The sequence below is a fragment of the Apodemus sylvaticus genome, chromosome 7 (assembly GCF_947179515.1).
Source record: "Apodemus sylvaticus chromosome 7, mApoSyl1.1, whole genome shotgun sequence".
Classification (NCBI taxonomy): Eukaryota; Metazoa; Chordata; class Mammalia; order Rodentia; family Muridae; genus Apodemus; species Apodemus sylvaticus.
In genome coordinates this window covers 112,356,288-112,498,529 of record NC_067478.1, presented here as the reverse complement: position 1 = coordinate 112,498,529, position 142,242 = coordinate 112,356,288, and the positions used below count along the sequence as shown (strand labels likewise).

Here is a 142,242-nt window from a genome sequence, read left to right as displayed (position 1 = left end):
TCACTGGGTAAGTCTCAGGAGCAAGCACCTTTCCTGCAGTAACTATATGGGCACTTGTAAGGTTGAGGGCTAAGGTTCTAGCCCCTGTATGATTATTCACTGCTCTCTAGTGAAAGGTCCACGTTTGTATTTTTGTTGCCTAGATCTTAAAACCTGGATTTGTCTTTCTTCAAAGAACCTGATTAGCAAAATGTTTCCAAGTCCTATATTATTTCCTATTAACAGGGCAATGCATCCCTAAACCTGAGTTAATCTTCAAATTGGAAGAGGGAGAGGAGCCATGGACAGTAGAAGAACTGCAAACAAGACTCTGCCAGGTTGGTTGTTGGTCCATGTGGATGGGAGACCTTGTATAACAAAAGTTGGCCATATCATCAGTTTGTACCCCATGAGGGCTCAAACATGTTTGTTGTGTAGTCTGCAAGGACAATTTTCTTGCATATGTTCCTGTATTTCAATTTGATGATATAGTTTAGACCCTCCCCCAGCCCCCCATCTAACCTCTGACTTCTGTAATTTGATGTTTTTTTCTGGTACTTCTTTTTCATAGGTTCAATTGCCTCTTGCACTCCAGGCTCTTGGGGATTTTGTTTTCAGACATATTTCATGTGCTTGTTTTTGTTTTAGCACATTCTAATGAAGCAGATTGCAAGTGCTGGTTCTTATATATATTTTATATAAATAAAAATGTAAAAGTAGCCAGGTAGTGATGGCACACAGCTTTAATTACAGTACTTGGGAGGTAGAGGTAGGCAGATTTCTGAGTTCAAGGCCAGCTGGTCTACAGAGTGAGTTCCAGGACAGCCAGTGCTACACAGTGAAACCCTGTCTCAGTGAGGTAACCCAGTCTCAAAAGATCAATCATGGTATGCACTCACTAATAAGTGGATATTAGCCTGGAAAACTGGAATACCCAAAACATAATCCACACATCAAATGAGGTACAAGAAGAAAGGAGGAGTGGCCCCTGGTTCTGGAAAGACTCAGTGTAGCAGTATAGGGCAAAACCAGAACAGGGAAGTGGGAAGGGGTGGGTGGGAGAATAGGTGGAGGGAAGGGAGCTTTTGTTACTTTCGGGGAGTGGGGGACCAGAAAAGGGGAAATCCTTTGAAATGTAAATAAAAAATATATCGAATAAAATAAAATAAATATTAAAAAAAGAAAGAAAAAATATAAAAGTAATGTCCTTACTTCATGGAATTAATTTCAACAAAGACAGTTAAGTGTATTTATACTGAGGAGTCACAAACAAGTAAATGTAATGTTGAACCAGAGTATAATGACTAACACATAGTGTTTAAAGTTTTAGAGTATTTCACTTACGAAGTTGATGAGATAATACAGAAACAGATTTAGAAGTTAGGCTGTGAGCTATGGTGTAAGAAATCATAATGAGAACCCATAGGAAGGGGTGTTTTTATTTGAGAAAGAAATCAAGACGGGTTTCTCCTTTCCTTTCCTTTCCTTTCCTTTCCTTTCCTTTCCTTTCCTTTCCTTTCCTTTCCTTTCCTTTCCTTTCCTTTCCTTTCCTTTCCTTTCCTTTTCTTTTTTTGTTTTTTGTTTTTTCGAGGCAGGGTTTCTTTGTGTAGCCTTGACTGTCATAGAACTCACTCTGTACACAAGGCTAGCCTCAACTCAGAAATTCACCTGCCTCTGCCTCCCAAGTGCTGGGATTAAAGGCATGGGCCACCACTGCCCAGCTTTTTTTTTTTTTCTTTAAATTTTTTTGAATGTGACTTCCATTGGCCTTTTTTTTTTTTCTAAATTCTTTGTTTACATTCCAAATGCTTTCCCCTTTCCTGATTCCCCACTCCCCATATTTCCCATAAGCCTTCTTATCTCCACCCATTCTCCAATCACCTCCCTCCTTTTCTCTGTCCTGGTATTCCCCTACAATGCTGGATCAAGAAGAACTCTCAATCCTGAACATTTATGCTCCAAATGCAAGGGCACCCTCATTCATAAAAGAAACTTTACTAAAGCTCAAAGCACACATTGCACCTAACACAATAATTGTGGGTAACTTCAACACTCCACTCTCCTCAATGGACCGATCAGGAAAACAGAAACTAAACAGGAACACAGTGAAATTAATTGAAGCTTTTTCTCAGCACCTCATGGGACCTTCTCCAAAATCGATCATAAACTTGGTCACCAGACAGACCTCAACAATTTTTTTTTAATTTATTATATGTAAGTACACTGTAGCTGTCTTCAGACAACCTAGAAGAGGGCATCAGATCTCATTACAGGTGGTTGTGTGACACCATGTGGTTTCTGGGATTTGTGCTCAGGACTTTCAGAAAAGCAGCCAGTGCTCTTTACTAGTGAGCCATCTCTCCAGCCCCAAGAGACAGGTTTTCAAGTTGAAGAACTCAAGCTTCTTCTTCTTCTTCCTTTTTTTTGGATGAAGGCTGTAATTTAAATGTAGTACTTGTTTAATTTTGCTTCTCTCATTCTAAAGCAATAAAGAAGCCACTTTTTATGAAACTAAGAGAAGTCAAGTCTCTGAAACGTGCCAACATCCTTGAGAATTGACGAATTACTAGAAGCTGGTACATGCATCACCACTTTGGAGGCAAATGTTAGGGCTTATCAGTATCGCAAGTAGCCACATATTTTAGAGATGTACAGCATACATGTTTGTGCAGAGTGGTAAACAGGAGTTTACTTGTATTTATTTTGGTTCTGAAGAGGATATGTTGTTCAATTGAGCCCTCAAACTGGAATGTTTTGGGTGGAAGTAGAAAGGAAGAAATTTCAGGTTTGATACTCACAGTCTGTTGTCATTTGTAATAACTCTAAGCATACAAGATGCAAATTTGTGGCCATAATGGAAGCTTCAAGTTAGGAAGTAGCTTATCAGAGTTTGCTCATAATCTGTAAAGAGGATGTCCTAGAAAGTATTGCCTTTTAGAGGAGAATAAAGAGAATGACAGAAAGAAAGGTTATCACTATCATATATTAAGGTATACATGTGACTCGAACCTTGTAAAAAAAAATGTAACCATTCTCTGAGTGGAAAACTATAACTAGCAATTGGTAGATATTTTAACAAAATACTTCTTCACAAAAATAAAATGAAGCAATACTTTACTAATATATTAATGCTAGCAAATTTATCACTGTATTTCAGTATATTAAATTAAAAGAGTCAACTAAAGTTTATAAGCTAATACTTACTATGATTTTAATAATAGTATGTGTTTGTAGGCTAGAAATTTTTTCATAAACATGAGAGTCGCATTAGAAACTCTTAAAAATAATACATGGAAAGTTCTTTTGCTTCTTTGTTTGTTTGTTTGTATTTTTAGTCTTCTGCGGTGTTGATGCCATAATTGAGACTAACCAGAAGAATCAAGAGAGACATTTGTGGCACGTTACCTCCAATGGCCACAATAAAGCAAATGAGGAAGCAGAGGGATTAGAAAACACTTTTTATTTATAGTCCATGAATATTTCAAGTTCTGTTGTAAGTAATAGAAACTGTTCAGGAGTGAAGCATGAGGAGTTGAATGGATATATGAATACACATCTCTCTTTGGAGCCTCATGGATTGTGTGCTGGAGAGCAATACAATTGCTGTTGTGTAGTAGGGAAATCCATTGGATGTCCTTAGCAGGTGGGTCAGCATTCCAAGATTCAACCTGGACAGCAGGATTTTCAATAAATCAGAGAAGGGAAAGATACAAATGAGGGAAAATTACTGAAAAAAGTTACTGCATCTAAGAGACTTCAAATGGTACTGACTTCTTGTAAGCATAATGAGTGAGCAAGTTTTTGTTCAGTCAGATGTCATGTGTAATCTCACTAAACACCAAGCAACAAACTCAGTGAGAAAATCTTATAAATGCCTTGAAAGTAAGAAAACCTTTACCAGTGAATTAGACCTTATAGTACATCAGAGGACACATAACCAGAAAAAAGACCATGTATGTATTCAGTGTGAGAAACCTCTTAGCACTTACAAGAGAGGAAGGACACTGGTCTGTTTTGGAGCTAGTGACAGAGGGGTGGAAGAAGAGAGAGGTCTTCTTCAGGAATTTTAGTGTTATGGCTTCTTTTAGGTGAAGACCTTCCCTGAGGTGATCATTAATGAAGAAGCTCTCTGAGATGATCTTAGCTTGTTTTTATTGCTTTATTGGGGGTGGATGTGAACACAGAGGCTTTATACTGGGTGAACGAGGGATTATGCAATGTTGGGGAAGGGTGTGAGAATATCCAGGAAGGGAAGGTCATTGGCTTAAGGCTAAGGTTATTGAGATGCCTCATTAGTATGGAGAGGTGGCCCAGGTGCTGTGCTATGTGGCAAGCATCAATCCCTAACACTATTGATGTTACTCTTACACTTGCAGACAGGAGCAAGTCATCCTCTGAGAGGCTCCACTGAGCAACTGACTCAGACAGAAACAGACACCCACAGTCCAAGAGTGGATGGAGCTTGAGGACTCTTATGTAAAAATAAGAGGTATGATTCTGGGGCCTGAAAGGGATAGGAACTCCACATGAAGACCAACAGAGTCAACTAACATGAGCCCTTGGGGTCCTCAGAGTCTGAACCATCAACCAAAGAACATACACAGGCTGGACCTAGGCCTCCCTACTCATATGCAGCAGATGAGTAGCTTGGTCTTCATGTGGGTCCCAAACACCTGGAGTAGAGGCTATCCCAAAAGCTGTTGTCTGTACTTGTGTTCTGCTGTTCTAACTGGGATGCCTTGTCTGGCCTCAGTGGGAGAAGAAGTGCCTAGCTGTGCAGAGACATGAAGTGCCAGAGTTTGGGGAGGTAAACCCAGGGGTCTCCCACCCACTCATAGGAGAACAGGATGAGGTAATGGGGGAAGGATTGTGGGAGGAGGTGACCTGGAAGGGGGTGTTGAGTGGGATGTAAAGTGTTTAAGTTAAAAAATTAAAAACCAACAACAACAAAAGAAACTGATCATTGGTATACATCACAAAATGTGTACAAAGAAATAATACTGGGTAGCAGAGTAATTACATGTGCTGAGAGACTATTTTCTTATCTCTGGAAATAGGTTGCAACTTTCAGCTTTTGCTTGTGGCCATCACAGATTAAATGCACTCTGCTGGGAGACTCGGAACACAAGTGGTGAGTAGTACTAGACTCAGCAGCCTGAAAAATAGCAGGTAGCGGTTTTCAGTTTCTTTGTCATGTCAGAGTGAAATGCTCATGACCCTAAGGACATCTTTGTAAACGTTGGTAGGAGAAAGTTACTGCAAGTTAAGAATTGTTTGATGAAAACAGGTCTTTAACCTTTATCTCTGTGCCATGTATCTGGTGCATTAGTGAGAAATAAATGTGTAATGTTTAGTTTTCCCAACTGTGATCTGTTTTCATCATATTACCTAGAGCTCATTATTGGTAATTCATTTTATGAATACAGAGAATCTTTCAGAGATGAGTGAGTAGCCCCCTTTCAGCACATTCATACAGAAGAGAAGCTTCCCTTGATTCCAAGATTAATTGTAGAAAAATCAAATGTGGGAACAACCACAAGGAATCATTTTGTGGAATGCTTTTTATCATGTGAATGTATCTCATTGAAAAAAAAGTAGATGTCAAATGCTTTTTTATAGTATTTCCAGTTTTATATTAAATTATAATACATAGAGACATACCAACTCATGCATTATCCATGAGTACACAGGCAATGTTAAATATAATTTTAACAACAAATATTTGAGTATTTATTAGATATTAACCCACGGTTAATATCACAGTCTGTGAGGATCTGTGATAGCATTTTCTTTTTTAGGTTGAAAATCCAAGATCAGGTAGTTTCTTCATTTTAGCTTCTTCTGTGGGCCTACTTGACTGTTTTACAACACATTAGAGGGTCAGAAGGGGACCAAGCTAAGTTGAGAAACACAAAAATGCGCTCTGTGCTGCATTAAAAATAATACAGGGGCTGGAGAGATGGCTCACCACTGGTTAAGAGCACTGACTGCTCTTCCAGAGGTCCTGAGTTCCACAGCAACCACATGGTAGCTCACAGTCATCTGTAATGAGATTGGATGCCCTCTCCTGGTGTGTCTGAAGATAGCTATAGTGTACGTACATAAAATAAATAAATAAAATTTAAAGAATACAAAATTTTGCATGTAACACAAGAATAGCAGTACTCTCTTTTGTGGCATTTTCTTTTGATCTGGTTACAATCTTGGTTTCCTCACCATGATGTAGTGGGGATTCCCTCATGTTCAACTTTTACCACACAATTGGCCAAGTTTTACTTAGCCTATGAAACTTTTGAAAGGAATTTTCACAATAAACACATGATATACTCCATAGACACAAAGAAGCAAAATGAGAAGTAAGGCCCAAGCAAGGCTGCTTGAATTTCATTTAGAAGGGGAAGATAAAATAGTCATAGGAGGCAGAGGGACAGGGGAACTGGCTAAGAGAGGGGATGAGGAGGGAAAAGGGAGGGGTTCAGGATCAGGTATGGGAGATTCAAGAGAATGAGAGAGATCCAGGAGCATGAATAGAAATCTGCAGCTGGCTGGGATGGGGGTGGAAGGCATCTCTAGGACATGCCAGAGACCTGGAATGGGGGAGGCTCCCAGGAGTCAATGTGGGTAACCTTAGTTGAGATTCATAGCATTTGGAATATATAGGAGAGAGCCTGAAGAGGCTGTCTCCTGTAGCTAAATAGGACCTCCAGTAGAGGGATAAGGACACCAATCCACCTACGTGCTTTTAACCCAAAATTTGTCTTGTTTACAAAAAGATAGAAGGACAAAGATGGAGCAGAAATTGAGGACATTGTCTACCAGTAACCACCCCAACTTAAGACCCATCTCATGGGCAAACACTACCAATTAAACTCTGTTAAGCATGCAGACAGGAGCCTTCCATAACTGTCATCTCTGAGGCTCCACCCAGTAGCTGACTGAAAGGGACGCAGGGACACAGAGCCAACATTAGACAGAGCTTGGGGACTCTTACTGAAGAGTTGGGGGAGGGGGACGATGGAAGGCCCTGACTGGGTTAGGAACTCCACAGGAAAACCAAGAGTCATCTAACTGGGACCACTGAGGTGCTCTCAGAAACTGAGCCACCAAGCAAAGGGCTTACACAGGCTAGACAGAGGCCCTCAGCATTTATGTAGCAGAAATGCAGCTCATTCTCCATTTGGAGCTGGACTATTCCTAAAGCTGTAGCCTGTCTGTGGAATCCATTTCTTGAACAAGGGCTGCTTTGTGCTTTGCCTGACCTCCGAGAGAGAGAGAGAGAGAGAGAGAGAGAGAGAGAGAGAGAGAGAGAGAGAGAGAAGAAGAAGAAGAAGAAGAAGAAGAAGAAGAAGAAGAAGAAGAAGAAGAAGAAGAAGAAGAAGAAGAAAGAGAGAGAGAGAGAGAGAGAGAGAGAGAGGGCTCAAGAGAGCCTAATGATGCAGAAATTTGTTGGGCCATGTAAGGAAATACTCAAGAGGACCCCACTTTCTCAGAGAAGAAGGGGAGTGGCATGGGTAGAGGGACTCTCTGAGATGAGGATCAGGACTGGGGACAGTGATAGGGATGTAAAGTGAATAAATTAATTAATGAAAAAAGTACTTGCAGGCAAATACAATGAGCTATAAAGTTAAATTGAGGTAACCCAGACACAGAAAGGCACACATAGCATTTTTTTTCCACTTGGATGTGGATTTTAACTGTTAATTTATAAGTGGTTATAAGCCGCTTGTAAACATGAGGTATAATCTGCATGACCTCGGCAGTTACATATAGAGTAAGGGAATAGATACTCAGTCACTTCAAGGAAAAGGAATTTGTAATAGGTAGTTATAGATGGACACAGGATGGGGCTTGAATGAAAAGATCAAGTAGGGAAGGAACAGGAGGACAGGGAAAACTGAAAATATGGGGAGAGACAGCTAAAATTAGGGACTATTTGAATCATATCATGGGAACCTAACACAGCAAAAGCTTCCTTCTGTATATACAGATATGAAGTGATCTAAATGAATGGGCTCCTAAATGATGGGGAGGCCTCCTCAACTGGACATCTCTTGTCACCAGCTGAAGTTTCCAGCACTGAGAATGGCTTTCTTCTAATTGAGTTGTTGTCCAAGGGGGTTCTATAGGAACCCCTAAACATCTTAGGATATTGTCAAAACTGTACATTTTCTTCTCTCTTGCTCTTATCAAAACTAAGTCCAGTGCCCAGAGGTCAATATCTGATTCCCTATACTATAAAGACAAAGGGGTATTACAAGGTTAGTCAGTTCAGCAGGCTGAATTACTGGTGCTCACTCAGGTGTGGGTGTCACTTGTGGACCCACTACACATAGTTAAAGAAAGCAACTCATCTAGAACAATGAAGACCTGGTCTTCGAAAATTCATCTAGACCATCCTCTCTGAGAAGCCGTTTAGAAATGACAGGGGCCAGCTGTTTTAATTAATTCACAATTAAATATCTTCCAAGTAATGAACCATAGTTGTACATTTCCATGAAAGATTTCTCTTCTTTATTTTTCTTCCTTCCTTCCTTCCTTTGTTCCTTCCTTTGTTCCTTCATTCCCTCGTTCCTTCCTTCCTTCCTGTATCTTTCTTTGTGTCTTTGAATCTTTGTTTCCTTTTTTCTTCCTTCCTTCTCTCTCTTTCTTTCCTTTCTTTTTCTTCCTTTCTTTTTTTATTCTATATATTCTTTATTTACATTTCAAGTGATTTTCCTTTCCTGGATCCCCCCTCCCCAAAAGTCCCATAAGCCCTCTTCCCTACCCCTGTTCCCCAATCCAACCCTTCCCACTTCCCTCTTCTGGTATTCTCCTACACTGCTGCACTGAGCTTTTCCAGGACCGGGGGCTACTCCTTTCTTCTTCTTGGGCACAATTTGATATTTGCATTGTGTCTTGGGTATTCCAAGCTTCTAGGCTAATATCCATTTATCAGTGAGTGTATATCATGAGTGATCTTTTGAGCCTCGATTACCTCACTTAGGATGATGTTCTCCAGTTCCATTCATTTATCTAAGAATTTCCTGAATTCATTGTTTCCAATGGCTGAATAATACTCCATTGTGTATATATACCACATTTTCTGTATCCATTCCTCCATTGAGGGACATCTGGGTTCTTTTCAGCTTCTGGATATTATAAATAGGGCTGCTTTGGACATAGTATGTATCCTTATTACATGCTGGGGAATCCTCTGGGTATATGCCCAGGAGTGTTATAACGGTGTTCTCTAGAAGTATTATTCCCAGTTTTCTGAGGAACCACCAGACTGACTTCCAAATTGGTAGTACCAGCTTGCAACCCCACCAGCAGTGGAGGAGTATGCTTCTTTCTCCAAGTCTTTGCCAGCCCTTGTTTTCTCCTGACTTTTTGATCTTAGCTATTCTGACTAGTGTGTGGTGAAATCTCAGGGTTGTTTTGATTTGCATTTTCCTGATGACTAAGGATGTTGAACATTTCTTTAGGTGCTTCTCAGCCATTCAATATTCCTCAGGTGAAAATTCTTTGTTTAGCTCTGTACCACCTTTTTAAAGGGGGATATTTGGCTCAACCAGAGTTGTACAAAAGCTTTCTTTTCTTTCTTTTTCTTCCTTCCTTCCTTCCTTCCTTCCTTCCTTCCTTCCTTCCTTCCTTCCTGTATCTTTCTTTGTGTCTTTGTTTCTTTGATTCTTTGTTTCCTTCTTTCTTCCTTCCTTCTCCCTCTCTTTTTCTCCTTTCTTTTTCTTCCTTTCAAACCCTCTCCATTTTTGGAGATAGGGTTTCTTTGTGTAGAACTGGCTGATCTTCACTTTGGTTTTTTAAAATTTTGGCCAAATCGAACCCAAAAACACATCAAAACGATCATTCACCATGATTAAGTAGGCTTCATCCCAGGGATTCAGGGATGGTTCAATATACGAAATCAATCAATGTAATCCACTACATAAACAAACTTAAAGAAAAAAAAACACATGGTTACTTCATTAGGTGCTGAAAAAACATTTGATAAAATTCAGCACCCTTTCATGTTAAAGGTCTTTTAAAGAACAGGAATTCAAGGCCCATACCTAAACATAATAAAAGCAATATACAGCAAACCAGTAGCCTACATCAAACTGAATGGAGAGAAACTTGAAACAATCCCACCTAAAATCAGGGACTAGACAAGGCTGCCCTCTCTCAAGTTCTAGCCAGAGCAATTAGATAACAAAAGGAGGTCAAAGGATACGAATTGGAAAGGAAGAAGTCAAACTATCACTATTTGCAGATGATATGATAGTATACATAAGTGACCCAAAAAAACTCCACCAGAGAACGCCTGCAGCTGATAAACAACTTCAGCAAGGTGGCTGGTTGTAAAATTAACTCAAGTAAATCAGTAGTTTTCCTATACTCAAAGGATAAACAGGCTGAGAAAGAAATTAGGGGAATGACATCCTTCACAATAACTATAAAAAAATATAAAGTATCTTGGTGTGACTCTAACCAAACAAGTGAAGGATCTGTATGACAGGAACTTCAACTCTTTGAAGAAAGAAATCAAAGAAGATCTCAGAAGATGGAAAAAATCTTCCATGTTCTTGGATTGGCAGGATTAATATAGTAAAATGGCCATCTTGCCTAAAGCAATCTACAGATTCAATGCAATCCCCATCAAAATCCAAACTCAGTTCTTCATAGACTTAGAAAGAGCAATTCTCAAATTCATCTGGAATAACAAAAAACCCAGGATAGCTAAAACTATCCTCAACAGTAATATAAATTCTGGGGGAATCAGTATCCTTGACCTCAAGCAGTACTACAGAGCAATTGTGTTAAAAACTGCATGGTATTGGTACAGTGACAGGCAAGTAGATCAGTGGAATAGAATTGAAGACCCAGAAATGAACCCACAGAATTATGGTCACTTGATTTTTGACAAAGGAGCTACAACCATTCAGTGGAAAAAAAAGATAGCCTTTTAAACAAATGGTGCTGGTTCAACTGGAGGTCAGCATGCAAAAGAATGCAAATTGATCCCTTCTTATCTCCTTGTACTAAACTCAAATCTAGGTGGATCAAGAACTTCCACATAAAACCACACACACTGAAAGGATTAGAAATGACACTAGGGAAGACCCTTGTGCACATGGGCATAGGGGAAATTTTCCTCAACAAAATACCAAAGCTTATGCTCTAAGATCAAGAATTGAAAAATGGGACCTCTTAAAACTACAATGTTTCTGTAAGGCAAAGGACATTGTCAAAATAAGAAAACAGCAACCAACAAATTGGGAAAAGATCTTTACCCACATCAGACAGAGGGCCTATATCCAAGATATACAAAGGACTCAAGAAGGTAAACTCCAGAGAGCCAAATATCCCCCTTAAAAATGGGGTACAAAGCTAAACAAAGAATTTTCACCTGAGGAATATCGAATGGCTGAGAAGCACCTAAAGAAATGTTCAACATCCTTAGTCATCAGGGAAATGCAACTCAAAACAACCCTGAGATTTCACCTCACAACAATCAGAATGACTAAGATCAAAAACTCAGGAGAAAGCACTTGCTATACTCGTTGTACCACTCCTGGGCATATACCCAAAAGATTCCACAGCATGTAATAAGGATACATGCTCCACTATATTCACAGCAGCCCTATTCATAATAGCCAGAAACTGGAAAGAACCCAGATGTCCCTCAGTGGAGGAATGGATACAGAATATGTGGTATATTTACATATTGGAATAATACTCAGCCAGTAAAAACAATGAATTCATGAAATTCTTAGACAAATGGATGGAACTGGAGAACATCAAACTAAATGAGGTAACCCAGTCTCAAAAGAACACTCATGGTATGCACTCGTCTATAAACAGATATTAACCTAGAAGCTTGGCATACCCAAGACACAATTCACATATCAAATGATGCCCAAGAATAAGGAAGGAGTGACCCTGGTCCTGAAAAGGCTCAGTGCAGCAGTGTATGGGAATACCAGGACAGGGAAATGTGAAGGGGTGGATTGGGGAACAGGGGGAGGGAAGAGGGCTTGTGGGACTTTCAGGGAGGAGGGATCCCTGAAAGGGAAAACATTTGACATGTAAATAAAGAATATATCGAATAAAATAAAATAAAAATAGAATAAAGACTGATAATAGACCAGATTACACATCCCAACCATTTAATTTTTTTTTGCCAACAATACAATATGGGTAATGTTACTGGGATTGAGTGTAATCCTCAAGGAGAGGCAAAGTTTGGCAAGAGTTCATCACACTATGAAACAACAAATTAAAAAATTAAAAAAGAAGAAAAAGGATGACATGCTACTTGAATGGAGATTAGTAGTCTAAGAGCGACTATGTCAAAAATTTGATTTATTGTTAATTTTCTAAATTTACCACAAGTAGATATTCTCACTAGAACAGATAAACATTTTATTCTCAATAAGCTAGTTCGGGTAAAACTTGCTAAAGATGCAGTATGGCAGGAAGGCACTTTATTGTATTTGGGAAGGGGATATGGTTTTATCTCATTACAGGATGGAAAACAATACTGGCAGCCTGGAGGATGGATCCAAGCAAGGGCCACACAGAACGGTGCCTTACCAGAGGCACAGTCCAAGTAATCCTCTGAAGTTCCTACCAACAGAACTGGCTGAAGTATTAAAGGATCTTACAGCAAAGATGGAGGCCTTGGCTTCTTTACAGGTGCAGAAAAGACAGAGGAGAAGAATTCGTGCTGCTGTTGCCCCTTTACCTACTTGGGGTCAGGTGAAACGGTTAACAACAGACAGGCAAAAAACGCTGACCCATGCGGGTAAAACATCTACTGCAGAACATTTATTCTTATCCACGCGTACTTTGCTTACTGTTTCCTCTGCTGAAGGAAAATGTGCATTATTGGGCTCATATTCCAAATCCACCTTTATTTGAACCATCTATATGGGGGGAAGTTGATATTGTTTTATATACTACCCCTGGCATTTGATCCCCTCCATGGAATAACTACATATTTGAATAGACATGATATACATTTTTCATATGCTGGATGTAAAGAACCAATTTGCCTAGGACAAAAACCATGTCTTGAAATGCAATACTAAAATTGGATTTTACCCGGAATTAACATTACTGGATCTCAAACTCAATTACAGAGATTAATGGCATGGTCTATAAAACAAACCTGGGAAAATATTACTGATGTGGAAGATTCTGTTTGTCCCAGTTCCTGTCAGTTTTCTTTTTTTTTTTTTTAATTTTTTTTTAATTTTTTTATTCGATATAATTTATTTACATTTCAAATGATTTCCCTTTTCTAGCCCCCCCACTCCCCGAAAGTCCCGTAAGCCCCCTTCTCTTCCCGTCCTCCCACCCACCCCTTCCCACTTCCCCGTTCTGGTTTTGCCAAATACTGTTTCACTGAGTCTTTCCAGAACCAGGGGCCACTCCTCCTTTCTTCTTGTACCTCATTTGATGTGTGGATTATGTTTTGGGTATTCCAGTTTTCTAGGTTAATATCCACTTATTAGTGAGTGCATACCATGATTCACCTTTTGAGTCTGGGTTACCTCACTTAGTATGATGTTCTCTAGCTCCATCCATTTGCCTAAGAATTTCATGAATTCATTGTTTCTAATGGCTGAATAGTACTCCATTGTGTAGATATACCACATTTTTTGCATCCACTCTTCTGTTGAGGGATACCTGGGTTCTTTCCAGCATCTGGCAATTATAAATAGGGCTGCTATGAACATAGTAGAGCATGTATCCTTATTACATGGTGGGGAGTCTTCTGGGTATATGCCCAGGAGTGGTATAGCAGGATCTTCTAGAAGTGAGGTGCCCAGTTTTCGGAGGAACCGCCAGACTGCTTTCCAGAGTGGTTGTACCAATTTGCAACCCCACCAGCAGTGGAGGAGTGTTCCTCTTTCTCCACACCCTCTCCAACACCTGCTGTCTCCTGAATTTTTAATCTTAGCCATTCTGACTGGTGTAAGATGAAATCTTAGGGTTGTTTTGATTTGCATTTCCCTAATGACTAATGAAGTTGAGCATTTTTTAAGATGCTTCTCCACCATCCGAAGTTCTTCAGGTGAGAATTCTTTGTTTAATTCTGTACCCCATTTTTTAATAGGGTTGATCGGTTTTCTGGAGTCTAACTTCTTGAGTTCTTTATATATATTGGATATTAGTCCTCTATCTGATGTAGGATTGGTGAAGATCTTTTCCCAATTTGTTGGTTGCCGATTTGTCCTCTTGATGGTGTCCTTTGCCTTACAGAAACTTTGTAATTTTATGAGGTCCCATTTGTCAATTCTTGCTCTTAGAGCATACGCTATTGGTGTTCTGTTCAGAAACTTTCTCCCTGTACCGATGTCCTCAAAGGTCTTCCCCAGTTTCTTTTCTATTAGCTTCAGAGTGTCTGGCTTTATGTGGAGGTCTTTGATCCATTTGGATTTGAGCTTAGTACAAGGAGACAAGGATGGATCAATTCGCATTCTTCTGCATGCTGACCTCCAGTTGAACCAGCACCATTTGTTGAAAAGGCTATCTTTTTTCCATTGGATGTTTTCAGCCTCTTTGTCGAGGATCAAGTGGCCATAGGTGTGTGGGTTCATTTCTGGATCTTCAATCCTGTTCCATTGATCCTCCTGCCTGTCACTGTACCAATACCATGCAGTTTTTAACACTATTGCTCTGTAGTATTGCTTGAGGTCAGGGATACTGATTCCCCCAGATTTTCTTTTGTTGCTAAGAATAGTTTTAGCTATCCTGGGTTTTTTGTTGTTCCAGATGAATTTGATAATTGCTCTTTCTAACTCTGTGAAGAATTGAGTTGGGATTTTGATGGGTATTGCATTGAATCTGTATAGTGCTTTAGGCAAAATGGCCATTTTAACTATATTGATTCTACCGATCCATGAGCATGGGAGGTTTTCCGATTTTTTGAGGTCTTCTTCCATTTCCTTCTTCAGAGTCTTGAAGTTCTTGTCATACAGATCTTTCACATGTTTGGTAAGAGTCACCCCAAGATACTTTATACTCTTTGTGGCTATTGTGAAGGGGGTCATTTCCCTAATTTCTTTCTCAGCCTGCTTATCCTTTGAGTATAGGAAGGCCACTGATTTGCTTGAGTTGATTTTATAACCTGCCACTTTGCTGAAGTTGTTTATCAGCTGTAGGAGCTCTCTAGTGGAGTTCTTTGGGTCACTTAAGTAGACGATCATGTCGTCTGCAAATAATGATAGTTTGACTTCTTCCTTTCCAATTTGTATCCCTTTGATCTCCTTATGTTGTCGAATTGCCCGAGCTAGTACCTCAAGTACAATATTGAAAAGATAAGGAGAAAGGGGGCAGCCTTGTCTGGTCCCTGATTTCAGTGGGATTGCTTCAAGTTTCTCTCCATTTAGTTTGATGCTGGCTACCGGTTTGCTGTATATTGCTTTTACTATGTTTAGGTATGGGCCTTGAATTCCTGTTCTCTCCAAGACTTTAAGCATGAAAGGATGCTGAATTTTGTCAAATGCTTTTTCAGCATCCAATGAAATGACCATGTGGTTTTGTTCTTTGAGTCCAGTCAGTTTTCTTATGTTAGGCAAAAATACCAACCGTTTATTTGGAAAACTTCTGTAAGTACCTGTGGAAAGATTATTCAAGTTTGTTTGGCAAATTGGGCCCCTTTTGGATAATTTATAAATACTTGTTCAGAATAGAATATTACCACTTGTGATTTGTTTAATGTTACCAAGATGAGTGGCAAGGAGAATGAACAAGTGAATGGGAATCAACTCATGGAATGGGTGATGGAGGAATAGCCAATACTCTATGTGCTCCTCTGACAAGCTCTGCTGCATTTCAGACTCATCTATGGAAAGATGTTGCTGCTCTGAAGGAAGTAGTCCTTGCTGATGGAAGTTTTTCTGCAACTGCACAGTCTGCTTCTTGATATAGTTTTACTACATTTAAAAAGGACAATCTTACAATGTGTATTCCCATGTCTTATTTATTTCTAGGTAATTCTCCAAGGGAATTTTACCTTGGAGAAAGTAATTCAACGCTTTAATTGTATGGTGTATTCTTATATCGATGCATCTATTGAATTTAATTATACTTCTGATTCTACCATGATTATTCAACAAAGATTATTTATTTGGCTGCCTGTTAATCTTGGAGGGTCCTGGTCTACAGATCCATAAAACAATGTTGTTATAGATTGTTTAATCACCTCTCAAAACAAAACAAACATTTGATTTAGATAATTGTAGCTACACTTTTGAGTCTCATAGCAGTAGAAACCATGGCACAAATTTCAGGTATTGCTTTGAAAACATCTTTACAAATGAAATATTTTGTTGAACAATGGCTTAAAGATTCACATGAACTGTGAACGAAGCAAACTAAAATAGATATGTCTTTACAACATCAAGTTGACTTTCTGAAACATACTGTAGAATGGCTTGCCAGAAAGATGTTAACAATAGGAAGGCATATAAATCTAAGATGTGATTGGAATTCAACCATTTATTGTATAACAGAATATACTTTTAATGAATCTCAATATGACTGGCAGTTCTTTCAAAATTATTTAGAAGGCAATGATAGTGCTGCTGAAATCATTAATACACTGAGATATGATATTCAGGCATCATTTGGTAACACATTTAGAAGATAGCACACCTGAAGAGATTGCTAAATTGTTTACTGATCAAGTAGCAGGTTAGGATCCTAAAGCATGGATTCAAAGCATTGGGCATAGCTTTGGACAAGGTGGTGTTGCCCTTATAATTTATTTATTGATAATTATTGTGTTATATCTTTTATGTATTAAACCTCAGCAGAGCCACTTGGCCATCATGTGGAGGGTTTTGCTTTAAAAAAGAAAAAAAGGAAGGAATTATTGAGAATTAGAGATGTAGCTCCTATACAGGGTTAAGTAAGGACTGGTAAAAGGCTCAAGCAAAAAGGATGGAATGCCGACCAAGAGAAGAAAATGTTTTTCTCACTTGGCCTAAACAATGCCCTGCTATGTCCTGCGTTTTGGGAAGCAGCTCTCAAGGTTCTTCAGCACAGATGGTTAAATTTAAGAAAAGAAGGACGTTATTAAAATGTTTAGGTAAAGCTGTCATTGTTTTAGTCTAGAAGTTGTTATTCTTCATTTGCTGGGTATGACAGTCTTAGAGTTTCCTCTGTCAGAGGCATTTTGAGGTAATGCTTTCATCATGTTATAAAAACTTCAATAAACAGGCTAGAGGCATGCAATTGCTTCTGCCTTGCTATGCATCCCCTGTATGTCTTTTGGCAACTGTCACCCAGGGTCCCCAATGCACTAGATATTGTCAGTCATGTCTTCTTGTCATTTATCTGGAGCTTTAATCATGATAAACACATATATGAATTCCCTTCTAAGGTATTAAATTCATCTTCTGTGATTGTTGACTACTGTTGCAATCAAATAGCAGGTCTGTAAAAATTGGTTCCTTAAGTCATGAAATGAAAAGTTCCAGCATAATTCATAGAATATATCCTCACAGACTTTGAAGACTATGAGACGTCAGAGATTCTCCCTTATGTGTTAAGTTTAAATTAACTTGCTTAAGAGACCTTCCTTAGGTTTAGCTTTCTACACTGTCATCCTTAGTTTTCTTTCATATCCTGGACCCAGGTTACACATTGGACAAGTGAAACAGAGAAAGGAAACTAAAACTCTGGTGACTTAGGACTTTGAAAGTACAAAACAAATATCTGGCAAATGTTTAGAATGATATTATCTAGTTTTGTTCATTTCTGAATAGGTAGTACCTTGACCATTAGGCCCACCTGGCAGGACTATATATGTCATGTCAGGCTTTATGGAAGGGAAGGACTTGTTGATTGTTCTCACATTGTGTGGACCACTGACTTTGTTCTTTAGATGCATGCTCACTCCTGAAGAAGCAGGCCCAATTGTAGTCTTAGATTTTCACAATCAACTGTAATAAGGGTTTTCAAATGATACAACTCCCCTTCTAGTCCACCCTCCAAAAATAAAGGAGAAAATATGGTAAGTAGCAGATGGAGAAGTGTGCCTGTTTAGAAGTAATTCTTTGGAGAGATTCCAATGTCTTTTGTCAGGATACCAGCAATCAAGTGCAGTAGTGTTAGGAGTTGTAGTGACTTGAGAAGTTCTCTTTCATGCCTCTCTCAACTTAATGAACATCAGAAATACATGCAAAGAATAAAGCACTGCACAGTTAGTTATCAAAGTGTGGCACCATGACTGTCTATTGAATCCTATTTATACTCTTTCTAAACATCCCAATGTCCTCACATGTGTAGCCTCAGCAAAACACCGTATGAATCTGTGTCATGTGATACAACCAGAAAATTCCACTTCATATCCCCCTTTTGTTTATTTTTCCTAACATCAATGATCTATGAACCATCGAGGATCTAAAAGCAGAAGTAGAAACAACTAAGAAATCTCAAAGGGAGACAACTTTGGAGATAGAAAACCTTGGGAATATATCAGGGGCCATAGATGCAAATATCAAAAACAGAATACAAAAGATAGAAGAAAAAAAATCTCAGATGCTGAAGATACTTCAAGTCTCTGGAGAGGGAAATTGAAGAAGTCCTCAGAAAATGGAAAAGTCTTTCGTGCTCGTGGATTGGCAGGATTAATATAGTAAAAATGGCCATCTTACCAAAAGAAATCTACAGATTCAGTGCAATCCCCATCAAAATCCAAACTCACTCTTTCATAGAATTAGAAAGAGCAAATCTCAAATTCATCTGGAATAACAAAAAACCCAGGAGAGCTGAAAATATTCTCAACAGTAAAAGAACTTCTGGGGAAATCAGTATCCCAGACATCAAGCAATACTACAGAGCAATAATGTTAAAAAACTGCATGGTATTGGTACAGTGACAGGAAGGTAGATCAATGGAATAGAACTGAAGACCCAGAAATGAACCCATACACCTATGGTCACTTGATCTTCGTTCAATAAAGGAGATAAAACCATCCAATTGAAAAAAGATAGCCTTTTCAACAAATGGTACTGATTCAACTGGAGGTCAGCATGCAGAAGAATGCAAAAAATGATCCATTCCTGTCTCCTCCTAGTAAGCTCAACTCCAAGTGGATCAGTCTCCTATGTCCTTATAAGCTCTTTCCCATATCCATTTCCAGTATCTTCCTCCTGATCAGTACCACCTTGACTCTGGTCTCTGTCCCTAGCAATACATGGGATCTTGGGATTCATTAGCATCTGTCATCTGTTGAGTGTGGGGTAGGGGGAGGGAGGGAGGGAAGGAGGGGGGGAAAGAAATGGAAGGGAAGGAAAAGAAAGGAAAGGAAGAGAGGGGAGGGGAAGGGAAGGAAAGGGAAGGGAAAAAAGTTAAGCAATGTGAAGAGAAGAAGAGAGAAGAGGACAGGAGAGGAGAGGAGAGATAGTAATCCAAATGCAACAGCCTGGTGTAGTGGCACACACCACTCATCCCAGAACTTGGGAGCCAGAGACGGGTGGATCTCGGAGTTCAAGGCCATCCTGGTGTACAGATTAAGTTCAAGGAGAGCTACACAGTGAAACCCTGCCTTGACAGGCCAATATGTAAAGAAAAGAGAGCTGGGCAGTGGTGGGGCGTGCCTTTAATTCCAACACTTGGGAGGCAGATGCATGCTGATTTTGGAACTTGAGGCCTGCCTAGTCTACAGAGTGAGTTCCAGGAAGCTAGGGCTATACAGAGAAACCCTGTCTTGAAAAACCCAAAATGAAAGAAAGAATTAAAAACAAGAACAGAAAGAGAACGTGTCTCTTTTGCTATTCTTTTAAATCGTGCTTTCTGTTGACATACAAAAAGATTTCTTTTCATTGTGATTTTAGGGGGTTTTTTTTGTTTTTGTTTGTTTTTCATGCCCCATTCCCCCACTGTCCTTCCTCAGGGTGCCGTATCTCATTGGACATTGTATCTCTGCAGTGGATGAGGCGGCCTCTAAGATCAGTGTGTGGGGTCTGAGCAAGGCAAGCGGGACAGAAAGCAGTCAAATTGTCAAGCGCACAGACAGAGCTCCACCGTGAGACCCTGCCAAAGAAGGGGGTGGGTGGGGGAGGGGCAGAGGAGTGCCACAGCTGCACAGAGAAACTGCCACTGTGGAGTTTAGGCAGGGAGACGGCTGGGGGGGGGAGGGGCACCTGCCAAGACTGGCGCTCAGGTTAGATCTCAGAACCCACAAGCTGAGAGCACTGTCTCATGTAAGTGGTCCTCCAACCTCCACAGGCATTGTGGCCTGTGCGACTACACACACACACCACACATTTTTCTTTGGTTTTGGTTTTTTGGATTTGGTTTTTTCGAGACAGGGTTTCTCTGTGTAGCCCTGGCTGTCCTGGAACTCGCTCTGTAGACCAGGCTGGCCTCGAACTCAGAAATCCGCCTGCCTCTGCCTCCCAGAGTGCTGGGATTACAGGCATGTGCCACCACCGCCTGGCTTTTCTTTGGTTTTGAAGACAAGGTTTCTCAGTGCAGTCTGGCTGCCCTGGACCTCACTCTGTAGACTAGGCTGGCCTCAAACTCAGATTGGCTTGCCTCTGCCCCCTGGGTGCTGGTGTTAAAGTATGTGCCACCCCTGGCCAACCAAAGATAAATTTAAAAAAGAAACAATGTTGAGCCCTACTCAGGACCTTAGGCACTAAGGAGCCACTACAGGACCTAGAGCTCTAGAAGCAACATTATCTACACATATTTTATTTTGGGGGGCTGGAGAGATAGCTTAGCAATTAAGACCACATATTGCTCTCCCAGAAGACCTAATGACCTTCCAGCACCCACATCAGTCATCTTATTCGCACCTAACTCCTGTTCCAGGGCATCCAATACCTTCTTCTAGCCCACTAGGGCTTCAAAGTGTTCACACACACACACACACACACACACACACACACACACACAATTTTAAAATAAAATATTGACCAAGCATGGTGGCCCATACCTTCAATCCCAGTACATGGGAGCACATGTTCAAGGCCAGCTTGGTCTACATCAGTGGTTCTCAACTGTAGGTGACCACCTGGGCTGGATCTTAGGAAGCCACCATGATAGGATAGAACAGACTTCTAAACATTGACCTCTGACTGTCACGTGCATGGCTGCACTTACATACGACCCACCTCTCTCCAACCAACCCCAGAAATGTACTGCTAGCAACTGTGGAAGCTTCAAGTCTAAGATCAAGCTGTAGATGTGGTGTCTGCTGAGGACATCAAGGATACATGTCTGTCCTGTATCCTCACACGGTCACAAGGTGGGATGGGAGAGGGTCTTGGAAGCAAATTATATGTGGAGGAGGATTGCACCCATGTGCACATGCTGAGACATGTTGCTTTATCAGTTTCTGCCCTATTCCCTTGCGACCGACCAGGCCTCTCACAGAAACAGGAGCTAGGCTAGCAGTCACCAAGCCCGGCAATCTCCCTGCCTCCACCCACAGTGCTGGGGCCAAGGCATAGCCTCACCTGGCTTTCTCAGAGGGTGCTAGGGGTTGAACCAAGACAAGTGTCCCTCCACACTGGCCTAGGTCCCCAGCCCCCTCTCAGAAGTATGATGGGGGAGGCACTAATCTCAGTCATGAGGGCCTTGCCCTTTTGCCCTATCCCTCCAACACTTACATCTAATCTAATCACCTCTGGGTTTAGAGCTTCAACAGATTATCTTAGGAGGAATGTGTCCACTAAAGTTCCATGTCCCATGTGAATTGGTCACCTGAGTGGCTCTGAAGTCCCTTGGAAGGCTTTGTATTCTAAGAGCAGAAACATCCCTTCTGAAGGGTAAACTTGGGATAAGGAACTGGGCCTTTGCAGCTCAGCAATCTGCACCACCACCACCACCACCACCCCACCCCACCCCACCCCCGGGGGGCTCCACCCACAGCAGGTGGAGAGGCCACAGATGTGCATTGCCCCCAGCTCAGATCAAAGTGATACACTCACTCACACCTGCATGACCAACTGTTGCCATTCAAAACAGGAAGAGGCACCAGTGCATCTAGAGCCCCACGGCCAGGCCCCGCCCCCATCGCTCTGACACAATGGGCTCAATCTTTCTTTGCTCGCTTTGCTACAGAAATATTTCTGGAAATACCCAATTCATTCCTCGAGGTCTTTTTGTTGTTACATTCGTGTGTGTGTGTGTGTGTGTGTGTGTGTGTGTGTGTACATGCACAGAGTCTTCTAGTGCACAAAAACGCAGGCATCCATCCACTCATGCCACAGCACACATGTGGATGAGGCTCAGATCAGCCTTGGCAGAAAGCACCTTCACCCACTGAGCCACCTCACCAGCCCTTCCTTTTGTTTTTTCACTGCCAGGTACAGAAATTTACGCATTCAAGGGAAGGGTCCCGCCACTGATCCTCGTGCTGGGAGCCCATCTCAGAGTCTTGGCCTTTCCTGTCATCCCCTAGCTGTCCTCACATTTTGTCTGTTCACCTCTCAGACTTCTGAGGTGAACAAGTGTCTATATCCTATGTCATAACCCTGGCTCAGCACCTGAGAGGCTCTGAAATGATCCCAAGGACATGGTTTTGTTTTGAAACGGGGTCTCACTCTTCTGTTCTCCAGGCTGACTACAAACCTGCCTGGCTCACAAGCATGCTGGCTAGCTCTTCAGTCCCCTGCCACAAAGCCCAGAACCTAGAAAGGTGCCTGGGGAGGAGGGGGGGGGCTGGGAGGTGGCTCCCGGTAGAGCATTCCCTTACCCGGCTTCTGTCCTTAGCATCCTGTAAGTGAGGAGTGGCGGTGTACACCTAAAATTCTAGCACTTGGGAGGTAGAGCAGGAAGGTTAGGAGTTCAAAGTCATCCTCAGCTACCAATATATTTCAAGACCTCCTGTGTAAAAAATAATGAATAGCTTGGCAAGCTGGCTCAGTGGATACAAGCACTTGTCACCAAGCCTGAACACTTAGGTCTGATCCCCAGGACCCACAGGATAGGGAAGACCTAACTCCCAGTCGTCTGTAGCCTCCACACCTGTACTTTAATACACACACAAACACAAGATGAGTATGTGTAATACAAAGGCTAAGTAAGTACTAAAAACTGCCTTTGAGTAACAGGTGCTGGGCAGGGACAATCCTTGTTAAATAAATGCAACACACTTTGAAAAACATTATTTTTCTTTAATAGTAAAATTTATATGCTGTAGAAAACTTGAAAAGGCAGGATACAAAATACAGTAAATATGATTGAGAACCTTTTAGAAAAGTAGGACAATCCAACACCATGCTCCTGCCCCTGACCTCCACATTTCTCAACCATGTAGGTAGAAAACCAAGCTGACTGCAGAGTCCTGAACCCCATGCACCTACACCTGACCACTCCTGAAAATAAGCCCTAAGTGTCTCTGGGGCCTGTTAAGGCTTCCCAGGGCTCCAGTGTGGCCCAACAGCACAGCAGTGCTTGTCTACCATACCTAGGGCCATGGGTTTGAGTCCCAGGTACTGGAAAAAAGAGGGGGGTGGGGTGGAGGGGGTAAAGATTTTAAAATGAATCATGAGGTAGCTATGATGCTATTCCTAAATGTGTGAGCTGGATCTTTCAGAGGCCTGATGCCAAGTCTGAGGTGACCCAGATTACAGACAACCTCAGCTCAGGAAGCCCCAGGGTCCCAGCTTGCTTTCCTTGAGACCCCCCAGTTCCCTCACGACTGATTAATTTACATGTTTCAGTTTCCTTGGAAGGTCACTTTCAAAGCTCGGTTAGGTTCCAGAGGTGGATGGGTGGTGCCCTCACATCCACCAATCCATGGACTCTTTGGGACAGGCCCTGACAATAACTCTGCAGTGGGGCAGGCCCTTGCACAAGATCTTCTCTGCTTCCTGGCCCTCCCAGCCCAGCCCTTGCACCTCAAGCACTCTGAGCTTAGGCATGGTGAGACAGGAGGACACAATCTGAGTGGGTGTGGGCATTTCTGGGGTGATAAGGGGGCCCTGTAAGCACACACTCTCCAGGACAGGCATTCCCTCCAGGAAGACCAGGCCCTGGGCTGAGAGGCCCCCAACGGTCAGCCGAATCTTGCGCAGGTCTCGGAGGTGACGGCTGACGGCCAGCAGGGTGCTGTCAGCTGACAAGGTGCAGCCCAGCACTTCCAGCCGTTGCAGGTAGCTGAGCTCCTGCAGGCTGGCATCCAGCCCGGTTTCAGTGACCCGGTAGGTGCCACCCAGCACTAGCGAGCGCAGGGCTCGGAAGCGGGTAAGGCCCTGCAGGTGCTCATCGCGGAAGGCCGGCACTCGGTCTAGCACGATGCATTCCAGCAGTGGCAGCACCGTGGGGTCCTGCTCTTTCTGCAACCAGATCATCGAGATTTCGCAGCTGTGCAGCTCCAGGGTCCTCAGTGTGCTGGGCAGGCTGGTGATAGGCACCATGCTGAGGTCAGCCACGTGCAGGCACAGGCGCTTCAGGTTGGGGCATTTCTGACCCAGGGCCCGCATCAAGGCAGGGGACAGCTGTGGGGCCTGAGAGCCAGAAAACAGGTAGCCACCCATGCGCAGTGAGTGGAGCCGGGATGCCATGTACCGGCGCAGGAGGTGCCACATGACTTTCGGCCGCATCTGTAAGAGCCAGAGATTGGGGTGACTGGGTGAGAGGTACGGGGAGGGGGGCCTCCCCAAAGACTCATCAGACTGGTGGCTGACATGCCTGGTATCTGGGTTCTGATGTCTCCCTGGAATTCTGTTCTTCTATGAGCTTCCTTCCCTAGAGAAAAGCAGTTTCTTTTGCTGGGTATCAAGACGCAATGCCTTAATCCCGGCCAGCACACAGGGAGGCTGAGGCAGGAGGATCCAGAGTTCTGGCCAGCCTGTCCAGACCACCTGGAAAGCTCCAAGTTCAGTGGAAGACCCTGTCTCAAAACAAACAAAGCAGTCCAGAATTGTGGTGTACACCTTTGCAGTTGGGTGGGGAACAGCAGAGAAACATGAGGCTCTCTCTAAATCCCAGGCCAGTCTGGTCTACACAGCAAATTTAGGCTACATAATGAGATCCTGTTTCAAAGAAAAAAAAAACAATTTACATATATATATATATATATTTACATATATATATATATATGGATACAAACGTGTGTGTGTGTGTGTGTGTGTGTGTGTGTGTGTGTGTGAGAGAGAGAGAGAGAGAGAGAGAGAGAGAGAGAGAGAGAGACAGACAGACAGACAGACAGACAGTGACAGAGATAGAGGGGGTGAGGAAGATACCCTACACTGATGTGTGGCTTCTGCATGTTTGTTTGTGTGTGTGTGTGTGTGTGTGTGTGTGTGTGTGTGTGTATGGTTTTTGGATTTGGTTTTTTTGGAGACAGGGTTTCTCTGTGTAGCCTTGGCTGTCCTGGAACTCACTCTGTAGACCAGGCTGGCCTCGAGCTCAGAAATTCGCCTGCCTCTGCCTCCCAGAGTGCTGGGATTACAGGCGTGCGCCACCACCGCCCGGCCTCTGCATGTTCTTATATGCATATGCATTTGCACTCATGCACTTGTAGGTGCATGCACACAAAAATAAGCTATGCAATTAACAGTAGAGTGCATTTCATTGTATGCACATTCTACCCAAAAGAAAGGGGAAAAGCTAGGTAGAACAAGTGATTCACTGCTTGTGCGGGGATGGAAGTAAGATCTCCCGTGTACTAAGAGCATGCTATACTCAGTTCATAGGTGTCATCAAAAACACAGGGCCACATACAGGCCAGGAGAACATTGTAGCACTGAGTCACAGTTCTGGGCCTTTTCTGTATTTGTATTTCGAGGCAGGGCCTAGCTAAATTGACCAGGCTGGACATGAATTTATGATCTTCTTCCGTCCACCTCTCTAGTAACAAGCCTGTACTAGGCCCAATCTTATGGTATAAAAAATTTTGGGCCACTTTTTGACAAAGAAAATAAATCTTTTTTAAAAATATTCTGTGCAGTTGCTAGAGAAATGGCTAGCTCTTTTGAACGGTGTCTTAATTTATGATTTTCTCTATTCTATTACTTTCGCTGGACGTAGTTAGTTTACACATACCATTAGTCCCAGCACGAGAAGGAAGAAGCAGGCAGAACTCTTGAGTTCAAGGCCTACCTGGTCTACAGACCAAGCTCCAGGACAGCCAAAGCTACACAGAGAAACCTTGTCTCAATAATAATAATAGTAATAATAATAATAATACATTTTTTTCATGGAACTGTTACATTTAAACGCATATTTGAGAAAGCCTAACTCTGTCTTCTCAGTACAGAGTCACTCATATCTGGCTCCAGAGTACATTCTTATCTACTCTGAGGTAAGTTATATTTTTGCATTGACAGATGCTATCTCAAAACATCAAAAAATAGCGATCGGGGATGTGACTGTGCTAGTGAGGTGCTTTGGGCTAGCGTGGATTTGGTCCCCAGCACCACATGAACTATGTGATGGCAGATACACCTGTAATCCCAGTACTCACGAGGAAGAGGTAAGAGGAGCAGAACCTTCTGTCATCCTTGGCTACACAACCAGCTGGAAGCTATTTTGGGATACATGAGACCCATCTCAAAAACCAAAACAACAACAAAACCAGAAAACCGAAAGGTCACAAGCTTGCATTTATTAAATGCTGGAGACCACACACTGGTCTAAACTATCTCCCTGTGCTACTGGCTAAGTCCTACAATACAGCAGACATGAAGTGCTGCGTTTTTCTTGGTGCTAGGATGGACTCCAGGGCTTCACCAGAGTCTCCCACCAATAGCTCCACAAGCACTATTTTTTTTTTATCTTTTGGTTTTTGAGACAGGGTTTCTCTGTGTAGCCCTGGCTGTCCTGGAACTCACTCTGTAGACCAGGCTGGCCTCGAACTCAGAAACCCGCCTGCCTCTGCCTCCCGAGTGCTGGGATTACAGGGGTGCGCCACCACGCCCGGCCACAAGCATTATTTTTAATCTCATATTTCGATGAGAAGCTGAGGTCTGAGTGTTGCCGAGGAGGTAAAGGCTGGTGCTAGGATAGACACACAGAAATTCTAAGCACGAAGTCACTTAAAAATAAAACCAGCAGGGCAGGGCCCCAGAGCCGGAGAAGCGGAGTTCCAGGTCAGCAGAGCTACAGGAAGATTCTGCCTCAAACAAAAACAAAAACAAAAACAAACAAATCCCCGCGCTCCCCGGCCGGGCCAGGTAAGGCGGCCGCGCTGCACCTCAGCACGCCGGCGGGCGGGCGGCGTCCAGCACAGGCCGGTCAGGAGCGCTCGCGCCAGCCTCGCTTCAGGGGCGGGAAGCCGCTGCGCCGGAGACCCCCACACCAGCAAAAGTCCGGTAAAACGAGAGCCTCGGGACACTGTCAAGACAATGAATAAAGCCGACAGCAAACACACACTAGGAAGCAGCGTAGGCCGCCCTCGGTCCCGGGCGGGAGGACGGCGGCCCGCAGCGCTCCCGTCCCGCGTACCGTGTAGAGCGTCAGGTCGACGTGTCGCCACAGCCACCGGTCGTCCACGAGCTTCTTCCAGCGGTGACAGACCCTGGAGGGGTGGACCGGCCGTTAGAGCGACCCCGGCCCGCCGGACCGGGTCCGCACCTCCTCCGAGCCCAGGCCCGGCTCTTTCCCCTGAGGAGCGGCCGCACCTGGAGATGCGGATCCGGTCGCGGACCGGGAGGTAGGAGAAGATCTCCAAGAGCACCAAGTCTGGGAGGTCAAACAGCGTCGCCATGGTCCGGCCGTCGCGCGCTTCCGTTTCCGGTGGCGGCCAGGCCGCGGTCCCTGTAGGGCGCTGAGGTGGCCGGGTTGGCCGCACCGGCGCGACTTTCCGAGGCCCACCCGCCCGCCGAGAATCCCTGCTTTCCTCGGGAGTGCCTGAGGCCCCGGACCGGCCTGGCGCGGCCTGGCGACCGCTCGCAGCCTGACTGGAGACTGACTAGGTCTGACCGGCTCGGCTGCCGGATGGAACTGGAAATCGGAAAACCTAGAAGTGGCTTGGAAGAGGAGGGGGCTCGAGGCGTGGCCGGGGCCAAGAGGAAAGCCGAGCAGCGAAAGCGGGAGGGGGGCGTGGCGGGAAAGGATGCCTCGGGGGCGTGGCCATGTGCTGGAGCTACATATAGGCAGCAACCGCAAAGGGGGCGTGGCGGGAAAGGATGCCTCGGGGGCGTGGCCATGTGGGGGAGCTACCTATAGGCAGCAACCGCAAAGGGGGTGGGCCGACAGTCCAGAAGGCGTGACTGGCGGGAGACGAGGCGGGCTAAGGCAGGTAGACGCCAAGCAGGCCCAGCAGAGGGCAGCAACACGCCTAGAAGGCGTGGCTCCGACGGGTGGGGAGTGGTCCTGGGGCGTGGCGGGGCCCGGCGCCCCGGTGCCCAGTCTGAGGAAAGCAGCAAACTCCCAAGGTGGGACTCTGGGAGCGAGGGAAAGAGACAGCGACGGAGGGCAGCGGAGGTTGCGAGCGAGCGAGCGAGGCCAAAGTACCGGCATTAGAAAACGCGCCGCGGAGTGGAGGGGTGTGGCCCTGGACGGAGGAGCCTATTGGAGGCTGTCCGCTACAAAGGGAGGGCGCGGCTTCAGGGACGCGACCGGGGCGGGTCTGGAGCTAGGAGACTTGAGCCAGAAAAGGTTCAGGGTTATTGCCAGGGCAGAGATTAGCCTGGGACCAGACCGTATACCCAAGAGGCATGACTTGAGCAGGGAAAAGTTAACAGAGCAGCAAACCCAGAAACCATGAGTTGTGTGGGGAGGGGCTTAAGAACCAGGGGTCCTAGCTGAGCCTGAAGACCAAACTTGTAAAACTTAGCTTAGGCCGAACAAGGTCTGATATAGGCGATGGAATCAAGATCGGACTGGGTGGGCGGCAGAGGGAGAGGCTGGGGGACTTAGGGCAGGGACGGGAGCCCTAAAAGCATCGCTGGAGACAGAAACTAGAGCTAAACCAGGAGCTGGGTGTGCAGCTCAGTGGGAGAGCCCTTGGCTGGTAGCATGCTTAGAAAGCCCTAGGTTCGACCTCCAACACTAAAACAAACAAATACCAAAACAAAACAAGAAAAACAAACAAAACCCACCACTTTTCTGGTTTGTATGCCCGGAGACTCGGGCCTGTGACTCACTCTCCAATATGGGAGTCGAGTAAAGGCTGGAAAGTCTTTTCGGGACGGAAACGAGGCATTGGGAAGAGACTGGAACAGATCTAAGCACTAAAGGCACTGAACAGGACTTGATTCGAAACTGAAAGGATTGGGGGTGAGGGGCCAGCAGGACAGCCAAGCCAAGGGAGGCGTGGCCACAGCTGCAATGGAAAGCAAGAATAAGAATAAGAAAGCCTACACATAAGGATTAAATTTTGTATAAGTCGTATTAGGAAGGCACAAGGCGCTGGGTACTTTTCTTTTTCTTGAGTCAATATATGCTTACCTTGCTAAGAGTCCGGTCTGTTAAGAAGGAGTCGCTCAATAGAGGCGAAACTGGTTGAATTTGAGAAGGGATTCCTCTCCCATCAGCTCTTGCGATTCTGTAATCTGGAGCAATGTGTTCCTTGAAGGTTAAAAACCAAAGCAAAAGATCTTTCTCCGTATGCTATTTCCAACATCTTCGCAGGCAGGACACGGACACGCGGAGTGCGACGCAACATGGCCTCCCGACCAGGATCTGACTTAGTCTTCATCAAGTGCAGTCTGCACCCCTAGAGTCTCTGAAACGGTCACTACGGTCAGAGGGGAAAGGCAAACACGGAGTTTGGGGCTGAGCTTTGGATGAAAGCAGAAAGTCACAGGCCCTGCAGGACTCCATGTCCGCACACCGCAGCCGGATTCTGCGGTACGAGGCGTGTCTGGCTTGGGAATGAATGGTCGATCGCCGCGCCGCTGAGATCCTTTAGGTTTCTTCCTCGATGAAGGAATCTCCAACACCAGTTCCAGCTACGTCGGCTGTAAATCCACTCTTAGCCAGTCTCAGCTCATCCAAACTGCGCAACAGAATCGCAAACCTTGGCTAGACCGGAACCCGGAAGCACCTAAGGGCCGGCGGAAGTTATATCACTTCCGCTTCCTGTTTCCAGCCTTAAATCCGGCTGGGGTTCAGCGTTCGAGCTACAAGTAGTGTCGTCGATAGGTTCGAGCAAATTGGAGGTGAGAAGGCTAAGCGGGGAGGCCCGAGGTCGCGGGAAGCTGCCGAGGCGTGGGAGCCCGGGGTTGCGGGAGGCAGAGCCGGGTGAGTCTGCGCCTGCCGCGGTCAGGGGCGGTAGCGACTGTGCGGCCCCCGCGATTGAAACCCGACTGGGGCTGCGGGCATTTGCGGCTGCTGTTAGGGGAAATGTGACCCGAGAACTCAACCCGTGAAGGGGCTTTGGGAACCTGGGCGACCCCGAACGTCCTGACTCCTGCTTTTCATCCCTCCCTCCTCCCTCCACCCTCCACCCGGTGTAGCACCAGCCACGATGATTGAGGTGGTTTGCAACGACCGTCTAGGGAAGAAAGTCCGCGTCAAGTGCAAGTATCCACCGAGGGGTGACTGGCGGTGGTCGCTGGGGCAGACGGTGGTGTTGATGATTTCAGTTAATGATGCTGATGGGGAGGCCTGATACGCCTTCCACGGCCTACCTTTTCCTTTCATTTACCTTAACTCCTTCGTGCCCAGCACCGATGACACCATCGGCGACTTGAAGAAACTGATAGCGGCTCAAACTGGCACCCGCTGGAATAAGATCGTTCTTAAAAAGTGGTAAGTACGCGCTGGTTAGTATTAGGCTAGGAGGTTTCGATTGGGAAGAGCACCTCAGGCAACCCCGAAGAGGGCTCAGCTTGTTTTCAGGACAGAAGACACCCACCCGTTATCAGCCTCTGTCTGAAAGCTATCTGTCCCGTAGGTACACGATTTTTAAGGACCACGTGTCTCTGGGAGATTGTATCCTTTTCCTGAGGTTCATGAAAGAATCCATGTATTTATCTCGAGTTCTGGTTCTATACTGAAACCTGCACAGAAATTAAACAAGAGGGATATTTGACTTAGAAGGTGCCCAATTGTGACTACTGAGAAAATGGAAACGGGAATTATTTTGTTGGTGAGGAGGGTGGTTGGTGAAATAGTTTAACTTGGCTCAGAAGGATTTTGACATTCAGGTTCAAAATAATTATTACTGAACACCAACCTGAGTGTTGGACGGGAGGTGAAGGTAGAATGTGACTATAGGTGAGGGATATATAGATATAGATAGATAAATACGGGGAGGGGGTCTGGATCTCTTACCTGCAGTCATGTCTGTGCACCACATTCATGCCTGCTGCTGGCAGAGAGCAGAAGAAAGCTTCAGAGTCCCTGGAACCAGCACATGAGGTCTGGGACTTAAAGCCAGGCCTCTGGAAGAGCAGCCCTGCCTGCTCTGCCCCTGCTGAGCTATTTCCAGCCTGAGTATGAGCATTTAAGAAAATGTGTTGTTCTGTGTGTGTGTGTGTGTGTGTGTGTGTGAGAGAGAGAGAGACAGGCGGGGTGGGGGCACTTGGGGGTCTGGCTCTGTATACCAGGCTTTGGTGACAAAAAACTTTGCCTTCTCATTGATCTTTTTTTTCTTCTTCTCCTCCTCCTCCTCCTCCTCCTCCTCCTCCTCCTCAGTGGTCTATAAGGACCACTGAATGTTATTTATAGTTTGAGTCCTTAGATCAGTGCCCATTGCTTTACCCAGGGTTGGTTGTTGTCACAGGAACCAGCTGTGAGTAGATGGAAGGTAAAGTCAGCTCTCAGTAAAATTTCCTTAACACTTGCCTTCAGACGAAATCCACGATGGGATGAACCTGGAGCTCTATTACCAGTAGAGGGGCATCCCCGCCTCCTCCCTGCCCTGCCCTCCCTCTTCCCTGCCCCGCCCTGCCCTCCTTTCTCGTCCTTGTGGACACTGGCATACGTGGTCATTTTTAACAGTTCACATGAATAAAACCTTTGCTGCTGCTTTGCTGCCGCCATACTTGTGTTGTGTGAGAATTGTCCTGCGGGGAGCTGGTGTCCGTACTTAGGTGTGCGGCTCCTTGAGGGGAGCTCAAGGTTGACAGAAGGCTGGGCCTGGGGACGCACACCTGGCATCCCCACACTTGGAACATTTTCTTTCTTGAAAGTCCCGTGTAGACCAGGTTATGAAATGGCTGTATAGCACCAGTGATCTTACTCCTGCCCCCATCTCACAAGTGCCGAGATCGAAAGGGCCTGTCCCACCGTGACCTCAGTTTTGCTCTTAGGTTGCCAGGAGCTGTGGATGCCCGGTGCATTATTTTCATCTGCCCTTCACAATATGGACCACGTTTGGAACTGCGTTTGACCCCTAGAGCCCGAGTAAAGATGCCTAATCTCATCACTGGACAGGTAGAGACAGGAAGGTCACTGGCCTTACTAGCTAGTCTAACTTAACTGGTAAGCTTTAGGCCGAAGACTGCATAAAAGGAAGTAGATTGTTTTCCAACTCAAGGTTGTCCTCTAACAGCCACACTTAGGCACACAGACAGACACACACATACACATTCTCGTAAAACAAATAAACCTACTTGGGTGGCCGAGTAGGAGGATCTTACCTTTGAGACCAAACTAAGCAAAGAGATCTTGTTTGAAAAGTAGTGAAATACTAAAACTGCTTTTAGTGGATATTTTGTTACAGCAGTCAGAAAAGTAACACAATGGGAGACATAGGGAAGTCCTGGTTTTTAAACCTCACTCTATTAGGGGTTTCTAGAGAAACAGCTGGTAGAGTGAATCTATATATATATAAACAGAATTTATTCGAGTGGCTTACAGGTTTTGGTCCAACTGTACCACCAATGGCTGTCTCAGTGGCAAATCCAAGATTCAGTCCTTGGCTGTATACAAAAATCTCATCTGATCTAGGAATTTTCTGAGAGAAACATTACCTCAGCGATTCTCAGCCAGTACAAGATAGTCCTGGATGCTTGAAGCAGAGGCCATGCAAAGGCTCTGAGGTTCCCGTGGGAAGAGCAGCCCTATAAGTGTCAGGTAACAATCACTGAATATAGCAAAAGATTACGTCAAGGCCTTCGTAGTCAATCACTCCAAAGTAAACGCCAGGTATAATGGCTCTTCTAAAATTCCCGCAATGTCTTCCTGTTTCAGAAGACTCATATTTAGGGTGGTCTTCCTACCTTAAATGATTAAATGGAGGAAAAAGGCCCTCACAGGTGTGTTCAGCTTGCTTAGCTTTTAGTTAATTCTAGATGTAGTCAGCTTGACAACCAAGGATAGCCATTACACCCACATATGTAAATAAGCATTTGGATTTAAATTCTCATTAACATTTTCACTTACATGCATGTGTGGGAGGGCAGACATCCATGTACCATAGTGCACATGTGAAAAAGGACAGCTTACAGGAATCAGTTCTCCCGCCTGCTTTGAAGGTCCTCAGGTTGGCACGCAGGTCAGCAGGCATGGCAGCACTCTGACCTCGCTGGCCCTGTAAGTATGTATGGCACAGTACTCTTGTGTCTGTTTCTTTCCAATGCTCAGCTCAAACCCAGAGCCTTGCCCAGTCTAAGCTGGATATACTACCGAGCCGGCTTAGACAGCTTTTCTGTTTGTGTGTTTGAGTTTATGCGTGCACCATGCCATGCCCTGCTTATGGCGGGCAGAGGACTGCCCTGGCTGTCAGTTGTAGCCTTATTTGAGACATGATGTCTTTGTTTTTGCTGCTTGTACTTGAGACTACCGAGGGTTTGGATGACCTAGATGTAGGGTGGGTCTTTTAGTTCAAATAACCCAACCAAGAAAAATCCCTCACAGGTGCGTCCCACTGCTTTCTTAATAGTTAAATCCAGATGTGGTCAAGTTGCCAGCTAAGCTAAGCCGACACAGGAGCTTTTAAGAACTGTCACTGTCTCCCCCTGGCTGTGGACACTGAGTTGCTGATGCTTGTGTGTTACTGCATCCCACTTTGTGTGGGTTCTTCATAGAGACTCAGGACTCCCACAGTTGTGTATCAAGCATGTTCCCTACTGAGACATCTCTCTAAGCTGCATAGCCTTTTTTTTTTTTTTTTTTAAGAAAAGACAGTAGGAAAGCTGGGCTTGTAAAGGTGTTTCTACCTGAGCCTCAAGACCTAAATTCCATCCCGGTGGGCGGAGGCACTTTAATCCCAGCACTTGGGAGGCACAGGCAGGCGGATTTCTGAGTTCAAGGTCAGCCAGGGCTACACAGAGAAACCCTGTCTCAAAAAATAAAAATTAAAAAATGTACAGAGCCATATTGGGGCAGTCATGCTCTTGGTTTGAGTTTGACATTGGTCAAGGACAATCCCTGATTAAAGGAATCTGCCTTTAGGACATAATAGGGAAGTAGGTTAAAGCAGGAATTTTTATCCTTGGGTGGAGTGCTAAGAGTGACTGACTATGGAGTGCTACTTGACTATGGTCAAGGTTAACTTCTCCCAGACGCCAGGATCCTGCTCCACCTAGGTTAAGTTCATTGTTCCTCCAGGTCTAGGAATTCCTAAATTAAGCAGGTGACCCACCCAGCTGCCAGTGCAGTCAAGACAAGGACCTCCAAGGGAAGCTAAACAACTTCCACCAGAACTCAGCCCGGAGTCTGGGGGGAAGGGTTTGCCCAAACTGTTAAAAGGTCTGGCGCCATTAAAGTTTCCGGCCTTGATCAGTGAAACATTGTCTTGGCCCTTCTTCTCTTACCCCCTTCCTCATCCATCCCTCAGCTTCTGTTCCAGCAACCCAGTTCGTAATAGCTGCAGGCAGCTATGGAGTACAACAAAAAAAAAACAAACAAAAAAACCCTAAGTTCCAGCCCTGGGATCCAATTGGAAGGAGAGGACCAACTACATAGAGCTTGTAACAAGGTAAAGGTTTCTCCATCTTGTCTCAGGTGCTGCCATCTTTGGTTTCTACCCCTTGCCCTGAAAACTCCCATGGGAAAACTCCGAATCCTGTTCTACAAATTCAGAGTCAAAATGCTCCCCCCCATAACTGCATGTTCTTAGCTCCTAGGAAGCTGCTTGCTTGCCCCTGAAACTGCTACCAGAATGTAGTTTTCCTGTGTTCCTTACCTTAAAAACACTCCTTGTGATATGCATGTGGGGCTGCTCTGTGGGAAGTGTTCCTTTCCAGGCACTTTCCACCTGCCTTAATACTATCAGCTTGAAATGTCGTCATGTCAGGTGGTCTCTGGGCTTTTACCCCGTAACAGAACTGTTCTCTGACCTCCACCCGCACCAAACCATGACTCAGGTTAATAAACATTATTTGGTCTTGAGGTGAATTTTGTTATTGTTGTTGGTTATGAAGCAGATTCTCTGTATGTGGCCCTGACCTGTTTGACACTTGAATATAGATCTAGCCGGCAATGAACCCAGATAACCACCTACCTCTGCCTCCAGAGTTCTGAGAGTAAAGGCAAGACCACCATACCCTGCATAGAATAAACGATTATTTGTTTGTTGAGACAGGATTTCTCTGTGTATTTAACTCTAACTCTATCTAAGCTCTAACACTCCTGGAACTTCTTTTCTTGACCATCCTGGCCTCAAACTCAAAAATCTGTCTCTGCCTTCCCAGTACTGGAATTAAAATTATGTGCTACCACATCCAGCAAAATAAACATTTTTAATGGAACCTTATGTGAATGCATTGAGTATTTCTGTCTAGGGAGAATGCAGTGATGCTTTTTATCTGGTCTGTATACTTCTGTACTGGTTTGAAATAAGAACGTAGACTTACTAAATCTGTCATGTAATTTTCTTCACTACTATAGTTTGAATTTTGAATTCTAGGTCTGGGTTATTCTCCCACATTTTTTTTTTTTTAGACTGGGTCTTTCTATGTAGCCCTAGGTATCCTGGAACTCAGTGTACAAACTCACAAAGATGTTCGTGTGTCAGATCAGGTTTGGTAGCGAATGCTCTTAGCCACTGAGCACTCTCCTTGGGCCCATGCTTTGCCACTGTAAAGCTGTATCACTGAGGTTAAGCAGTTCATAGCACGTGGTAGAGCCTGGCTTTAAACCCAATCATATCTTGTTTCTAATCCCCTTTCATGAGTTCATGTCACTGAGTGCCATCTTTTGAAGTCACACGGGTCTACACTATTGGTGAACTCATTAAACCCCTCCAAAAATCATTAATTATCCAGGGCCAGCAAGATGGGTAACTTGCAACCAAGCCTGACAACTTTAGTTTTGACCTCTAGAATCCCAAGGTTGAAGGAAAAATCAGATTGCCACAAATTGTCCTCTTGACTACAAAGTTTTCATGACAGTATCCCTTATAAATGTAATCGTTTTTTAAAGGTTTTGTTTTTTTGTTTTTGTTTTTAATTCTTGAGACAGGGTTTCTCTGTAACTCCAGGGGTCCTGGAACTCATTTTGTACACCAGGCTGGCATTGAGCTTGGAGGTCTGATTGCCTCTGCCTCGCAAGTGCTAGGATTAAAGGCATTTGCCACCACCACTAGGCATAAAGTAACATTTTAAAATTCTTACGTGTGTGAATGTTTTGCCTACATGTATGTATGGATGCATACCATGTGCAGGCCTGATGAACTGAAAAGGTCTTGTGGAAGAGCTAATGCTCTTACCCACTGAGCCACCTCTCTAGCCCTCCACAGATCTTTTGTTCGTTCGTTCGTTCGTTCGTTGAGACAAGGTTTTCTGTGTAGCCCTGGCTGTCCTGGAATTCACTTTCTAGAGCAGGTTGGCTTTGAACCCAGAGAACTGCCTGTGTTTGCCTCCTGAGTACTGGAATTGAAGGTATACACTAGCACACTCTTTTCCTCAGACTACCAATTGACTAAAACCGATCCTTGGAGCCGCCCACCCTTTCCTGCTCCCTTTCTTCATCCTAGTGGTAATGCCCTCACCCATCAGTCACCTGCCTAGAAGCCAGGAGGAGCCCCTGGAGAAGGAATAATTCGAAGTAGGTTCTGAAAAAGAGACATGGAAAGTGGGTGAATAGACCAGTGAAATGGTTCGCCTTGCAAAAACCGAAAAGGACTGGTTTCGCTTTGGACATCTGGAAGAAACAGATGGGAAGAGGAGAATTCAAAAGCCAAATTTAGGCTCAGGATAGCCTCTCGGCACCAAGGCAACTGCATTGCTATGGCAACGGCAAAGTACAGCAAAGGTACCGAGTCCCTTAGCCCCAGCCGGCCACTTCCGCGTGGATGCGGGCGGACCTCCAAGAAAGGCTCAAGAAGGCCTGATTGGCTGCCGCAGGAGCCAGTCAAATAAGTTCTATTTTGTAGGCTAAACCCACCAAGAAGGGCGGGGAGCCCTTTTGACGCTTAAAGGGAGCCACTTTCCCTGTTGGAGCATCCAATAGACGTACTTCCAGACAAGCCAATCAGCAGTGCTGTTGGGAACGTGGGCAGAAGGGGAGGGGCGTGTGTAGGGGCGGTCCAGGAGAGCGGGGAGCGTCCAATAAAAAGCTCGCGTGCTCGGGCTGCCGTCCAATTGGCGTCTCCATTGGACAAGCCAATCAGCAGCGGCGCTGGCCGGGCGCGGGGTCAGAGCCGCGGAGGCGGAGCACGCGCTGCGGCAGGAGGGAAGATGGCGGACGAGGAGAAGCTGCCGCCCGGCTGGGAGAAGCGTATGAGTCGCAGCTCAGGTACCTGCTAGGGGTCGCCCAGGGGCCGGGGCGGGGCCTCGCGAGCTCGCGGAAGTTGGGCTCGAGCTCGCCGAGACAGGCTGGTCGCATCACCGTCCTGCTTCGGGCATGGAGATCTGGTCTCCCCCGCGGCATAACGGGCCGGAAAGCCAGAAACTGAGGTTGGAGGTGGGGCAGGTACAGGCGCGCCCCGGTCCTTGCCCACCACTGGGCTCCGGTGCTCTGAGGTGACGAGGCTGCACCTAGGGGCTCCCTTGAGAGGAACAGATCCGGACTCGGTGCAGAGGGCGTGGGCCGCCCTGCTCTGGGTTCTCGGGCAGCATCCGAGACACGTGCCCGCTCATCCCCCTCCCCTTCGGGACCCTGCGACAGTAATGGCTCCTAACCAGGCCAGGTCGACTCTGGGTCAAGCATGGTGCCAAGCTCTTTGGAAGACTTCAGGTTCTTTCCCAAGTCCACGCTGGTGTGGTCTCGCACTCTTCCTCCCTCTCTCTCTCTCTCTACCCCTCCTTTCTTCTCTCCTCCCTCTTCCCCTATCCCCACCTCCACCTCCGTTTCTCCCTCCCTTCCTCCATTTTTCCTTGATTTATTCTCTCCTCCTCCCCTCCCCCTCCCCCTCCGCCTCCTCCTCTCTGTTGATATCATCTTTCAAGAGAGGAATTGTTCTGGGAATGCCCTGGATTGCAGTGATGTATGTATGTATGTATTTTGATCCCAAGAATCCCCTTCTCAGTGTCGGGGGCAACACCGAAAGTAGCCTACAACCATCTCTGGTCGAGCCAAAGTCCCTACAGCCTACAGAGCTCACTCAAAATTCTTAGTTATGAAGCATCAGGGTTCTGGACACTGCATATGTTGGCACTCTCTGAATTAACCCAGCTAGGTTTAATGTGATTCACTTTCCTGGTTTTTATCAAGGTGTAGATGTAGAGAGGTGTTAGACAGAGCCTCATAAAGACAGGTTTCTCGTGAGAGCTCCCCCAAGTGCTGAGATTACAGGTATGCACCACTTGGCCCAATGTATCTGTCGAGGCGGTCTGTATTGATTATAGTAGTAATACTCTACTTAGTGTAAGACAATAACGTGCAAGAGGTTTTTCCTTCCACTATGAGTAGATCGCCAACTCACATCTTCATGCTTGGCTGCAAGCACTTACCCATTGAGCCATTTTCTTTTTTTCCTTTTTAAGATTGTGTGTGTGAGAGAGAGAGAGAGAGAGAGATGAGCTTAGGCTAGTCTTGAACCCTGGGATGACCTTGAACCTCTGGTATTCTACTGGGATTACATCCCAGATTTATGTAGCCCAAGCTGACTTCCAATTCCTGATCCTTGTGCTCCAGCCTCTCAGCACTGGGACTAAAGTTGTGGCCTTTATGCCTGGCTCTGATGTCCTTGTTATCTGTCTCCAGTTCTGCAGATGAGAAGCTGAGGTTCAGGGAGATGGCCTGTTATGAAGGTTTTAGTTGGATTTTTTCCTAGAAGCTTAGCTCCTGTCCAAGCCCCTCCATTCCTAGCATGGGGTTGTGACCTCTGCCATAAACTTGTTTCTAGCTGGGTGTGGTGGTACACAGCTGTATTTCCAGCACTTACACAGAAGCAGGAAATCTAGTCCATGGTTGTCCTGAGCTACATAAACTTTTTTTTTTTTTTTACATGTACAGGAATTAGGCCTGCATGCATATTCCATATACATGCATTACCCATGGAGAAGCCTGAAGAGGGTGTTAGGCACCCTTGGACTAGATTTACAGACAACTGTGAGCCTCTAGGTGGATACTGGAATTTGAACCCCAGTCTGATAGAAGAGCAGCTGGTGAAACTCCCCCCATAGTAAAACTCCTTTTTTCATGCGCGCACGCACACACACACACACACCTCTACACCTGCCCTCTCCCTAGCTATAGACCAATCCCAATTCCTGCCATTTGTTCTCAGTACAACTATGAAAGCCCTTTCATGGGTAACACTCAGCCCTTCTTCGATGCTAGATCAGCTATGTGACCCAGATAGACTCTCAGCCCTTGGAGTATCCAGAACCCACGGACAGGGTCCTTCTCCAAGCTTCTGCCATGGCCCCTTCCTCTTCTTTTCTCTTTTACTTTTTTGAGGCATTCTTGCAAATTTAACCTTTACTGACTTCAAACTGCAGACATCCATCCTCCTGCCTCAGCCTCCCTAGTTGTAGGCATGCAGATATGCTCCACTAAGCCAGACTTTTCCCTCGAGTTTTGATTTGCCATCTCGTTTATGTCCTCACTGTCAACTCAGGTGATTTCAGGGCCTGAGTTGCTGCTTCCTTGCTCTCAGACTTAGGCCACCACTGCAGGGTTAAGAATAGAGCTTTGGGGTGTCTGTCTCTGTTTATGCACAAGACACAATTGCTGCTGCCTCAAGCAGAGGTCGGGGAGGGGGCCTAGGGTTTGTTTGGAATGGAGCGGTGGGTAAAAACAGTTACACTCTTTATCTTTAGGTGATATGTGATCCTGGGACATGAACCTAGAACCTCACAAATGCCAAACAAGCAGTAAACCAGTGAACTAGATCTTCAGCCCACACCATTTGTTTGTTATGTATGCTTGGAATTGGGTCCCATGTAGCCAAGGCTATTCTCAAACTATAGCTGAGGATGCTTTTGAAATCTGATTCTATTTATTTTGTAAAGTGGCACTATGCCATGGTGTATATGTGGAGGTTGGAGGACATCTTGAGGCTGATAGGTTCTCTCCTTCCACTAGGCAAGTTCCTGGAGATCAAACTCAGGTAGTTGGGCTTGGCAAGTCCCTTTACCTGCCGAGCCATCTGGAAGGCCTGGAGGCTGTTTTATCTGAGTTACTGGTTTAGTGTCTGTCTGATACCACTAAAGCATTAGTGTAGTTCTGACAGGTCCTGATGGGGACAGCATCCTCCCAAGCCAGTCCTTACCCTGGCTCTTGGGATGGAGTCCTCCTTGGCCTGGCCCCAGCTGAAGCAGGTGCTGCTCTCCCCAGGCCGGGTGTACTACTTCAATCACATCACCAATGCCAGCCAGTGGGAGCGGCCCAGCGGCGGTGGCAGCGGCAGTGTAGGAGGCGGCAGCAAGAATGGCCAGGGGGAGCCTGCCAGGGTGCGCTGCTCACACCTGCTGGTGAAACACAGCCAGTCTCGGAGGCCCTCGTCCTGGCGGCAGGAAAAGATCACCAGGAGCAAGGAGGAGGCCCTGGAGCTGATCAACGGTAAGCAGGGAGGGGGCAGGGGCTTGGTGGAGGTCCTCTCTCACCTGGGCCAGGGGGGCTATCTCAGTGTCTTTTCCTGTTCCTGTGACAAAATACTCTGACGAGGGCCAGCAAGAGGGTTCAGCAGGCAAAGGCACTTGCTAAAGCTGAGGGCCTAAGTTCCCTTCCAGGATACATGTGGAGAGAGCCCACTCCTGTCGTCCCCAAGCCGACCCCGGCATGTGTACTTTCCTGCCCCAATAAATAAGTAAAGTTTTTAAATGAGGTTGTTTGTTTGTTTGTTTGTTTGTTTTAACTGCTAAGCAGTTTAATAGAGAAAGGTTTGTTTGGGCTCATGTTACAGTTCCAGGTCACAATTTACCACAGCAAGAAAGTCACAGTGAAGGAGCCGGTCACATCACAACATTGTCAGGGACTAAGAACAATGTGCCTTCTAAGACTAAGAACAGCTTGCCTTCTCTAGCTTTTAGAAGAGAATCCCCCGGCAGCCCGTCGTCCGGGTTATTCTAGACTCTGTCAAGTTGGCAATAAGCATTACTCATCACGGGGGGGGGGGGGGGGGGGTGGAAGTCCCACCAGACCCTCCCCCAGTCTGGTCAGCAGTCATTGGAGAAGTACTGTACTGTACTAGGGTTGTAGCTCAGTTGTTAGCATGTTCACCTAACTTACAGAGAGCCTTGGCTTTAGGCTCTAGTACCCTGTGAACCTGGCATGGTCATGCAAATCTGCATGGAGAGAGAGACAGGATCAGAGGTTCTTGCCAGCTGGGGTTGGGAAGACTGCTCAGTGGGCAAAGGTACTTGCCACTAAACTTGAGGGCCTGAAATTAGTGCCTGGGACCTACCTAGTGGAAGAAAGAGCCTGCGCCCCCAAGCTGTGTTCTGATCCCAGTGCAGAAACACATGGTACATATGCACAAATACGTGCTTTTTTTTTTAAGTCCTAGGTCCTACATACTGAGTTCCAGGCCACTTGACGAGCTTATCTTGAAAAGAAGTGCCTATATTGGGATGACCTCTGCCCATGCGGGCCTGCACTCTTTCCTTTCTGCTTGCCAGTTGGGGTGGCCAGGTCTAGAAAGTCAACACCCTGGTTAGGTAGTAGCAATATTTGCTGAGCACCGTGATCTGGGAGATTCAGAGCCTCACTCAAGACTCAGTTTTCTCTTGTGTAAAGTGAGCATTAATACATATTTACCCCAAAGGCCATTGTAGTAATGCAGTGATAGGAGACCGTCTTGGTCAGTGGAAGCCTTCCTGAATGATGATGTCATCAGGAAGAGGCCTGGGCATCTGTCAGTAGGTCTGGAGATAGACCATGGACTGGTAAGCACAGAGCTGGCCCTGTAGAGTGATGGGTCCATTCCCCCCCTCCCCCTCCCCATACAGGGTTTCTCTGTATAGCCCTGGCTGTCCTGGAACTCACTCTGTAGACCAGGCTGGCCTCAGAAATCTGCCTGCCTCTGCCTCCCAGAGTGCTGGGATTACAGGCCTGCGCCACCACCACCCAGCGATGGGTCCATTTTTAACGACCTATTTTTGATAAATAAGTGAGTGTTTTGCCTGCATGTATGTCTGTGCAGCATGTGTGTGTCAGGTGTAAGAGGCATCAATCAGGTTCCTTAAAATTGGTGTTAGGTTTGTCAGCTACTGTGTGGGTGCTGCAGACTAAACCCAGGTTTTTCATAAGTGTAGCCTGTGCTCTTTAACTTCTAATGTACCTTTCAGCCATATGTATTTGGAAATACACACGTCCAAGTGTGGAAGTCAGAGGGCAGTTCCTAGGGGTGGGCTGTCACCCCTGTGAGCCCTGGGGTTGGAACTCAGGTTCAGTCACCTGCTAAGCCATCTTGCTGGCCCTCTGTGTGATGTGTTTAAGATTATTTTATGTGTGTAAGTGCCTGCATGTACACACTACATGAATGCCTGCTGCCCATACAGGCCAGAAGAGGACATCAGATCTCCAGGAACTAGAGTTACAGGCCGTTGTGAGCTGCCATATGTATACTGTAAATGAAACCTGGGTCCTCAGGAAGAGCCAACCAGTGCTCTTCTGCACTGACCCAGCTCTCCAGCTTGTTTGGTTTTTATTGAGGACACAGCTTATTGCAAAGGGACCGGGTGACAGTGATCGGAGCAGTATCTGCCCCCGCTGCTGGCCTTGGCCTAGAGGCACCATCACGTCCCTCCTGCCTTGAGGAAACTGCCTACTTTGGAAGCAGCACCTCTGCATGGCTGCTGCAGCTTCGTTTCTAGCCCTGGCTCTTCCACACCTGCTGGATGGCAGCCAGAAGAAGCCTGACGCCCAGCTGATGTCATTGCCGTGACCTTGTGTGAGACAGCCAAGCTGTGGACAGACCCTGGCTCCCTGTCCCCTGTTCTTTGTCCCTACTCACTGAGGTCCTGAGAGTCCAGGGAGTCCCAGAACCACAGTGTGAGCAGCGCCCTTCCCAGCCCTCAGACCGGCCACCTCCTCTGCTGCGTGATGTCCATCCAGCCTGGTGGCCTGTGACTGTGTCTGGGCCCCTCCAACCAGATCCTTCCTCTGTAGATCACCTGTGTCTGAGAGGGATTATGTAAACATTTTTAGGTTGAGGAACCCCCTTTTGATTCATTCTGTGCCTTAGTCTGAGGCAACACAAAGCTACAAACTTTGTAGTTTAGTTTCTTTCTCACAGTTCTGGAAAAATCTATGCCTCGTGTTTACCCCTAGAGTCACTCTCAAACAACAGCCCACCAGCAAGCCTGCACCTCCTTCACTCTCCCCTGTAGGTTCCCCGTGAGATTGCTTCTCTGGACTTGCAGATAGCTGCTTCTGTTGTGTCTTGGTGACTTTGGTTTGGTTTGGTTTGGTTTGGTTTTTTTGAGACAGGGTTTCTCTGTGTAGCCATGACTGTCCTGGAACTCTCTTTGTAGACCAGGCTGGCCTCAGAGATCCATCTGCTTCTGCCTCCCAGTGCTGGGGTTAAAAGGTACCTTGTCTGTCTTCTCCCTTAAAGACAGCCCAGGCAGGCTTACAATTCCCCGTGTAGCCAGGGGTCACCTTGCACTTCTGATCTGCTCATCTCTGACTCCCAAATGCTGGGACTACAGGTTTGCACTGCTGTCTTTGATTCAGAGATTGAGCCTGGGACCTGGTGCAGGAAGGAGAGCACTCTACCAACTGAGCTGAAGCCTCTTAGCCTGGCTGTGCCCCGTAGGAATAGGTACTCATCATATCACCTCAGGCCTCCTGGGACAGTCAGAGTGCATGCTGGGACACCAGCATGCAGCCATAGCAGAAGAGTGAGCATTTATAGCTGCCCAGGGTTTGTTCTCATCAGCCTTGACTGTGGCAGCCACCCAGTCACCCCTCAGAACGACCTCTAAAGTGAGAGCTCCTGTCCGCCCGTTACATTTCTTTCCTTTACACTTGTCTTTTTGTGTGTGTACAGGTATGCCAGAGCAGGCATGTGGAGGGTAGAGGACACGCTGCAGGAAGAGTTGGCTCTGTTCCTGAGGACAGAGTTCAGATAGTTAGGGATGGCACAAGCACCGTTACCCCCGAACCAGCTCCCCAGGTCATAGGCCAGTCATTTCATGAGGCTCCTAAAGCAGGGTCACACCCCTCCCTTCTCGAGGCCGTTGGATATTGGGTACTCTGTAAGGCTAGGGAGCCACAGAGCAGGGTCAGATCCCAGCAACTGCAGTCTGAAGCTGGGCCTGCCACTCTCCTAAACCTCAGGGGCCGCCGAAGGAAGCATTTAACTGGGGCTGGCTTACCACCTCAGAGGTCGGTCCACTATCACCATGGTAGGAAGCATGGCGGCACAGATGGCTCTGGAGAAGTAGCTGAGAGCTTTACATCCTGATCTAGACACAGACAGGCAGAGTCACTGGCCATCCCTAGTGACACCCTTCCTACAAGGCCGTACCCACTAATCCTTTTCACACAGTTCCATTCCGTGTTGACTAAGCATTCAAATATGTGAGTCTATGGGGCCATTTGTATTCAAGCCACCACAACCCCAAAACAAATAGAGTTCCAGTCTGGGAACTCTGGAGAGGCTGCTCCAAGAGGCAGACCAGAGTCCTGGTGCGGGAGCTGTTGGACAGGCGCTCTCAGAGGAGCCATTTCTTCCCCACCTCCCATCGAGGCTGCAGTTTGTCCTGGAGAAAGCCCAGGGAGTCTGACTCAGCCTGAATACAGACGTCCAGGGAGCGGAAAGCAAGAAATGGCAGTGTCTGTCTGAAGAATAGTGATAGGTCTCCATCTCCTTCCTCATAGATCCGCCAGGAACCCCTGTCCTGGTGGCCCAGGTCTAGAGCAGTGGTCGTTGTCCTGAGTGCTGCGATTACAGGGATGTGCCGTCCAGCTCAGAGCTTTCTCTATCAACTGGCTGTAGCTTGAGAGTGTGTGCTTAAGAGCCCTCTGGCTGTCCTATGTGCATCTCCCTCTGGCCATGGCTACATCTAGGTGACACTGCCTCGGGGCTGGAGCTGGCCAAGATTCCTGGGTGGGTCCTTTGATTCCCCCAGAAGAACACAACCAGACAGCCAGGGCGATGAGAATCAGGAGTTTAGGTCAAGGTTATTGATAGGATTCATTCTGTACAAGGGGACTCTTGATACCAGGGGTGGTTTTTCCAGGCAAGTCACCAGGATGTACAGGTCAAACCACATGGCCCTGTGTATCTGACAGGCTCTAGGCAGTGGTTGTGGTGACAGCCTCTTCTGACCAAGGCAAAAAGAGGGGCGTTGGGGAGCCCTTGATAGACAGGTGTACCCAGGCAGGTTGTAGATCAAACAGCAAGGTGACTGTCATGTACTGCATTCATATAGGGGTGACTCCTTGGCTGTCTGTCGGTCATATTGCCTGCCCCAGGTGTCAGGCATTGGTACCCTAGAGAAGACTGAGGCCCAGAGCCCTCGGGAAGTGGCTGGGTTCCTGGCCCTCCAGGCACTGGTTGTAGCAGCAGTACGTTCCTTGTACAGGCACCAGTAGGGACCCTCAGTGACGTGCACACTGAGTGGCTCACGGCTGGTCAGAAGCCTCTCCAGCTCAGGTGGGAAGTGTGTGCACATCCAACAGCAGCTGTGTCAGGCCACCCTCGGATTCCAGAGGCCCCTGTGGAGCCTCATGTAGATGCTTGGCTGTGACCAACAAACAGTCCAGGAGCTGAAGCAGAAAGGTTGAGGATTCAAGGACAGCCTGAGCTGCATAGGAGGCTGTCTCGGAAATCGAAGGACTGGCCTTGCAGGCTCGCTGCTCAGGTCAGGGTGGCTGCCCCGGGAGCCTCTGCATGCCATGGCTACAAGTTAGACAGAAGTTGGGGACAGGATGTGCCGTCTTGTGTCTGTGTCTAGGGCTTTCGTGCCCACCTCGGGTGCTTCCTAGACCCGGTGCCTGGCAGTCTCCCAGCCTAGCACATGTCTGAATGCGTAACACGGGCTCACATGCATCCACATGCATGGCACTGTGCTCCCAAGATGGGAGTCACGCACACATGCTGCTGTGTCCACTCTCCTGGGCCTAGGTCCTTTAAACTTTTTTACTGTTTGTCTGACTTGTTTTGCTTTGTTTTGTTTTGGTGGGGATTTGGTAAGAGTGTATGAAGGTCAGAAGTTGATTCTTCTACTGTTGTAGGTCCCGGGGATAGACCCCAGATAGTCAGGCTGTGTGACAAGTGATTTTTGTTGTTGTTTTGAGGCTTTGCTTCGGTCACTAGTCCCCTTCTTCCCAGCAGCCCTGGCTTCCTGACCCCGCAGGAGAGTCACAGCCCAGTAGAGCCGCTTTAATGTCTCCTGGGCTCTGCTAATACAGTGTGGGGCCACTGTATGGGCGGGTGCTCACACACTGCCCTTACAGCCTCACCTCAAGGGCCCTTCAATATGTCCCTGTGAGTACTCTGCTGTGCCTCCGGGGTTGCACAGGTGGGGACTCCTGCTGCCCACAGCTGAAGATATCACCAGATGCAGTGCAGGGCTTGGCTGCATGCTAGCTACCTGCACGTCTCCAGAGCCTTGACATTGCCCCAGGAATGGGGGTGGGCAGTCACCTGCTGTGAGGTCCCAGCTCTGTGTCCGGGCCTGAGAAGAGGTCACTGCGTGTGTGGGTGCTTACGTTCTTGTGCACCTGTGGGTGTCTAGCCCTGCTCTTCAGGTCATATTATAGCCGTAGGTGCATAGGGATGGGCAATGGGTTTGCACCCTGGGGACATGCATGTGGGAGGTCTGTGTTCATGGGTGCACAGGATAAGGATATGACTGCTCGGGCATGAAGGTATGGGAGGTGTTGGGGTTGGGGTCAGCATAACCATGTATGGAGCAAGGTGCACAGGTTGTGCAGGTCTGTCCCAGCTCCCAGGAGTGTGCGGTTCTTCCTGCATCCTGTGTGGCCTCTATGTATCTGATGTGGGGCTCTCCTCTTGTGTCCCTACAGGCTATATCCAGAAGATTAAGTCAGGAGAAGAAGACTTTGAATCTCTGGCCTCACAGTTCAGTGATTGCAGCTCTGCCAAAGCTAGGGGAGACCTGGGTGCCTTCAGCAGAGGTGGGCAAGAGCAGACACCGCCACACACCCAGCACCTTCCCTACAGTGTTCGGGGTGAAGGGCCGGAGAAGGAAGGAAGCTCTCCTGCACGGGCCTTCTGGCCCACCAGGTGGCAGCATAGCCCTCGGGCTTCCTGGCCTGTGTTTTTCGTACTGCAAAGGGATATAAAACCTCTTTAGTCTCTTTCCTCCCAGGATCACTGTCCCCCTCACAGGCCCATCAAGGTGACTGCTTTGTCATCGGCATCTTCCAGTAGAGCTATAGGGAGGGATCCCCGAGAACTCCAGCACCTGTGTCCCGGAATCAGCCTTCCCCCTTTGGCAGGTGGGGAAAATGGGCACGGGAAGTCCCCCGGGGCTCAGACCTGCCTGCCAAGGGCAGAGGAAGCCTCTTCCTCCCACCTCCCTTCTCTTCTTTCTCCTTCCTCTTCTCTCCTGCATCCCTTTGGCGTGGGCTGGAAGTGTGAGTTGTGGGCACCTGCCTAGGAGATGGGGGGCGCAAGCCTCTGCTGTCGGCCCTGGCTGCCTCCCTGCAGGATAGATAATGGTCAGCAGGACCCCGGAGAGTTCTTCATGCAGTGCGTCTAAATGGACAGCATAGCTCTGCCCGCTGTCTCTCGTGCTGTCCTTGAGCTCCAGAGCCTCCGTAATGGGCCTGTGGCCCTCAGCTGGCCACAGCTCAGCGCTGCACGGTGACAGGGCTATAAACCCAGTGGTGAATATGCTTGAGGCTAAGTGCAGGCAGGAATGCCGTCTGTGCATCCCACGCCTGACCGCCACTGTCTGCTGTTCACAGGTCAGATGCAGAAACCCTTTGAGGATGCATCGTTTGCTCTACGGACAGGCGAGATGAGTGGGCCAGTGTTCACGGATTCAGGCATCCATATCATCCTGCGCACGGAATGAGGCAGGCAGCTGGCCAGCCTGCTGGGGCGGCCACACAGCCAGCCCATGGATGCCCTTCCTGCTACTGTCACACAGTATTTATTGTTCCTGAAATGACTGGGGGGTGGGCTCTGAGACGGGGACTCTGAGCACTCTGCTCCCTGTTTGCCCCCATTTGGGGCTTCCTAGCCAGGCTCCTTCTGGAGGAATTGACTTCAGAAGGGCATGGGGGTGGGGAGGCCCCCAGGCTCAGGGGATCAGAGGTGACCTGATCCCACAGGTCTCAGAGGCAGGGGAGGGCCTTTTTTCCTGTTAGTTTTATGCTCCGTTCCTCTGTTCAGTTGCGAAAGCAGACACTCCATACCTGCGACGTAGCAACGCAGCCTCGGGTGCATGCAGCGCCCTCTGCACCATCCATTAAATCTGGAGCCACTGCTCGGTGGTCCTGTATCATTGCCTTCCTGCAGAGGTGTGGGGCCCTTGTCTCAGGGGTGGAGCGTTAACCCACTGTGCCCTAAGCCCAGGAGTCCAGACTGTTCCCCAGCTCTAAGAAACCTTTGTTCCACAGCCTGGTGGGGGCGGGGGGTGCTGACAAGAATTCTTTCCACTAACTAAACATCCAGGGCAGCCTTGTGCCCCACCAGTCCAGACCCAATTGATAAACACCTGGAGACTGTTGAGGTATGCGCAGACCACCCCATCCCCCCACCCCGCTTCTAGCTGTTAGGTCTGGAAAGATCCTGAGGGAACCTGGCTCAGCATCTGCCTTGGCACACCCCCAATGCCCACCCCTCCCCCCAGCACACAGACAGACTGCTTATTGGTGAGAACAAATCATATCCAGCATCTGCCACCCACTTCTGACTGGTTATTCCTGGGTTCAGCCACCAGACCTAGCACTCACCAGGTGCTGTTTCCATGGCAACAGAGGCCCCCTCAACTGGAGGAGAGGGGGGCTTTATCAGCTCCCAGAAGAACAGAGATCCTGGTAGAGGGGGCTGGGAAATGGATATTGCTTTGAGTGGCAGTTGGGGAGAGAAGGAGGGCTCTCCCACATTGGCTAGGGGCCTGTGTCTCCTACAACTGCGCCTGAGCACATGGACTGAGGACTCGGGGAGTCTACCAAGCTTTCTGCATATACCTGCAAGAGATTGGTGGGGATGCAGCCAGGGGAGGGGGGTTGGCTCTAACCAGCAAGGCTTGGGGATCGGAGTAATATTAAGCCTGGACCCCAAGAGAGCCCGCCCTCCCCACAGGCCTGGGTCTCATGAACAGTCACCTGAGCCTGCTTCCATCTGGCTGCTTTCTAGAGCAATCTCTCTTTGCCAGCGCCTGCTGGAGCATTTGTCATTAGGAAGGTTTAATGAGTTTTTTCCCAGCTCAGACAGGCACAGGCTGAGCTGAGTTAGCTATACCTCCAGCAAAATGTTCTCCAGTGCAGCCGTGGGGACTCAAGGCAGACAGTCATAGCTTTGCTGTCTCAAAGCAGTTGAGAAGCCATGGCAGCCTTCCAGGTATCACAGGGCCCCGGGGGAGGAAGAGGACCCCTATCTTGGCTTGCAGCACCAAGAGCTCTGGAAGGTTCTCGCCAGGGCCACTGCCCTGTGTATGGCCATGTGACTTGGTATCTGTTCTGTATGACCCCAACCCTCTGTCTAGGATCTGTCCTTTGGACCCCTGCCAACCCCTTTCCTGTCTATACAGTTGTGAAAACCTAAGTCTGAACACTGCTGTTAGATAAATGAGCCCCAGGAGCCCACTCAATGTCCCCAGCATATATTATTAACTACCTGTGGTTTCCCTCACCTGCTCCAAGTTCCCACCCAGACCTGCTACTGGGAACTGGCTATAAATCCTGGGCCTTTAGGCTGGCAACAGTGTAACAAACCCCCACACCCAAGGGATGGAAACTTGTCTTTGTGCAGACTCCACTGCTCATTCTTAATGGGCTCTTCTTAGACCAGACACGGGATTCTGGGTTATTGCTGCAGTAGGGAACAGCAGCTTCCTGATTATAGCCAGACACTCATCTATGATTTAGGGCAAGTTGGTTAATTCAGCACCACATAGCTCAAGACAGACAAATGAATGGAGGTGATGGCTGGGGGAGGAGGGGAGGACTGATTGCTCATCCTTTGTAGTTGCAGTGTGTGCCGTGTATTTGTCTCTACATTAAGTGTATATTCATATGCACATGTGTGTGCATGTATTCATTGACTATACACTAAGTGCACATGTATAAGAGCAACAGTGGGTGTGCTGTCAGATGCTCTGGCCCAAGTAAACAGTGCCACACATGACAGACATGCTCGCATCAGTCCTGTCCTTGTGGAACTGTCTCGGCACAAGTTCTCTGAGCCAAGGCTAGGATCCCACGGTGCTATAGGTGCAGCCTGCTTCTCCGAATCTGAGACGGTGGCCACCATGAGCACATGTCACAGGCAGGAGACATGCAAACTCCTTTTCCTTATTTGGGATTTTGAGACAAGGTCTCACCTGGGTGGCATCAAGCCTCCCCAGAACTGGTATGTCTGGTGGGTTCCTCCTTGCCAAGCCTCTGCTGTCTTCAGTGGCATGAAGTCTGTCATGCCTGTTCACTTATGTGGGAATTAATTGCTCTTTGCGAGGATGCCTTTAGAGATTGGTTTTAAATGAGTGCATTAGGCAGCGCCATTCATTATTCATGGGTCCTTCCCAATATGGAATCCAAGTCTGAGTTCCCGGAGATGATTTAATCACAGAGGCCATTAATTAGAGATGGGGACAGCAGCCTCCTGGTGGCCTCAGCAGGGTGGGGTCATGGCCAGTGGAGATGTGCACATGCTGCTCCTGCTGTGGGTTCCCTGGGCTGCAGTGGGGATGGGAAGCAGTGTGGATCATGCACTGCTCTGCTGAGTTACCCCTCATTTTCTCTGACACCTTGGCCTCAGCCTTTCTGATGCTGTAACTAATACAGTACCTCATCTTGTGGTGACCCTCCAGCCATAAAGCTATTTTTGTTGCTCCTTCATAACTAGCTTGGCTACTGTTATAAACCTTAAATACTTTTGGAGATAGAAGTTTGTCTGAGGGGCCTCAGCCAACAGGCCGTACACCACAGGCCTGGCTGACACAGCCTCATCGTGCTGAGGCTCAGTTAGCAAAAGACTTGCCTAGCATGAATGAAACCTTGGGATCCATCCTCAGCATCATTGAAAACCAGGCATGGGGGTGGGACTGGGGACATGGCTTAGCGGTACAGAGCACTGACTGCTCTGCCAGAGATCCTGAGTTCAATTCCCAGCAACCACATGGTGGCTCACAGTCATCTGTAATGGGGTCTGATGCCCTCTTCTGCTGTGTCTGACGACAGCTACGGTGTACTCACATAGAATAAATGGATGAATCTTTTTAAAAAGAAGAAAAAAACAGCCATGGTAGTGGAAGTGAGATCAGGAGGATCAAAAGCTCAAGGTCACCTTTGGCTACATAGAGCCCAGTCTGCTGTGCGGGCCCATTTCCTAGCCAAGTTTTTATCTTATCCCAGCAGTGCCCCAGCTGGGAGCACCAGGCCGCCTCTGACTGCCTAACCCTATCGTGCCACCTTGTTTTGGTTAGGTTGCTTTGGTTAGTGTTTGTTTGTTTGTTTGTTTGTTTAACAGTGAGTAGATTTATTAAGGGAAACAGAGACGGCTGTCAGGAGGAGTCACCTAAGGAGGAGTATCTGATGGTTCCATTTCAGCCTGCCCAGCCCCACCCCACCCCACCCCCGTCCTCACTGAGTGGGGTACATCTCTGTCCCAGCCTCTTACAGTGTGCAGTGACTTTGCTCAAAACCTGGCTAGGTACACCTAGTTAGTTGAGACTTGCAATTACAAAGCAGAGAAGAAATTGGGAGCCCTAACCTTTCTCAAAAGCAGCCAAATTGTTAAAAAGCCATTAGAACCAGACAGCTTAGTGATGTGCCAGTGTGGTCAGTAAGTCAGACAGCACTGCGGAATGCCCACTGGATGCCACCTTTCATCCCCATAATAGAATTCTATGCCGTTCTGATCGATTTGCTTTTAAGCTAATTGCTTGTAATTGAAACACCTTTGGGTTGGGTGGGCTCCACCAGGGGCTAGCCAGCTCTGGGAAGGGCTGTTACAGGACACACAGCACAGGGAATAGAGACTCCAAGGAGCCAAGTCTTCTGCAGTTACCAATGGGTACAAAACAACGCAGCCACCAAATGTCAAAGATCCAGTTTATTCTGGCATCCCAGAAAGAAAACGTGTAAATAATAAATTTAAAAAACAAAATCCATGCACTCAGATCCAGGGATAGGGTGGGGGTGAGGGATAAGGAATGTGGGAAACTGGGAGAGGAAGAGGAGGGAGAGTGGAGAGGAGAGAGGTCCGGTCAGTAAGGAGAGCATCCATAAAAAGGCGGAAAGACTCAGAAGTGGAGTATCAAAAGCAGACATCAATAAATGGAGACAATGCGTGGGTAGATAGAGAACAGAAGCTGGGCTGGGAAAGTGGGGGAAGGAACCTCGGGCAAGGGCGTGACCAAGAAAAGGCTGGGCGGAGGGGAGGGGCGTGGCTCACGGGCCGCGTGGGAAGGCTCCCCACAGCCCTTGCACGGGCACCTAGGGGTCCCCGGCAGTGCTGATGACGTGGAAGAGGGTGACGTTGTACAGCACCTGGTGCCCGTTGTTCCAGGTATACAGGGCCCGCTCCCTGGGGTTGTAATCCAGCATGGAGATGTGCGAGTACTGGTTGTGGAAGGGCACATCCGTGTACTCATAGCTGGACGTGTTGGTGAAGTACGCAAAGTAGACCTTGGCTCCGGCCAGGTGAGAGTTGGTCACGTAGAGGACACCGCAGATCATGAAGGCCTCGCCGGCGCTGCGCTTAGGGTACCCGGTGTCCCAGGACCTCACGACCTCTAGGGTGTGAGGGTCCAGCCGGCTGACCACGATGTTGCCCGCGTTCTGGTTGGTGGTATACACAGCCCACAGCCCGCTCTCGTCTACCATGAAGTCCATGTCCGAGAAGCCGCCCCAGGAATAGGGGAAGGTGTTGTTGTAACCAGCTCCCGGAAGGCTTCTCTGCACCAGCACCGAGCGGGACCGGAAGTGGTATTTGACCACCACGTTGCTCTGGTACTTGTTGTAGAACAGAGAGCCGTTGTATACCACATGGCCCGTACCTGCCCATGGCTGTGGCAGCAGGTGCTGGATGAAGTTCTGGCCTTTGATGAAGTCTCCCAGAGTACGGAACTCCAGCACTCGGCGGCCTTTGTAATAGCCATCCATGTACCAGACCTATGGGAACAGCGGCCAGTCACTGGAGGGACTGGAACCTGTGACCCTCCAAGACTGCCCAGCCAGGCAAGATCAACCTCTGGTCACCATGGTCAGCCATTATCAGCATGTCGCTACTTAGTCACAGCCCTCCCTATGACCCTAGTGACCAGTTTATAGTTTGGTGATTGCGAACATTAGTGGGCCTGGGGAGATGGCTCAAGGGGTAAAGTGTTTGCCATTCAAACATGAGGACCCAGAAAGGAGCCGGGCACAGTGGTGTGCAGCTGTAACCACACTGCAGGGGAGGCCAGAGACAGGTCTTTGGAGTTCATCAGCCGGTCAGCATAGCCATACTGATGAGCTGCAGGTTTTGTGAGAGAACTTGACTGGGGGTAAGGGGGTTTGAAAGGGTCAGGAAGATGGCTCCGTGGGAGAGTTCACCTGCTTTGCGAGCACAAAGGTTGTCTGAACCCAGAACCCATCTGAAAAGCTGGCCATGGCAGCCATATGAGCCTCAAAGCCCAGTGCTCTTGAGAGCAGAAACAGGAGACTCGGCTGGGGCATGCTGACTGCCAGCCTAGCTCAGCTAGTGGGAGAGCCTATATCCAGGCCTAAGGCTGGGCATCTGACATCCCCGGTCTCCGAGCACACACAGCTGCACACAAACTTGTGCGCATCAAACACACACTAAAAGCAGAAGGGACGAGACCCGGTGGAGAGCGATAGAGAAACATGTTGACCTCTGGTCTCCGTGCAGGGCCACACCCCTGCCTAGGCACATACCTTTATGAACACATACCAAAAGGACCCCAAATTAGTGGTGATGACCTGAAGGATCAGGGAACATTTTGCCTCTAGGAGACTTATTGGGATCACAGATTCACTGGATACTGGGTTGAGAATGTTCTCTCAACAGCTATCAAGTAATAAGAGGTTACTTTGAAGTCACTATATTTTGGTTGGTTGGTTTGGTTTGGTTTTTGTTGTTTGTTTTGGTTTTGTTTTTTGAATAGAGTTAGCCCAGGCTGGCATGGAACTCATTTTGTAGACTAAACTGGCCTTGAGCTCACAGCTAAGTGCTGGGATTAGAGGGGCTTGCAGCCTTGCCTGGCTCCGGTTCATTGTCAGTGGCTAACTCCTACAAACACAAGATTGCCAGCCGTGTCACTGACCTCTCGGCAGCAGCATTGTCAGCGCCATGCTGATGCACTTGGGAATGACCTCACCATGGAGCTGAGGTTTAAGACCGTCAGTGTAGAAGGATAAGAATCACAAGGACAATATGAAGGCACCTGCCCAAGTGCCTCTGGCTAAGAGTGAACAGGACTGGTTAAGTTCATATCCAATTCCAACATCCTGACTGTGCTTGCGGTGTGACTAGCTGTTTGAAATTCCTGTCTTGACTTCTCTGCAATGATAGACTTTAACCTGGAATTGTAAATTAATCTAAGGCCCTTTCTTCTCCAAGTTACTTTTTGTCTGAGTATTTTTATCAACCACAGACATGAAATAGTCAGAGGCCAGAGGAGAACATCAGATGGCCTGCTGTTTCGCCCTCCAGCTCATTTCTGTGGGACAGGGTGTCTAACTTAACTCGTGCTGGTGCCAGTAAGTCCCAGTGATCTCCCTGCCTCTGCTCCCCACAGCATTGGTGCACATGCCCACTTATTGGTACCTGGGGTTTGAACTCAGGTCCTCACATCTGTACAGCAAGCACTCTTGCCCCTATGCTGTTTCCCTCTCTAGCCCGATGCCATCTTAATTTCTGCAAATGTCTATACCGTGACAAGATTGCCTAACTGCCGTTCTCAGAATGTGTCCTTGATATCGAAAGGCACGTGCACCCTGCAACCATATTCTCTAGACAGATGACGTAGACTGACAAGGACAGAAGAACCTCAGTCCCTTGGTCACTAGGCAGTCGAGGGAAGGTCCAAAGACCCAGGATGACAGAGTACAAGTCACTGGTGTGAGACTGCCCAGAGGGTAAAGGTGCCTGCTTCCCAGTGACAGCCGCAGATCAATCCCCAAGACCTACATGGTAGGAGGAGAGACTCGAACCAAGCAAGTTGTCCTCACTTGCTTGTGACCTACACACAGATGCTATGGTGCATATGTGCACACATCCATGTGCACACACACTAAGTAAATAATACTGTAATTATTGTTAAACAGTGGGATGGACATGGTGGTAATGCACACCCTCCATCCCAGCACTCACAAAGCAGAGACAGGCAGATCTTAACTCCAGCTCTAGGGACATCCAATGGCCTTTTCTCCTTCAAGCGTGCTACCCACCTCCCCATATACACCCACGAGTTAAAAATAATAAAAATGAAACCTAAGTAAGAGTCACCAGTGTGGATTCCCCCGGGCACCTGCAGGCAGTCACTGAAGCGGGATCACTCACCCTGCTGTCTGCGCTGGGGGCCATTGTGTCAGTCATCCAGGAGCCAAAGCGGGAACCCATGGCCCGAATGGTAATGGGGTTGCTGACGCCTGTCAGCTTGCCGCAGCCTGGGAGACAGGAACGGTGAGCGTGCATGAGGATAGATGCAGCAAGAGCTCCGGGGAGAGAGGCAGGACACTGGCTGCACTGGGAAGGGCTGGGGGCTGGGCATCAGGGAGGAGACCTGGGTGTGATCTCAGGATGTCAGCTTGGAGATAAAGGGTTGAAAATGAGCCAAAGCTACTTCCAGCGCTGGGGCCTGAGGTGGCCTTGGGATAGGGAGACCAATGAGGGAGGTTCGCAGTTAGATGCCAAACCGCACCTAGCTTTGGAGTACACGGGCAGCATTGGGGTTGGGTGTGGAGATCGGGGGTGGGAGCAAGCTTCAGGGTCAAGGCCTACCCAGCTTCTGCGCGCAGGCATGGAGTCGGGCTTCCAGGGCCATCACGCGCTGCTGCAAGTCCTCGTACCCGTAGGCACCCATTTCCTCCTGGATGGCAGCCAGGTTGCCAGAGAGGTTCCTCACCTCCTCCCGCAGGCGCACAATGGTCCGTGTGTCTGCTTTGTACTGCTCCAGCACTGAACTCAGGGGTAGCAGCTCTGTCATCCTGTCCTTCAGTTCCTGCTCACCAGGAGAAAATGGCCGCCGATCCGACCCCTGACTCTTGACCCACACCTTCACTCTGTCATCTTGGATACAAGGCTCATCCCTTGCCGACAGATGCCTTCAGGACGCCCGGGCCCAGCCAACCCCTCATTTCTTCCCAGACATGGCCCCACCCTTGAACTTGGGTCCTCTGGCTTTCACAGCAATCTCTCTTGCCGCAGCTCCTCCCCCAAACCCGCCACCACTCTCTTGACCTTAGAGCTGAACTCAAAAGAACCCACCTGGAAGCTTTTGGCAGAGACTGACCCATCGGCCGCCCTGAGCCTTGCATCCAGGCTCCGCATGAGGGTCTCCATGCTGCGAACATACTGGAGATCCCGATAGGTCCTTAGCTCAAGGACCTCCATGGACTGCGACACATTCTGGACCTAGAAGGAGAACCACTCAGGAGACCAGCTCCTCCTCCCAGCCACAGACAGGTGGCCAGGACCAGCACAGACCCCTGCCAACCCTGCTCCCCCAATCTCACTAGCAGCCTTCCAATAGCAGGCTCCACAAAGTCCCCTCCCCTCACACCTGGGGCCTCCTCCCCATGCTTGGCATCCACCCTCCTGATACAGGAAGGCAGCGGGTGTTTTCCAAAATGAAGACCAGAACCAGGTGTGGTGGCACACACCCATAATCCCAGTGCTTGGAGGAATAGGCAGAGGATCAGAATTTTAAGGGCATCCTTAAAAGAAGTGCCCAGGCTGGGAAGTGGTGGCGGTGCACACTTAGTCCCAGCACTTAGGAGGCAGAGGCAGGTGGATTTCTGTGAGTTCCAGGCCAGCCTTGTCTACAGAGCAAGTTTTAGGACAGCCAGGACTACAAAGAGAAGTCCTGTCTTGAAAAAACAAAAAAGAGCCTGGAGTGGTGGGTCACAGTTGTAATCCCAGAACCTGGGCTATAGCAGGAGGATTGCCATGAGTTCCAGCTCAGCCAAGACTACAGCATGAGTTCCGGGTCCATCTGGGTCAGGGTGTGTCAAAAGACAAAACAAAACAAAAAATCAAAAACAGCGGTGGGAGAATCCCGGGGCTTTAAAAGCTCAGTAATAGAGCAGTTGTCCAGGGCGCACAAAGCCCTGGCTCCAACCCAGCAGACTGGGTGGTTCATACTTGTACGCAAGTGGATCCAGGAGGATTTGAGGTCCAAGGTCCTCTTTAGTTACACAGTGAGTTCAAGAGCAACATAGGCTATGGGAGACGCGGAGTACACATCACTAGACATGCCGTGAACTATTTTTTCCAGCCACTGTGAACAATCAAAGGTCACTACATGAAAGTCCACAGCTTTGGGGAAAAGCATTTTCAGTAAGGGGAGTGGGCAGAGCAGGATTCTGAGAGTCAGGGGTGGGTGGGTTGCAGGTCCCCAGGTGCTCCCTGCTGTCAAGTCTCAACTTCCTCCTCTGTTCAGTGAGAGGGGTGGTTGCAGGCATCACAGCTGACAAATGGGCGGTGACAAGGACTTTAGTTAGCAAAGAATCCGAAACATCCTGGAGACAGATGAAGTGGAGGCAGCCAGGGTGGAAAGGATTCTGCATGCAGGTATGTGTGTGTGTACATCCATATCTATGTGTAAGTGTGTTATGTGTGTGCACATATATGTATGTGTGTATATGCATGTGCATGTATATGTGTATATGTCTGTGTGTACATATCTATGTGTTCATATCTATGTATGTGTGTATATGAATGTATGTGCATGTATATGTGTATATGTATGTGTGTACATATCTATATATGTATGTGTATATGCATGTGCATGTATATGTGTATATGTATGTGTGCACATATCTATTTGTTCATATCTATATGTGTATATATATTTGTGTACATATCTATGTGTTCATATCTATGTGTGTATATGAATGTATGTGCATGTATATGTGTATATGTGTATGTGTACATATCTATATATGTATGTGTATATGTGTGTGCACACATATCTATGTATGTGGGTATATGTATGTGTGTATATGTGTATGCACATACCTATATATATGGGTATATGTATGTATGTGCACACATATCTATGTATGTATGTGTGTATATGTGTGTGCACATATCTATGTATGTGGGTATATGTATGTATGTGTGCACACATCTATGTATGTATGTATGTGTGTATATGTATGTATTTGTACACACACATCTATGTATGTGTGTATATGTATGTATGTGCGCACACATCTGCATAAGTATGTCTGGAGGACAGAGATTGGTGTTGCTTGTTTTCCACAATAACTCTCCACCCTATTTTCTGAGAGGGCCACCCACCCACCCAGCAGCTCATACTTCAGCCAGACTGGTTCAAGTTCCCCGCTCCTCCTGGCTCCCCTTTAAAATGTTTTAAGATTACATTTGTTTGTTTGGGGTGTGGCAGTCAGAGGGCAACTGGTGGGTGTTCATTCTCTCTTCTAACCGTGTGGGGCCTGGGGCTTGAACTCGGGCCGTAAGGCTTGGTGGCAACTCAGCACCTCCCCCACCTCCCACTCAACAGGATCTTCCTATGTAGCCCAGGCTGGACTCAAACCTGTGGCAGTCATTCTGCCTCAGCCTCCCAAGTCCTGGCATTGTAGGAGTGCACTGCCACTTCCACTGCACAATTTGCACAAGCCTTGACAGAACAAGGAGCAGGTGAGACCCTTGCTTGAAGAGGGCACCAAGCCCCTTCTTAGCAGGGTGTCCCAAGGCTGCGGAGAGCATTGGCTACCAGGTCAGAGTGCACAAGGGCAAACACAGATGTTGTCCCTGACACTACAGCTTTCTCAGCTCTATAAACGTGTGGCCTCTCTTTCTAGGAAACCTGGAACAAATAATGAACGAAGGAATTCACCTGGAGGTGGACACGTGCCTGTCATCCCAACACTCGAGACAGAAGCCAGAGGGTCAGAGTTCAAAGCTTTAGCTAGAGTGAACAGCTATAAGACAGCCTGGGCTACGTGATACCAATTCAGAAAAGAAAAGTAAAGAAGTTGGACGTGGCGGTGCACACGTTTGAGTTCCAGCACTGGAGAGGCAGATGCAGGTGGATGACTGTCTGAGGCTAGTTTGGTTCATATAGCAAGTTCCAGGCCAGCCAGAGCTCCACAGTGAGACCCTGTCCCAAAATCAACAATAACAACAGCAACGAGGAGAGGAAAGGTAAATTCAAAATAGTTCATAGAGCTGGGTATGGTGGCAAACTCCTTCAATCCCAGCAATGGAGAGGCATTGGCAGGTAGATCTCCGAGTTCAAGACCAGCTTGGTCTACAGAGAGGGTTCCAGGACAGCCAGGGCTATATATAGAGAGACTCTGTCTCAAAATCAAAAAATAAAAGCCGGGCCGTGGTGGCGCACGCCTGTGATCCCAGCACTCTGGGAGGCAGAGGCAGGCAGATTTCTGAGTTCGAGGCCAGCCTGGTCTACAGAGTGAGTTCCAGGACAGCCAGGGCTACACAGAGAAACCCTGCCTCGGAAAAAAAAAACAAAAACAAAAACAAAAACAACAACAACAAAAAACAAATCCAAAAAAGAAAGAAAGAAATATTTAATAAAAATGTAAATAGAAAAAAAAACTACCTAGAGGTATCTCGGTCGTTGGCCACTTTAGAAGGAGCTACCTGGCTAGGTCTGTTGTGGCTTAGATGGTGACAAGTGGAGTGAGAGGCAAAAGGACTCCCCCAGTGCCTCCCCCAGTGCCTGTCACGCCCCTACCTTCTCCATGAGCTGCCGAAGCTCTCTGCTCCGACCATCCCGGGCACAGGTGCTCTGTGCAGGGATCACGGCTGTGCAGATGCATTTGCCATCCGGCGCCTGGGCTGACGTGTAGAGCTGCCAGCCCTCTTCCGGGCTCTGGAAGAGAGTCTGCAGAGGAAAGAGTGTAGTCAGACAGTGGGAAGCCAAAGGGGGCTCTCTTCCACCTTACTGGAAAGGGAAGAAGCCTTTTGCTGGGGGGATGGCCTTGCATGCATGTGGACCTCAGTTCAGATCCACAGAGCCTATGAAAAAAGATAAGCGACAGAGATTGGCTGGTCCCTGGAGGCGCTCGGGCCTGACTGGACAACTGGACAATTTTGCAGGCCAATGAGAGGCTCTGTCTCAAATAGAAGATGGGAAGTATCTGAGGGACGTCACCAGCTGAGATCTTCCTCTGATCTCTGCACACATGTGCAAGTACATACCAGCACACACATGCACGCATACACAAAAGGGGGAAAGCCCTTACCGTGCCACTATGAGGACCCAAGTTCGTTTCCCCACAACCCACATAAAGCAGACACCGGAGATCATGTCTGTAACCCTAACACTACATCAAGGTAGGAGGCGCAGACAGGAGAATCCTGGAAGCTCTTGCACCTTCCAGACCGGCTTACACAGGAAGGAACAAGACACTGTCTCAAACAAGGTGGACAGTGGACACTGACCACCTAGATCGTCTTTGGACTGCCACATGTAGCCGGATCTCATGAAACCCAGACTGGCCTTGAGCTAACCATTGGCTGAAGGCAACCTTGACTTTGTGATCTACCTACCCTAACCTTGTGTGTCGGGATTACAGAGGGTAACACCACCCCTGATTATTAAGTGCTAGGAATGGAACCCAGGGCCTTCTGCATGATAGGCCAGCACTGTACCCACTGACCCCGAGCCCCAGGAGGGAAACTTTCAGCACTCTAAATATCAATGTGCAAAGGAACCTGAAAAATCAGGGACTTTGAGCTGGACGTCGTATTGCATGGCTTATAACCCAGTACTTGGGGGCTGAGGCAGGAGGATTACTTAAGTGCAGGAATTCTGTGTTGGAATATGCTGTACAGACTGTGTATTCACACTAAGTTCAAATCAATACATGGACCTCCCAGTGGTGCTTAAGGAAATCCTGTTTCAGAAGAAAGAATGTAGAGGCAGGGAAGCATCATTTTTTTTTTCATTTGTTTGTTTTGAGACAGGGTTTCTCTGTGTAGCCCTGGCTGTCCTGGAATTCACTCTGTAGCCCAGGCTGGCCTCGAACTAAGAGATCTGCCTGCCTCTGCCTCCCAAGTGCTGGGATTAAAGCTGTTCTCCACTACAGCCCGACCCAGTGACATCTTTAAAGAGCAAACACCAGGGTCAGATGAGATGGCTCAGGGGGTAAAGTGCTTTCTGTATAAGCGTGACGACCCCAGTTCAGATCCCCAGCACACACAAAGCCCTGGGTGGAGGTGCAAGTTCTGGGGCCATTGTCACAGGAGGGTCTCCGTAGTGTCTAGCCAGCCTCGCCTCCTTGGTGAGCTCCAGGCCAGCGAGAGACCAGTCTCAAAAGCAGCCGAAAGGCTGGTGATGTATGCTCGAGGCTGTCCTCTGGTCTCCACATGCATGTGCATACACATCCACACACATTGTAAAAGTAGAGGAAACACATAAAAATGTAAGTAAGTGAAGATTGCATATTTTGAATTGTTGAATAGTATAGACAGAAGAAATCCAGGGAAAGGAGGATGTGGGAGCAGGAGCCGGCCGTTCAGAGTGTGACTTCTGGTGAGTGCAGACTGGAGGCACCATGCCTATGGAAAGGTGTTCCAGGCAGGGTCACGGATTGGGTGACAGGAGCAGGGTGAGCTGGGTGCTGGGGGGGGGGGGGCAAGAGTGGGGAGGTGACAATGTGACAGTGAAGGAGCTGGTGAGCAGCAGTCAGGACTTTGGCTTCTGGCATGGACGGCGTGGGAGCTGTGGAGAGTCATCAGCAGAAGAGAGATGGGACTTGGGTGCCCAGTCCCAGCTCCCAGGGTCTGCCGGAGTCCAGGCAGAGACGGTGAGTAGTGACCACGAGATGACAAATGCGGAATTCTGGTCTTACCTAGCACACTTGTTTTTGTATTGACACAGGAGCTCATGCAGCACATGCTGGACTCAAACGCCTGTCTTGTCGGTGAAGTCCTGATCCTCCTGCCTCCTCCTGAGCACTAGGCTGACAGTCACCGACTGCTACCCTCACTGCTACCCTCTGTTCATGCCGTCCTGAGGAGGGAACCTTGTGCATGCTGGGTAAGCACTCTAGCCACTATGCCCAGCCCTGCCTACAGTGTGTCCCACGACAAGTGTTTCTGGAGAGGCAAGCAGCGCACAATTTACTATTTGCACGGCTGTTACTGATCCCAGACAGAGGCAATGCCCAGGAGCGGAGGCAGGGGTGAGCCAGGCTGAGTCAGGCAAGTTGGCGCAGACTCCTGCTGCACGCCGCGTCTCTTCCCACTCAATAAAGTCTTTTATTGAAATGTGATCAAATGAGCTAACTACACAGTGAGCCCCACACCTCCACTAATTTATAAGAAAAACAATCCATTCACAGACGACAGCAGAGAGAACAGTAATGAGTCAGGCTGTGCTTCCGTACACCCGACCTGAGCTGGGGACTTCCGGGTAAGAGCCCGCGTGACTTTCCTTGAATGAACTCCTGCTCAAACTTTTGTTTCCCTTACTTACTTTGTGTGCGTGTTACTTTGTGTGTGTGTGTGTGTGTGTGTGTGTGTGTGTGTACATTGTGCGCTTCAGAATACACATGGAAGGAAGCCCGAGGTCACTGGCAGAAATTGGTTCTCTGTTTCCACAGTATGATTCCCTGGAATAGAACTCAGGTCATCAGGTTTAGTGCGAGTGTTTTTACCCTCTGAGCCATCGATCACACCTACTGACGGGCCTGAGATGGCTTAGCAGGTAGGAGCCCTTGCTATTTTTTTTTTTTTTTTTTTTTTTTTTTTTTTTTTTTTGGTTTTTTTGGATTTGAATTTTTCGAGACAGGGTTTCTCTGTGTAGCCCTGGCTGTCTTGGAACTCACTCTGTAGACCAGGCTGGCCTCGAACTCAGAAATCTGCCTGCCTCTGCCTCCCAGAGTGCTGGAATTACAGGCCTGTGCCACCACTGCCTGGGTCTGGCTGCGCTTTCAAAGGACCCGTGTTCAATTCCCAGCACCCACATGGCAGTTCACAACTGTCTGTAATTCCAGTTCCAGGGGGGTCTGACATTCTCACACATGGAAGCAGAACACTACATAACATAAAAAATATAATTAAAAAAAAGTTTAAGGGGTTGGGAATTTAGCTCAGTGGTAGAGCACTTGTCTAGCAAGCGCAAGGCCCTGGGTTCGGTCCTCAGCTCTGTTAAAAAAAAAAAAAAGTTTAAAAAAAGAAAATATGAATTAGGCAGAGCCAAGGCTCAAACAGCAGAGCCTCCCTGAGGGCTGATAGACAATTAATGGTTGCTGGGGGAGGGGCCAATGAGACCACAACCATCTCTGAGGACTGATGGGCCCTTCGTGGTAGCTGGGGCTGGGAAACTCTATCCCTGCTTTAGGATTAACAGGCAGTAATGGTTGCTCAGGAGGAAAAGACATTTCCTCAGTGGTGTGGCCACTGGTAAGGGGCCACAGCCCTGTAAACAGCCCTTCACCCACACTCTGTAAGCGACCAACCCCCACAAAACCCACTGGGACACAAAAAAGGGAAAAGATGTGAAAATAGAAGGGCTGCGGGCTGGCAAGAGGGAGGAGTCAGCAGGAGAGGGAGGAGTCAGCAGGAGAGGGAGGAGTCAGCAGGAGAGGGAGGAGTCAGCAGGAGAGGGAGGAGTCAGCAGGAGTCAGCAGGAGAGGGAGGGTTCAGCATGAGAGGGAAGGAATATGGGAGGGGGAGGGGATGAATACAATTACAGTTCATCCTGTGCTATGAAAATGCCGTTATTATGCATGTTGTGCTAATAACAACTTAAGAAGGATCCGGTGCCCTGTGTGCCCCCACTCAGGGTCCGGAAGCTGTCACAGTCCATTCTGTCCTCGTCCTCAGGAGAGACTCTCCTGCTGTCTTCTAGTGAACCATGCCACTCCTGTGCAAGAGCTCTTGTCTTGTCTTGTTTGTTTGTTTGTTTTGTCTCGTTTTGTTTTGTTTTGTTTTGTCTTGTGTGTATGGGTGTTTTGCCTGAGTGTGTGTCTTCAGTCTCCTGGAGCTGCAGTTACAGACAGTTGTTAGGGACCATGTGGATGCTGGGAATCAAATCAAGTCTCTTTAGAAGAACAGCAGCCAATGCTCTTAATCACTGAGCTGATTCTCCAGTCCTTTGTCAGGGAACTCGTAAAGGTTTGGTTTGGTTTCGTTTGGCTTTGTTTTTTTCCAGACAGGGTTTCTCTGTGTAATAATAGCCTTGGCTATCCTGTAACTTGCCTTCTTTACCAGACTGGCCTTGAACTCACAGAGATCCAACTGCATCTCCAGCACTGGTATTAAAGGCATGTACCACTACAACCTGCTACCTGTAAAAGCACTCTTGATTTTGTTGTTGTTGTTGTTGTTCATTTTGCTTAATTTTGTTTGTTTTGAGACAAGATTTCATGTATCCCAGGCTGGCCTCAAACGCACTATGTAGCCCAGGATGACCTGGTCTGATACTTCTGCCTACGCCCTCGGAGTTCGGGGATGACAGGCAGGCATCACCGCGGCTGGTTTCTTTTAGAGAACTCGTGACTCCTCCAGGAAGTCTTACACAGCCAAGAGGCCTGGGGCTGCTCACCAACTCTGGGTACACGGGCTCATTTTCCGGCACCCCCACAAGGGCCTCCCCAGTAAGCAAAGTGGCTCCACTCCAGGCTAGTTCCAAGGATGCCTGGGCGCCTGGACCCTGCACTCGGTAAAGCTGAGCATGGCGGTGCATGCTCTGCCTGCGTGTGTATCTGTGCATTAAACGCATGCACGGGAAGATCAGAAGAGGGCCTAGGGTTCCATGGAACTGGTGTAGTTACGAGCTGCCATGGTGGTGCTGGGAATCGAACCCAGATCCTCTGGTAGGGCAGCCATTGCTCTTAACTGCTGAGCCATCTCTCTCTCTCTCTCTCTCTCTCTCTCTCTCTCTCTCTCTCTCTCTCTCTCTCTCTCTCTCTGAGGTAGAGTCTCGCTAAGTTCCCCGGGGCTGGTCTTATACTTGCCCTGTGTCCAGGTAGCTGGTATTTCAGGCTTACTGCACCAGGCTTGGCCAGGAGCTCGGTCTAACACAGGAAAAATGGCCCACAAAGGGCTTCCCCTCGCTCTCGAACAAAGCACAATTGCTTAGCCGCCTTTCAGAGCAAATCCAGTTCTTTCAAAACCGAACAATGAACAGGAGCCCAAATGTCCCTGCCCATATATCCTCCCACTGGCTCAGGTCCCCAAGCAATTAGGCTGGAGCTCCCCTCAAAGATTCTCATTATGCAAAAACAAGGCAGCCCCGTCCACGTAATTAGCATCTCCGGCCTGTGTTTCCTGGCATGTCCTTTGAAGCAAATAAGACTCTTCTCCCAACATATGAAATATTGAATTGTAAAAGAAAAGGAAGATCTAAGCACCACGAAGAGACAGCTTCTGTGGCTTTCCTAAAATAATTGTCTGTATGGCACGCGCCCTGCGGGGTGTTCTCCGCAGCTGTGTAATTAAATGGCCGCCAGGTCTCAGCACACTAAGACCCCGCGTTTTGCCCTGCGGGGTTAAGTTCAAATGTTCATTCAAGTCTGCGTCTGTGGAATGGGAATGACCTAGAAGGCTTGGTGTTCAACAGTCCAAATGCCGTTTCAAGATTGGGGTCTATGTAGCTCGGTACCAAAGTCCCTAATTCCTGGAGGGGCACAGTGGTCTATCTCAGGGGAATGCATCACATGACAGCGTGGAGCCAGCAAGACGGCCCGGCTGGTGAAAGCGCTCGTCTCTAAGGCTGACAGGCTGAGACTCTTGGCCCCTCAGAGTAGGTGCAAACCGGCTCCCGGAAGTTGTCCTCTGACCCCACCGCTTCAGTGCCTTCACATTAACACACAAATAAATACATGTAAAAAAAAAATAAGGACAGGAAAATCTTGGGCACATGAGAAGAGCAAGGAGCCCCTCACCCAACTGAAGCCTTTGTCTGGCAGAGTCGGGGGGTCCCACACCATCACAATTCCAATCCTTCAGTCTTCTAGGAATCTCACCGGAAACCCCGTTTACAAGAAAGCATGAGCCAGGCAGTGGTGGCGCACGCCTTTAATCCCAGCACTTGGGAGGCAGAGGCAGGCGGATTTCTGAGTTTGAGGCCAGCCTGGTCTACAGAGTGAGTTCCAGGACAGCCAGGGCTACACAGAGAAACCCTGTCTCAAAACCAAAAAAGAAAAAAGAAAAGAAAAAAGAAAAAAGAAAGAAAGGAAGGAAGGAAGGAAGGAAGGAAGGAAGGAAGAAAGAAAGAAAGAAAGAAAGAAAGAAAGAAAGAAAGAAAGAAAGAAAGAAAGAAACAAAGAAACAAAGAAACAAAGAAAGAAACAAAGAAAGAAACAAAGAAAGAAAGGAAAAGAAAAAAAGCACGAGTCCTAAACCCCTCCTGTAACTAGTGGCTTCTGGTTCTACCTTATCCAATATAATTCCACTCAAGGCACCTCCCGAGCCACCCTATAATCTCACCAAAAGACAGATAGCTTCTTTTCAAATACTTTAGTGTGTGTGTGTGTGTGTGTGTGTGTGTGTGTGTGTGTGCACATGAATGCAGTGCCCTTAGAGGCCAAAAGAGGGCGCTTGAGCCCCTGGAGCTTGAGTTCCATGCACTCGCGAGCTACCTCTCATGGGTGCCGAGAATGGAACTCAGGTCTTCTGTCGAACAGGGTCATCTCTCGAGCCTCCCAGGCACTCTCTTTTCCTGAGTTCTGGTTGCCATCTTAATACTCCGGCTAATGGGCTCTAAGAGGATAAGCTTTGCTCTCAAGTACCTCTTCTTCAGATCACATTTTGTGAGCTGAAGCTTTCGAATACTTTCATGGAAGCTGCTGCCCCAATTAAGCACAGGGCTCCATAACAGACTCAGGGTTAATTAAGCCTGAGACACACAGGGCAATGATAGAGCTCCTTTCCAGCATGTCCCAGTGAGGGCGGGGGCGAGGCTCCGTGCCCTGCCTAGAATCCCCCAGGGAGGGGCTGGGAGCAAGGCTCAGCACTGGCTTTAGAAGTCCGTGCCAGCCTTGAGTTTTATCCCCAACTCTGCTAAAATGAAGAAAAGAAAAAAGCTTCCCGAGACAGAGGGATTGTGGCTGTGTCCCCTGGGCGCAGCCACCCCCTGAGCACTGGCTGAGGGAGGATTAGCCAACTGGAAGAGAGCACGCAGCTGCCTCTTAATAAAATGAGGATAGAATCGAATTTGAGACTGGGTAATTTAATCAGCAGGCTGAGGTGGCTTGGGGCTTATATATTTATTTGGACTTTTCTTCCTTCCAGAAAAGCATCTAAGTGGTTTACAAGGATATGTAAAACACCACACAATGGTTCCAATTAAATTTGAGAGTGGGATCAGACACTCTGGAGGGCGGGCTGCCAACCCACAGCCAAGGTGGTCAGATGTCTGCTCTTGTACTTTCCCCAGCCAGTCAGAGACTAAGAGGCCAGCCCACACAAATCATAAGGATCATATGGCCAAGTACCAGGTCGCTACAGCAAGCTTCTTAAAAAGAATTCTTTTAATTACAATGTAGGGGGTGTGTGCACGAACACACATGTGCCACGGCATGGGTGCATGTGTCGGTCAGGGGACAGTTTGCAGCTCTCTTCTGCTGTGTGAGTTCTAGGGGTTGGACTTGGGCCATCCACAGACCCTTGCTGACCCCTAAAAGGATTTTATTAGGCTCCGCCTAAAACTAGACAGGTAGGAGTGTTTCTTTTTTTAGTTTCTAATTATATAATAATTGGTATAATAACTTAACATTCTAAGATGCATCTACAAAAAGGAACATTATTCAGCAATAACAACCGGAGACTCTGGGCCCTAGAGAGCTGATTTAGTATACACAGGCACTGGATTCCACCCTCATATCATACAAAAATATCACATGTACATATGGAACTCAAAACTTCAGAAATTCTACAAAAGGGCTGTACTGCCCAGCCCTACCTCCATCTCTAAGTCAGACGCTCTTATCACTGGCTTTAAGTTTGTTTTCTCAGTATGTGTGTGTGTCTGTGTGTGTATGTATGAGTGTTTGTGTGTGTGTCTGTGTGTGTGTCTGTGTGTGTGTCTCTGTGTGTCTCTGTGTGTGTCTGTATGTCTGTGTCTGTATGTGTGTGTGTGTGTGCGTGTATGTATGTATGTCTGTGTGTGTGTCTGTGTGTGTCTGTATCTGTGTGTGTGTGTCTGTGTGTGTGTGTCTGTGTGTGTGTCTGTGTGTGTCTGTATCTGTGTGTGTGTGTCTGTGTGTGTGTGTCTGTGTGTGTCTCTGTGTGTGTCTGTATCTGTGTGTGTGTGTGTACAAACACGTGCATGCAAAGAATGAGTGTGGAGATCAGAGGATAACCATGGGCTTCAGTCTTCAAGTCTCAAAAGTCAAGTGTTGTCTACTTTGGTTTTTTGTTGTTGCTATTGTTGTTGTTTGTTGTGTTTGAGATAGGGTCTCTCTATGTAGCCCTGGCTGTCCTGGAACTCACTATATAGACTAGGCTGGTCTTGATCTGTCTGTCTACACACACACACACACATACACACACACACACACACACACACACCAGTGCTGGAATTAAAGGCATGTACCAACACACCCAGCCCTCCACCTTGCTTTCTGAGGAAGTATCTCTGATTGACCTGAGCTGGCTGTCCAGGGAGCCCCAGGAACGCTCCTGTCAGCACTGGAATTACAACCATGTACCACAACCGTGCACCACCAGCCAGACCTTTCAGAACTGTGTGTGTTCTGGGGGTGGGACTCCAGGTTCTGTGCTCGCATGGTGGCAAGCACTTCAGCAGCTGCTGCCCAAACCAAGCTGAACCTCTCTCCCAAATGTCTTTCCCATCTTAAACCGATGCATGGGTGGGGGAACGCTATCGAGGTGGTTAGTAGTTCAGGTCTCTAACTGCCCCTCCAGATTATATCTCTAGGACCTACGTGGTTGCCACTCACAACTGTCTGTAATCCAGTTCTAGGGCATCTGACAACATCTTCTGGTCTCTACACCCTGCACACATGAGGTGTACAATTATATGTGCAGGCAAAACACCCACACAAATTATATTTTAATTTAATGCATTTCATTTTATTATTTTGTGTGTTGTATCTCTCTCTCTCTCTTTCTCTCTCTGTATGTGTGTGTGGTGTGTGTGCGCGCGCGTGCATGTGCACGTGTGTGTATGTGTGTTGTGCGTGTGTGTGTGTGTGTGTGTGTGTGTGTGTTGGGGGTAGGGGTCAGAGGACAACTTGTTGGTTCTGTCCATCATGGGGGCCAGGACTCCATCTCATGTAGTCAGGCTTGGTAGCAAGAGCCTTTACCTAGTGACCCATCTCACCATGTAAACAGTGAACACAAATCCCTTGGTAAGGAAATGTAGATGGAGCTGGGCCCGTAGTGGCGCACACCTTTAGTCCCAGAACTTGGGAGGCAGAGGCAGGTGGATTTCTGAGTTCGAGGCCAGCCTGGTCCTCAGAGCCAGTTCCAAGACAGCTGAGGTTACATACAGAAACCCTGTCTCAAAAAAAAAAAAGAAAAAGAAGGAAGAAAGAAAGGAAGGAATGAAAAAGACAGGTAGACATGCAGAAAGAAAGAGGGGAAAAAGAAAGAAAGAAGGAAGGAAGGAAAGAAGGAAATATAGATGGGACCCAGAGCCTGCTCAAGCTAAGCAAGCGACTCACACGCATCACAGCCCAGCCCGTCATTTCTTTTCTTTTTTCTTTTTTTGTTTTTTTTCGAGACAGGGTTTCTCTGTGTAGCCCTGGCTATCCTGGAACTCACTCTGTAGACCAGGCTGGCCTCGAACTCAGAACTCTGCCTGCCTCTGCCTCCCAGGTGCTGGGATTACAGGCGTGCGCCACCACGGCCAGTCATTTCTTGACAGGACCCTTGTACCCTCACGCTTTGTTTTGTTTGAGAAAAGGTCTCATGTAGCCCAGGCTGGCCTCTCCCTCTGTGTAGCTGAGGATGACCGTGACCCAGTGCTGGGATTACAGGCTTGGGACCCTGCGCCCGTGTTTACCACACTGCACGTGGAGCCCAGGGCGTCCGGCGCTGGCCACTCACTCGGCCCACCAAGCCCCAGCGCAGCAGGAAAGCTTGGCAGCAGGAAAGCTTGTTTAAATTCATTTTTTTATTTTGGCAAAGGAGTAAGAGGGGCACAAGCGACAAGAGACTGAGAAAACGAACATGCTAAAGCCCAGCCCTGGCAGCATATGGTTGGCCAAGAATTTGGCTTGTAGTTCCTCGGCACAAAACTCAAAAAGAGAAAGCTGGTCACTTCTGCTGTCCCCAGTGTCCTGAAAGCAAAGACGCCAGATGCTCCCAAGAAGCAGCCACTATTTTTGGTACTGAGAACAGGCAGGGATTTCTCCCACGGCCTCCCAAAAAGGATTCTGTGATGTCACCCACGTCTTTCCGGGCAAAATCCAAAATCCTTACGGTTAGGAGCCGCCCCTCCCCCGCCGCCCCTCCCCCGCCGCGGCCTTCGGGCTTCTCTGTGTCGTCCCTTTGTTTCCATCCTTTCTCTCCTCTCCACTCCTCATTTTCTTTCTCTCCTCTCTTCCCTCCTCCTCTCCTTTTTTCCTTCAGACAAATCTTTGGTCCGCAGCCCAGCCTGGCTCACACTCACAGCCTTCCCGCCTCCGCCTCCGCGTGCTGGGGCTCCAGGTGAGATCGCTCGCCCGCTCGCCCGCTCGCACACCTGGCCCCCGGATGCTCTTCAGTCCTATCCCACGGGAGCAGAGCCTACTCCGCAAGGTCCTGCCTGGATTTGTGTTCTCGATTGACAATTTAAATGATGTGAAGCCCAGGCAAGCCTCACCCTCCTCCTCTGTAAAAGTGATGTGTTAACTGTTCCTACCTCGCAAGGATCCCTGGGGGATGCAGTGGTTTACAAAGATAGCCAATAGCATACGGATTTAGGATTAAAATAGCCCTGGGGCAGATGGGGTAGAGAAGTTGGTCACAATCACCATTAGGCTGCACAGGTTTCTTGATGGTGCTGCTGATGGAGCCCAGGCTCTCAAACATTCCAGGCAGGCTCCGTCCTCGCCGAGCAGCGCGCACCAGCCCTGAAGCTGTTATGAAGATTGTTACCTTCTTAATACCCAAAGGTCAATTAAGTAACACGCGTGCGTGCGTGTGTGTGTGTGTGTGTGTGTATGTGTGTGTGTCTGTCTATGTGTGTGTGTATGTGTCGTGTGTGTGTGTGCGCACATGCATATGTGTGTGTGTCTGTGTCATGTGTGTGTGTGTCTGCGTGCATGCGTATGTGTGTGTCTGCCTGTTTGTGTGTGTGTTTGTCTGTGTGTGTGTGCAGGTGTGTGTCTGTGCCTGTGTGTGTATATGTATGTGCGTGTGCATGTGCGTGTGTGCACATGTGTGTACGTGTGTGTACGCGTGCGTGTGTCTCTGTGTGTGCATGTATGTATGTGTGTGTACGTGTGTGTCTATGTGCATGTCTGTGTGCGCGCGCGTGTGTGTCTGTGTGTGTGTATGTGTGTGTGTTCGTGTGCGTGTGTGTGTGTGTGTGTGTGTGTGTGGTGTAGGCCTCAGGTATCGTTCTTCAGGAGTCATCCACTCCCTTACAAATACTTTCACCACTTTGTGCGCTTGCGTGCGGAGGTGGGACAACAGCTTTGTGGAGTTGTCTGCTTACATCTGTATGTGGGGTCTGGGGAGGAACCAGGTCACCAGGCTTGCACAGAAGGCAGCTGCACCACCAGGCTTGCATCTTGCCAGCCCCATCTTATGTTCAGACCGAGTCTCCCCTGGCCTGAAGCTCAGTTCGTCCAGCCTGGCTGTCAGCGAGGCCCTGGAATCCTCCTGTCTCTGCCTCCCCAGTCCTGGGTTTACAAGCACGGACCAGGCGTCTCAAGGCAGAGTCTTCGTGCCTGCAGGGCAAGCACTTTCCGGACTCAAGCATCTTCCAGGCCATGCATTTGTCTATATATCAAATCTAATTTTATTCTCATGACTATTGTATGCGCATTTGTGTGCATTGTAATCACAAGCAAGCCACGTGCGTGTGGAGGCCGCACGATAGCCTTCAGGAGTGGGCTCCACTGTGGGACTCCGTGTGGGTGCTGGGACTCCAACTCAGGGCTTCCGGTTTGCAGGTGCTTTTATTCCCCGCGCCTCCTTGCCAGCCGCCCCCACCCCAGATGTTTGTTTGTCATATACTGACATGCCTGACTCCTTTGGAAGAAAAGAGGTTTAGTTAGCACTCCTCTCTAGAGATACAAGGACATAGTGTTGGCACTGAGGTGGCCCTAGTGACACCGCGTGACAGATGCAGCTCACATCAGAAGTGCCAAAGTTCCCCATGGGCAGCGCTAATTATCAGTTTGACAGGATCTAGAAGCTCCTGGGCAGGCCTGTGCCGGGTTATTTTGATGATATTGCTATGGAAAGACCTAACATAGCTGTGGGCGGGATCATCCTCAGGTGTGCTGGCTTGGGTTTTGTTGTTTTGTTTTGTTGTTAACTTGACATAACCAACAGTGACCTGGGAAGAGGGAACCTCAACTGAGAAAATGTCTCGATCAGATTGGCCTGCGGGCAAGCAGTGCTACCCCTGGAATACAGAAGAAAGCAGGTCGAACCTGCCTTGGTTGCAAATGCCTTTGATCCCAGCACTCTGGAGGCAGAAGCAGCGGGATCTGAGGCCAGCCTGGTCTACAGAGCAAGTTCCAGGACGGCCAGGGCTACACAGAGAAACCCTGTCTCGAAAAACAAATAAAACGAACCAAACAAAACAGCTGACTAGGCCATGAGTGTGGTGGCCAATGAGCCACCAAGGAGCGAGCGCCGCTCTGTGGCCACTTCAGTTCCTGCCTCCAGGTTTCTACCTTGAGTTCCTGCCCCGACTCCCCACGTATTAGTCAAATATCCCGTCCAAGTCAGTGTGCGAGCACAGCAGGACTGAAACCAGACTAACACACTTGGGTGGTGACTATCACAAAAATGGAGCCGGTGGGTGGAGCAGTGGTCGCCATTGCTCCAGGCTGTGACCGTGAAGGCCAAGTGACCGTGGAGGCCACGTGACCGTGGAAGCCACGTGACCAGCTGTATTCGCTCTGGTTGGCTTGGCCTCCCTGTAGTGAGGGACTGTCCCTGAACTGTGTGTCAGAAGATATGGGTTTTGGGGCTGGAGAGATGGCTCAGTGGTTAAGAGCAGTGACTGCTCTTCCAAAGGTCCTGAATTCGATTCCCAGCAACCACATGGTGGCCCACAACCATCCATCCATAATGAGGTCTGACGCCCTCTTCCGGTGTGTCTGAAGATGGCTACAGTGTATTTACATATAATAAATAAAATAAATCTTTAAAAAAAAAGAAGATGTGGGTTTTGCCAGGCACTTGGGAGGCAGAGGCAGGTGGATCTCTGAGTTTGAGGCTAGCTTGATCTACAGAGTGAATTCCAGGACAGCCATGGCTGTATAGAGAAACTCTGCCTTAAGAAAAACAAAGACAAAACAAAAAAGAATATGTGTTTTATTCGTTTTAATTAAAAAAAAAATTAACTTGTTGGTGTTTCCCTCCATGTATGTCTGTAGACATGCATACGGGACCCTAGAGAGCAGAAGACAGGGTTGGAGCCCCTGGGACTGGAGTTATAGATAGTTGTGAGCTTCCGAGTGTCAGGTCCTCTGTAAGAGCCGTGTGTTCTTAACCACTGAGCCATCTCTCCAGTCCTGTTGCTTGGCCATCGCTGTAGGGAAGGACACGTGTGTCACGGCATGCATGTGGAGGTCATAGGACACTCTATGGAGTCTGTTCTCTCTCTCTACCTTCATGTAGGTTCCAGGGATCTAACTCAGATCCCCAGGTTTGAGCAGCAAGCCCCTGTAGCAGGTGAGCCATCTCACTGGCCCTCTGAGCCAGAAGAGATCCTTTGTGTCTAAAGTTGCTTTTGTCAGAGCATTTATGCCACAGCAACAGGGAAAGATACTATGACACATCCCCAGGTCAAACGTACAAGAGGCTGGGTCCACAATCCGTCCCAATCATGTCAACAATCTACCAGGCCACATCAATTTTTTTTTTTATTTGTCTCACTGTGTAGCTCTGGCTGGCCTGGAACTTACTCTGTAGACCAGGCTGGCCTTGAACTCACAGATCTACCTGCCTCCCGTTCCAGAGTTCCAGAATCAAAAGCACGTGCTATCACACCACCTGGGCTCTACCTCCTGAAGAACACCCTGACAAGGGCTGGGTGGTACCTCAGTTAGGGAGAGCTAGTTTAGCATTTATTAACAAGCTCTATCCTCAGGAAGGGAAGAGAGAGAAGGAGGGGGGAGGGGAGTGACCTCAGCATCGCAATGACTTGGGGCCTGTGGTGCTAGGCAGGGAGCACAGGATACTGAGGCCCCAGCAGCAGCTATGCGTCTGATGGGCACTCTGAGGGCATAACATCTGCTAACAGGGTTAATCCGCACTACAAGGCTGAGAGGTGCCACTTTTCCCTCAGGCAGAGAAAAGCCAAGACTCTCGGCCACAGTAGCACAGCCTCTTAGTTGTGGAGCCAGGGTTCAAACATGATCTCCCTTCAGGCTAACATGGTCACAGCAAACGCGACCTCACTGCCTTTCCCTGTCCTTCTCCTCCACACCTGGATCTCCCTGACCCTCCAGGGAGTGATTAAGACAGACCTCTGACCAAGGCAGAAAGTGGTGTGAGGGTGAGGTCTGTCTGCCTTTTAGATGTTTATGGAATGGCTGAATGTTGGCGGGCTGGTAGGTTAGAGACCAAATGTCTTCACATGTTCACATATTCAGTGCACAGCTCCCTGCCTGCCCTCCCTCTCCTCCGCTCCCCCTCACCCAGGAGGGCTGTCTGAGCTCAGGCTGACACCAGCTCCTGGCAGGCTGGGAGGCAGTGCAGGAAGAGAGGCTGTGATAAATACTTCAGGGACACGCCCGGCTGCTGCCTCTGAACCGTGTCAGCAGAGCAGCCAATCCTTTGGAGAGGTAAGATAATAGCCGCAGCCTTTGTCGGACCTGGAGACGCTGAGCAAATCCCGACTGAGTGATCGGCTTGTCAGGCCTTAAAAGAGATATCAGCTCACCTGGCCGGGCTGAAGGGCAGGGAACCGGTCGAGCCTCAGTGGCTCTGCCTGGGAGAGCTGGGGGCAGAGAGGGGAGTCTGTGAGGATGCCCGCTCCCTCCCCATTCACACATTCACTCACTTCTCATTCAGCCTCCATTCAAAATCCATCCGTCCAAGATTCACCCATCCAACCCATGTATATTCATTCATTCATTCATTCACCCACCCATTTATTATCTATTCATCCATTGATCTATTGATCTTTCTGTTCCTTTGTCCATGCATTCGATAATTTTATGGTTGGAGGACTCACTGCAACATGAAGAACTGTATTAAATGGTCACAACATTAGGAAAATTGAGAACACTGTTGTAAGGGGAGGTGAAATAGACCATCCGGCGGGGAGTTTCCTTTTTTTTTGTTTGTTTGTTTGTTTGTTTTCGAGACAGGGTTTCTCTGTGTAGCCCTGGCTGTCCTGGAACTCACTCTGTAGACCAGGCTGGCCTAGAACTCAGAAATCCACCTGCCTCTGCCTCCCAAGTGCTGGGATTAAAGGCGTGCGCCATCACGGCTGGCAGCAGGGATGCTCCTTAAGACAGGAACCCAAGCACTCAAAATAGCTCCAGGAGGTCTCTGAATCTGAGCAGATTCACTGGGTCCCTCCCTGTCTAAGACACAAGCAGTCAAGACTGTTGGGAGACAGTGTCAGACATAGCGAACTGCAGAAGCAAACCTTAGGACAAGCAGCCCAGCATTCCCGAGGAGGTGCAGACCAGAGTCCCTTGGAAAGGACACCGCCCAGCCTGTGGAGCAGCCTGCAGGCTGAGCAGCGCACTCCAGGTTCCCAGCTTTGAGTGCTGTAACCCGTGCTGCGGTGGGTTTGGATGCCTGCCGCAGCTGCCTTCGAGCGGTTTCTGCCCCTATAGAGCCCACGAAAGCACAGTGGTTTTCCAAGTTGGACTTCCGTGTTGCTCGCACCTTGGTTTCTCCTCAGTCTCTCTCTGCAGTGAGCAGATGTTTGTTCTCACACCACAGACACTCATGGTGGCTCATGGGATAAGCCAGTACCCACAAGGATGGGTCACTATCAAAACAGCCTCAAACTAAATAATAAACACGAAGGGCGAGCCTCACCAGGCATGTTGGCTCAGGCCTGCAATCCCAGCACTAGGAGGCTAAGACAGGACAACCGTACCGTACAGTGCAGGGCCAGCCTGGGGCTACATATAGAAACCCTGACTGACAAACAGCTATCAGGTGAATAACAGAAGTGAGCCTGCCTCCCTGCCTCCTGTACAGCCCTGGCTTTCTATCACATCATGTGCCACGCCTGTAGCCTGACACCCATCACGAGCCCCTCCAGAGGATGATCTCATGGGGACACCCAACCTTGAACTCTCAGCCTCTAAACATTTCTTCTTTGTACATAACCCAGTCTCTGGAATTCTGTTACAGTCAAAGTAAATAGACTAATCCAGCTCTCTTCCCCATACTTAAATATTCCCACAGTACTTAGGGTACATGCACACATTCACACACATATACACAGTGTTCTGTGACAAGGCTGTGTGACAGCCCCATGCTAGAAATACTTTAGCCATGGCAACCATGGTAATAATTAATAATAAATAACAGCGGACGTTCATTTCACTCCTCTGAGCGGTGCCCTGTGCTAAATGCTTGGCAGTTAGTTTCTCACAAGATTAAGTGAGATTAAGCCATAATGAATGTTCAAGTCCTGGATCTGTTCCCTGTCTCTTGCTTGGTAGGTTTCCAAGCATATCCCTTGGCCTGTGTGCTCTGTAAAATGGCGATAAAACCAGTCTGCCTCGCATCACACACACCCTTCACATACACACCACACATACACACAGTCACACACATACATGCACACAGACACAAATAAAATGAAAAAAGCAAAGGCAGTGGATGAACATTGAAGATCCTTGGCCCTGTCGTTGACCTCTGACCCCCACACACGCACGCACGCACCACCTCACTAGTGTCTGAACCCGGGGGCTGGCTGCCTTGCACCACATCTGAACTACTGTGGGTGTCACAGATGTGCTGCCGGCGTGTCATCAATTACTCTCCATCGAGAGCCAATCAGGGTGCTGTGCATGTGTCTGTGTGGTGCCACATGTGTCTGCATGTGGTCCACGGGGCCCTGGGCTCTCACCACACACAAAACCCGACAGCTTCCAGAACGCTTGTGAGCGCCCTGCCGATTCCTTTCTAATAAGCGTCTTCTTTGAAGTAAGTTTAGGTTTACAGGAAAATTCCACAAGACAGCCCAGGGAGCACCCCGCTCCCTGTCTCGCATGGCTAATGTCTTACGTAACCGCGCACATTGATCACAAGCGAGCCCCCGTCCCTAACTGAATTCAGACTTGTCCAGTTTCTCCAGTTTTCCCACTCAAGTCCTTTTTTTGGGCCCAGAAACCAATCCAAGATCCCACACTGCACTGAGTCACTTGGTCTCCTTCCTCTGCTCTGGGACGGTGTCTCCACTCCGTCCTGTGACCTTGGCGGCCTTGAGGGACACTACTCACGCTCTGTAAAATGTCCATTAGCTTTTTGGTTTTGGAAGCTGGTGATTGCCCAGTTATCTATATGAAGCCTCGTTCTCAGACACCCCTTTTTATACTCAGGAACTTCACTGGGGTGTAGCTCAGCAGTAGAGGCCTCCTACCGCCCCCACCCCCACCTCCATCCCTCCCACCCCCCACCCCCGCTAGAATCCCTCAGTGAGGGTTGGGGGCGTGGCTCAGCTGTAGAGCCCCTGCCTAGAATCCCTCACCACCGCCATCACCTCCCATCCGTCTGCAGGTCCCCCAGACGCCGCTGTCTTCTGCAACAGCTGCAGCTGAATTACTGAATGAACCAATCCCGGCTCCACAGTCATTAGCTCTCAGCCTCAGTTCGGCTTGTTCTGCCTGCCTCCCCGCCAGAGGCCAGATCCCGCGAAGTTCAGAGAGACATAAAAACGCCCGTCTTCTCAGAAAGATTCCCTTTTGATCCTTTTTGTGTTGACATCAAGGACTCGTTTCTTTAATACTTAGCGGCTTTTGAACCGCGGACAGGAGCAGCTAGCAGCATTTGCATCAGACAGCTGGTTTTCCAGGAGAGCTAGGGGTGCCTTTCTGGTGGATTCCCTTCTTCCTTCTCCCAACCTGTTACCGCCGGCTCTGCTTCTTCCCCCCTGGTTTCCCCCGGGCCGCTGGCAGTGGTGGGGCAGTCAGACAGGGCTCTGGGAGTCTCTAGACCCAGAGCTTCCTTGTGGTACCAGAGACGCTTGATGAGAACCACCCAGGGCCCAGGTTGCTGCAGTCGATTTAAAAATTAGTGTTTAAACATCGTTTTAAAGACTTTTTGTAATTTTTAAGTGTGTCTGTGTGTGTGTGCACGCACGTGTGCGTGTGCATGCGCGCGTGTGTGTGTGTGTGTGTGTATAACTTAGGTCCTCTACAAGAACAGTATGGACTCGCTGGGCAGTGGTGGCGCACGCCTTTAACCCCAGCACTTGGGAGGCAGAGGCAGGTGGATTTCTGAGTTCCAGGCCAGCCTGGTCTACAGAGTGACTTCCAGGACAGCCAGGGCTGCACAGAGAAACCCTGTCTCGAAAATCGAAAAACCAAAAAAAAAAAAAAAAAAAAAAAAGAACAGTATGGACTCAATCTCTAAGACATCTCTCCAGCTATTTATTTATTTATTTATTTATTTATTTGAAATTTGGCATTTATTTATTTATTGGGGGGGTTATCATGATGAATGTTTAGAGGTCTGTAGATAAGTTTTGGAGGCTGTTTGGCTTTCCGACATATGGGTCCCAAGGATGGAACTCTAGTCCTCGTGCTTAGAGGCAAATGAGTTTACCCAAATGAGCGGTTTCAAGTTGCATCATTGTGCATCCAAATTTGCAGTGGGGACCAAGAAGCCCGCAGAGCAGGTGCCCTTCGCTGGTTGGCAACGAGAACCCGCTCTCTTAACCGCTCAGCGCAGGTCCAGTTGCTTTCTCAGCCCTGGAAGGCCCAGCTCCAGGCAGGGGGCGGAAGACAAATAGTGATTTCTCAGTCTGCAGGGCCCCTGCTGCTGGAAGCCCGACTCCGTTTTAATCTCTCACCTGAAGTTTGTCAGAAGTAAAAATGAGCCCGGATGAGCTTTTTAGACACTTCCCTCGACTTACAGGAATTCAATTTCTGGCCAGGGTATAAATCTGCAGCCCTTGGTACTCGCGGTGGGGGCTGGGCCCGAGCTGCGGCAGGGGCTGGAATTCGGAAATCAATCCCGCTGTGCGGAGAGGTCGGCGCGGGAGAAATTTATCTTCCGTGCTGGCGGAGGCGTTTGTGCGGACAGCCAGGGACACCCTGGCACAAAATGAAACGTTTGCTGCAAGGAGGCTCCCGGGCAGGCTGGAGACAGACGGCAGAGGCTGCACATGGGCTGGGACAGGAGGGCGCCGGAGCTGCCTGCTGCCCAAGGGGCCTTGGGATGGCCTCCATGGCTACTGCTGTGAAGACCAGGATGCCAGCTGGTTTGCCACCCTTCTTCCCCGCTCTCCCGCCCTCCTTTTCTTTTTCTTTCCTTTTCTTTCTTTCTGTACTGTTCATCAAACACAGGGCTTGCTAGACCAGACCCACCCCACCCCACACACACACCCCCCCCTTTTTTTTTTTTTTTTTTGAGACAGGGTTTCTCTGTGTAGCCCTGGCTGTCCTGGAACTCACTCTGTAGACCAGGCTGGCCTCAAACTCAGAAATCCGCCTACCTCTGCCTCCCAAGTGCTGGGATTAAAGGCGGGCGCCACCACCGTCCCAGTCCCTTACTGGGGGATTCTAAGCAGGGAATCTACGGCTGAGCTACATCTATCTCTAGGGGGCCTAGGGGGGGTACTTCCTTCAGGTGTCACTTGGTTGTACCTCTGGACATACGTTCCAAGGTTTCAAACAAATGTCTAAATGCATTCGGTCCTCTTAGCTGATTCTGGATCCAAGTTTCCTGTGTTCAAATCTCAGTTCTGTTATGTGCTGTCCGACTTGTAGTAATTTAGCCACTCTGTGACAGGAGGCTCAGAATAGCACCAATCTCACAGTCTCGGGATAAGCTGTTTAAGTATTTAAATGCTTTATGTGATGACAAGACAGGGCGCTGCTATCATCCCGGTGCACGGGAGGCCGAGGTGGGGTGAGCCAGAGGCCGAGCGCAGCCTGTGCTCTATAGAAAGACACGGGCTCCGAACGAGCAGACAGAAGCTATGCCCTGCGGTGTGACGCACAGGGAATGTCATAGAGCTGCTTCCAGAATAAAATAAACGGATAAGCCTAGCGTGGTGACACGCCTTTAGTCCCAGCACTCAGCAGGTAAAGGCGAGCGGGGGTCTCTATGAGTTGGAGGCCACCTTGGTCTACAGAGTGAGCTCCAGGCAGCCAGGGCCACAGAGCGAGACCGTCTCGATATAAACAAACACGTAAATAAATACTAGTGAGTGGGTGTGACCCGGAGTACAAAAACAAAGGGGGGGGGGTCACAGTCTGAACTTGCTTTTTTCCCAATTACACTTTATTTATTTATTCGTTTGTTTATCCGTGTGTGGTGTGTGTGCACATGCCATGGGAAGCTTGGAGAGGTCAGAGGACAACTCTCTGTGGTCAGTGCTAGCCTTTCACCCTATGGGTTCCGGGGTCAGACTTGGGTGGACGGGCTTGGCGGTAAGGGCCTTTCCAGAGCCATCCCACAGGCACCGAGTTGTTTCCAGTCTCTGAGCCTTGGGTTCCTCATTTCCCAAACAGGGAAACTGGTGACAGTACAGTTGACTTGCGGATACGGGGAGCTGATGTATTCTGAGTGCTTAAAGTCGCAGTTCAGAGCGAGCTCTTGAGATGCCTGAGGCTGTTTTCTTCACAAAGGGGCCTAGGACTGCAACTCCCCAGCTCCCCAAATCCACACACAAGCCAAAAAGAGACAAGTGAGGAGGCAATTATAAAAGGGCGTGACGAGGACTGTGTGAGGAAAGCTGACTGAGCAGAGCTGACGGAGGGCAGAGCCGCAGGAACTGAACAGAACGAATGGATGTGCGGGGTCCTTGGGGGGGAGGGAACCGCGCCAAAGGCCCAGTGGGCACAGGGCACCTGCTCCTCCCTGGAGGGAGGTTCACTAAGCAGCTACTATGCACTGGGTACTGCCCCAGGCTCCAGGAATGCAGCCAGGAATGAGGCCCTGGCCTTCCTAAAGGCTCCACCCTAGGAGAGCATTTCAAAAGCTGTCAGTGAGAGGCCGAGGAAAAACCCAGGGGTGAGAGTGGGGTGGGGTCTGGGAGGCAAGCTAGACTGTTCTCCAGGTTTTCTTCCAGATCCATTTTTTTCCCCTCTGCTCCATTCTCTCTGTGCAAGAGGAAGCCTGTGCCGGCATCACTTTTATTACTGTAACAGAATGCCTGAGGCTGGTTAATTTATAAAGCAAAGATGTTTATTTAACTTTACGGTTGGGGAAGATGAAAAGGCAAAGATCAGGTGGGTAGTTGGATCAGCCACAGGTCCTCACCACCACCACCACCACACTAGCCCTGAACTCATTATGTAGCCCAGGCTGCTCTTGAACTCACAGCAGTCCTCCTGTTTCAGCCTCCCGAGCAGTGGGGTTACAGGCACACACCACTCTACCCAGCCCTTTATCAGTTGTTTTTGAGCTGCTCTTGGTTGACTGGCTTTGGAGCTGGCACCAGCTCCCTTCTGCAGGCTCACTCCGTACACAGCCACACTCTGACACACTGGAGGTAAGCCATTTAATATGTGCGCTGGGAGGGGAACACACAGCTTATCCCGCGACTGGACCGAGCCCAGGCAGCCAGAGAAACTCCGGTGGAATTCTATGCATCCTTTGGACTTCCCTCGGTTTTCCAAAGAAATTCATGTCCAAGGCAGAGAGCTGTGGCTCAGCGTTTCCTAGTGTGCCTCAGGCCTCAGGTTCCATCCCTGGGACCCAAAGAGAACTGCACAGAGACAGAACGCACTTGCAGGAGAGTGGGCGGCGACGGCCACCTGGGTCACCGAGCCCTTTGTTAATAAGAATGGGCCACTTGAAGGGAAAATCGATCCTGGCAGAGCTGGGGAGAGCAGCTGCTCCCCGGCAGAGAGGCCCTTTGCCCCCTCTGCTCCTTTGCAGACGACAGTCAGCAGGGGCCTGTCATTGTCTTGCCAGGTGGCTGAGCTCAGAAGGGCCTTCAATCAGCAGGCATTGTGGCCAGCTGCACCTGTGTCCAGCCCGCGTAAGGAGCTCTGGCAGCCACCTCCAGCCTCAGCGTTCTGCAGACCAGCTCCGCCAGTGGTAATCGCATTATCACCCGCGTGCCAGGAGCACTGCCTGTGAGGCTCATGCACGTAACCTTGCCCCTGCGCGTGGTGAAGAACCGGTGTGGCGCTGCTGCTTTCTAGCCTGTGACTTTGGGCAAGTGACTTGAACCTCATGGTGCCTCAGTTTCCGTGTTTGTAAGACAGAGCTGTGCGTATGCCTCAGTCTCCACTGCTGGAGGAATGCTAGGGTGTGCCTTAGAGGAAGTTTCAGTAGCAGAGGCTGCTGTGTCCTCCCCGACTGGAGACGGAACAGCAATGCTAGACGGCCCCAACGAGGGCCTTGAAGATGAAGACACAGATGGCTGGCGAGGAGCTATGGGAGCAGTGAAGACTGGAAGCTGTCGGTGTCACCAGGGCTGGAGTCCTGGCTCGGTACTCAGTACTGAGCGCTCTTGCTGAAGACCCGGGCTCGGTTCCCAGCACCCACATCCATAGCTACACAACTGCCCATGTCTGCAGCTCCAGCGACACAGCACCCTCTTCCAGCCTCTGATGGCACTGCACTGTACACTGTCACACACAGACACACACCCACACACAGAAAACAAATTATAAAACAACAGAAACAGAGCTGCAACCCCAAGCTTTGGAAGGGAAGGCATGGTGCACTGGGTGGCTTTATGTCACCTCTGCACAAGCTAATGTCATCTCTGAGGAGGGCCCCTTGATTAAGAAAATTCTTCTAGTTCTGGAGAGATGGCTCGGAGGTTAAGAGCACTGGCTGCTCTTCTAGAGGTCTGAGTTCATTTCCCAGCACAGTGGCTGCAATGGTGGTCACCAGCTACAATGAGATCTTGAGCCCCTTCTGGTGTGCAGGCGCACATCAGGCCGAACACTGTGTACATAATCCATAAATAAATATTTTTAGAAAGAAGAAAGAGAGAAATATTGATTCCTCCATGAGGTGGGCTATAGGCAAGCCTGTGGGGGTTTACTCAATTATTGATGATGTGGGAGGGCCCAGCCCATTGTGGGTGGTGTCATCTCTGGGCTGGAGAGCGGGAAAGCCAGTAAGCAGCACCCCTCTACAGCTTCTACATCAGCTCCTGCCTCCAGGATCCTGCCCTGTTTGGGTTCCTGTCCTGACTTCCTGTGATGATGAACTGTGGTGTGGAACAGGCTGAATTAACCCTTCCCTCCCCACGCGCTATGATCATAGTGTTTCATCCCAGCAATGGTAACCCTAAGGCAGATGGTGTGGCCAGAGTGCAAAGTTTGGACCCCCCATGCAAGATACTTGGAAGTGGAAGACGGAAATGGGGCGAGGGAAGGGTCACCACGTTCCCCCTCTGTTCCCCTTTCTCCAGCCAGCAAGCACCCTCTGCAGGTGGTGCTCTGGCTTTGCCAGAAGCAAGCAGAAAGCCAGGGAGCAAGGACACCTGGGAAATGTAGTTTTCATAGGTCTATCCCACAGAGCAGGACAGGAAAAGGTCTGGCATGGACTCCGGATGCATAACCAGCACTCAGGACAAGATTCCTGCTCTCCACAGTCATCTGAACCAAACTAATCATGGTGGGACATTCACTCTTGTTCACAGCCCCAGGTCATCTCTAAAACAAAGGAAACAGGATAATGTTCTATTTTGTTATTTAGTTTACTTGTTATTTATTTATTTGGTTGCTGTTTTTGAGACATGGTCTTTCTGTGCATCCCTGGATGTCTTGGAACTCTCTCTGTAGACCAGGCTAGCCTCAAACTCAGAGATCTGCCTGCCTCTGCCCTCCCAGTGCTGGGATTAAAGATCTAAGTCACCCCACCCACAGTTCTTTTTAAATGCATTTTCTTTTTACTTATAGGTGTGTGTGTGTGTGTATGTGTGTGCTGTGTGTGTGTCTGTGTGAGTGTGTCTGTGTGTGTCTGTGTGAGTGTGAGTGTATGTGAGTGTGTCTGTGCCTGTATGTATCTGTGTGAGTGTGAGTGTATGTGTGTGTGTGTATGAGTATGTGTATGTGTGTACTGTGTGAGTGTGTGTATGTATGAGTGTGAGTGTATGAGTGTGTGTATGTAGTGTGTGTGTGTGTGTCTGTGTGAATGTGAGTGTATGTGTGTGTATGTGAGTGTGTGTGTGTATGAGTGTGTGTGTATGTATGTGTGTACTGTGTGAGTGTGTGTATGTGTGTGTGAGTGTGTGTGTGAGTGTGTGTGTGTATGTATGTGTCTGTGTGAGTGTGTGTCTCTGTGTGTGTGAGTCTGTGTGAGTGTGTGTGTGTGAGTGTGTATGCCATGTGAGTGCAGGTGCCTATGGAGGCCAGAAGAGGGAGTGAGGTACATCAGAACTAGAGTCAGAGGTAGTTGTGGGTGCTAGAAACCAAACTTGGGTCCTTGGCAGGAGCAGCAAGCACTCTTAGCTGCTGACCCATCTTTCCAAGTCCACAGTGAAGAATGAGGTAGAAAAGTCACCACCTCTGAGAAGCCCTCCATAATTGCTCCCTGAAAGCAGACCTTAAAAAAAAAAGTGTTGTTTGTTTGTTGTGTGAGTATATGCACACACTGTCTATGGGTGTGGTCACACGTGCCTCAACTTGCCTGTGAAGATCAGAGGACATGTTTACAGTGCTGCTTCTCTCCTTCCACTATCCCAGCAGCCCCAGACCCTCGCCATGATGAAACCTTATCATCACACTAGTTGGTGAGTGAGACAGATGAACCTTGCTCTAGCTTAGATGTGGCTTCTCCCTATAAATGTCTCTGGTTCCCAGTATGGCCGTCTGAGAGGGTGGTGGGTCCTTAGGAGATAGGACTAGGAAGAGATCATTAAGACCTGTCCCCTAGGTCCCCTCACCAGAGAGTGTAGTCATTCTGGGGAAGGGGCCTCTCTTGTTTATTCTCTCTAGAAGGTTCTAACAGTGAGCTTAGGAGTGGGAGTGTGGCTCAGTGGTACTGCCCCTCTACCTTAGAATCCTCCAGTGAGGGGCCGGGAGCAGAGCTCCACGGTAACAACATAAGTGTTGATAACAGTTCCCACCACAGCGTTCTCTTCCGAGTCTGTCTGATACCAAACCCATACCCTTGAACCTCCTCACCGTGTGCTGAACCTTTCTGCGTTATAAAGCCATCGAACCCCAGGCATTTCAGTACAGCCATGAGAAAGCAGCACAACTAATCAGGAGGGGAGGTGGCCAAGGACAAGAACATCTGTCTCCATCATCTCCACGACTAAACTGCCCCTTACAACCTGGCAGATGACAAAGAAACATCCGTGCAGTATTTCCAGGAAAAGAGAAGCCGAGTCCACGCTGCTCGCTTCTGTGTTAAGCCCAGGCTGGGGAACTAGCGACAGGCCGGGTCTCCACCTTGTTGCCCTCCTCCACCTGGCCCTAAACCATCCTACTTCCACGAATCCCTCCGTGCTTAGAGAAAAAGTCACCGCTTCCAGGAAAACCTTCTCATTTCCAAGGACAGGTGAGGGTCACGGTGTGTGTTCACCGATGCATACGCCAGGCTAGCTGGCCACAATCTCCTGTCCCCGTCCTCAGATCCTCGCCATCATGACCACCTTTATGTGGGTACTGGGGATTTGAACTCAGGACCTCACAACTGCAGAGCCAATCTCCCCATCCTTCACCCTTTCTCCTTACTTTCCTTTATTCCTTCTCCCCCTCCCATTCCCTCCTTCCTCCTCCCCTTCCTTTCGTCCTCTCTCACATGGTGGACACAGCGGGCAGGCTGCAGGAGCACAAAGGTTTCTCTTCTAAGGTTTTCACTGGCCCTTTCCTCCTCTCCCTCCGTCTAGCCTGCTCTGTCATCCTTTCTTCCCTCTCCTCTTAGAGTGGACACACAAACTTCCCCACTCCCACGCTTTTTGAGATAGGATCTCACTATGTATATAGCTTGACCCGCCCTCAAACTCTCAGCCTTATGCCAGAGTCAGCTGACTTGAGTTCAGATCTTGGCTCCTCCACTTTCTGGCTGTGTGACCTTGGGCAAGTGATTTAACCTCTCTGAGCCACACTTCCCCTATTTGCAAAGCAAGAACAGTGGCAATGCTTCCCATTGGTGTCAAGACAACTGAGTGTGCCCTCTGCTTGTTCAGGTCAGCGTCTTCCTCAAGGATCCATTTTGGAATTCCTAGGCAGGTCAGGGAGGCAGAGGGCTGAGTCTCCAGCAGCGAGCTAATGAGTCCAAAAGGGCCCACAGCTGTGTCATGAGACGCTCAATGCCAAGTTGGCCTGATTTCCAGCCCCAGGGAACTGAGAACAGGGGCTTCTGTCAGACAACCAGGCTGGAGCTGCACACACGTGCAGTGACCCCGAAGCCCTCATTGGTAACGCTCAGGGAGTATAGGAGCTGCTCTTGAGGTTCTGCCCGAACCCCACGCTGCTGAGATATGCTCACCAGACAGCTGTGGCCTCCATATCCCTGGCCTTGCTTGAGAAGAAGCATCACAGCCTGGAGAAGACTAAAAGACACCCTCAGTGCCACAGGCATCAGGGGACTGATGGCTAGTGTGAGCGTCCACCCATGGTCATCTAGGAGGACTCTGTAATGCAGTTTGTATTTAAAGTGTTCCCCACACACACACATGAGGGAAGAGAGAGGTAGGCCTTCATCAATTGCTTCATATACATATACACATACATATATGTGTGTGTGTGTGTGTGTGTGTGTGTTTCAGTGGTAGAGCTCTGGTCTAGTTTGCTCAACATCCTGAGAGTCATCTTCAGCACTACAAAAACCAACCAACCAACCAAGCAAACAAACAATGACAGTCATGGTGGTACACACCTGTCATCTCAAGAGGAGCAGATGTTCAAGGTTAGTCTTAGCTTCGTGGAAGGGCTGACTTGGGAACATGCATTCTGTGGAAATCTGAGGCTGTGAGTCTAATCTTCCAGAACCCACATAAACTAGCCAGACGTCATGGTGCACTCCTAGGACTAGAGCTGGGGAGTGAGAGACAGAGGAGCCAGCCTCGCTCAGCCACTGAGCTGCAGGTTCAGTGAGAAACCCTGCCTCAAAACACACACACACACACAAACACACACAATCCAAACATCACTTGCAAAAAATAAGATTCTCAGCATGTCCCTTATTGAGATGGGAAAACTGAGGCCCAGAAAAGGGACTCTGGGTTTAGGTCATGGGTCAGGAAGGGGCTCATGAGCTGGGGTGTGGCCTTTCTACAGTTCGTGCCAATGTGTAAGTGTGAGTGGCTGCCTTTGCCCAAGTGTGAACAGAGAAGATAGCTTAGACAGCTGGGTGTTTGCATGAGTATGTGCAAGGGAGGCAGCCCCTGGTGGGTGTGAATGCGTGCGTGTCTCTTTATTCCCTCTCCTTCAGGTGTGAACAGGTGTGTGCCTTGAACAGAAGGATGCTAAATTGTGTGTCTCAGGGTCAAGAAGAGGGATCAAGATAAGAGCTTTTGTTGTGCAAACAGAAGGACCTGAGTTCTAATCCTGAGCATCTATGTAAACATTGAGCAGGGGTTCCTGTTACCCCAGCACTGTGGGAGGCAGAGACCTAGATGTGGGGGTGTGGTGGGGTGTGGCGGGATGCTGGGCCAGCCTGGCTCCAGCTTTAGGGGAAGATCTTGTCTCCGAGGAGTAAAATAGAGAGTGATGGGGCAGGACCCCAGTGTTCTCTGGCTTCTGTGTGCGCATGGGTGTGTGCACTCCTGTACACACACGTGTAGACATCACACACACATGCACACAGACATATGTATGCACAGTGAAACTCTATATGTTTGTGCACATGTGTGTTCACAGTGGGACAGCTCTGGAAGAGCCCACTAGGTCTGGTACTGAACTCGAAGCCCTCTGTGGGTGAGGGAGGTACCCCACCAGCCTCGGCCTGTTATTTATAGATAGATCCAGCTTCATAAATTTCAAATGTTTTTTTTTTTTATCTCCCTCACTGCCAGGCCCTTATAAATATTCATGAGTTTCCTGCCTTGGAATCTCTGAGTAGTTGGAGGAAGGGGGGCTGGCCAACAGAGGGCAAGGAGAGGGTCCCTGGCGGCACGGGCGGGGAGCGGTGGGGAGGACGGGTCCCCTTGGGTTTGTTCTCTCGCCTCCGGGCTTTTCCTTCCAAGCCACAGCTGCCGAGATGGAGAAGGCCGGCGCCAGGATGGAGCTCTTCCAGAGCCTGCTTTTATTCTTCCCTGGTGACTGTGGAAAAATACCGCCCACTCTGGGGCAGACGAGGTGTCCACCGGCTCCCTCAGCTCCAGCTGCGGCTCTAGGTGGGAATCTTAGTACCTAGGATCCCCCGCTGCAGAGAGCAGGGGTTCCACACAAGAAGGTAGATGCGACTCCCAGCCCCATCCCATCGTTCGGAAGAAAGGGGTGGTAAGACTGGGAAGGGGGCAGCAACAGGGCTCAAGAGGGAAAATGGTGCTTGTGGCCAAGCCCTACCAGCAGAGTTCAATTCTTCTACAGGGTGGAAGAAAACTGGCTCCCCCAAGTTGTTCTCTGACTTCCGGGCCTGGCAGAGCACACACACACACACACACACACACACACACACGCACACGCACACGCACTCACACACGCACTCACACACACACACGCACTCGCACGCACACACACACACATGCATGTGTGAAGAAACAGAATAAAGACTATGAAGAAATAAAGCATACATATGGGTGTGTGTATGTATGTGAGTGTGCAACATCATGCATGTATAAGAGAGACACCAAATTTTGGCAAACATTCCAGTCCTGGAGGCAGTGAGATGGCTCGGTGGGTAAGGTGTTTGCTACCAGGCAGGATGATCTGAGCGTCTCCTCAGGAGCCACATGGAGGAAGAAGAGAACCGACTCTCCTCAGACTGCCCTCCGCCTTCCGCACGCACACCAACGCTAGGTTTGCCTTCCATGTAAATAAGCATAACATTTTCAAAACATATTCAAATCTTTTTTTCTTGGATGCTTAATGGGATGTGCTTTCCCACCGTGGCCACGTGATTTCCTTCAGCCAATGCTGTGCATGCATAAATGAGTGGTAGAAGAAAACTTCAAAGGCTGTGAGGTTCAGTGGTAAAGTGCGTGACATGCAGGCATGAGGACCTGAGTTCAGATCTCCAGAGCCGACATAAAGCAGACACGGTGGTGGACGTCTGTAGTCCCAGTGCTTCTACAGTGAGACCGGAGAATCCCATTCAGCCTAATATATATGGTGATCAACAAAACGGAGACCCTGTCACAAAAAGGTGAAAGGCAAGGACCAACAGCCAATTTGTGCATGTGCCATGGCCCATGTAAGGAGGTGAAAACACACACAACACACACACATTCACATTTACACACACACAAAACTCATAACTCACACACACTCACCTTCACACACTCATTCGCACAACTCACACACATCTTCATACAGTCACACAATCCACATACTCATACTCACACGCTCACACACTCATTCACACACACTTATACACACATCCATACACTCATCCACATTTACTCTCACACACATCCACATGCATGCACATTCACACTCAGATCTACACGCTCACACACATGTGCACATTCATACACTCATTCACACACACTCACACACCAAACTTGTTCACACACGAATGCATGAACTCACACACACACAACACACATGCATTCACACACTCATACACACTCACACTCAATACACACCCCACACTCACATACACATATACACATCCACACTCACTCTCACACAAGAATACAACACACTCACTCTGACACATACAACACACACTCACATTCACATACAATACATACTCACACGTACTCACACTTACACACACATACTCACATAACACACTTTCAACACTCACATTCACACACACTACATACTCAGACACTCTTGCAACTAACTCACACACTCATAACACACTCACACACAGTCATGCACACAATAAATGCTCACACTCATACATTCTCCCATGCACTCATACACACACTCACACACAATACAGACTCACACACATTCTCTTATGCACACTCACACACACATAATACATACACTCACACATTCTCTCATGCACACTCACACATACACACAATCACACAATAAAAGAAAATCAATGAAAGGAGGAAAGAGTATTCTGCTTCATGGCTTCAGAGCTGCCAGCCCATGGAGTCTGAGATGAAACATGGAACACGCCACAGAAACGCTGCTCACTTCATAGCAGCAGGAAGCAGAGAAAGAGAAGGCACGGGACACAGGAGATCCCCTGGCCTACTTCCTTCATGCAGGCCCTACCTACTAACAGCCCACGGCTGGGGAGGAGATTAGCGCCTTCACCATCCAATGGCCGCTCAGTAGCCCCACCTGCTGGGGACAAGCACAAACACACAAATCTTTGGGGGTTGTTTTACCTTTTATATGCAAATTATGTAGCCTAGTCTGGCCTTGAGCTCCATATGCTCTTGCCCTGTGTGTGTGTGTGCGCGTGCGTGCGTGCGTGCGCACTCGTGTGTGTGTGTGCACGTGTGCATATGTGTACTCGTGTGTGTGTGCTCGCGTGTGTGCATGTGTGTACTCGTATGTGTGCATGTGTGTACTCGTATGTGTGAGTGCACGCATGCGTGTGTGCGTGCATATGTGTGCGCTCATGTGTGTGTGTGCTCGCGTGTGTGTATGTGTGAGTGCACGCATGCGTGTGTGCGTGCGTGTGTGCACTCGTGTGTGTGTGTGTGTGTGTGTGTGTGTGTGTGTGTGTGCTCGCGTGTGCGTTATTGCATGCTGTAGTATAAATGTGGTTCCAAGCCAGACTGTCATCCCAGCACTTGGGTGAAGGCTGAAGGGTTTGGCGCTCAAGGCCCGCCTAGGCTACACAGAAAGTTTGAGGATAGACTGGATGATGCGAGGCCCTGTCTCAAAAACACAAAACAAACAAACAACAACAAAAACAGTTTAGAAATCCAGACATTCAGCAGTCTAAAAGAAATTGGTCGACAACTAGGGAGAGAACACACGGGCCCCATCGATTTCCCAAATAAACACATTTTCTGCATTTTCTGGTTTGGAGGTGGGTTAGCCTTGTGCTTTAGCTATACTTAACTATCTGTCAGCTTGGCACAGTCTCAGGTCACCAGATGGATCTCAACCTGCTTGTGGAATGTCTGTGGGGACTATCTGGATTGACAGTTGATGTAAGAGGGTTTCCAGCCCAGCCAGGCACGGTGGAACACACCTCTAATCCCAGCACTCAGGAGGCAGGGGCAGGTGGGTCTCTGTGAGTTCCAGGCCAGCCTGGTCTACACAGTGAGTTCTAGAATAACCAAGGCTACAAAACAAGCAAAAACAAAAACCTCTCAAGAAAGAAAGGTTGAAAGAAAGAAAGAAAGAAAGAAAGAAAGAAAGAAAGAAAGAAAGAAAGAAAGAAAGAAAGAAAGAAAGAAAGAGTCCTGCCTACTGTGGGTGGTGCCATCCCTGGGCCTGGGCCAAACCTTCAAGTTAGCCTGGTAGCAGCATTCCACTGGTTTCTGCTTCAAGTTCCTGCTTGAATCCCTGCCCTAACTTCTCTCAGTGATGAACTGTGACCTGGAGGTATGAATCAAATAAACCCTTCTCACCCATGTTCATTTGGCCAGTGCCCATTATCACAGCAGAAGAGCAACTAGAACATCTGGTCTACCTCAGCACTCAAGCACTCAGTTCCAACCTGCTGTAGGCAGACCTCAGTTTCAAGGTCAATCTCAAGACTCAGGTCAACCCTGGTCCATGCCAGTACTCGGTGGTACCCTGTTTTATTTCAGGATCTGGGTGGGGCTTCTTTCTCTGGAGTCCCCAGCACTGCTGTGATCTGTTGAAATTAGTTAGTTTCAAGTCTAAGTTGCAACGATCTGGGGTCCAGCCTTAGGCGCATGCTTAGCCTTTATGCACACATGTTTTGTACTTGACCAGAATCTCGCAGTCACCTCCGGATCAGCTAAAGATGTCAGGATTGTTGACTTTCAGGCTGTCATCTGATCAAAGCTTGGCCTATCTAGACATGGATCCAGGTGACTCCACAGTCACAGTGCCCTGGTTTCTCAGCATCCTGTCACATATGGAGCCCCCCCCCCCCATGCCTGGGGCCTCTCAGATGAACATCCCCCACAAATGGCTGCTGTGTTCCAAGATGAGTGAAGGTAAGGCCATTTCATTTCCCAACACGGTTATCTAAAGATTATTCTTTCCTTAAAAATTATGAGCTCCCCCTTACTGAGTACCCTAGGTCAGTCTTGAGTTCCTGATCCTCCTGTCTCCACTTCTATGCTGTGATGGTAGCTATGTACCTCTGCACCTCAATTTATCCCCCCAAGACTTCTCCCTGTTTTATGTTTATTACTCTTAAATATCTTTTTTTTAAGATTCATTTATTTTATGTATGGGGGTATACTGTCACTGTCTTCAGACACCCCAGAAGAGGGCATCAGATCCCATTACAGATGACTGTGAGCCACTGTATGGTTGCTGGGATTTGAACTCAGGACCTCAGGAAGAGCAGTCAGTGCTCTTAACCACTGAGCCATCTCTCCAGCCCACTTTTAAATATCTCCTTTATTATTATGGTGTGTATGATGTCTCTCTGTCTGTGTGCAAGCTCATGTGTGTGTGTGTGCACGCATGAGCGCCACAGCCTGTGTGAGGAAGTCAGAGAGCACCTTTGAGAGTTAGTTCTTTCCTTTTACCATGTGGATCCCAGAGATCAAACTGAGCTTGCAAGCCCCTCTCTCCACTGAGCCATCCTGTCGGCCCGCATGGGGCTCCCCTAACAGAGCTGTGATTCCAGGCACTCGGTCACAGAACACAAGAGTGGCTGTCACTGCCTCCATCTCAGCACCACTCCCCAAGGGGATGCTCTGACCTGTGGGCCATCCTGAGCAGGAGACCTTGGGAACGAGGAACTCCAAGATCCCAGGGCTCCGGTCTCTGCTAGCTGAGTAAGGGACAAACAACCCATTGTGGTTTCACTGTGAAGTCGTCCCCGCAGGCTCACACATTTGAACCCTTAGTCCCCGGTGGCGGTGCTGTTTGGGAAGGTTGAGGAGAGGGAGCATCAATGGAGTAGGTGGGTCACTGGGAACAGGCCTTGAGATTTTTCACGTGTACACACGTGTGCATGTGGGTACATGTGTGTACGTGAATGCGTAGAAGCCAGAGTTCAACGTCAGGCGTTGTTTCTCAGGAGCTGTCTACCTTGATTAGGGAAAACAGCGTCTCTTACGAGCCTGGAGCTCACCACACAGGCTAAGCTAGCCCAGTTTAGCTATCAAGCCACAGGGACCCTTCTTGCATTCCCAGCACTGGACCTACAAGCACACGCCAGCCATGCCTGACATTTGACACGGACTGAGGGTTAGAACTCAGGCCCTCACACACGTGTACCAAGCTCTGTCCTTAGTGAGCTATCTCTCCAACCCAGATTTCAAGATTTTATACTCATTGTCTGCTTTCTTACTTCAGGAAGTCAGTGTGACCAGCCACCTGAGTCTCCTACAGCCACGCCTACCACACCATGCCCTATCTCCCCAAACCTGAACTCCAAATAAGCCTTTTTGATGACTGTCAACTTGACACAGTTTAGAATCTTCTGGGAGACAAGCCTCTGAACATGTCTGTGTGGGGTTATTTTGATGGCACTGTGGTGGCAAGGCCCTGCCCGCCGTGTGGGGCCGTTTCTAGGCTGCGAGTCTGGAGTGTGAGAGCAGAGAGGGAGGTGAGAGCAGTGATTGACCATCGCTCGCTGTCTGCCTCCCAGCTCTGGGCGCACGCGCGGTGACCAACTGCTTCCAACCCCGTTATAAAGGACTGTACACAGGAACTGTGAGTCAAAAGAAACCCCTTCTCCCTTAAGTCACCTTTCTTAGCGCATCTGATCACACAACAGAAGAAGTGAAAATAAGCACAAATTTCCAGGAAATTGCGTCTTATTGGGCATGTGGTCCTAGCAAGAAGAAAACTAGCCAATAAAACCCCATGCCCCAGGGTAAGGAGATGAACTTGGGGTGCAGAGTTAAGATGGTTAAAGCTGAAGGCCCAGGGGGAAAGTGCTGCTGTGCAAACATGAGGATCTGAAGTCAAGTTTCCAGCACCCATGTAAAAGCCAGACATGGAGACGTGCATTTGTAAGCTTAGCGATAGAGAAGCAGAGACAGGATGATCCTGGGACTCCCTAGCTGGTCAAAAGATGAGTTCTACGTTCAATGGGAGACTTTGTCTCAAAAAACAAGGTGGATCTGGCCATGGTGGCACACAACTTAACCCAGGACTCAGAAGGTAGAAACAGGTGTATCCAAGACCAGCCTGGTCTGCATAGTGAGTTCTAGGCTAGGCAGAGCTACATAACAAAACCTTATCACAATAATAATGATGATGATGGTGTGATGACATCATCATGATGATGAGATAATGACGAGATGATGATGCAATGTGATGATGATGATGGTGTGATGGCATCATCATGATGATGAGATAATGACAAGATGATGATGTAATGTGATGATGATGATGGTGTGATGGCATCATCATGATGATGAGATAATGACAAGATGATGATGTAATGTGATGATGATGACGACAATGACAACGATGGCATCATGATGATGATACGGAGATTGAGAGAGAAAGGCATCTGCAGTTGACTGGATTCTACATGTATGTCCCACACACCCTAGCACACACATGTAAGCTGCAGGGATATGGAGCTGAAGACCCACAGGGACTGGAAGCTGCAGAAACCCAGAGCTACAAACAGGCAACAAGAAAGGCGTGGAGATGAGGGACCTGCAAAGGAGAGTGGGAGCAGGTTGGGAGGAGCTGCGTGGCTCTGAGTTACCTCTCCAGCCACAGCCTGGATATTCCGTGACTCATTCCAGACATGTCTGCAGCAGTGGACACATCCATGAGCAGTCACGGCCACATGTGCGGAGCAGCGTGACTCCAGGATAAGCTGTGTTTGTATTAGCGGATCTGTATGAGGATATATGGAACTGCATGCAATTCCCCATGGCCGTGAGCCCTCCTTTTGGTCGTGAGCCTCCTATTCTCAAACAGATGCTCCTTGACATACTGTGTGGCCAGATCAACACATGTACATAGAAAATGCGTTGAGGGAGGGGCTGAGATGGGCTTGCGTAGCTCTAACTGGCCTCAAACTCACTATGTAGCTGAGGCTGGCCTTGAACTCCTGATCCTTCCTCATGCTGAGGTCACAGGCATGTGCTGCCACAGTCAGTTTGCCCAGTGCTGGGGTTGGAGGCCAGAGTCTGCTACATGCTAGACAGGCGCTCTGCCAAGGGAGCCCCAGCACTACCCCCAGCCTCTGGAACTTGCCATGTAGCTGAGGCTGGCCTTCAATTCTTCATCTTCCTCCTACCATCCCCTGATGTTGAGATTGCAAGGCCACGGTGTGCCACCAAATTCAGCTCTCCATGCTCATGACCAGAGTGACAACAAAACTGACCGAGCGAACTTGGTGTGAAGGGGTTTATTTGGCTTGTATTTCCACGACTGGGAGATGGTTCCCATACGCTCACAGTGGGAAATGACAACTGTAGACACAGTGTCACTTGACCCCCCTTGGGTCTCCAGATAGCACCTCAGCAGCGTGATCACTACTGGAATAGCACGCATTCCACCACCAGCTTCCCGACCACACGCCGCAACAGGAGCTGATCAGTAGACCTGGATAACTTCGAGACCATTTCATAAGGAGCTCAACACCAAGCACTAGGACTGGAGTTCGGATCCCCAGAACCCACCTAAACGCTGCATGGTTGTGCTCCAGCCCACCTGCAGTTCCAGCCTTGGAAGCCAGAGCCGTGTGAGCCTCAACGTAGGCTGGCTAGTGAGACGGCCTTATCAGTGAGCTCTGGGTTTGATTACGAGACCTTGCTTCAGTGGATATAGTGGAAGAGTGATACAGGATGATTCCTAACACCAACTCCAAGCCTCTTCACCTGTGTGCACCCCAACATATACAGTCTGCACACATACACATGTATACACACACACACACACACACACACAAATGAATATGGGGAGAAAGAATTGCTATGGTCCCCAAACTGCCCAGTTATTATGCTAACAGCCACATCTTGGCTACATGGTGGCTCCAGACTGAGTTCTGGGCCCCATTTGTTACGGTGATGGCTGAGTGACATCTTTGGTCCTCACCAAGGCTTGTGTCATCAGGTCTGTCTTAACTGAAGACACAATCACTTCTTTCATCCAATCCCAGCAGCCCTAATCCAGGGCTGGGTGTTATTCTAAAGGCTCTTTGTGGCTAGAAGTTAACACCAAGAAGGGATATACACTCTCTGTTCTTGTAACTGTGTGTGCAGTGCAAAGACATAGGCAGACATTGTGTTGGGAAGTTACCTAGAGGGTGGTGGCGCACGCCTTTAGCCTCAGCACACAGGAGGCAGAGGCAGGCAGATCCCTGTGAGTCAAGGCCAGCCTGGTCTACAGAGTGAGTTCCAGGCCAGCCAGGGTTACACTGAGAAACCCTGTCTCAAAAAAAACAGCAACAAAAAGTTGCCTAAAGCTGGCTGGTGGATAGCTCAGTGCGAAAATACACTTCCTGCCAAGCCTGATTGTTGTGGGAAATATTAAAAAATGAACCCGCCAACTCTCTGCAGTGCCAGACCACAGAGCTCTCGCCGGGCCATCTCTCTGTGGGGTCCCCCGAGTTCCTCTCACTGCCCTGCAATGCCCACACACCCCACAGTCAGCCATTTCAACACCTAATTACCCAGTAGAATCAAGACTCTTAAAGCTTAATTAACCAATCAGATTTATGTTTCAATTATATCACAATTTACAAGATGCCAATACAATAACTTCAGGGCCAATTGATAATGATAAAAGTTTTGCTCCAATATTTCTAACCTTGTGAAATCACAGCTGATTTCATCATTGTGGCTGGAAAATGCCACACGGGCACAGTCAGCAGCCATCTCCTACCCGGAGACACCCCTCTCTCTCCTCAACTCCTAGCTCCGCCTCCCTTTGCCCCGTCCAATCACAGGCCTCTCACTACCCTAATGTGATTGGACAGGGAAAATCCTGTAACACCGGATGCCCTGAGTTGAATCCCTGGGACCTACAGGGTAGAAGAGGAGAGCCCGACTCCTGGAAATTGTCCTTTGTCCTACACGCTCACCCACACACACACTCACACATAGGAGGGGACATATGCATATACAGAGGGAAGACATATGCATATACAACACACACACACAGAGGGGGGCGTATGCATATACAGCACACACAAGAGAAAGGAAAAGCAACGGCAGCTCAATCATCTTAGCCCACAGTGAGGGGAGGGCAGGGTGTGTGGTGTGGGATTTATCCAGCGTGTTTAGTTACCATCCCTTGCTGGACCATCTAGAGATGCTACCATGTCTCTGCCTGCCCAGTTATACCCTCGGCGAAAGACACTTTACCTGCAAGCACAGAGATATGCAGCTAGCTGGTGGTGTGACTCAGTGGATAAGAGTGGCCTGGGTTCTATCCCAGCACCACCTAAACTGGGATGGTGGGGAGCACAGGCTATCATCTAGCTACTCCAGAGGCGGAGGCCGCAATTCAAGCCCCTCTTTGGTTGCAGGCAGCTGCAGACCCACCAGGGTTACACGGGACTCTGTCTCAGAACAACACAAGGACTCCAGAGAGAATGGCCATCACACCAGCCTCCACCCATACCCAGCTGTCTCTCAGCATAATGGCAACGCACAGACATTCCCCGAATGATTGCCACACTCTGACCACTGCAACGTGTCCTAGAGCCCCATGCGGGCCGGGTGACATTGTGTTTCACTTCCGGGTCCTCTGGGGATGGGCGGGTCGGACATCCTCCCACAGCCACCTTGCCTTTCTGGTTTGTGTTTCTATTTTTATGTTTTAGACAGGTTCTCACTGTGTAGCCCCGGCTGCCCTGGAATTTACTGAAACCCTTCCTGCCTCTGCCTCCTAGGTGCAAGGACTGCAGGCCTGAGCCTGCGCGTCTTTCCGGACGGACTGACGAGGTGGCCAGGAACAGGCTGTGATAAAGCAGGCATCCAGGCAGTCGGCGCTGGACTCTGTGCCAAGCACTCGCTGCCTGGCTTCTCCTGGGAGGCTGCGAGGACTGCAGGGCTGGGGAGAGGGCAGGCCGAGTGGCTCCTTAATTAATTAGTCCTAATTGAGATATCTCTGCAAATACCCCTGGACTGAAGGTCACGGTTCACCCGTTTCTCGGGAGATCGTGCTGTCTGTGTGTCTGAGTGCCGGAGGACGGCAAAAATAAGGAAAGGGGGTTGCCTTGCACCTCGGCCTTGCTTCTGGTAAGGACAGTGGTGTCCAGGGATAGGCGGGGGACAGGCTCAGGAATATGCAGAAATCCAGGTGGACAGAGATGTCAGTAGGATGGTGGGGACTTGCAGGGACAGAGATGGACACAGAGCCCTCTTTGAATCAGAGGGAGAGACACAGGCAGGGAAACTGCACACGAGGGAGAACCAGAAGTAGGGACAGATGGACGGGCAGTATGGGCAGACAAATGTCCCCCTGCCTTTTCCTGCCTTGCTTGCCTGGCCTTCTCATCTCCTGGGCACACGCCACCCCACCTGCCACCCGCCCGCCCGCCCTCCTGCAGCAGCACAGCAGCAGCAGTGGCAATCAAGCTGATTCCTCTTTGGCCCCGTCACCCTCCTCCCCTCTCCCTCTTCCCCTCTCCCTCCTCCCATCATTCCCTGCAATCATCTCACTTGTTCAAAATGAGCCTCAGAGGCTGGAGCCAGACAGCTGTTCCATCCCGGAGCGGAGCGGAGCCCGTGCTGGGCAGCCTCGGGGGCGGTGGGAGGCAAGGGCGAGGGGCGCAGGGTGGAGGGGCACAGGGTGGAGGGGCGCAGGGTGGAGGGGCGCAGGGTGGAGGGGCGCAGGGTGGAGAGGCGCAGGTGGAGGGGTGCAGGGTGGAGGGGCGCAGGGTGGAGGGGCGCAGGGTGGAGGGGCGCAGGTGGAGGGGCGCAGGGTGGAGGGGCGCAGGGTGGAGGGGCGCAGGGTGGAGGGGGGGGTTGGAGCTCAGCTGTCATCAGGCTGAGCTACCACTGCCACGGTCCTGGGGGGTGGCGGGGGCGGGCGTCCCGACGTCCTGAACCGCCAGCTGCCTGCCGCGGGCTCAGGTCTGACTTCCTCCTCGGCACACATGAACCCCTTCCCAGCACCGCATCCATGAGTTCTAATCTCATCCCCACATCCTCCACCGATGTCAAGAGCCTATGGTCCCAGAGAGACACCGTCACAGACAGCCACTAGAGAGACACAGAGGGGCTGGGAATGTAGAGACAGGTGGGTCCCTGGGCTCACCGGCCAGCCAGGCCAGACACATCCGTGAGTTCGAGGGAAAGATGGGAGACTTTGTCTCAAAAAACCAAGGCCGAGCCTCCAAGATGACTCAGTGAACAGAGGTGCACGCCACCTGAGTTTGATCCCTGTGACCCTCGTGGCAGAAGGAGAAAACCCAATCCTACAGATTCCCCTCTGACTTTCACATGTGCATTGTAGCATGAGTCCACCCCACACTTCAAATAAAAATACATACATACATGCATAATACATACATAAAATACATACACGCATACATACATACATGTACACATGCATGCATACATACACACATACATACATACATGTCATTTAAGAACAAACAGCCTCGTGGAGGGTGCCTTTAATTGCAGCACTCAGGAGGCAGAGGCAGGTGGATCTCTATGAGTTCGAGGCCAGCCTGGTCTACAGAGTAAGTTCCAGGGCAGCCAGGGCTACACAGAGAAACCTATCTGGGAGAACAAACAAACAAACAAACAAAAAGGTTCTGAGAAATGACAGCTGAGGTTGACCTCAGGTCTACTACACACACACACACACACACACACACACACACTCATGAAAGAGACCAATAATATCCAGAGATAGAAATAAGAGACAGAAACCAAAGAGACACATGAAGATAAGGCAGAGACACAAGCAGGCCACACCGGATTTGGAAACACAGGTGAAAGATGACAGACACAAACACACCTGGATAGAATCACGCACAGTCAGTCAACAAACATTCACAAAGAACTTACATTGGGTAATGAACACACGATGAAGACAGGAGAAAGAAAAACAGTCGATGAACCACACTAGATAGCAAGGGTAGATAGTCCTAGATATTATTTGGGAAGCTGAGGCAGGGGCATTGCTTAAGCTCAAGCATCCAGGGCTAGGATAAGCAACACACAGACCCCTGGGGGTAAAGGGTGGGGAGGAAACAGAAAGAGATGGAGGGGAGTTGTGTGGAAAGTTTAAAAGAAGGCAAGCGAGATGGCTCGGCAGGAAAGCAAGTTTGCTGCTCAGGCCTGATGACTTCAGCCTCCAGAAGCCACGGGAAAAAAGCAGAGTGGAGGTGGTCAGAGTCCGCCTCTCCTACAGTACGGAGGGTGGAGGCGGGACTCCCGGCGTTCCTGGGCTAGCCCTCTGGAGTGTGAAGTACCGGGAGCACAGAGCAGACCTTCCTCACCCCGAGGTGGACAGGCTGGGAGCTGTTGCAATGTGAAGAGCACGTGTTGCTCTTTCTGGGGTTTCGTGTCTTTGTGTTTCTGAGACAGGGTCTCACTGTGTAGCCCAGGCTGGTCTGGAACTGGCACTGTAGCCCAGGCTGGCTGGAAACTTACAGATTGGCTTTGCCTCGCCTCCCAGTGCCGGGACTGAAGGGTGCGCCACCAAGCCTGGCCGCACTGTCACTCTGCAGAGGACCAGGTATTGGTTCCCATTACTCCTGTGGCAGCTCACAACCATGTGAAATCCAGGGCATCTTCCCCCTTCTGGCCTCCATGGGCACTGCACATGGGTGGTGCACAAACATTCAGGCCAAATACCCACACACTTAAAAAACCATAAATGAATAGAATAAAAATATTCAAAAATATTTAAAACTTAAAAATGTTTTTTAAAGATTTATTTATTGAGGGCACTATAGCTCATGGTGCACTATAGCTCATGTACATGGTGGTTGTGAGCCACCATGGGGTTGCTGGGAATTGAACTCAGGACCTCTGCTTGCTCCAGCCCCAAGATTTATTTATTTATTATATGTGAGTACACTGTAGCTGTCTTAAGACACACCAGAAGAGGGTGTCAGATCTCATACGGATGATTGTGAGCCACCATGTGGTTGCTGGGATTTGAACTCGGGACCTTCGGAAGAGCAGTCAGTGCTCTTAACCACTGAGCCATCTCTCTAGCCCAAAAAATGTTTTTAAAACAAACAAAAATGTGTTCTTTAAAAAGGAGGAAATGGTGGGGAAGGACTGGAGGGGAAACTGTGGACGGGATTTAAAATGTTTATTTATTTATTTATTTATTTATTCATTCATTCATTCATTTAAAGAGGAGGCAGTGGGCAGAGACAGTGGCCTCCTGAACTGTAACGTGTGCATGATACATGTGTGTACCTCCCGTTTCCCACCCCATGCCACTTTCTTTTCTTTTCCTATTTTATTTTGTTTTGTATTTTTGAGATGAGGTTTCATTACGTAGCCCTGGAACTCATTATGTAGACCACGGGAGCTTGTAACTCACAGAGATCCTCCCGCCTCTGTCTCCCAAATCCTGGGATTAAAGGCGCGTTCCTGGCCCTGGAGAGGTATACACGAAGAAAGCCAAAGAGAAGAGAGAAGAGGCCGCAGGCAGGACCCTCCCCCCACCCTCACACTGACCCCCACAGCAAGCTCTCGGAAACTGCGCTGGCCTTCCCACAGGCCCACCCGGCCAGGCCGGCACCTGCTTGTTTCCGTATTCCAGAGCCTACCAAGCAGAAAACCACACTACCAGACTCCACCGCAGTACCTGTCTCCTTCCCTTGCTTCCTCCTCTCCTCCATCCTTTCCATCCTCCCTCCCTCCTCCCTCCCTCCCTCCCTCCTGCATGTTGAGACAGGGTCTCACATAGTCCAGCCGGGTCTCCGATTTCCTGTGTCTGAGGGTGGCCGTAAAGTCCCGATTCTCCTTCCTCCCCCTTCTAATTGCTGGAAATACAGATGTGCGCTGTCTCAGCTCAAGGTGAGTTTTTAAACTATTGAATCTGTTGAAACTCATCGCGGACACCCTTGTCTTCCTTTTGTGCACCAGGATCCCATCCAAAGGTAATCAAGATGGACCTCACTGAGCTCTTACAGAGGTCCACGCAGGTCCAGGGCCTCTGCTTACAATTCTCTCAGTGCACATCAAGAAGCAGGTGGCCTTCCTGCTGAGCCTTCCTTCTTAATACCCCTTCACTCAGATGACTTCTTCCAGATTTCAAATCTCAGTTCATGGGCTGGAGATATGGCTCAAGGTGCTTGCTGTACAAGCGTGAGGCCGTGAGTTCAAATCCCCAGAACACACACAAACCTGGACACGGTAGGGTCCGGTTTATAATCCCAGTGCTTCTATGATGCAATGGGAGGTGGAGTTGGAAGAATCCCCAGAAGCCCTCAGGGCAGCTGATTTAGAATATTTAGTGGCAAACAATAAGGAGACCTGCCCTCAAACAAATAGGATGCAAGGACCAATAGTGGAGGTGTCTTTCCACATGTGTGCTGTGGCATGAGTACGCGCGCACACACACACACACACACACACACACACCTCACTTTGGGGGCTCACTTTTGGGGGTGGAATTCCATGGTGCAGCCTTTGCCAGGCATGCTGGAGGCCAGCAAAGCAAGAACAACGAAAACTTAATTTAGGCATTGCTACCTCCAGAAAACCCAGTCACACCAGGGCTGGTTTCACTCTCTCTCCTCGGTCACTACAACTTTCCAGAAATAGTTCTGTCACCATGCATGCCATATCATGTCACGAGGGCTGCAGATCTGAGCATGGAGACCCTGGAGAATGTGCAAGTCCTCCCCCGCTTCTCCTCCCCTTCTCGCCTCCTTCCTTCTCCTCTTGAGACAGGGTCTTGCTGTGTAGCCTGGCTGGCCTTAAACTTATGCTCCGGCATGGGCTCCCCAAGGGCTGGAATTGTAGAGGTGCATCGTCATTTGTGGACGCGCACCCCCTTTTTTAAAACCATGCTGGAAATGGAACCCAGAGCCGCCAGCATTTGGTTTCTGTGCTCTGCTGCTGAGCTATCCTGACAGCCCATCACTGGGGGATTCTAGGAGGGGCTTGACCACTGAGCCACGCCCCAACTCCTCACTGGATACGGTGGCTTGAATAACAAGGCCTCCAATAGCCCCAGATGTTTGAATAATCGGTCCCCAGTTGCTGGAACTGTTTGGGAAGGATTAGGATATCTTGTTCTCTCTGCCGGCACCTTGTGGATCAGACGTGAGCTCTTGGCTCTCACTCCAGCACCATGAGTCTATCACTGCGTCTCTCATTAGGACGATCATAGACTAACTGAAATTCTAAGCAAGCCCCAGTTAAATGCTTTCTCTTATAAGTTGCCTTGATCATGGTGTCTCTTCACAGCAATAGAACAGTAATGAAGACACAGGGGGATTCTAGCGGGGGGCTCTGTCCCTGAGACACACCCCCAGTTCCTCACGGAGGGGTCGAAGCAGGGGCCCTACCACTGAGATAAGCTCTTAGCTCTTACATCTTCTCTGTGGTGGTCAGACCCTTTCCATCACAGGGCAGCAGGGCCTCGTCCCCCATTCTCTCTCACATCTTGGTATCTGAGCAGAATCAAGCCAGGCTTAAAGCAAATCAGCCCCACCCTCTCCCTCTCTCCCCACCTCTTTGGCATTTACACTGGTTCAGCTCCCACCATTACCCCACTTGGACGGTGTAGTCCCTCTGTCACGCTTTCCTGAGCCCCAGCCTTGTGTACCCAGAAGTCTCAGGAGAAACCACTAACCCTGAGCAAAGTCTCCTCCCTCCCCTGCTCAGAACCCTCACATTCTCTCATTTGGTCACCCGTGTAGTCTCCTAACAAGTGTTTATTGAGCACTTACTATGGGCTGCTAGGCTAGTGCTGGGATTTCATAGTCAACAAAAACTCCCTTAAATGCCAAATGAAGGCTCATCAGCTAAGGTGCTGGCCACCAAGCCTGACAACTTGAGTTTAATCCCCAGCACCACATGGTAGGAGGAAAGACCCAACTCCTCTGAGAGACACAAGTCCATCTGACTCTATAGACAAACTGTGGTACACATACCCTATTAGACGCACACACACACAATCATACAGCACACATACAATGTTTAAGGGTGTGAGGTGGCTCCTGTTCCACCCCACTCTTGCTTCCTCCTCCTCTGCACGACACCCACTTCGTTCCAGTCACACCGGCTCTCTCGGTGTCTTTCCAGCTTTCCAAGCAGATTCTCGCCTTAGGACGTCTATCCTTGCCAGTCTCTCCACCCCTGATGTTTTTCTTTTGAATATCTTGCCTAAATCCCTTCAGACTTTGCACAGGTATCAACTAATCAGAGAGGCCCCCTCAAGCCAGAAATAACGTGTGCATGCCATGGTGCTTGTGCGGAGGTCAAAGGACAACTTTCAGGAATTGGTTCCTTCCTTCTACTGTGAGGTCCTGGAGCTGAACTCAGGTCATCAAGCTTGGTGGCAAAGACTGTCACGCACTGAGCCATGTAATGTCACTAGTCCTGTTCTGTGTTTCTTGATAGAACACTTATAATCATGTAGCATAGAGTTATCAATATATCTCTTAGCACTCTGTTTAGAATGTCAATCTGGCATAGGAAAAGTAAAAGGGCATGAGTGTGTGTGTGTGTGTATGTGTGTGTTTGTGTGTATGTGTGTATGTGTGTTTGTGTGTATGTGTGCATGTGTGTGTATGTGTGTGTTTGTGTGTATGTGTGTATGTGTGTGTTTGTGTGTGTGTATGTGTGTATGTGTGTGTGTTTGTGTATGTGTGCATGTGTGTGTATGTGTGTATGTGTGTGTTTGTGTGTATGTGTGTATGTGTGTGTGTGTGTGTGCGCACTCACGCATGCGTGTGCACACTGTGGTATTGGGAATGGAACCAAGGGTCTCGTGCATGTTAAGTAAGTGATATACTATTGAGCCATCACCTCAGCCCAAAATTGAGTGAATGAGTGAAGACTCTCTCCCTCCCTCCCTAGGTCAGAAATCCTTAAAACTATAGTACCCGGATCCCTTGCACCTACAATCCTCCCTATTTAACTCCGTCTTCATCTCCTTCCTTGTTTCCTTCCCTCTTTCCTTGCTTCCTTTTAGACAGGGTCTCATAAAACTCAGAATAGCCTTAAATATGCTATATACAGATGATGACCTTGAACTTCTGAGTCCTGGGATTCAAGTCATGGGTCATATTCAGTGTGGGAGATGGAACCTGGGCCTCTGTAGAGGCAAGGCAAGCAGTCTCCTGCCTGAGCCCCAGCCCCAACGGTAGCACTTCGTCCCTAAGACGAAGGGGGGCTTGACAGAGTGAACAGTAGGCAGCTCTGGATACCCCTTGGCTTCCCCCATCACGGGCCCTGTGACTCCTTTGATCACAAGGACTGTGATCAATAGCAAGCTATGCCATATGGGGCAAAGCTTTAGGAGCTGTGCCCCTCCTCTGGGTCCTGCTTCCATGACGGTATGCCTGGAGAGCATCCGTCATTTTGAGTCCCAGGAGACCACGAGGACAGCCAAGATGGGGACATCTCAGAAGCAAGGAATGAATCTAATCTGGGCTCAGTGGCTGAGCGATGGAGTGCTGGTTACCATGGCACTGCAGGACAGCTCTAGGCTGGGTTTAGGGACTTACTCCTCCCGTGAGACCGTTAACAAAAGCCACAAAAGCCACAGACACTGGACATCTTCAGAACCCAAAGAGCTCCCGCTGAGACCCTCCCTTTCCTTCTTGGGGACAAAAGGTCCCCTGGAATGCAGCCCTTCCACTGTCGTCCCCTCTGTCCTTCAACTCCTCAGAGAGGGAAACGGGGCTAGTGAAATGACTCAGGGTAAATAACACTGGCTGTCAAGACACATGGCACAAGACACCTAGCAGGACAGAACTGACTGCTGCAAGCTGTCCTGTGATTGATTGCACACACACACACACACACACACACACACACACACACACACACACACGCTGTTCACATAGACAACAAATAAATTAAATCATAATAAGACAATAAAAGTAAAACACAACAGGCTGGGTGTGGGGGCATATGTCTTCAGTCCCTGCCCCAGGAAGGCAGAGGCAGGCGTATCTTCAGAGAGAGTTCCAGGACAGCCAGGGCTGCACACAGAAACTCTGTCTAGAAAAACCAATAAATAAATAAATCACAACAATGTGGTTGGTGCCTGAGAAATAACATCTGAGGATGACTGCTGGCTTAAATACACACACACATACACACACACATGCACACACGTGCACACGCGCACACACACATATGCACACACATGCACACACACATGCATGCACATACACACGCACACATGCACACACACGCATGCACACACACGCATGCACACACACATGCACACACGCACACAGACATGCACACATGCTCGGGGAGCAAGGGAATCAGACTAGAGCAGAACATACAAGATGCAGGTAGTTCACTCTAGGCCCTCCATGACAGCAGCCACTGACAACAGAGATGTCAGCTTTTAGCCTGAGTCGGGATTTATGGTCCCTAGGTGAGGAGCCATTGGGCTCAAGGCTCCTATCTCCCGGGAATGGTTTATGGCTGGAAGCCAGCCACAGGATGTGTTGTGTGTGTGTGTGTGGGGGGGGGGGGGGGGCTTCCCTCATCTCCTTCACAGAGATGGTTTATGAACGCAGGCTATGCTGCGTCTGTGTATCGGGAGGTTGGGGAGAGCTAAGACCCACAGAAGAGCCCATCCTGCACCTGGGCTCACTGTCATGCCGTTGAGCCACAGCCCCAACCCTTCAGCCTTAGCTTAGGAATCCCCACTGTGTGTGCGTCTACCCTCCTAGCCTCCCCCAGTTTGGGTTCTGCTCCTTTCCCACAACCCGTTATTGAGGACCTACTGTGTGTTTTAGGATCCCCCCCCCCCCACGCTTGGGGTGGAAAGATGAGAAGATGGATGAACAGAAGAAATAAAGGAGAGATGGGTGGATGCTGGGAAGACATGAGTGTGATGGGGAGAAGGCAACATGGCTATAACGATGGATGGATGAGGGGCGGGGACCAGGCCTCCATTACCCACAACGGTGCGATGGGGGTAAGAATGATCATTCCCGGGCAGGCAAGATGGCTCAGCCCTGACGACCTGAGTTCTCTCTCCAGAATCCACACGGAGGAAGAAGAGAACTGACTTCGTCCTGTGACCTCTCCATGTGCTCTGAACAAATACTTACCCCATGAACAAATACAAACTAAATAAATAAACGCTTGCTTTGGGGTTGTTTGGTTGGTTGGTTGGTTGGTTTGGTTGGTGTTTTCAAGACAGGGTTTCTCTGTGTAATCCTGGCAATCCTAGAACTTGCGCTAGGCTGCCCTCAAACTCAGGGATCCACCTGCCTCTGCCTCTGAAGGGTTGGAATTAAAAGGTATGCACCACCACTGCCTGGCTTAATAAATGCACCTTTAAAAGGAATTATTATTCTCCTTCTATAGACAAATGGATTTAAAAACTTGACAAATATATTTAATCTTGGTGTGTCTTTGTGTGCATGGCGTGTGACAGCGTGTTTGTATGTATAGTCATGTATGTGCAGGAGCACTGGTGTCATGGTGCACATGTGGAGCTCGGTGCTTTAACTTGCTTGAAACAAGGTCTCTGGTTCACTACCACACATGACAGATTAGCTGGCCCTGAGCCTCCAGGGATTCCTTCCCCAGGCTCCGTCTCTCCGTCTGGTATTACAGGCATGCACGACCTCATTCAACATTACTGGGTTCAGGGGGTTAACTGAGCTCACCACATTTGCAAGGCAAATGCTGTGCCTCTTCAGTCCCAGAAAAAGTGAAAAAGAAAATCCTCATTCTAAACTCACTATATGCTTGCCTATAATAGATACCCACTGTGCACCCAGCCATTGGTTTCCATTGAAGGCAGAATCCAAGATGTAACTGCAGACTCAGCTACCTGGCAAATATTTACAACGATTCTGCTACATCAGACCACAGGGTGCAGCAATGAGCACATTGCTCCCTTGTAGATGTTGTTGGTTGTCTTTGTGGTGCTGGGATTGAACACAAGGCTGAGCACCAGACAAGCACTTTAGCCCTGAGCTTCAAGACCAGCCTCTGCACAGATCTTCCAGTCTAACAGAGACTCTGAATTCTCTTTACCTAATATGGAAATTGGTGTTTACAAAGATTCAATGATTTCTCCCAAGGTCACATGATCCATTAAGTTGCAGGGGATCCAGAATTAAAACACATATCCCAATCTGAATCCTACCACTGACACAGCATATATATTCTAAAAGGCTAAGGCAGGGAGGTTTGTTTCAGTGTAGACATGCTTGTATAGAAGAGGCAATTGGAAGTTTTGTTAAATAAATTCAATTAAGTGAATAAAGGGATGAATTAATGAACTGAAAGATGTTGGAAGTACAGATTTGTGGACAGGAGATTAACAGACGGTTGCATGATGGATAATGGAATGAAAGAGGGATTGGAGGATGCGTGTGTGTGTGTGTGTGTGTGTGTGTGTGTGTGTGTGAGAGAGAGAGAGAGAGAGAGAGAGAGAGAGAGAGAGGCAGATGGAAGGATGAAAGAGATGGAAAGATGCAAAGATGAGTGAATGAACACATGGATGAAAGAAAAGAAGGGTGGATAGACAGATGGACAGAGAATGGATGCAAGGTTGGATGGACTGAAAAAATGACAGATGGCTGTCTGGGTGGATGAAAGGAAAGATGGCAGGCTGGGTACCCAATGAATGAATAGAAGGAAAGATGGATGGAAGAGTGGATGAATGGATGAATAGAAAGATGGATGGAAAGATAGGAGAGCAGATGAGTGGCTAGAAGGATGGATGAGTGGAGTACTAGTGGATGGATGGATGGATGGATGGATGGATGCAAGGACAATGAATGGATGTGTAGATGGATGGATGGATCGATCGATCGACAGATGGAAGGACAAAGAATGGATGGATGGATGGACAGATGGATGAATGGATGGATGGACAGATGGATGAATGGATGGATGGATGGAAAGACAAAGAATGGACAGGTGGGTGGATGGATAAATAGACAAAAAGTGGGTGGGTGGATGGGCAGATGGGGAATCTAAAGAGGTCTCTGTTGCCTGCAGTTCTGTGACACAGAACTTATTACTGACTTTCTCAGTGGCAGTCGCTTGGGATGCTGCTGCCACCAGCCAGAGTTGAAGAACAAGTGGGAGGAATCCAGATTCTAAACAGACCTAAATCCTCTTTGCTTTCTCTCCTTTCCTTTTCGCAGGTGTGGATGTTTTGCCTATGCGTATGGTTGTTCACCACATGCATGCCTAGTGCCCTCCAGGGTCAGAAGCAGCTACTGGTGGCCCTGGAATTGGAATTAGAGACAATCGTAGGCTACCAAGCGGGTGCTGGTAACTGAACTTGGGTCCTGTACAAGAGCAGCTGGTGCTCTTCATGCTAAGCCCAACCCTGCAGGCTCCAACTCTCCCTCTTTGAGAAAGAGACTTGTGAGACTCTTTGAGAGTAGACTTACGGCTACTCCCCTGCCTCACCCGCCCAATTGCTGGGATTGCAGTAGTGGGGAGTCTCCCAACTCCAAGACCCCTGCTGAGCACCGTCTTTCCACAGCCACCTCCCAGGCACCACAGGGACAGCTCTAGCAGCTCATGCAGCACAGCATGTTGGCAAGTCATGGGACGACTGCAGGCTGGGGCAGGGACATGCAAGTCACGAAAAGCAACACACAGGTCTACGAGCTAAGCATACATAAACATATGCATATATAAACACAAGCATACAAAATTCAATGTATGAACATACAAAATCATAACTCAAGGCAGTGTTAAGTCACTTGCCACCAAGTCTGGAGACCCAGACTCTGGAAGAAGGGAATCGACTCCTGCAAGCTGCCCTCTGACCCTCACACGTGCACACAGACGCATACAACATGTGCAAAACATTCACAAAAATCATAACTCAGACATCCTGACATACCGTGCACATGTCTCCCAGATATATCAGAGGCTCTTGTGCACACAGACACTTTCACACAGTGGCACACAGGCCCTCACACAGGCTTCCACTCGGAAAGGAACGGTGAATTTAGCTTCTGATTTCAATGACACTTTCAATGTCTTCCCTGTGACAGCAGCACTCAGAAGGCTCTGTCTCACCTGTACATTCAAACTCATGTCACATGATGAACCCACACCCATAGTCAACTGCAGACACACAGACACATGCCCATCCAAAAACAATCACACGGGGACACACCCACACTGGGGAGAACACACCCACACTGGAGAGAATAAACCTGCACCCTTATGTCAGAGACACACTAAAGTTTCTCTTCACTGCCCATCCCAAATCCCCAAACCACAGGCTCAGACAGACACAACAAGACATACCTAAACAATCACACTTGATGTCACAGACATACAAAAAGATACCATGTTTCAAAGAACTGCAAGTCTGAGGAGCTGGGCTGAAGGCTTCCTCCCTGTGTCAAGTACCATATGCTGTCTGGCCCCGGGGTTGGGCCATGCCCTGGACTCCTCCGTGAGCTGCTGTCCCCACCCCCTCACACCCCACAGCTGTGGCTTTGGGGAGCAAAGTCCTTTTTTGGCCAGGAGGAGAGGGGTTATTATGTATGCATAAGGGGCTGTCGAGATTGTAATAATACAAAAGGGAAAAAGAGAGGGAGTCAGATGGGTGGAGTTGAGGGGAGCCCCACAAACAGACTGAAGATCAGAGGGGCTCCCCATAGAACCGGGAACAGGGCATGAGGGAAGTTTTCAATAGAAGAGCATCTTCCCTGTCAACAGGACAGAGCCACCATGATTAAAAAGATTGAGTGTGCGCCTCTGCCTCCCAGGGAACTACCAGCAGGGGGATGATAAAACAGTGGGGAGGCTGAGGAGCTTCTGCCGGGGTTCGAGGCCCACCCCCCATCTCAAAAGGTGAGGAGTTAGGGAGATCAATATTCAGTACTCCAGGCGACAAATCATGGGGAGGGAGGTGCTGGTACCAGGTGCAGGAAAAGAGAGGAAGCCAGGCAAAAACAGAAAAAGAAAAAAAGAAACACTAAGTCAGAACGAAAGACAAATTAGAAGGGAGGGGGGAGAGACTCAGGGAAGGAGAGAGAGAGAGAGAGAGAGAGAGAGAGAGAGAGAGAGAGAGAGAGAGAGAGAGAGAGAGAGAACACTACTCAGTGACAGACACAGCCAGAGTCACAGGCTGAAGATATATGGAGACTTCGAGATGTCCCCTAATCACTCCGACATAGAAGAACACCCTCTTGGCTCCCCCAAACCGCCCAGCTCCGCCCCACTCTGCCGGGATCTGGTTCAATTCCGCAGCCCTGCCGCCTCCGCCTGGGGCTGGAGCCAGCTTGGTACCCCAGTGGCACTAGCAGGTCCCCTCGGAGAGGACTCTAGCCCTGCAAACGCAATCATCAAACCCAGAGCAATGTCGGGCGCGGGGCTCCCTTGTGCCTCGGGGTCCAGCCCGGGACCCCCAAGAGACCACGTCCCCTCGAGATGACATTCCCGCCTGTACCCGAGATTCTGTCACTTTGGGGCTGTGAGGGTCCCTTTCCCAGGAGCTGCCGCGGGGTCTGCGGGCACCACGCCCCCCCCCAAGCCGGAGCGCCCCCCAGCCGGCTGGCCACTCACGATTTTCTCCGAGGAGCCCGCGCGGGACACGGTGCTGTTGAGTCCCACGAGCGAGGGTAGCGTCTGCGACATCCAGTTAGTGACCATGGCCATGGTGCTCAGCACCGCCCCGATCTTGAGCAGCGGCACCGACATCGCGCCCCTCGCCTCATGCCCCGCGCCACCACCCCAAAAAAAGGAGGTGTTCCGTCCCTTTTGCTCGGCACTCAAGCTGTCGCTTACCCACCCCGGTGGGGTGGAGGGTTGGGGGGTCCCGATGGCGAGATGACAGGGTCTAAGGGGGCGGTGGCCGGTGGGATGGGGTGACACTGGGGACGCGCGCGGCTGCGGCTCCGCGCGCCTCGCGGGCTCAGCTTTATAAGGCGCCGGCTCGGCCACCCCCTCCCGCGCCACCGCCGGGCACTTCCAGCCGCCGTGACGTCACGGCTCCGGCCCTAGAGCCAGCGGGGCTGGGGGGAGAATGGGGGTGCACCTACCCCGACCTCCACTTCCCCGCAGAGCCTCTGGCGGACCTTCCCCCACCTGCAGAAGTGGGGACATCCCCTGCCAGCGACACCCCTGCCACTTCCCCCCCTCGCCCCGCCGCCGCCGCCGCCGCGGCATCCCCGGCCCCGCCCCCCAGCCACATCCTCCATCCTCGCTCGAGTCCCCTCGGTACCCTAGTGGTGATCCCCGGGCTCCCCAGCACGCAGCATCCCCTCTCCAAGACCCCTACGTTTCAGGCCGAAAAAAATCCAGCCCATACCTTCCACCCCAAACTGGCAGGGGGTGGAAGTCGGGTGTCTCCACCCACCTGCTCGGTCCAGTGAAGAGCACGGTCCCGAGCCCGCATCGCACCGAGAGCAGTGCGGGACGGACTTCGGTGCTCGCCCGAGCTCCGGGACTCTTTTCTCCTGGCTTTCCTGGTCCCCAGATCATTCTGAAGGGGATCCCTCTGTGGATTCGGGACCAGGGAAGCCCAGGGTGGCCGGCACAGACTCTGGAGTGCGGGTGACTTGGGGAGTGGGAGGGTTTCCCCTGCGCGCCGGAGGGCGGCGGTGCCACTCGGGACTGTCGCGATCCCAGACAGTTCTTTTTGCAGACAAGTCCCAACGCACGGTTTGGCTCACAACTTGAACTTGGGGTGGGAGGCGGGGAACTTATACCTCGGGTCCCCTCCAGCCCCGCAGGGACCCGCACCGGGCTGGTCCCCTGGTGAGGGAGGTTGGAAGGCGCAGCGGGCGGCAGGGCCGGGCTGCGAGCGCCCGCGCGGTCGCCTCTCTTCGGCTTCGCACTCACGCCCCCTCCTGGCGTCCCCGCGTCACCTCCCGCCGCCGCCACCGCCGCCGTCGCCCTCGGCCGGCGGCCGCCGCCGTCTGGAGGCGGCGATGACTCAGGCCTTTACCGCGCCGGCCGCTTGCGGAGCCGGAAGCGCCCAACCTCGGGGTGCTGGGGGGTCCTGAACTGTCTCGACTCCACTGCGAAGCAGGTTCTGCCCCTACCCGACCTCCAGCCATAGCTATTCCAGGTCTGTCTCAGTTTCCTCATCTGTAAAGTGGTTCTGGGGAGCCGAGGTAGGTGTCTGAAGCTGGAGGTAGCCTGCTGCTCAACTACAGGCCACAGCTCAAGAACACTGCATTATGGAGACAGGACTTGAGGAAGGGCTGGACGGAGACCTTAGCTCAGTGGGAGATGCTTGCCTGACGCGCCTGAAGTCCCGGACGCCATCCCCACCACACCAGGGGGTTGGGGCATAGATCTCTAAAATCCCCGAGAAGAAAGGCAAAAGCGATAACGACTCCCCCAAAGTGTCCTCTGACCTCCACTTGAAGGCGGTGGCCATGCAGTCACCTGTCCCACCATGTTAGCACGTTAAGTGTAAAAAGACATTTAGGGACACAGGAAACAGAGGCAGGAGAGGTATCAGAAGGGAGACGGTACAGACTGAAGAAGACTAGAGTGTATGTAGAGTGTATGCACGCGTGCGTGACGAGGCCAGAGGTATACCTGGGGTGTCTTCCTCCGTACCCCTCTCTGCCTCGTTTTATTACGTTTTATTTAGTCTTTTTAGTGAGTTATTTTTGAGACACAGTCTCACTGTATAGCTCTGGCTCAGGCTAAAGGCCTGGGTTACCACACCTGCCTGCACCTTCATCTTTGACAAGGTCTCTCACTGAGCCTGGGCGTTCCTGATCTGACGAAGCTGACCAGACGGGCCCCAGAGACCCCGCCTCAGCTTACTCAGGCCATATCTGACTCCTGATTTAGATATTGGGGATCTGAACTCATACCTGGGTACTGAGTCACGTCTCCAGGTATGCCTTTAAACCCCGTGACACACCAGACGGTGAAGGAAGGGGCCATTTCAGTACCAGGAGGTTTTCAAACGGTGGGGGAAGACCAGTGCAGAGGACCTGGGGCTGGAACACGAGGTGCTTGGTCAAGAAAGGAGGACCTTGCTGTGGTTTAAAATCAGGTCTGTCTGACATCAGACTCTAAGACCACTGGGCTGCCGTGGGCCTCCACAGTCCCCTCCTCACCTTGGGTGCTAGGAAACGGGCCTCGCTCACAAGCCAGGCTTCTGTGAGGACTGTGAGCACTTCCAGGGCACCCCTTCTCCTTCCTCCATGCCTCCCAAATTCTCACTAAAGATGGCAACAGCCTTCTTGGGCTGGCAAGATTGCCCAGCAGATAAAGATAAAAGTCTGAAATACCTAGTTTGGAGTTTGGTCAACAGGGCACAGATGACGGAAGGAGAGAACCCACTCCCTCCAACCAGCACCTAATCTCCACATGCTTGCCATAGTGTGTGTGTGTGTGTGTGTGTGTGTGCCCTTCTCTCAGCTTCTGTACGTTTAATTGTCTCATCCCTTTTCCTGCCCCAGGACCTTTGCATTTGCCATTGCTGGAACCCAGCAAACATTTTACCACGGAAATCCAGCCGGCCTGCCCGCATCCTTCCCTTAAGGCTCCGTCCCGGTGGCGGTAAGCAACACGCCCTGCCGTCCAGGAAACAGTATTTCCTAGAACTCTTTGCCCACTGGCTTCTTCTTAAGCCAGTTAGGTTACACTTTGGGGAAAAACAGAGACAGAGGACAAGCGAGGCTTCCGCGTCCCTTTCTGCTTGGGTGGGACGGGGGCTATTTTTTTTTCTTTTTTAATTTTTCTAGTTACACTTACTTACTTACTTACGCTTGCGGTGGGGCACAGAAGTCAGAGAACAACTTGTGGGAGTTTCTTCTCTCTTGTACAGCGTGGGTCCTACCCGCGTGCGGAAGCCAGAAGAGCGCATGCGCTATCCTTTCTGACTCTCCCCTGGTTCACGCCTGACTGACTGGGGCATGCACATGTTTCTGTGTGTTCGCATGTGGGGGAGGTCATGACGTGGGGGATGCCCCGCCCGCATCAGCATCAGGTGTCTTCTTCCATCACTCTCGACTGTACTGAGTCAGAGTCTCCCAAGCAAACCAAGACCTTGCCAACGACTCCTCCAGACCCCGACAGCGCATTGTCTCTGACTCTCAGATGTTTGGGTCACCTGCCCACCCAGCATTAAAATGAACCCTGGGCGTCTCGAGTCTTCACGCTTGTGTGGCAAGCCATGTCCCCAGGTCTGAGTGTCGCTTTTGTGTCTATTTTTAGTTGTGTTTGCTTGTTTTCTGTGCTGGGCACAGAAGACGGGTCCTCATACATGCTAGGCACACGCATGTGTTTCAGATTCATAAGCCTCACTACAACATGGCCCGAATAATACCCGAAGAAACTTCCCTGACATTCCCTGACGTTAGAGCCCTTAGCACCATCTGCCATTACCTTGTTTAAGTCTTTTATTTATCAGCTACTTTTCTTCACTGCTGGGGATTAAGTCCAAGGTCTCATGCATGCTAGGCAAACACTATTGGGCCACATCTCTAGCCCCACCCCCTTTTGTGTAGCCAGGTTCCATTGTAGCCCAGGCTGGCCTGTGTAGCCAAGGGTGAGCCTGAACTCCAGATTCTCCTGCTTCAACCTCCTGAAGCCAGAATGACAGGCATGTGTCACAGTAAGAAATTAATTATTCACTAGTTGACTAAGTGTGTCTCTGAACAAGGCTTATTTGTGGTCCAAATCTCCACCCAGAGTCCACACCACTTCTGTTTCCCAGACACCCGACTGCAGTATTTCATGGGGCAACAAACTCATGTTCCCACTACAATTGTCCCCATTAGGAAGTCAGAGGGGGCTGGAGAGCAGCTCTGCAAAGCACTGACTGCTTTTCCAGATGACCTAGGTTCAGTTCCAGCACCGCAAATCAGCTCTCAACTGCCTATAACTCCAGTACCAGGGCAGCCAATGCCATCTTCTGGATTCCTGGGGTTCCTGTACTTATGTGGTATAGTTCTGTACAATCAGATACACATAAAAAAGTAGCCGAGGGGCTGGAGAGACGGCTCAGTGGCAAAAAGCACTGCCTGCTCTTCCAGAGGTCCTGAGTTCAATTCCTAGCACACACATGGTGGCTCACAATCATCTGTAATGGGATACACGCGTCTGAAGACAGCTAAAGTGTACCTCATATGCATAAAATAAATAAGTCTTTAGAGAAAAAAAGGTTATCTGAGAGGCTGGGGAGAGGACCAGTTCATAATGTCTTTGCCACATGCTCAGGTCCCGAGTTCAAACTCCCAGAGCTCGTGTAAAAACCTCGGGTTGGCCCATGTCTGTAATCTTTGTCCTGGGGACGGGGGGGGGGGGGGGGGGCGGCGGCAGGGGGGGACAGGAAGACCCCTGGTGCTCGCCCTCCAGGCAGCCTAGCCGGATCAGTGAGTTTCAGGTTTAAAGAAAAACTGTTTAAAGGAAGCTCTGGCCTTCTTGTTCTCACTCTGTCCTCTTGTCTCCCTCCTCTCTCCTCAGTCCCCTCCCCCTCCTCTACCCCTCCACTCTCTCTCTGCCTTCTGCCTCTCTCTCAATTCCCCTCTCCATGTCCTGAATAAACTCTATTCTATACTAAAAAAAGAAAGACTGTCTGTAATAATAATAATAATAATAATAATGATAATAATAATTAGAGAAGTGTTTGAGGAAGACACCCAAATCAACCCAGGGCCTACACACACATACACACACACACACACACCACACACACACACACACCACGCACACGCACACGCACACATGCACGCGCACGCACACGCACACGCACAGAGGCGTATCAGGGCGGGCTGTCTGTCTCTGTTACTAAATGCTTCCCTGCATGCAGGAGGCCCTGATCCTATCCCCAGCACTGCATAAACCAGGTACGGCCACACAATAATCCCAGATATAGATAGAGAGCAGGAGATGGAGGCAGGAGAATCAAGAGTTCAAGACCGGGGTTGGGGATTTAGCTCAGTGGTAGAGCGCTTGCCTAGCAAGCGCAAGGCCCTGGGTTCGGTCCTCAGCTCTGTTAAAAAAAAAAAAAAAAAAAAAAAAAAAAAAAAAAAAAAGAGTTCAAGACCAGCCTCAGCTACATAGTCGGGTCTATAGTGAACTGGAGACCCTGGCTGGGAAGAGAGTATTAAGCACCGTGAGAGTTGGTGTCTGGTACCCCTAATTCTGCCTCTAGGACTATAAAACATTTCCACTGCTCTGAGCTTTGTAACTTCCGGGAAGGTAAATAGGAACTTGTGGGGAAACCCAAGGATCTATCTGCCCCAGAGCAAAGGGTGAGTCTGCAGAAAGACACACGGGTGGCATTCATAGCAGAGAGTTTTCCAGTAGTGAGTAAGCCAGCCGGCCTGGCAGATAATGCGCAAATAACGAGGACACTGATCTGACTGAACTTTCAGCCCCAGGAGGAGGAACTGTCAGTGCCCACTCCAGCCTGCCTTGACCACACAGGCATTGTTCTCAGGGAAAGAAGCTGGAGAGTTTATGATTGCATTTACATAAAATGTCCAGGAAAAGGCAAGTCCACAGAGGCAGGGAAGGCAGCTTCCTGGAACTGACTCAGGCAGAAAGGAGAACAGAGTGGGAACATCCGCCCATCCCCCGACCAGACGGACGGGGTGCTGGCTCCACGCTTAGACAGGACACTTCAGGGTGTGTAGCCCCCGACTGGATGGAACAGCTTTACTTGTATTTTATTTTTTCAGACAGAGTCTCATAACCTAGGCTGGCCTTGAAATCACTAGGCAGCCAAGGAAAGTTGACCCTGAACTCCTGATTTCCCTGCCTCCGCCCCTGAGTTGGGGGTAACAGGCTGCACCACCACCCCTAATCTATTCGCTGCTGGGGATGAAGCCCAGGGCTTTGTGCAAGGTAGGCAAAGCACTCTACCCACGGAGTTACAATTCAGGCTCTTTTTACTTGGTCTCGCTGTGACGACTTTGCCCCTCACAGAACTGGCTACACAGCCCTCACGGGTTTTGAACTTGCAACAATCCTTCTGCCTGTACGTCCAAGTGCTAGGACGAAGCCTCATGGCTGCTGTAAACTTGACAAGCATTCTCGCCCTTACACACGGGGATGGCTGTTCTTGGTTGTCAACGTGACTGCATCTGGAATTAAGTAAAACTCAAGAGACAGAATACACCTGTGAGGGATTATTTTTTTCTTAATCCAGATCCTTTGAGGTGGGAAGATCCACCTTTAATCTGGGCCACATGTTCTGGTGGCGGCCTATGTAAAGGAGAGAGAGCCAGGCAGTGGTGGCGCACACCTGTAATCCCAGCACTTGGGAGGCAGAGGCAGGCAGATTTCTGAGTTCAAGGCCAGCCTGGTCTACAGAGTGAGTTCCAGGACAGCCAGGGCTACACAGAGAAACCCTGTCTCCAAAAAAACCAAAAAAAAGAAAGAAAGAAAGAAAGAAAGAAAGAAAGAAAGAAAGAAAGAAAGAAAGAAAGAAAGAAAGAAAGAAAAAAGAAAAGAAAAAAAAGGGCAAGAAGGAAGACTTTGCTCTTTCTTGACCATTGCAGTCGCTCTTGCTAGCAAGTCCACTCCTTAACTGGCAGCCGCGCCTGCTTCTTTGGGATTCCAGCACTTACTCTGAAGATCCGCTGGACATCCAGGCTCAGAGACTGAACAAATGCTCGGTTCTTGGACTTTCCATTGGTTTATACCCATTGTTGGGCCAGCTGGGCCACAGCCTGCACGCCACTCTGATAAACAAATAAATGAATGAAGATAGATAGATAGATAGATAGATAGATAGATAGATAGATAGATAGAGATGGATGGACAGACAGGCGGACAGATGGACGGATGGATGGATTGGATGGCTACGTAGGTAGGTAGATGGATGGATGGATGGATAGATAGATAGATAGATAGATAGATAGATAGATAGATGGATGGATGGATGGATGGATGGATGGATGGATGGATGGATGGATGGGTGGATGGGTGGGTGGGTGGGTGGGTGGGTGGATGGGTGGGTGGGTGGGTGGGTGGGTGGGTGGATGGGTGGGTGGGTGGATGGGTGGGTGGGTGGATGGGTGGGTGGGTGGATGGGTGGATGGATAGATAGATAGATAGATAGATGGATGGATGGATGGATGGATGGATGGATGGATGGATGGATGGATGGGTGGATGGGTGGGTGGGTGGATGGATGGGTGGATGGGTGGGTGGGTGGGTGGGTGGATGGATAGATACTCTCAGTTCTGTTCCTCTAGAAAGCCCTGACTAAATGCACACAGTGAAGAAGTCTGGCTCCATCCCACAGCCTGGCTCGGCCCTAACGCAGCCACAGAAACTAGAGCTTATGTCTTCTCGAGCTTTGTCACCCTCCACAGTTCTGTTCTTCAAGACAACACCAAAGCCAGCTCTCATGCGTGTGAACAAACGTTTAAGTGTGAGTGTGGATGCACACGTATCTTTGCTTAAGTAGTAGGCCAGCTGTCTTCCTCTATGGGTGACCAACTTAGAGTTCGTTTTGGTTTGTTTTGGTTTGTTGGGTTGCTAGACAGGGTTTCTCTCTGTAGCCCTGGCTATCCTAGAACTTGCTTTGTAGACCAGGCTGGTGTCAAAGGCGGAGATCTGCCTGCCTCTGCCTCAGGAGTGCTGGGATTAAAGGTGTGTGTGCAGCACCACTGCCCGGCTTCAGTTTGTTTTGACAGAGGCTTCCTCGTTGTGTACAGAGCTCACCAATTTGTCTGGGCTGGCTGCCAGAGGCCCCACAGATCCTTCTGTCTCTGCATCCTCTAGGACACGGTGCACACAGCGGCCCCCCAGGTCCACACGCTTACATGATACGCACTTTGCTGACTGAGCCATCTCCTTTCTGAGTCAGGGTCACACTGTGTAGTTCTGCTAAGGCTAGCGCTCTCCGTGTAGACCAGGCTGCCCTTGAATTTACAGAGATTTGCCTGCCTCTGTCTCTAAGTACTGGAACTAAAAGCATCCAACAACAACCCTCATTTTAAAAATCAGTCAACATGGCTGGGAATGGAGCTCAGAGGTGGAGTGCTTTCCCATCAGGCGTGGGGCTCTGGGTTCAATTCCAAGAACAGCAAATAAACAAGAAAAAAAACGAGGGTTTAGGAGCACAGAGAGGCTGATACTCCTTCCCAAAGTCACCCAGCATTCGGTCACAGCTCTATATGGATCTGATTCACCGGGACTAGTTCAGCGTGGGGAAGCGTGGACGTGGACTCCTACCTCACATTCTATACAAAAATCAATCCTCTGGGATCTGGAAAATCACGTCAGTAGACAAAGTGTTTGCTGTGCGACGTGAGTGTGATTCCCAGAACCCAAAAAAGCGCTGATGATCTTAGTACTGAACCTGCCACAAAAATGCCACGGTGCAATCGTGGAACGACGGTCACGGAGGCAACCAGCCATTTCTGTCAGACTTGAAGTCCACTACCCAGAAGAGTCTGGTTCCTGTAAAGCTGGTCGGAAGACCATCGTGTGGGAGACCATGGCCCCTAGGGGCGACCCACTGCTGTCCCTCTGCTGAAGGGACACTTTGCCAAACTGCCTTCCTTTCTACCCATAGATCTTTGCAGCTCTCGCCCTCACCCCCAGGAGCATCCTCTGCAGAGTGCAGCAGTTAGCGCAGAAACCGAGCGAGCGAGACGGTGACCCAGTCCTCCGCCCTAAATGGAGCCTCAGTCTCAAACCTCCAGAGCCGGCCCCCTCGCAAGGCCCAGGACTCATCGCGGGAGATGACAGAAAGACCGGACGGGGAAGAATGCTGTGACACGCTGGCCTCTGCACAGGACATGGCACTGCACTGAGGAGCTTACTATAGGTGCGTTACCTACACAAGACCCAGACAAGTCAACAGGAAGCACCGCTTGGTTCTGGGGGCGGGGACAAGGGAGACCACAAAAGGAAATGTTTTGGGGCATTTCCGGGAAAGTGGGACAGGGGAGCTGGGAACGGGCATGGACAAGGTATGTTGCATACATGCATGAAGTTGTCAGGGAATAGATAAAAGGTAGTTCTTAAAGGAAGAAAAGGCTAGGCATGCTGCACATGCCTGTATCTCAGTGCCAGGGAGGCGGGACATCCTACTGGCCAGGCTAGTAGACCAGGCTAGCCTACATGGTAAACTCCAGGTCAGCGAGAGACTGTCTCCAAAACATACAGCAGCTGGCTCCTGGGGAATGACACGCAAGGTTGACTTCTGACCTCTACACACACACACACACACACACACACACACACAGAGAGAGAGAGAGAGAGAGAGAGAGAGAGAGAGAGAGAATCAAAACTTTATTCGACAGTAAAGTTTCGGAAGAAAATACAGAAGGGTTATCTTTATTTTGTGGGCGTGATGTCAGCTTATCTGTGAACTTGGTACAGTCTAGTTCACATAGGAAGCAGATCTCAGTGAGGACTTATCTAGATTAGGCTGGCCCGTTGGTGTCTGTGGGAGACTGTCTTGACTGCATTAACTGGGTTGGGAAGCCCCTGCCCACTATGGGCAGCACCAATCCCTAAACTTCCCAGAAGTGAAGGAAGCCAGCTGAGCACACGGTTGCGGTCCCCTCTCTGTGCCCCTGAGTATGCCGCCTACGAGCTCTGGTCACCTTGACCTCCCGTGATGCTGCTGCCCTCGGCCACACCCTGAAGCTGTGACTAAACGCAAACGCTTTCACCCCCAACGACTTCTGTCCAACAACTTGATATAAGGCAGACACTGGAAAAGGCAAGTTTTTCTCAGACATTGCTGGGTCTGGCAGAGATCTCTGGAGCAAGCTAGCTCAAATCAGTGAACTCTGGGTTCAAATGAGGCACCCTACTTCAATGCATAGGGTGGAGAGCAATCATGGAGGGCATCCAGCCTCTGGCCTCTGCATTCACACATGCACAAGTGTGCCCACACACACAGGGGCACCCCCGTGCACAGGTGTACCCACAGACCCTTAAACACACACACAACCACAAGACCAGACATTTAGTATGGGTAGGATATCTACATGCCAATAACAGGTACTTAACATTGTAAGTCATAAAAGTGCCCCTTAGAGAACCTAGTTTGTGGCTATCAGAATATCAGAGAAGAAAAAAAAAAAAAAAAAAACCAAGACCATGCCAGGAGTCCAAAGGATGTGAGATTGAGATGGCTGGAGTCTGCCTAGTAGAAGGGTTAATTTGTATAGCTGCCAGAACACTCTCTCTCTCTCTCTCTCTCTCTCTCTCTCTCTCTCTCTCTCTCTCTCTCTCTCTCTCTCTCTCTCTCTCTCTCTCCTTATTTATTTATTTGATGCATGCCACAGCATGGGTGTGAGGGTCAGAAGTCATCTTGCAGCAAACAGTTCACACACACACACACACACACACACCTTGGTTTTTGTTTTTTTGAGCCCTGGCTTTAGTAGTCCTGGATGTTTGGGAACTTGCTATGTAGACCAGGCCTAGACTGAATTCAGCTCACAGAGATCTACCTACCTCTGTGTCCTGACTAGTGGGATCATGAGCCACACCCACATTTGCCAGAAACTTCTTCAACACTGAAGAACTTCATCAGGATTTCCCGCATAACTCAGCAATCCCACGTCTGGTCATACAGAGAACATTGTCACAATTCATACATTCTTTTCTTTATTTGTTTATTGTCTGTCTGTTTGTTTTGAGACAGGTTTTCTCTGTGTAACTGTCCAGGCTGTCCTGGAACTTGCTTTGTTCCTTGAACTCACAGAGTTCAAGGCTGGCCTTGAACTCACAGAGATTTGCCTGTCTCTGCCTCTGGAGTTCTAGGATTAAAGGTGTGAGCCACCGTGCCTGGCTCTTTTATTTATTTTTATTTATGAATGTGTGTATATGTGCATATTTGTCTCTGTGTGTGAATGTAATACCCACAAAGGCCAGAAGGGGGCGCCCTGGAGCTGTAATTAGAGGTAGCTGTGAGCCGCCCCTTTTGGGCTCTGGAAACCAAACTTGGGTTCCCCAAAAGAGGAACAAAACCTTAATTGCTGAAGCACTTCTTAGTCCCATGGTTCCCAGACTCCATGGGCAAATGCATCTGCTCCATAGGATTTATTTCTCTCCAAAGCCAACAGAGGCCTCTGTAGCCTCAGTATTGACTGAGGCATGTGTGAGTTCCCAGCTGGGGTTAAACCAGATTTTGCTGGGTTTTCTAATTTCATGCTAGAATGATGAGAATCGAGTTTTGACACTTCTGTGTTTTTGTTTGTTTGTTGCTCTTTTAAAACATTGTCTCACATAGCCCAGGATAGCCTCAAAATTGGTATATCGCCAAATATGACTTTGAATTCCTGATTCTCCTCGCCAGGGAGCACTCATGGGAGTGCTCCACCATGCACAGTGTCTGTGGGGCTGGGGTTGGAACACAGGGCTTTGTGTGCTAGGCGGGCACTTGACCTAAGAGCCATCTCCACAGCCAGTGCTGGGCTTCAGTTGTTCTGATTTTGAGACAGTTTAGTGTTTAATGTGTGTGTGTGTGTGTGAGAGAGAGAGAGAGAGAGAGAGAGAGAGAGAGATTTTATGTGTATGTGTGCTTTGCCTGGTGCCTGCGGTGGTCAGAAAAGGGCATCTGTTTCTCTGGAACCGTGGTTAGGGTGGATTTTAGCTGCCATGCGAGCGCTGGTGACCACACCTGGGTTCTACGGAACAGCAGCCAATGCACCTAACCACTGAGCTCTCTCCCAGCCTGTGACTACTTACCCACAACTCAACACATTCTGAAATCCTTAACTTAGAATTCAAGGTCTTTGTAGCCAGATCACAATCATCCTTCCCACATTGACCTCCGACCTCACCTCCCATCCACAACCAACCTGAGTTCCCACTCCCAGAAGCCAGGTGCTTCCGGTTCATGTCGGCTTGGGGGAAAAACACCGATCCTCTGCATACTATGTGTGTGTGGCACTGAGCTGTGTCCCCAGCCCCTCCCTGCTCCCCCCCCACTAGGCAGGGGCTCGACAGCTGAGCCACTCCCCCAGCTTCCTTTTGTTTTTTTTAAAACAAAACCTTGTTAAGTTGCCCACGCCAGCTTTTAACTTTCAAGTTTTGTGCCTCAGCCTTCAGAGGGCGAAGACGGCAGCTGGCCGCCATGCCCAGCTTGCACCCGTCTCTCGGACTTGTAGACTCTCCGACGCTCGGCCGCAAGCTGCGCCTCTCCTCTCGCCCTGCCACCAGTGTGTCACACTGAAATTACCAGAGAAACCAGGGAAAAAGAAGTATCCATCTCTCGGTGTGTTCACTGTCTTTCTGTTTTTTCTTTCTTTACTTTTTTATCCTAAGACTTATGTATTTATTTTATGTATGTGAGTGTTCTATCTGCATGCACACCTGCAGCCCAGCAGAGGGCATCAGATCACACTATAGATGATAGTGAGCCACCATCTCTCCCTCCCTCCCTCTCTCCCTCTCTCTCTCTCTCTCTCTCTCTCTCTCACATGGTTGCTGCAATTGAACTCAGGGCTTCTGGAAGAGCAGCCCGTGCTCTTAGCGGACGAGCCATCTCTCCAGCCTCCTCTTTCTTTTTATATTAAAAAATGATTTATTTATTTTTATTTCATGTGAATTGGTGTTTTGCCTACATCCTACATGCATGTCTATCCGAGGACGTCAGATATTTTGGCGTTACAGACAGTTGTGAGCTGCTACATGGGTCCTGGGGATTGAACCCAGGTCCTCTGGAAGGGCAGCCAGTATTCTTAACTGTGAAGCTGTCTCTCCAGCCTTACCGGGTTATTTTTCTTGAGGATAATTGGAATCTCTGAGCTTCAGGGATGAGGAGTTGTGTATCCTCTCCACGGCCTCGACTGACTTTATTTTTGGCTTTCTTTATTTCTGTGCAGTGACGTTTTATAGTTCTGTCTTCAAAGTAGGACTTAGCACCCAGTAGTACAGATCATTAGAACTGTGTGTAAAGGGGCTGGCAAGATGGCTTAGCAGGTAAAGGCGATTGCTGCTAACACTGATGACCTGAATTCTAGCCCTGGGACCCATAAGGTAAAAGGAGAGAACCGACTCCTACAAGCTGTCCTCTGGCCTCCAGAATCAGACACAAGCTCACACTAAGATAAATAAATGAAATGGGCCAGCAGACAAAGTGTGCAGACCTGACTTCTGATTCCCAAAGCCCATGTAAACGGTGGGCATGGGCTGCACGGACTCTCAGCTCTCACGGGGTGGAAACGGGAACTTCAGAGAGAGCTGTCTCGCTAGACTGCCCGAATCAGCACCCTCCAAGTTCATGGACAGATCACGCTGCAGCGTAAAATAGAACGCCATCTAGGAAGACCACAGATGCCAGCCTTTGGCCTTCAGATGCACACACAGCCACATACATGCTAACCGACACACACACACACACACACACACAGGGGTGGGAGTGGAGGAGGAGCAGGAGACGCCGGGGCTTACTCGTGCTGAGGTGAATAGCCTTGCAAACACACCTCATCCAATCTCTTGTCCACTGGGGTGTTTCCGCTTCCGCTTGGATTGTGAGGCACCGACGGACTGAGCGTATCAGGGCTGCTGCTCTCTGAATGTGGGAACGTAATCTGTCACCCCTAGGGTGACCGTACCCAGTCCCATACTTGGTAAGCTTCAGGCCAGTGAGAGAGAGAGATCCTCTCTCAAAAACACAAAGTGAGGCAGGTGAGGAGATTCAGAGACTAAAGTCGCTTGGCGCCAAACCTGAAGACCTGAGTTCCAAGCAGGGAAAGAGAGAACTGACGCCCCGGAGTTGACCTCTGACCTCGACATGCTCTGAGTTCCATGTGGGCACCAGGCTAAGAACTCTCCCCTTCCCAAACAAATAAATGTGATTAAAATTTTAAAACAAAACAAAGCCAGATGGAGATGAGGCATGCCTTTAATCCTAGCAGTACGGAGGCTGAGCAGGCAGATCTCTGTGAGTTCGAGGCCAGCCTGGTCCACAGAATGAATTCCTAGACAGCTAGGGCTACACAGAGAAACCCTGTCTTGGAAAGCCAAAACCAAACAAACAGTAACAACAAGAAAACCAAGCCGAGTGCTTCTGAGGAGCCCAAACTGAGGTATGCCTGTTAAATGTCTGCTGCACAGGCGGGCATGCACACACTCATGCATGCTTGTATAAACACAAGCGCGCGCGCGCGCACACACACCACCTCACTTCCTGCACAAACCTCGCTCCACCACTAGGTGTCGCCCCAGCCCCTCCGTTTTGGGCCCAGCCCCGGGAGGCTCCCCTTGCGGTTTGTCCTGATTTCCCCGCCCCCAGGCAAGCTGGGACGCTAACACCTTGGGAAAGAGGAGGAAATCCAGCTCGGCTCTAAGTAGCAGCGCCTCCGTGGAATTTCAGCCTCGCCTGACACCCACGATCTCAGGCGCCGCCCTTGGCACAGGGGCCCCCACTTCTCCAGTGCTTTGCTTTCTGAAGTTTCCGTTAACAACAACAGAAAATATTCTGTGGGAAAGTCCAGAACTATGTGAATCATACATTTTGTTTCCTTGTGACAGGGTCTCATTTTGTAACCCAGGCTGGCCCCAAATTAGCGGCAACCAGTGTCCTTCTTCTGAGGGCTGGGATTCTGGGGACCCCACCACACCTAGATTCTGTAGTGCTGGCAATGGAATCCCGGGCTTTGGATGGGAGCTACGCACATCAGCCTGGTTTGTTTTGTGGTTAGAGCGGCGGGGTGTCTCACGTAGCCAAAGCCAGTCTGGAACACTACGTAATGTAATAGAGCACTGGTCCTCACCCTTCCCGATGCTTAGACCCCCTCTGTGGTGACCCCAGCCATCAAAATTATTTTGTTGCTACTTCATAACTGTAATTCACCACTGTTATGAATTGTAGTGTATATACCTGATATGCAGAATGTCTGCTATGTGACCCCCAGGGTTCTCAACACACAGACTGAAGGCTTCTGCAGAGGAGGTTGACCTTGAACCCCTGATCTTTTGGGATCACAAGCGTTTGACACCATAGTTGGCTCTGTGTGGTGCTGAGGACTGGAACTCAGAGCTTCGTACGAAACGGGCAAGCAGTGGGTTATACACGCAGTGGGTTATACACTCCAGCCCTGTCAGCTCGATCCTTGAGTTTCCAATGGTCCACTCTTCTTAGCAGTGTGGGAGCGTCTCTTCCCCCCCCCCCCTCGCTGTCCTGCCTGGGGAGGAACCTTCCCTTCTTGTCCCTCTGGTTACTCAGAGCCCCTCAGTCCTCAGCCTGGCTGCGGTGACACTGAAGCCTGCAGGTGTGTCTCTCTTCATAACTCTCTCAAATAAATGACTTTAGATGGCCGATCACAGCAGCCTTCTGAGAGAAAGTGTGAAGAGGGAGGGGTATTGAAATAAAGGTTCCGAGGGGAACAGTATCCAGGTATACGGAAGGGAGTGGGAAGTGCAAAGGCCCTGAGGCATATGATAAATGGGACTAGCTCTTCCCATCCAGTGGGGACACCTAAAGCATTGACCTGAAGCCCAGATAAGACCAAGATAAAGTTAGCCGGGCGGTGGGGGCGCCCGCCTGTAATCCCAGCACTCTGGGAGGCAGAGGCAGGCGGATTTCTGAGTTCGAGGCCAGCCTGGTCTACAGAGTGAGTTCCAGGACAGCCAGGGCTACACAGACAAACCCTGTCTTGAAAAAACCAAATCCAACCCCCCCCCAAAAAAAAGACTAAGATAAAGCTAAAGCGGGTGTGTGAGGTGCACACCTGTCACCCTAGCATTTGAGAGGTGAAGGAGGAGGATCAGGTGTGTAAGGACATCCTTGCATCCTTGGCTACATAGTGAGTCCATCCTGGTCTACATGTAACTTTGTCTCAACAAAAACTAAAATATTTTAAAGTAAACAAAGTTAGACTTCAGGGAGGACTTTTAGATGTTGGGAAGAGGACACCAGCTCGAGGGCAGACGGCAGGCCAAGGACTGTCAGGGTCCCTGTAAGTCACTCATGAATCATGCACTTGGGCCAGAGAGCTGGCTCAGTGAGTGGAGAATTTGTGGCCCAAGCATGGGAGCCAGAGTCTGGATCCCTGCACCCACATAAACACCAAGTACAGCTGCGCACCCTGTAGTCCAAGACAGATGGGAGGACAGAGACGGGAGGACGGAGATCAGAGGATGGAGACAGAGGTCTCCTGGAGCTCAGTGGCAGCCAACCGAAGTGTGAGCTCTGGGTCCAGTGAGTGTGAGCTCTGGGTCATGAGAGTGTGAGCTCTGGGTCCACTGAGTGTGAGCTCTAGGTCCAGTGAGTGTGAACTCTGGATCCAGTGAGTGTGAGCTCTGGGTCTGTGAGAGTGAACTCTGGGTCTAGTGAGTGTGAGCTCTGGGTGCAGTGAGAGTGTGAGCTCTGGATCCAGTGAGTGTGAGCTCTGGGTGCAGTGAGAGTGTGAGCTCTGGGTCTAGTGAGTGTGAGCTCTGGGTCTGTGAGAGTGTGAACTCTGGGTCCAGCAAGTGTGAGCTCTGGGTCCAGTGAGTGTGAGCTCTGAGTCCTGTGAGTGTGAGCTCTGGGTCCAGTGAGTGTGAGCTCTGGGTCCTGTGAGCGAGGGTCTCAAAACTAAGGGGGAAGGGCATGAGAGGACTCCACAGAGAAGCACACTCGAGCTGGGCATGGTGGTGAACGCCTTTGTCCCAGCACTGAGGAGGCAGATGCAGGAGGATCTCTGCGTCTGGGGTCAGCCTGGTCTACACAGGACAGCTGGGGCTGCACAGAGAAACTCTGTTTTGAACAACAAACAAACAAAACACCAAAAGCCACCAAAAACCCTTAAACTGAGGGCTGGAGAGATGGCTCAGTGGTTAAGAGCACTGGCCGTGTGCCTTCCAGCACAAAATAGCTAAGACACCGCAAACAATTAAATTTCAAAAACGTTTTTAAAACGAGGAAGAGGACGAGTGAAGATGACACCCAGGTTGACCTCTGGCCTCCACATGCACACACACATACATGACAGCATGCACACATACATGCATACACACATACATGGAGAGACACATACATGATGGCATGCACACATACATGCACACACACGTACATGATGACACACACACAAAGACATACACATATCACACACGCTTGCACAGAACGGTGGCCAGGACTAGACTGAGAGGCAAATCCTAGCCAGGCAGGAAGACGCCTCTGACAGGTGCCAAGTCCTCCCCCACCTCAGATCCGACCACTCACGGTCACGGCTCCTAGCCCGGCCACCCTGCTGGCTTCGTTGGTCTCAGTCAGCTCCCTAAAATAAATGTTCCCAGGGAACAGTGGAAAGTGCAAAGGTCCTGGGGCATCTGGTTAAATCAAGCTAGTTCTTCCCATCCTGCAGGGACCCCTAAAGCATTGGCCCCAAGCCCAGATAAGACTAAGATAAAGCTAAATAGGTGTGGGGTACACACCTGCTGTCCCCGAAGCAGGCGGATCTCTGTGGGTTCAAGGCCAGCCTGGTCTACAGAGTTCCAGGACAGCCAGGGCTACACAGAGAAACCCTGTCTTGACTAAGACAACAACAATCACAGAAAAAAGATTTACCTTTATGTTTCAGTTGTGTGTGTGTGTATGTGTGTGTGTGTGTGTGCACGTGTGTGCCTGTGTGTGCCTGTGCGTGGAGGCAGGGAGAGTGTGCTGGCCGCTATCTGCTGTGTGCGGGCGCTGCAAATCAGACTCCAGTCCTCTGCAAGATCAGTGACCTGGTTATTTTTTTATGGCCACCTTGAGAAAAGGCGCCCTCAGCTGAGGGAGCCGCCATGCCTGTGAGAGGCGCCGCCGGTGACTGACAGAGGAAGGCCTAGCCCAGGGTGGGCAGCGCCATCTGTAGTCAGGTGGGCGGGGCTGGGTGAGAAGGCTGGCCATAGTGGAGAGTTCCTCCACAGTCCCTGCGTCACTGCTTGCCCTGAGCCCCACAGTGACACCCGAAGTGTGTAAGCCAAACAACCCTCTCCTCCTCGTCAGTTCTGTCCCACACAAAGCAAAGTAGAATAAACACCAGGCCCCCGACCTCTGAGCCATTGCTCCAAATCCCCACCACTGTTTCCACTCTTTAATCTCGGTTGTGTGTGTGGGGGGGGGGGGGGAGGCTGGCCTTGAACTCACAATGTGATGGAGAATGACCTTGAATTTCTGATCGTCCCTCCACCTCCCCACCCCACCCACCCACGCCGGGTTACAGGTGGGGTCACCATGACTATCTTCTACTTGTGATTTTTTTCCTATTTGCACAGGATTACACACGGATCCAGCCCTGGAGCTGATGTACACATTATTTGGGTTTCGTCCGTCTGCTACACCTGAAGGTCAGCTGCAGGAGGCCTGGGCCTCACTGCTTCATGGAGTCTGGTGATTGAACACTGAGGAAATGGTTCCCCAGAGAGGGCTCTGCTGGGACTGGGGCGAGGTGTCTGGGACAGAGAAATGAGAGGGGCAGGGCCGCTTCCCTCAGAGCCCCGCCCGGCTCTCTTCTCCTCCCTGGCCTATTTTGCCCTCTTCCTCTCCTTCCCCTTGTGGAGACAGACCGTGTTAACAACAGTATTTTTTTTTTAAGCCATCACGTGGTGCCCCCTAGTGGCCACCTGAAGCAGTGCAGCCAGTGACTGCTGCCCCCCAAAAGTCGCGACTGAGATTTCCCTGCTTCAGCCCCTGCAGGCTCTAGCGTGAGGCCCCTCCCTTGCTCTCCAAGTAGCTCCACCCCCCAATCAGCCCCTCCCCGAGCCCCTCCCTCCCTCCCTCCCTGGGGTTTCTCCGCAAACTGGCCTTGGGACTGGAAACCCCAAGGGGTGACTCAATTACCCACAGAAACTAAAGTCGCCTTCCCTCCTGGTTCATTTTTTGCCACCCATTTTTCAGGTGTGCGTTTTTCTCTTTTTGTCTCCTTCACACGTGCTGTGCCTAGTTCCTGTGGGCTTGCGTTCTGTGTGCTCACTGTGCAACCGGCTGTGCTTTCCCCACGCTGCGTGTCTGGGCTGAGATGGTCCGAGCGCAGGGAACCCCACAACATCTCCCTATAGAAATCCTACACGGACCCATCTCGGCCAGCACTCGAGAATGGGGTGTAATTACAGCTGATTGCCCTCTTATCAGAAAAGGAAAGGTGTCCAGACCCTTATTATAGTGAGTTTCTACCTAGAAACCCCGCCTAGTCACGTCGACCCAGACGGCATAGACACTGGAGTGGATTATTTTACAAATGCTAAATGTGTAGGTTCAGGAGAGACCTGCCTGAGTTCTGTCTTGTCTGTGCTACTCCTGGGCTGTCTGGGCTTAAGCACGTGACCTAACTTTTCTGTGCCTCAGTTTCCCTATCTCTTAAATGAGCGTAACCCGGACACCCTACCATCTATAGATAACACACCCAGAGGATTAAGCACCCTTGCCCCTGCCGTGTTTGCAATACAACCTTGATCATTAGTCTTTCTACAACGTTTGCTATTATGTTATTGTTTTATTGATAGCAGCACCCGAACTCCCCCACATGAGATCTTGGGGGTATTCCCATCCCCAAGATGGAGGAGGATGAGGTTTCTCAATAGTAGAAGATGGCTTGGACCCTCCACATTTTGCAAAGCGTTTCCAGCTTATCCGAAAGATGGGGTACCACAGGGAGCCACCTCATGTGCCAGACCAGGGATGGGGTGTGCACAGAGCCAGCACACACAGGGCCTGGATGTCACGTTTGCACACACAGCCTGTCACCCCGAACACCCCGTTTTAGAATGATGTATTCAACCAAAGACACAGAGTGCCCTCACATGGCCACACACCTGACTGTCACTCGAGTTTTGGACAACCCAGGCATCTGGGCACAGCCATGAGGACAATTGTCACACCCCATTATTGACATACAGCGGGAGCCGGACGAACACACCACAGAGATTCACAGGTCCTCATGCCGGGTCACACAGCCAGTCACAGACAGACCCACAACTCCTATCTATCATCACACTGGTCCTCGGGTCACCCTGCCCCCACTGCCACTCAAGCACTCTCCCACACATGCACACACCCTCTCCCAGTCACACCCCAATTCACTCACATTTGAACACACACACACACACACAACTCCCCTGGGTCACACCCAGCCACAACACAAAGACACACGTTTCCCCGGCACCCAGGAGCTGCAAGCACCTGGTGCACATTCCTGTCAGTCATTCACACGTGAGTCCCGCCCCCTTCCCCACTATAGGGGTGCAGGCAATGGATGTGGGGAGCTTTAGGAGCGAAACACCCTGGCCCCATGGTGGGCAAGTGACTGACTGGCAACACCCCAAAGCCCCCCTGAAGTTTCCCTCCCCAGTCTCACGGCTAGATGCTAGGATGTAAGCTGTGGCTCATCGAGGGGGGCTGGAACGAGTGTCTTCCCCAGTCTCCCCAGATTAAGGTTGCAGTGGGTGTCCCCAGGGTTTCCCCAAACAAGGGTAGATGTTCCAACCCCTCCTTTGCTGCGACCTTCCCCATTTGCCCCTCACATCCTGCAGCTGTCAGAAGGGGAGGCTGGCGGACCCCAAAGCTCTTGTTCGCCGGATCCCTCTGAGCCCGCGTCCCCTCCAGGGCTCCCCAGCGCCCGCACCTGCCCGCGGGGCCCCTACCTGTCCGGCGAGGCCTGGGCACAGCAGCCACAGCAGCAGCGACAGCCGCGGGACCGTGAGCGGCCACATGACGCGCCCCCCGCCCGACAGGCGCCTGGGTAATGGGGACCCGCCGCCAGGCGCGACCCCGCCCGCCCGCCCGCCCGCCCGCCCGCCCGCTCGGGCGACCCGAGCGCCTCCTCCCCGCCTCGCCCGCGGCCGGGATTCCACCCCACCCCCGCCCCGCGCCCAGCCTTTGTGGCGGGCTCCGCCCCCAGCCCCGCCCCCAGCCCGGCTCTGGGCGACAGCCCCATGGAGTGGGGCCCCTGCCAGCAGGTGGGGAGCTGACACGGGTGAGCAAGGCGGGCAGGAACCAGACCCGGCAGCCCCCCCACTAGCCATCCCCATAAACCTAAGTGTGAAAGGTCATGAGATGGGGGAGGGGGACTGTCACGTGCTTGTCAATTTCACCCTCCCAGGATTTTCCCACGTTGAAGATGGAGCAGGAGAGGGATGGGCGGGGCGAGAGGGGGAGGCGGGGACCAAAGGGGAGGCTAGTATGAGAAGAGACTGAGTAATCAACAGGGAAACTGAGGCACAGACTGGAATATTAGAATTTGGGGAAGTGGTATCAGGAGGGAAGGTGGGGCAGAGGCGGGAGTCATGTGGAGGTGCACACCTGTTACCCAGTACTAGGAAGACAGAGGAAAGGGGACTGGAAGTTTGAGGCTGGCCTGGGCTATATGACGGGTATCAAGCCAGCCAGCCAAGACTGCAGAATAAGACCCTGTTTCAAAACACACACACACACACACACACCAGTCGTGGTGGTACACAACTGTCATCCCAGCACTTGGGAGTTGGGAGGTAAAGGCAACAGGATCTAGAGCCCGAGGTCATCTGGGTGTGGTGGCACCCGCCTTCCATCCCAGCACTAAGGGATCTCTGTGAGTTCAAAACCAGCGAGTTCTACATAGCCAGTGCCAAGGCAGGCAAAGCTAGAAAGCAGAGGCTCTCAACCTTCCTAAGGCTGTGGTCCTTTAATACAGTCCCTCACGCTGTGCTGACCCCTCAGTCATAACATTATTCTGTTGCTGCTTCATAAACGATTTTTCTACTGTTGTGAATTGTAACATAAAATATGTGTGTGTTCAGATGGTCTTAGGACCAAAGCAGTCGCGATCCACAGATTTGCAGTGTAAAGGGACACCCTATTAAAAAATATAAATAAAAACCAAAGAGTCTCAGGACATTCTTGGCAAATTTGAGGCCAACTGGGACATCTTGAGACCCTGTCTCAAAACCAAACAAAAAACGTAATGAGGGGACACTGGGACGGGACGGCTCAGTGTGTAGCAGTGCCTGCGGCTACCCTGGTGACCTGAGTTCAATACCCAGGACCCACATGGAAATCGTCCCCTGACCTATGTGCACATATGCCTGTACATGGAAAAATAAATTTTTACAAATGTGTACGAAAGAAAATTAAGAGATGGGAGTGGGGGCTGAGCACAAGAGACGAGAGGGCAACGGTGGGAGGAGCAGGTGGGTAGCCATCCTCTAGCAAAGGGCCGCCTGTGCCCCCTTTCTCGGGTCACCCATGTCCCACAGTCCTCAGGGTGGAAGCTCTCCCTCCCCCAGGCCCATCTCTCTCCTGTTTTAATGGTGCCAAATGACAGGCTGGATTCTCAAGAGAATCAAAATATTAGCAAAGCCTTGCGCCTCATTTGCATATGAATAAGCGTCCCTGTCCTGCCTTCTTCTGGGAGACTCTGCAGTCTGCTTCTCGGCCTAGCCAGGAGTGTCCCCCCCTCACCTCCCCTTCCTGAAGCTTCTCAACAGCATCGTCCTTCCTGCCTTCCTTCCTTCCTTCCTTCTTTCTCTTTGTGGGGATGCTGTGGGGATGAGTGCTGAGGTAAGAAGAGGGGTGTAGTTGGATTACAGGGAAATTGGCCATAAAAAGACAGAGGAGGGGGGAGGCTCGGGAGATGCAGGCTAGCAGAAACCAGAATGCCGAGGTCAGTGGGACCTTGTCTGGAGGAAGACACGGATGCCCTGCTCTCGTGTCTGCATGCACACCTCTGCACAGGAACCCACACACTTACTTATTCATGAATCACACACTATAAGGTGGAGAATAGCTGAGGAACACATACTTGGAGTGGATCTCTATCTATCTATCTATCTATCTATCACACACACACACACACACACACACGAGGACACCTGTCTCTTCATCCAAGATGTCTGTCAAGAGGTGTCAGTGACACGTAGGTAGATGCTTGGTTACTTGGTCCCCAGAGCCTGTTTCCAGAGCCCTTGAGAACTCAAGGTAGGACCTGGGTTTTAGGTGCAATCTTAGCCTCAGAAGACATCTCCATCAACCCTTTAGCCCGTAGCCCCCGAAAGGGGACAGTCCTTCGAGGGTTCTTCAGGGCGGGAGGGCAGCACCTGACGTGTAAAGTGGGGAGAGATGGGATCTGGGAGGGGCTGCCTTCGCTCAGTCTGGGCTTCAGGACCACGACCCCGGCCAGGTCTTCTCACCAGTAAGTGCCAAAAGCACTTCAAGGGAGAGGACAACTTATGGGGAATTTTATTTCAGTTCAGGGTCTGTGTGTATGTGTGTGTGCACCTGTTCATATGCATGCAAACGCATAAGTTGGGGGAAAATCCTTAGTTGTACAAAGAAATGGGAACAAATTGAAAATAAACTGGCAATACAATTTCTCTTTGTAAAAAGGATTGTGATGACCAAAAGCAGGTGAAGGAGCACACTGGGGAAGGTCACCTCGCTTTCACTCAGGCGAGGTGTCAGGCGGCGGCTGTGCCTCATCTCATTGGCTGGAGTTCAACCTCACAGTCTGCTATGACTGGCAAACTCATAATCAGCAGGAAGGGAAGGGGGCGGTGTGGTAGAGTCCAGTCAGGAATTAGGCAAGCAGGTGCCCACTCACAGGAGTTTCACAGGAAGGAGAGGGCTTTGGATATTGGCTTTTGGCAGGCTAGCCCCTTTGATAGGACGCAGCAGCTGCGTCTGGATGCAGCTGTGTCTGGAGCCCACAGGTCTGTGGCCACTGCCCCCCACCACTGCCCAACTGCCCACCTCACTTTTGAGACAGAAGCTCTCACTAACTGTGGAGTGTGTTGGTTTAGTTAGAGTATGTAGGCCAGTGTGCTGCAGGGTCCTTCTGTCTGTTTCCCCAGGACTGTGTGTACGTGAGCGTGTGTGTACGTGAGCGTGTGTGTACGTGAGCATGTGTGTACGTGAGCATGCATGTGCGGTGCGTGTGTGTGTGTGTGTGTGTGTGTGTGCACATATATGTGTGCGTGTGTGTGCATATGTGTGGTGTGTGCGCGTGTGTGTGCGTGTATGTGCGTGTGTGTGTGTGTGTGTGTGTGTGTGTGTGTGCATGTGGGGTGTGGGGGGGTTGCGCGCGCGCACGTGCGTGCGTGCGTGTATGTTCTAGTTTGCTGCTGTGCTAAAACACGGATCCAAAACAACTTGGGTGAAGAAAGGTTTACTTGGCTGATGGGTTATAGCCCATCACTGAAGGAAGCCATGACAGGAACTCAATGCTGGCTTGCCTTCTGTGACTCCTGCAGCCTGCTGTCTTATGTAGGTCAGAGCCACCTGCCTAGGGACTGCACTGCTCACAATAAGCTGGGTCCTTCCACATCCATCAACAATTTTTAAAAAATGCCCTGGAGAAATGCTGCAGGCCGGTCTGATGAAGGCCATTCCTGAAGTGTAATCCCTTCTTCCCCAAGCATGCACATCCAAGCAAGTGGACAAAAACTAGCCGTCCGGCACATCACTGGACCTGCCTTAGTTTAGTGAGACTGTTTCACTATGGCCGCTGGAGCTCTCTCTATAGACCAGGCTGGCCTCAAGCTCACAGAGATCCACCTGCCTCTGCCCACCCTGGGATTAATGGCTCTCCCCCCCCCTCTCTCTCTCTCTCTCTCTCTGTGTGTACGTGTGTGTGTGCACGTGTGCATGTGCGTGTGCGCGTGCGCGTGCGCGTGCGCGTGCGTGTGCGTGTGTGTGTGTGTGTGTGTGTGTGTGTGTGTGTGGACTCTGGCCAGCTCATCCTGAGTAAACATGGCTCTGACAGGCCCTGCCTTTCTCCTTCATCCCTTTGCCTGCCTTGCTAAAAAGTCATCTGATTACATTCCTAAGGCGAGCCCCCAAGGTCTGGTCCCTTATTTGACCACTTCCTCCTCCTGAAGTCGACCACCAAGGTCCAACTATCAAAGTATTGAAGCGCAGCAATCAAAAGCACCCTTTGGCTCACCTAATTAACATACCCAATGAAAATTAAACACCTCACCCTAACCCGGGGCCACGGGCAGTTGCTCTCCTTTGCTACCGTTTCCCTATGAGCCCTGACTCTATCCAGTGGCAGCTCCTTGTTCCCCTCCAGTGTGTGTGTCCAAGCACCTCTGTGTCTGTGTTCTCATGAAAGGCAGGCCAAAAGAGGAGCTGGAGTTCACAACCACCTGACACGGTTGCTGGGAATGGAACTCCTGTCTTAGAATAGAATAGTCAGTGTTCTAAATCACGGAGCAGTCTGCCTGGCTCTTTATGTGGGCGATGAGGATCAAAACTCAGGTCCCCAAACTTGTTTAGCAAGCTCTTTACCCACTGAACCATCTCTCCAGCCCCACCAGGGGACAGTTAGATTACACTCCGTCATGGTGGGAATGTATGGCGGCCAGAGAGTACAGTGGCTCCTGACATCTTTCAGATGAGGAAGGAGAGAACCCAGGCCAAGCAGATACCAGTTTCAGGGCCCAGCCCCCACCAACCAGTTCTACTAGGCTGTTCTTAAATTTCCTAAAAGAACCCAAAAACACTATCCGGGAAGGACTAGGTACTCAAACCTACCAGCCTCTAAGGGACATTTTATCCAGACCATAATAATTGTCCTCCATGAACAGGGAAGTGTTCACTACCACAAACAATCTATGGCTTCTGGGGCATAAATAACCTTTGGTGCTAAAGTCCTGAGTTCCTCTATTTACCTGCCTCTCCAGTATCTTCCTCAAACAAACCCTATAAACCACATTTCCCAGGAACCCTTTGCACACTGTAAACTACATCTCCCAGGTTCCCTTGCTTGTAGCCAGGTCCAGACACTAGGAGGTGAAAGGAAAATAGAGGAAGAAAGACAAAACCAGATTATCTCCCTCCCTCTCTCCCTCTCCATCCTGTAAGTGTGTCTAGATACGGCTGTTGTCACCTCTATGGTCTCAGTCTCTTTAGGAAGTTCCCTCTGTGGCTTAGCATCTTCCACTTGGAACTTTGAGAACTGATTCTTCCCTAATTCCTGTGTCTCAGGGAAGACGGAGGACCCTTCCTCATGTGGAAGTCACTATAGTGTACTGGGGTAGACCTATTTAATTAATATTTTGCTTTTTAAAAGTGTAACCTGGGTTGGCCTCCAGTTCAAGCTTCTGATCCTCCTACATCCACCTCTTAAGGCATGGTGCTCTACCGCTGAGCTACATCCAGAGGGTTGCATCCACCTCTTGTGTAGTGGGAAGACAAGCTTGTGCCCTAGCATCTAGTTGAGAGCTAGGGATGACCCCCAGGGTCCTGTGCATGCTAGGAGAGCACCCTACCATACTCAGCTCAGGGCTGTTGTTACTGACGATGGGACCCAAGCAGATATAGTTGATGCCACTGCAGTGCTGATGTGAGGGCCCCGTCACACTGTGACAAGTGTCCTGCTGAAAGGTGCCCTGTGCCACCATCAGTGCACTCACAAGCCTGGGCCAGCACTGTGCTGTCTGCAGTGCACTCACAGGCCTGGGTCAGCACTGTGCTGTCTGCAGTGCACTCACAGGCCTGGGCCAGCGCTGTGCTGTCTGCAGTGCACTCACAGGCCTGGGCCAGCGCTGTGCTGTCTGCAGTGCACTCACAGGCCTGGGCCAGCGCTGTGCTGTCTGCAGTGCACTCACAGGCCTGGGCCAGCGCTGTGCTGTCTGCAGTGCACTCACAGGCCTGGGCCAGAGCTGTGCTGTCTGCAGTGCACTCACAGGCCTGGGTCAGCACTGTGCTGTCTGCAGTGCACTCACAGGCCTGGGCCAGCACTGTGCTGTCTGCAGTGCACTCACAGGCCTGGGCCAGCGCTGTGCTGTCTGCAGTGCACTCACAGGCCTGGGCCAGCGCTGTGCTGTCTGCAGTGCACTCACAGGCCTGGGTCAGCGCTGTGCTGTCTGCAGTGCACTCACAGGCCTGGGCCAGCGCTGTGCTGTCTGCAGTGCACTCACAGGCCTGGGTCAGCGCTGTGCTGTCTGCAGTGCACTCACAGGCCTGGGCCAGCGCTGTGCTGTCTGCAGTGCACTCACAGGCCTGGGCCAGCGCTGTGCTGTCTGCAGTGCACTCACAGGCCTGGGTCAGTGCTGTGCTGTCTGCAGTGCACTCACAGGCCTGGGCCAGCACTGTGCTGTCTGCAGTGCACTCACAGGCCTGGGCCAGCACTGTGCCTTGGTTGTCTCAAGCTTCTTTTTGTTTTATTTTGCTTGAGACTCAGCCTGGATATGTAGCTGAGGCCGGCCTGGAACTCAAGGCTACACTTGCCCTTACCTGCTGAGTTCTGGGATTGAGAAGAGATAGAAAGAGAGGGAAATCTTGTTGATGCCTCTGTCTGGCAGAGTCGAGGGTCCCACAGTGTCGCCTGTCCCAGTCCTGCAATCTTCTAGGGATCTCACTAGGTTTTACTTTATCCAATAAAATTCTACTCAAGTTGCCTCCTGAGCCACCCCATAATCTCATTATATATAAGGCTCAGGTTGCTCTTTCAGAGGACGCAGGTTCAAATCCTCAATACCCACTTGGCGGTTCACAATCTATAAGTCCAGTTCTAATGGACAAGATACCCTCTTCTGGCCTCCTCAGGGACCACACGTGTTGCACAGTCATACATGCAGGCAGGCAGGCACACAATACAGGGAGGCAAAACAACTAAATAAACAAAAAGAAACCATATATATAATAATAAAATAATATCAATAAATTAATATTAAAAATACATTGAGCTGGACAGAGGTGGTGCACTTCTTTAATCTCAGTAATTCCAGAGGCAGAGGCATACAGATCTCTGAGTTTGAGGGTAGCCTGGTCTACAGAGTGAGTTCTAACACAGCCTGGGCTACACAGACAAACCCCATCTTGAAGATATATATATATGTATGTATGTGTATATATATGCATATATATCTCATAATGTATTATATAATATATAATATATGCATTTATGTTTTTAATTTTATTTTAAATTTTCATTTATTTTAATAATGAATATCTATATTAATAAATGTATTAAAATATAATATTCATTATATTACTATAATATATAAACTACAATATGATAATATAAAATATATAATATAATAATTTATATCAAAATATATATAATATATATGTTCTATTAATTAGTTATTAATTATTAAAATTAATCATATCACTGGTAATTAAAAATAAAGTAAATTAATAACATATTAATATACATAATGTATTTTATATAAAACATGAAGCATATTTTAAAATAGAATATATAAAGTAAAATAGAATATATAAAATATAATAAACATAATAAATATGTTAGTAATTTTTACATAATTGACATTTATTTAAAATAATATTTAATTTGTATATAATATAATTATATTGTTATAGGCTATAAGTTATATTATATTGTATATTATTGTGTAATAGATTATACATTTTTATTTATATTATGTTGTTGTATATTATTGTATAATAGATCATATATTTTTTATTTATGTATATGCAAATATAAAAAACTGAGGCCTGGAAAGATGGCTTGGTGGCAGTTAAAAGCACAGGCTACTCTTACAGAGGTCCTGAGTTCAGATCCCAGCATCTACGGTGGGCAGCTCACAATTGTCCGTAATCCAGTTTCACTGATAGGAAGCCCTCTTCTGGCCTCTGGCTACCTATATACACACATTAGTAAAAATACGTTTTAAAGAATTGCCCTCCCTCATGGATCTCAGGGTACCACAAGTTTGCCTGGTGTCCCAGAAGGCCGGAAGAGGCCCTGGGAGCCCCTGGGACAGGGTCTACAGATGACTGTGAGCCACCCATCATCAGCACACAACTGTGCGCTGAGGATCAAACTCTACAAGAGCAACCAGTGCTCTTAACCACTGAGCCATCCCTCCAGCCCTCCAAAAGAAATGCATATAAAAAAGGGAAGCTGGGCAGTTGTGATGCACACCTGTAATCCCAGCACTCACAAGGCAGAGCAGGTGGGTCTCTGTGAGTTCGAGGCCAGCCTGGTCTATAGAGAGAGTTCCAGGACAGTCAGGGCTATACCGAGAAACCCTGTCTCAAAAACAAAAGAAAATAAAGCAAACCAATACAAAACAAAACAACCAACAAAGTGAAAAAGAGCCGTCTTTAATAAAATCTCCAACTCTGTTTCATAAACTGAAATTCTCTTCTGTGTCAAAGCCACGAATGTCAGTGCAGCCTGAGCTGGAGCCCCTAAATACCTCGGGGAGTGCTCGGGCTGCTGGGGTGGCTGCGCACATCCGCACATCCGTGTCTCTGCCCCCTCACTGAGGACAGAAGGCAGGGCTTTATGGTTGTTCCTCCACCTTCCCGTGTAGGGAGGGGATCAGAGAGACAGAGAGAGACCATCTCCACCTCTAGCCCCACCCCTCTCCACCTCTAGCCCCACCCTCTCTCCACCTCTAGCCCCACCCTCTCTCCACCTCTAGCCCCACCCCCTCTCCACCTCTAGCCCCACGCCCTCGCTCCATCTCTAGCCCCACCCTCTCTCCA

The 142,242-nt window shown here is 49.5% G+C and overlaps 4 protein-coding genes across 10 annotated transcripts; 2 read left to right on the top strand and 2 right to left on the bottom strand.

The window, feature by feature from the left end:
* Positions 1-23,078: 23,078 nt before the first annotated feature.
* Fbxl12 (F-box and leucine rich repeat protein 12) lies at positions 23,079-29,931 on the bottom strand. Of its 6 annotated transcripts, none has more exons than XM_052189007.1 (4): positions 29,323-29,931; positions 27,376-27,448; positions 24,619-24,820; positions 23,079-24,530 (listed from the first exon to the last, which is right to left on the bottom strand). In XM_052189007.1, the coding sequence occupies exon 4, from the start codon at positions 24,528-24,530 to the stop codon at positions 23,709-23,711; it is 822 nt and encodes a 273-aa protein (XP_052044967.1). In that variant the 5' UTR covers positions 24,619-24,820; positions 27,376-27,448; positions 29,323-29,931; the 3' UTR covers positions 23,079-23,708. The 6 variants fall into 6 exon arrangements, with proteins under 6 accessions (XP_052044967.1, XP_052044969.1, XP_052044964.1 ...); XM_052189009.1 differs by having other exon boundaries at positions 24,619-24,675; XM_052189004.1 differs by lacking the exon at positions 29,323-29,931 and adding an exon at positions 27,552-27,650 and having other exon boundaries at positions 24,619-24,675.
* Positions 29,930-31,862, top strand: Ubl5 (ubiquitin like 5). Of its 2 annotated transcripts, none has more exons than XM_052189017.1 (5): positions 29,930-30,035; positions 30,333-30,399; positions 30,544-30,627; positions 30,773-30,810; positions 31,672-31,862. In XM_052189017.1, exons 2-5 carry the CDS (start codon positions 30,344-30,346, stop codon positions 31,713-31,715), a joined length of 222 nt encoding a protein of 73 aa, XP_052044977.1. In that variant the 5' UTR covers positions 29,930-30,035; positions 30,333-30,343; the 3' UTR covers positions 31,716-31,862. The 2 variants fall into 2 exon arrangements, with proteins under 2 accessions (XP_052044977.1, XP_052044978.1); XM_052189018.1 differs by having other exon boundaries at positions 30,028-30,117.
* A 5,527-nt stretch (positions 31,863-37,389) lies between these two features.
* On the top strand, positions 37,390-48,566 carry Pin1 (peptidylprolyl cis/trans isomerase, NIMA-interacting 1). Its single transcript, XM_052188976.1, has 4 exons — positions 37,390-37,503; positions 40,492-40,716; positions 47,137-47,247; positions 48,043-48,566. Exons 1-4 carry the CDS (start codon positions 37,446-37,448, stop codon positions 48,150-48,152), a joined length of 504 nt encoding a protein of 167 aa, XP_052044936.1. The 5' UTR covers positions 37,390-37,445; the 3' UTR covers positions 48,153-48,566.
* Positions 48,567-52,342: 3,776 nt separating this feature from the next.
* Positions 52,343-133,512, bottom strand: Olfm2 (olfactomedin 2). Its single transcript, XM_052188975.1, has 6 exons — positions 133,446-133,512; positions 60,195-60,344; positions 56,738-56,884; positions 56,252-56,471; positions 55,811-55,917; positions 52,343-53,418 (listed from the first exon to the last, which is right to left on the bottom strand). The coding sequence occupies exons 2-6, from the start codon at positions 60,201-60,203 to the stop codon at positions 52,741-52,743; spliced, it is 1,161 nt and encodes a 386-aa protein (XP_052044935.1). The 5' UTR covers positions 60,204-60,344; positions 133,446-133,512; the 3' UTR covers positions 52,343-52,740.
* Between the last annotated feature and the right edge of the window lie 8,730 nt (positions 133,513-142,242).

Excerpts from the sequence above, each read along its gene's own strand:
- Fbxl12 (XM_052189004.1), bottom strand. The coding sequence starts at position 27,637 with ATGGCGACGCTGTTTGACCTCCCAGACTTGGTGCTCTTGGAGATCTTC. Across the intron at positions 24,676-27,375 it reads TCGACCTGACGCTCTACACG|GGAAGGAAGCTCATAGAAGA; the intron begins GTACGCGGGACG and ends GCTTTTCTCTAG. Across the intron at positions 24,531-24,618 it reads CATCAGAACCCAGATACCAG|ATGCGGCCGAAAGTCATGTG; the intron begins GCATGTCAGCCA and ends TGGCTCTTACAG.
- Olfm2 (XM_052188975.1), bottom strand. Across the intron at positions 55,918-56,251 it reads TGCCTGCGCGCAGAAGCTGG|GCTGCGGCAAGCTGACAGGC; the intron begins GTAGGCCTTGAC and ends CCTGTCTCCCAG. Across the intron at positions 53,419-55,810 it reads CCCCCAGCGCAGACAGCAGG|GTCTGGTACATGGATGGCTA; the intron begins GTGAGTGATCCC and ends CTGTTCCCATAG.
- Ubl5 (XM_052189017.1), top strand. The coding sequence starts at position 30,344 with ATGATTGAGGTGGTTTGCAACGACCGTCTAGGGAAGAAAGTCCGCGTC. Across the intron at positions 30,400-30,543 it reads AAAGTCCGCGTCAAGTGCAA|CACCGATGACACCATCGGCG; the intron begins GTATCCACCGAG and ends CTTCGTGCCCAG. Across the intron at positions 30,811-31,671 it reads CCACGTGTCTCTGGGAGATT|ACGAAATCCACGATGGGATG; the intron begins GTATCCTTTTCC and ends ACTTGCCTTCAG.
- Pin1 (XM_052188976.1), top strand. The coding sequence starts at position 37,446 with ATGGCGGACGAGGAGAAGCTGCCGCCCGGCTGGGAGAAGCGTATGAGT. Across the intron at positions 37,504-40,491 it reads GCGTATGAGTCGCAGCTCAG|GCCGGGTGTACTACTTCAAT; the intron begins GTACCTGCTAGG and ends TGCTCTCCCCAG. Across the intron at positions 47,248-48,042 it reads CCTGGGTGCCTTCAGCAGAG|GTCAGATGCAGAAACCCTTT; the intron begins GTGGGCAAGAGC and ends TGCTGTTCACAG.